The following is a 106497-nucleotide window of genomic DNA, read 5'->3' on the forward strand; positions in this document are numbered from 1 at the left end:
CTCCATAAAGGAGTTTTTTACACAGTGGAATACTATACAAGAGTGAAAATCAATTAACTATAGCCAATTGTTTTAACATGGATGACTGTCAGGAACATAACATTGCGGTCACAAAACGAATGTCCTCAATTCAATAACATTTTTATAAAGTTCAAAAATGTGCAAAGATAAAAAAATATTGACTAGGAAAAAAATATACTGACTAGAAATATATACACATAGTAAAACTATAAAGAAGTGTTAGGGAAAGGTAAATTCCAAATTCAGAACTCCTGTTAACTCAGGTAGGGGAGGAAAATGAAGTTGGGGAAGGCACTCATGGGTCATCAAGAGAATTAATAATGTTCTATTTCTTAGTCTAGGTGGCAAGTATAAATGTGTTCATTTTAATGTTGTTCTTTTGTCTTACACATTGATTATAAATATTTTTATATGTTTAATTTTTAATAAAAATAATTTAATAAAATAATGTTTTAAAGATATTATTTATTTATTGGACAGAGAGAGAACACAAACAGGAGGGTGGGAAAAGGAGAAGCAGGCTTCCCGCCCAGCAGGGAGCCTGATGAGGGGCTCGATCCCAGGACTCTGGGATCATGACCTGAGCCACAGGCAGACGCTTAATGACTAAGCCACCCAGACGCTCCAGGAAAATAATTCTTTTTTTTTTCCAGGAAAATAATTCTTAAATAAAATAAGGGGCACCTGGGTGGTTCAGTTGGATAAGCAACTGCCTTCAGCTCAGATCATGATCCTGGATTTCCAGGACAGAGTCTCACATGGGGCTCCCTGCTCAGCAGGGAGTCTGCTTCTCCCTCTGAACTTCCCCTCTTCATGCTCTCTCTCTCTCTGTCTCTCTCTCAAATAAATAAATAAAATCTTCAGAAATAAACAAAATAAGATGAAAATCCCCATGAGAAGCTCCTTAAGCCAAAATTAATGGCACACACCCTGCTGAGAATTACAGTAATCACATATAATCCTGCCAAAAGCTGACTGAGGACTATTCCAGTAAAGGAATAGGAGTTTGATGAATAGGAGGAAAATGCAAATATTACGTTCTGATTGGTCAGTAAGTCATTTCTCAAAAGGATAAGTCTTCATCGTAAGTAGAGAGCTTATACTATTGAAAAGTCACTTACACAAGCACTCTATCACTTGACCCTGTTCATAACGTACCATAACACCTGTTTGAGGTGTTTCTCCATCATTCAATAGAGGAAGCTGAGAATCTTTGAGGTTAAGGGACATGCCTATGGTCACACAGCCATTGATAAGTGGCACATGCCTATGGTCACACAGCCGTTGGTAAGTGGCAGAGTCAGAACGTGAATCCAGACGTTCTGATCACAGGCCTAGTGCTCCCCGGCAATGTGTGGTATCGCTCTCCTTGCAGGCAACACAGAAGCCTGTGGCCAGAAAGAAATTACCAGAGCGGAATGTAGACTTAGGAGATGGAGAAAAATAGAGTGGGACCTGGGTGTCTCAGGTCACGATCCTGGAGTTCCAGAATCGAGTTCCACATCAGGCTCCCTGTTCAGCAGGATGTCTGCTTCCCCCTTTGACATGCTCGCTCTCTCTCTCTCTCATTCTCTTTCTCTCAGATAAATATATAAAATCTTTCAAAAAAAAAAAAAAAGAGAGAGAGAGAGAGAAATAGGAAGAACCTTTGGCCAACTTCGCAGCTTTGCTCAGGACCAAGCCTGAATCAGCCTTATCCAGGCTCCCTGCTTTCCCCTCCCCCCCAGGAAGAATTCCCTCCAGCCTATGGAACACTCCATGGATCTCCTCATTCAGATACCAGGAAACAACCCACCTACGAGCAAGAAAATATTGCGACCGTTCGCACTATCTCGAGCGGGGCCTCTGAAATTTTGGTAATGACATTTGCTGTGCAAAGTCCCAATCTATCCCCAGAGACAGCTCTTTTATCTGTGCTGTGGCGTTCAAGCTAGAAGGGCCTCACAGGGTGTGTGGTGGAGATGACCCCCATGAGAAACTATCTCCCTCCCCCGTCATGAATTGAAGAATTCCTAGAGTTCACAAGTTTGTGGTTTTTCATTTTTGGAAACTCAAATACCCAAGACGGGCTTTAACCCTCCTTAAAAAAAAGAAAAAGAAAAAGAAAGAAAGAAAAATGGCCCTCATCACAGAATTTGCCAATGAAAGATGTTAAAAGATGTTATCCAGGCTTTGCTTTAAAAACAACCAGGGCAAAGCACTCTCATTCTTTGGAAGCCGACTCTCTCTCACTATTTCACAGTCATTATAATTATTAGGGTCAGTGGACAGCAGGTGAGTTCCAGGCCTCCAAAGGAGGCTTAAGGAAACCAACTCTATCCATAAATACATTTGTCCAAATTCACAGGTGCCAATCCTAATTCTCAGGACTTACGCCAGCCTCCAACTGCCCTTGACATCAGATTTTCTTGCGAACTGACAGTGAGGCTTACTGGCCACAGGCTGAGCTTCTGCCACGGGGCTGCCTCAGGACCTGGCCTGAGTTCATCCCAACTCCATTTTTCCTACGCCAGAACAACAGGATATTGATATCTTACTCTACCCAGTGTCCAACCTGTAAATGGCTAATTTTCATACAGATTGGGGCAGGTCACTTCCCTGTCTCCAACTCATTAGTAGTTTCCCTTTAATCTCAGAATAAAACTCAAAGGCCTTACCTCAATCCCTAATGTCTGTCCTTTGCTGATTCCAAAATCATATGATTTCTTTTTTCCCCTCTTTAAAGATTTCATTTATTTATATTTTTTTATAATTTTTTAAATTTTTTATAAACATATAATGTATGCTTCCCTTCCTCTCTCTCTGCCTACTTGTTATCTCTGTCTGTCAGATAAATAAATAAAATCTTTAAAAAAAAAAAAGATTTTATTTATCTGACAGAGAGAGAGAGCACACAAACAGGAGGAGAGGCAGTGGGAGGGGGAGAAGCAGGCTCCCCACTGAGCAGACTCTTAACCACTGAGCCACCCATGTGTCCCTAATGATTTTATTTTATTTTATTTTATTTTTTAAAGATTTTATTTATTTATTTGACAGTGATCACAAGGCAGTGGCGGGGGCGGGGAAGTTGGCGGGGGCGGTGGGGGGCAGACTCCCCACGGAGCAGAGAGCCAGATGCGGGGCTCAATCCCAGGACCCTGGGATCATGACCTGAGCCGAAGGCAGAGGCTTGACCCACTGAGCTACCCAGATGCCCTTAATGATTTTATTTTTAAGTAATCTCTACACCTAACACCAAGAGCGTGAGCTGGGCCAGACAAGGCACCCAGGATCAACTGGGGAAAATCATATAATCTAAGGGCACCTGGCTGGCTCATTTGGAAGAGCATGCAACTCTTAATCTCAGGGTCATTAGTTCAAATTCCATGTTGGGTGTAGAAATTACTAGAAAAAATAAACAAAATTTTTGAAGATTTAGAAATAGGCCCACTGCACTGGGTGGTTTTTGCCAACTGCCCATAAACAAAACCTTGCCAGCTCCGTCAGCATTTGTCCATATGTCTCATGCAACCATGATGAAATAGAATTCCTGACCCATGAAGAAGAATACAATTCATAATAAGATTATAAACTAGTTTAAAATATTTCCTTCCTTCTTCCTCTGCATCCTCTTTCCTTTTAGGTTTTATACTGTCCAAATTTACCTCTTTGTTGTCCAAATCACCAAAAATCACTGAAGGGGAGAGGAAAGAAGAAAGGAGTCAATGCTGGAGGAAGACATGGGGGTGGGGTGTAGTTTCTTGCTGACCTCTGCAAACAGTGCTGACCCACATTATAATGGCGATACTGTGGGCGAGGTTACACGGTATTTCCAATCGTGACAAGGTTTACATTTCCAACAATGGCCCCATAATCTATCAACAGTTCCTTCCTCGGTACCTCACATCTGCCTAATGTTCCTTCCCTCATTGGTTCACGAAATTCTGCCTTCCCAGGATCTGTGTTAGGGGCTGGAATAAAAATACAAGTAAACCGTGGTCTTTACTCTCTAAATAGCTCATTTCTGCAGAGAAAACAAGATCACTGATAGATAGAACTGAAGAATAATGAGTTAAACTCATGTGTCCTAGAAACAAATCTTCATAGACAGTAGGGCTCAGAATGAGCTGAAGTTGTAGGGGGAGAAAAAGTGAAAAGCAAACAAAAAGCCTTCTTACAGGAGGAAGTGCTTGAAATGAAAGAAAAATAAGCAACAGATAAGCTAAAGAAAGGAGGAGAAGGCAGCCCAGGCTGTGGGAACAGCTCTGGCCAAGGCCAGAGGCTGAAATAAGCTTGAAATGCAAAGGACAAAGTAGGCTCTTCATTAGATCCACAAACCAGTTTAAATCTCTTTCGAAAGGAATGGTGAAATTTTGATAAGATATTGTGTGTGGGTTACGAGTCTTTTAGCTGTGGTAGCTTATAATTAAACCTTTGTCTCTAGGCATTGTTAGAGCGCTCCTGAGAAAAGCCAGTTACCCCATGCTGATGTATAACCTCTTTGTTTTATGCAAAACAGCCAGCTCCGGTCTCAAAAAGAGCTTCGTGCCTCTATTCAACTGGAAATGAATACCTCCCCCTGGTTGGATAATAAAAACCCAGGGCTTCAATAATCACAGAGCCTTTCCTGGACACACACAGCCAGAGCATCATGGAACTTTCTCTTTCTCGCTACAGCGTGGAAAAAGGAAGCAAAAATGCTGTATGCAGGGAGGTCTAAGAATGAGCCAAAGTCTCACTGGCCTGGTGCAAGGAAACAATGCAGGCAGATGCTACCACCAACCCAAAGGCCGAGAATTTAGGGGAGGCAAGAGAGATACAGTGCTGAGGAGGGGAAGGACAGGGAGACCTTCCAACAAGAGTCAGACTGAAGGGAAAGATAAATCACCAGAAAGCGCTTTCATCTACAAACTAAAACTCAGAAAGAACAGATAAAGAAAAACTCAAGAATGAGTAGAAAAGTCCCAGAAATGCATTTTTCTCTTAAACACAAGTAAATAAAATCAAGATAAAATCTTGGACACTAATGATGGGTTAGTTGCCCAAAGTTGTTAATTTTGGTTGTCTTAATAAAGAGGATAAAGGGAAATCAGAGGAGGGATGAATAATAGCCAGATACAATGAGGACTGGGAGTCGATATTCTCTATTTCTGAACAGGAGAGCTTTCTAACAGTAGAGAGTGTTATGCTCACCATTAGAATGAGTAACTGAAACAGATTATAAAACCTGGAGCTTTCGCAGTAGAAGAGACTTTCTCACCATTAATGACCCATTGTGGTGGAGAAAGTGAAAGGTATGCAGGCGATAGACCCCAAGAAGAGTCTACGGACAAGGGGAACGCTCATGCATTGCCAGCAGAAAGGCAAAATGACACAACCACTTTGGAAAACAGTTTAATGATGCTTTATGGAGCTAAGCATACTTTTGCCATACAACCCAACAATCCCACTTTCAGGTATCTACCCAAAGGAAATGAAAACATATGTCTATTCAAAGACTTATATGCAAATGTTCATAGAAACTTTATTCAAAAAAGCCCAAATCTGAAACAATCCAAATGTCCCTCCGCTGGTGAATAGATAAACAAATTGTTGAGTATCCCTACTATGGAATGCTATTCAGGAATAAAAAGGAATAAACCACCAATACACACAACGACGTGAGTTGATGTGGGAATATTGGGGTTCAGAGTGAACAGTCAAGAAAGAATTCTTGAGAAATCTTTGGTGCAAAATGGTAGTTTTATTAAAGCACAGAGACAGGGCCTATGTGCAGAAAGAGCTGCACTGGGGTTGTGATGAGGGACAGATTATACACTTTCAAGTTGGGAAGAGGTTAAGAATAGTATAAGTCTCTAAGGAATTTTGGAAGCAAGGGATCCAGGATCTTGAGGGGGATAGCTATTGTTAGGAAAAGGTCATTTATTACTGACTAGTAAAACCTCAGTCATGACAGACCCTTTAGATGTGTATCAGTGGGTGGGTCATATGCTTGGAGGGTAATTGCTAACATATCTTGGGGGGTAGAGATAAAGGAAGTTTCTAAAGGAATTTCTATATGTTTAAACTAGACTCACAGGAGGGGTGCCTATGTGGCTCAGTCAATTAAGGGTCCAACTCTTGGTTTCAGCTCAGATCATGATCTCAGTGTCATGAGATCGAGCCCTACATTTGGCTCTGCACAGACTGTGCTTAAGATGCTCTTTCTCCCTCTCCCTCCTCCGCTGACCCTCCCCCGTGCTCTCTCTCTCTCTTTTTCTCAAATAAATAAATAAAAACTTTAAAAATAAAATAAAAAGAACAAAGGAAAGACCTTCAGCGAGGTTTAGATGGTGGACCAACAGAGCGAGCTATGGTCTGCAAGGGTAGCAGAGACACCACGCTCAATGGCCCAGCTGCCAGTGTTCCAGTTACTCAGGGAAACCTCAAAGCACAAGCACAGGCATGGTTTCCCCCACTCCATCAAGGTTCTAGGGGTGCCCTTTATCCTACAAACATCAAATGGTGTTCTCATAGCATGCATTTGAGAAAGGAGCAGCTGTTCTTTAAGCTCCCAGTGCCTGGCTGGACAGTTAGCTCTAGGGCTCTAACCCAAATGAGTCCATGCTCCCACTCAGGCCAGGATCCTATCAGATGATGAAGTCTCTGGTCCAGTCCAGCCATGGGGTCCTGAAATCATGAAATTCACAGCAGCACTGTCCTTAATAGGCTTATCTCAGCATCTCCTGGATGGGAAAAATCTCTGGCCCCAAAGTTGTCAGTCCTATTGATTGCCAATCCTGGAAGCAAGGGAGTGGTGGAAAATGGAGTTCTACCCTGTTCTTCCCTGCCAAAGTAAAAAAATTAATTTTTTAAAAAAAAAATCTGGGACGCCTGGGTAGCTCAGTTGGTTAAGCAGCTGCCTTCGGCTCAGGTCATGATCCCAGCGTCCTGGGATCGAGTCCCGCATCGGGCTCCTTGCTCCGCAGGGAGCCTGCTTCTCCCTCTGCCTCTGCCTGCCATTCTGTCTGCCTGTGCTTGCTCTCTCGCCCTCTCTCTCTGATAAATAAATAAAATCTTTTAAAAAAAACTTTTAAATGATTTGTGATGCAAAGAAAAAAGAGAATAAATTCAATTTTTCACATAAAAGTTGTTTGAGAATTCATATCCTACTACCCAAAGTATGTCTTTGATATACTCTGCCCCTCATAAACACACACACACACACACACACACACACACACTCTGTTCCAAATATTTTCACTTTTAGACACATATATTCATTTTCAATAATAATGGCAATTAAATAATGCTTACTATTTGCTAGGTGTTGCTCTGAACATTTTACATAAGCCAACAACATTGAGAGTAAGGCATAGTATTATCCCAGTTTACAAATGAAAAACCTGAGGCTCAGAACAATATAACTTGACTCAAGGTATTTAGTGAGTGACAAGGTGGAATATCTAGTTTAAAGTATCTGGTTTAAACCGGATAGTGTGGTTCTGAACACTAGGTTCTGCCCCATCTGTCCACACTTCTGTTCCCAGGCTCCCTCTACTCTGTGCCCACAACCAACACCCACCTAACATCTCCCAAGAGCGGGCACGTAAAGGAAGCTCTCTCTCAGGGGCAACCTCACATGTTCTTGAAGAGAAGATTTAGAGGGTCAAGACTGGGAGGACCTTAGAGCTCATTTAGCCCACTGGTTTTGAACTTTTTCTGGTTTTCTCTGACACCTGAAAGCTTATCCATAGTCCCAACTTAAAGCCCTTGTTCTATTCTAGTCCCTTCATTTTACAGTGCCTGGTTCAAAGGTAAACATTCAATACATTGTTATGGGTATTGTAGTTGTTAGGAGAGGAAGCAAAAACCAAAAGGAAGCCTGAGATTTTAAAAATTTGAAATGGTGGCCCAAGGCCACACAGATCGTGGTGACTGAGTTGGACTACACCCAAGACTCTCAGGCCTGTGCTCTTTCTAACCCATTACCTTGAAACACAGCCATTTAGAATTTCATTTCAGAAGTTTTACCTTCCTCCCATAAAGACCAAAGAAGTGCCTGCCAGTTGGGCAGAGAGATGTAAACCAAGGGGTCAGTCAGGTAGTTGAGAAGCTCCATGTTCCAGATCTCTCCAGGCCCTTCCTTTTTCTCTCCTCCCTACCTTTCACAAGCTCCCTCTCCTACCCAACTACCTTCTCACTTGTACACCTTTTGCATTTCCCAGAAATACTACAAACACAAAAGTTAAGTAGCTACTGATAAGAAGATCCAGATAACACTGAGAGCATGAAAGGGGCCTTGCCAAGCTCACATGAAGATACACCATGACTTTCTTACCCACACACGGTCCCAAGAGCCATTTTCTTCTCCCCCTGCCTTTGAGGTGATTGTCACACCAGGGACATATTAGGGTAAGAAACAGTGTAGGGATCTTTTCTTTGAGACTTCCAAGAAACAAAGCATACATTACCCCAGTGTCTCACTCGCAAAATGTATTTTCCTCTGTCAACTGAACACTCCAGGCTTGCTAAGAGTTTCTTCCCTCTGGTTCTCAGGCTCAAGCCATCAACTCTTCCAAGATCAAAGTTCCTCCTAGCCCTTTCTTCTCCTGTCTAAATAATTCAATACCCAGGATATTTTTTTATTAATTTTTTTTATTTTTTTATAAACATATAATGTATTTTTATCCCCAGGGGTACAGGTCTGTGAATCGCCTGGTTTACACACTTCACAGCACTCACCATAGCACATACCCTCCCCAATGTCCATAACCCTACCCCCCTCTCCCGGCCCCCCTCCCTCCAGCAACCCTAAGTTTGTTTTGTGAGATTAAGAGTCACGATGGTTCATCTCCCTCCCAATCCCATCTTGTTTCATTTATTCTTTTCCTACCCCCCAAAACCCCTATGTTGCATCTCCACTTCCTCATATCAGAGAGATCATATGATAGTTGTCTTTCTCTGACTTATTTCACTAAGCATAATACTCTCTAGTTCCATCCATGTCGTCACAAATGGCAAGATTTCATTCCTTTTGATGGCTGCATAGTATTCCATTGTGTATGTATACCACATTTTCTTTATCCATTCATCGGTTGATGGACATCTAGGTTCTTTCCCTAGTTTGGCTATTGTGGACATTGCTACTATAAACATGTGGGTGCACGTGCCCCTTTGGGTCACTACATTTTTATCTTCAGGGTAAATACCCAGTAGTGTTATTGCTGGGTCATAGGGTAGCTCTATTTTCAACTTTTTGAGGAACCACCATGCTGTTTTCCAGAGTAGTTGTACCAGCTTGCATTCCCACCAACAATATAGGAGGGTCTCCCTTTCTCCGCATCTTCGCCAGCATCTGTCATTTCCTGACCTGTTAATTTTAGCCCGTCTGACTGGGGTAAGGTGGTTTGACTTTGTGGTTTTGTGGTTTTGATTTGTATCTCCCTGATGCTGAGTGATGTGGAGCACTTTTTCATGTGTCTGTTGGCCATCTGGATGTCTTCTTTGCATAAATGTCTGTTCATGTCCTCTGCCCATTTCTTGATTGGATTATTTATTCTTTGGGTGTTGAGTTTGCTAAGCTCTTTATAGATTTTGGATACTAGCCCTTTATCTGATATGAGGTTTGCAAATATCTTCTCCCATTCTGTCAGTTGTCTTTTGGTTTTGTTAACTGTTTCTTTTGCTGTGCAAAAGCTTTTGACCTTGATGAAATCCCAATAGTTCATTTTTGCCCTTGCTTCCCTTGCCTTTGCGCAAAGTTCCCAGGAAGACCTTGCTATGGCTGAGGTTGAAGAGGTTGCTGCCTGTTTTCTCCTCAAGGATTTTGATGGATTCCTTTCTCACATTTAGGTCCTTCAGCCATTTTGAGTCTATTTTTGTGTGTGGTGTAAGGAAATGATCCAATTTCATTTTTCTGCATGTGGCTGTCCAATTTTCCCAACACCATTTGTTGAAGAGACTGCCTTTTTTCCATTGGACATTCTTTCCTGCTTTGTTGAAAATTAGTGACCATAGAGTTGAGGGTCTATTTCTGGGCTCTCTATTCTGTTACATTGATCTATGTGTCTGTTTTTGTGCCAGTACCATACTGTCTGGATTATGACAGCTTTGTAATAGAGCTTGAAGTCCGGAATTGTGATGCCACCAACTTTGGCTTTCTTTTTCAATATTCCTTTGGCTATTCAAGGTTTTTTCTGGTTCCATATAAATTTTAGAATTATTTGTTCCATTTCTTTGAAAAAAATGGATAGGATTTTGATAGAGATTGCTCAATACCCAGGATATTTTATTCCTAGATCCTCTTGTCTAATTCTTTGATCATTTTTATGACCTATCTATGGACTATTTCAAATGTCCTAGTTTTTTTTAGTTTATTTATTTGATAGAGAGAGATCATGGGTAGGCAGAGAGGCAAGCAGAGAAAGAGGAGGAAGCAGTCTTCCCCACTGAGCAGAGAGCCCGATGTGGGGCTTGATCCCAGGACCCCGAGATCATGACCTGAGCGAAAGGCAGAGGCTTAACCCACTGAGCCACCCAGGTACCCCGCAAATGTCCTGTTTTAGTTACATAGCCTCAAACTGAACCCAATGCATGAAGAAAGCTCTGACCAGAGCTAAGGAAAGGGAAGTACTCTCTGACCCCTACCAGTCCCATCTACTAATGGAACCTATTTTACCTGCAGGAAGAAACATGGCCTTCTAGTGATTGCATCCCTGGGAGAAGAAGTAACTGAAAGTGCATGAGATTGATGAGCTGTCCTGGGAGTTTTCAGGCCCTCCTATCCACCCGGCATCATCCGTAGCCTCCTTCAGCCTTGGTTACTGTTTTTAAAAACAAAAATAATGTCTACTTCAACATCTAAAAGTAGTGCACACAAAAATTAGAATACCCTAGGTTGTAGAAGAGTCAGAGAAACACGTGCTTTCCAATAGCTAGCATGATCCCTTGGGAGCATAGTCTGGGAATGTGGGGGGAAAAGCCTTAAAATATGCAGAACTACTGATCCAGTAATTCTACTTTTAGACAGTTATCCTAAGAATGTAATTGAAGGTATGTGCACAGACCTAACTACAGAGACATTCATCTCAACCTTGTTTATAAAAGTAAAAGAAACCAGAGTCAACTAAATGCTAGCAATAAATGACTGGTTAAGTAAATTTTGGCATAAAATAGGCACACAACAGGATATTATGCAGCCATTAATACTCATGCATGGAAGAACATTTAAAGACATGAAAATATGTTTACATTGCCCTAAGTAAAAAGCAAGATAAAATATAGTATGATCCCATTTTTTTGAGAAATAAAAAAATATGCATAGAAAACGCTGAGAAGCTAGTATAAAGATGTTAGCAATGATAGCCTTAAGAGTGATTTTTATTCTTTTTGTGTATCTATATGTTTTAATTTTCCACGAAAAATACTTGCTTTTCCAAACAAAGAAACTTATTTTTATTATTCATAGTATATACTTTTCTCCCAGGGTGGTTGTGAGGATAAAACAGGATAATGCACTGAAAAATACTTTTAGTGTTGCCAAGCATCATGTAAATATTACGATCTTCTCTACCTAAGCCCAGGGTGTCCTTCCCTATCATTCATGCATAGCACCTGGTATAGCACAGGGGACTCTATGCTGAGCGTGGAACCTGATGTATGGTTCTATCTCATGACCCTGAGATCACAACCTGGGTGGACACCAGTTGGTCACTTAATGGACTGTGCCACCCAGGCACCATGACCTCCTTCTTTTAAAAATGCTCATATATGGAACGCCTGGGTGGCTCAGTTCGTTAAGCAGCTGCCTTCAGCTCAGGTCGTGATCCCCAGGTCCTGGGATCAAGTCCCACATCCAGCTCCTGGCTCAACAGAGAGCTTGCTTCTCCCTCCCACTCTGCCTGCTGCCCTCCCTGCTTGCATTCTCCCTCTCTGTTAAATGAATAAATAAAACCTTAAAAAAAATTCTTCAAAAAAATAAAATGCTCAGGGTGTCTGGGTTGTTCAGTGGGTTAAAGCCTCTGCCTTCAGTTCAGGTCATGATTCCAGGGTCCTGGGATCAAGCCCCATATTGGGTTCTCTGTTTGGTGGGGAACCTGCTTCTCCCTCTCTCTCTGCCTGCCTCTCTGCCTACTTGTGATCTCTGTCTGGCAAATAAATAAATAAAATCTTTTTTTTTTAAATGCTCATATAGTCAGCAAACCAGGCTGCCTATCTTTTCCGTACATGATAGACTATGAGAGACCAGTGATGTTACTCCAGTGAAGGGCCGTGTTTCCACTCATCCCTCTCAGTCATTACTCTGTTTAGTCATTCTTCATGACCTTTGTCCCTCTCCACTGTGGTCATCACTCCCATTTACAGATCTGCCTAAGCCTAACCAACCCTTTTCTTTCATTCCTTCCTTCATCTATTCACCAAAAACGATAGTGATTGATTGCTATTGCTAACCAGTCACTGACCAGTTGCTGGGACACAAAGATGAATAAAATATGAAAGAGGTTGGAAGGGAAGACCAAGTAAGGTGACTGGCTAGAGAAAACTGGTAAGTCAAGGCTCAAGGGTGAAAATGAACATAGAACGGCAGAAGACCTAGTTTCATTAGAGAGCAAGCATCGAGTGGGAGCACTGCTCTCAAGCCGCCAGGGACCTGCTGGAAGCTACTACTCACTAAACAGAACACTAAAGGGAATCATTCTCAGATGGGAGTCAGGCTCTGTTATGACCAGCTGGAATGGAGATTAGTTATTCTTCCCCACATTTTCTGCTCTTTCAGTTCCAGCTGCTTCTTCTCCTTTCTCATTCTCATTAAACAATGCTCATCCTGCAAATATTAGTCGTTTTCAGTATGAAATAACCTAGCACACTGAGATATCTTGCGGGGCCAAACTCTCGGTGTGCCTCAATTCCTGTGTTAGAATCTCACAAGGAACCAGATGAATAAAACACTGGCCTAAAAGTCAAGATATCAGGATGACTCTTCTCCTTCCCTCTTCCCTGCCCTTCTTTACCCATCCTTTGAAAGTGACAATTTGGCCACCAAAGAGGCAACCACAGGGAGGCAGTAACAAAGGGCAGGGAGGCAGCAACGAAGGGCAGTGCCGGCCAAAGACACATGACATCAGACCTGGATCGACAAGACCAAGAAGCCCAGCTGAGGAGGAAGTTTCTGTGCTTAGGGGATCGGTTACTTAAAAGAAGATTGAAAAGTAAGTAAATAAGTTGAAGCTGAGAGTCAAGTTCATCAGGGCTTGAGGAGGGATTTATACATACAGAATGGGAGAAATCTAAAAAAAAAAAAAAAAAACCTGAGGTATTAGATTGGAATTGGAGATATTGATGCAAGCTCATACTTGATAGAGGAAGATAGATAGATGATAGGTATCAAAGAATGTATGTGACACATAGTTACAATAAGCATGCTAAGCACCAGCTTTCTAAATACCATCCTCCACTAAGAGGAATGGGGACTCCTTAGGGAAATGACTGAGTCCAGGACTGGGGCATAAGATGAGCTTGGAACATCCTATTGTAACAGAAAATAAGGAAGTGCTCGGAGTGAGGGGATATGTCCAGAGAACATGGGACTCAGCCTGAGAGGGTTCTCAGTACCAAATCCGGGATAATCGGATCATCATAATAATGAGAGTAACATATCCTAAACTATTGACTAACATAGGAATCCCTAAGTCCATTGGTAAAATAAGCAAATGATAAGAATAAGGGAAAGCTGTTCCTTACAGCAGAATGTCATCTAATAATTTGAAAGGAATGATGGACTTTTTTTTTAAGATTTTATTTATTTATTTGATAGAGATCACAAGTAGGCAGAGAGGCGGCAGATGGGGGGAGTAGTGGGCTCCCTGCTGAGCAGAGAGCCTGATGTGGGGCTCCATCCCAGGACTCTGGGACCATGACCTGAGCTAAAGACAGAGGCTTTAACCAACTGAGCCACCCAGGCACTCCAGGAATGATAAACTTTTAAAATCACATGTGGCAACCATCATATTGGTGGCTGATTCAGGCAAGAGTCGTCCATGAAGTTAAGATTGGTAAGTGAGGGGGTGCCTGGGTGGCTCAGTGGGTTAACCCTCTGCCTTCAGCTCAGGTCACCATCTCAGGGTCCTGGGATCGAGCCCTGCATCAGGTTCTCTGCTCAGCAGGGAGCCCACTTCCCCCCACCCCCGCCTGCCTCTCTGCCTACTTGTGATCTCTGTCTGTCAAATAAACAAATAAAATCTTAAAAAAAAAAAAAGATAGGTAAGTAAAGTTTGATGAGGAATAAGATATTGGAATAGTCTTGGACCAAACACATTACCAATGTAAAAATAAAGACTTCACAGTGGAGAAACTTGGCAGATACCAACTTAGCCAGATGATCATGGTTAATGTCAATAGCAGTGGGACTGGCTGACATCATATGTCTCCTGATAAGATGAATTAAGAAGAGCACGTCATCCTTTGGGGGCTGCACCTGCCAAGAATACATGGCTTAAGTCTGGCACTAGGCAGCATCAGACAAACCCAAGAGAGAATATTTCCAGAATCAAAAGTGCATACTCTTTAACACTATCAAGGTCATGAAAGACAAGGAAATATTAAGAAACTAATCTAGATTGCAGAAGACTGAAGAGACATGACAACTCAGTACAACATGGCAGTGAATTGGATTCTAGGCCAGAAAAAAAGGAGAAAGAGAATGAGACAGTAGGCAAAGTTTTAACAGGGTCTGTGAACTGAATAATAAACAGTGTGGCATGAATGTTGATTCTCTGATTTTGGATGATTACATTGGGATTATAAAGGAAAATGTTCTTGTTTGGGGGAAAATACACTGTAATATTTAAGGGATAGGCCATCATGTTTGCAATTTGTTCTCCAGCTTGTTCTGAGAAGAATCATCATGGGGCACCTGGATGACACAGTCGGTTAAGCCTCCAACTCTTGGTTTCGGGCTCAGGTCGTGATCTCAGGGTTGCAAGATAAAGCCCCATATCAGGATCTGTGCTCATTGCAGAACCTTCTTGGGACGTCACTCCCTCTGCCTCTCCCCCACTCAAATAAATAAATAAATCTTTTTGGGGCGCCTGGGTGGCTCAGTGGGTTAAGCCGCTGCCTTCGGCTTGGGTCATGATCTCAGGGTCCTGGGATCGAGTCCCGCATCGGGCTCTCTGCTCAGCGGAGAGCCTGCTTCCCTCTCTCTCTCTGTCTGCCTGCCTCTCCATCTACTTGTGATTTCTCTCTGTCAAATAAATAAATAAAATCTAAAATAAATAAATAAATAAATAAATAAATAAATCTTTTTTAAAAAATAATTTTCAAATTTGACAGAGAGACAGCAAGAGCGAGAACACAAGCAGGGGGAGCAGAGGAGGGAGAAGCAGTTTTCCTGCAGGCTCAATCCCAGGACCCTGGGACCATAACCCAAGCCAAAGGCAGACTCTTAATGACCAAGCCACCCAGGTTCCCCAAGAATCTTCAAATATATTAAAGGAAGAGAGAAATATGGTAAAATATTAACAATTAGGGAATCTAGATAAAGAGAATATGCAAGTTTTGTGTACTATTCTTATAACTTTTCTCTAAGTTCGAAATTATTTCAAAATAAGATTTTTTAATAGATGTTCTTAAAATGAGATGCTAGAATGACTCAAACTAAAAAGACTGATACTGCCTAGTGTTGTCAAGGGTATGGAATAGCATAATGTCATACAGGGACTCCTGGGTGGCTCAGTCAGTAAAGCATCTGCCTTCAGTTCAGGTCATGATCCCAGGGACCTGGGATCAAGATCCACATCCAGCTCCTTGCTCAGCAGGGAGCCTGCTTCTCCCTCTGCCTGCTGCGTCCCCTGATTGTGCCCTGTTTCTCTCTCTGATAAATAAACAAACAAACAAACAAACTCTCATTACACTGTTGGTGGAGGTATAAACTGGCACAACTACTTTAAAAAACCGTAAAGCAGTATCTACTAAAGCTGACATAAATATACCCTACAACTCACTAATTCTACTTCTAGGTATATGCCCCAAAAGAAATGCCCACACAGGTGCTGTACACATACAAGAAAATTTGAGCAGCTCTATTTGTACTAGACAAAAACTAGGGAGTGGGAAGGGGGAATCTGTATTAGTTATCAATTACTACAACAAAAAAAATTACCCCCCAAAGTTAGCAGCTAATAACACACTTATAGCTCACAAATTCTTTGAGTCAGGAAACCAGTGTGACTTAGCTTCAAGACCCCTGCTCAAGGTCTGTCATGATGTTGCAGTCAACTCTTGGCCAAAGCTCAGTCATCCCAAGGTTTGACTAGGGCTGAAGAATCTGCTTCCAAGCTCACTCTTTTTGGCTAGAAGACCTCTGTCTCTCACCACATGCACTGCCTCATGATATGGCACTGATTTCCCTCAGGTAAGCAAAGGAAGAAAAAGCACCCATGACTGAGGCCACAGTCTTTTTGTAACATTACCTCAGAGTGAAATTTTACCACTTTTGCCATATTCTATTCATTGGAAGCTAGTCATTAGGTCCAGCTCACACTCAAGGAGACAGGATGATACAGGTCATGAATAACCAAAAGCAAGGATTATCAAGGGTCATCTTAGAGACTGCCTACCTCACAGCCTAGATGTTCAACATGATAGAATGGGTGAATACATTATGATCTATTTAAATACACTGCAATATTAAAGAACAAGAAAACAAATTACCTGCAGTTACTTGGAACAAGAAATGACTGTCATAAACATAATATTGGAAGAAATGGCACACACATAAAAGAAGAATTATATGGTATAAGTCTATTTATGTAACATTCAAAAAACAGACAAAACTAAACTGTGATAAAAGGAGTCAGATAAAGGATGAAGAAAGGATGGAGTAATGACTGGGAAAAATGCTTCCAGAATACTTGTAATGTTTTAGATCTTGACCTGGATCACAATTACATGAGAGGTTCATCTCGTAAAAATATATCAAGCTTTACACTTTTGGTGTGTGCACTCTTCTGTATGCATGCTAGACTTCATAGTTTTTTGTGGAGAGCCATGCAGCAGGAGCAAGGAGTCACGTACTAAGCGAGGCCTGAGGAGTGGGAGGAGTGAGAGATTAACCCAAGGACTGTGAGTGCATTCGCGGGTGACGTTTGATAGATACCAGGAGTCAAGGGAAAGGCGCATGATCTGTAGAACAAAGAAAACCTATGGAGTCACGTACGTGCTCACGAGCACGATACATGCACATAGATAGTCCTTCTGATTGGTAGTTTTGTTAGTCGTGGTATACTCTGATTGGATATAGTTCGCACTTGGTGGAGATATACTTGGGGGTCTTAGACGGGTCAGGGGTCCCCGGCTGAAGATTGTGAATAAAGAAGTTTGCCACTCACCTCGCCTACGGGTCGTTCTTGCGGGTCGAGAGCGACAATTGGTGCCGAAAACCCGGGGACCGAGACGCCGGACGTGGAGCGAGGATTGGGGATGCGCCTGCTCCACTCTGGGTGCCGGAACGCCTCACCAGGCTGGTGGCCGTGGAACCTGTGGAGGATGCTGCTAATGATGATGATAGCAACGACGACCGTCCTGCAACCTGTCCCCGTGAAGGCGGAGTCAATTCAACTGTGGCCGATACAAGAGACTGCCCAGCTTCAAGCCCTTCTTCAAATGGCTCAGCATAGAGTGCAATCTTCTCACCCTAACTCATGTTTGTTACTGACGCTTATTTTAATGCAAGCTTGCTAAAAGCTTTATGAGCCCTCTTCCTGTCTCATTTCCCCTCTCTGACGCATGCATGGTATGTTATAGGATCTATTATAGGTGTGCTAGTAGTGGTTGTTATTTTTATGTGCCTTTTACCATGTGCGGCTAAAATTATACTTGTAGAAGTTTACAAGTTGAGAGCCATCGTGCGTAAACAACAGCAGGTCCATCGTGGGAAGCTCAAAGAGCGACCTTAATCGCCACATAGGTGCCCTCTGACCCTGGTATTATAAGAAAGTGTTTGACATTATTCCTCCTCAGGCTGGAAAAACAAACAAGCCTAATGAGAGTGACTCTGATGTTCTTAAAGCTGTTGCTGCTAAAACACATGGCAGACTTAGCCATGGTGGCTCCAGAGACTAGCCATTCCCCCTCAAAATTATAGCTGGCAATGCTGGATCGGTAGCCAAAGACGGGTAAGACTGATCCCTCACCATAGCAACCTAAGACAGGGGCTCCTCGGCTAGGGGGAGTACCCGATGACGGGTAAGCATGTGTGCAGAGGATTGGCGACCTAAGACAGGCACGATCCCTGCCATATAAAAATACAAAAAGGGGGAGCTGTGGAGAGCCATGCAGCAGGAGCAAGGAGTCACGTACTAAGCGAGGCCTGAGGAGTGGGAGGAGTGAGAGATTAACCCAAGGACTGTGAGTGCATTCGCGGGTGACGTTTGATAGATACCAGGAGTCAAGGGAAAGGCGCATGATCTGTAGAACAAAGAAAACCTATGGAGTCACGTACGTGCTCACGAGCACGATACATGCACATAGATAGTCCTTCTGATTGGTAGTTTTGTTAGTCGTGGTATACTCTGATTGGATATAGTTCACACTTGGTGGAGATATACTTGGGGGTCTTAGACGGGTCAGGGGTCCCCGGCTGAAGATTGTGAATAAAGAAGTTTGCCACTCACCTCGCCTACGGGTCGTTCTTGCGGGTCGAGAGCGACAGTTTTTGTTGAAAATTCACCCCAGAAAATTCAGGATTTATTTGGTAACCTTTTATTTTCTTGTACTTTCAAATTTATAGCAAAGTTGCAAGAATCATACAAAGCACTCGTGTATACTCTTGTCCCAGATTCACCAGGGGCTGACATTTGTCCCACTTGCTTTATCATTCTCTCTGTATGTGTATCTGTACATTTTTATCTGGACTGAAATTAAGCTGCAGCTGTCATACCTATTTGCCCCAAATGCATTATGTGCATTCCCTATGAACAAGGACATTCTTTTAGATAATCAAGGTATAGTCATCAAAATTCGGAAGTTTAACATCAAAATACCATTGTCTCAGCTACAGTCCATAGTACAATTTCACCAATTGTTCCAACAATGCCTTTTCTGGAGGGGGGCAACAAAGCAAGCTTTACTGAACAATAGCAAAGTGACAGAACCAAGCTCCTGAGGAGAGAGGGGACCTGAGAGGGTTTGCCCCCTGCCCCTTTTTAAGTATGTCTCCAATTCTAAAATTACATGTTACATTTAGTCATCATGTATTTTTTAATAGATTTTTATTTATTTATTTGACAGAGATCACAAGTAAGCAGAGAGGCAGGCAGAGGGGGGCGGGAAGCAGGCTCCCCACTGAGCAGAGAGCCCAATGCGGGATTCGATCCCAGGACCCTGGGACCATGACCTGAGCCAAAGGCAAGAGGCTTTGACCCATTGAACCACCCAGGCGCCCCAGTAATCATGTCTTTTTAATCTCTTTTAATCTGGAGCACTTCATCAGTTTTTCAGGACCTCGACTGTTTGGAAGGCCACAGGCCAGTTGGCTATAATGATCCTTCAGTTTGTCTGATGTTTCCTTGTGCTAAGATTGAGCTTTATGAAGTTTTGGCAAGAACACTGCAAAAATGATGTTATATCCTTGTCAGTGCATCACATCTGAGGTACCCTATTCTACTTGGTCCCATTGATGGTAATATTAACTTTGATTATTCGCTTAAGGCAGTGACTACCAGATTGTACCACTGTAAAGTTCCTAGTTTTCCCATTGTAGTCACTAGCTAAACTTAGGGGAGATAATTTGAGACTATGTGAGTATCATGTTCCTCAGTCAACTTTGCCCACTAATTTTAGCTTCCATTGATGATTCTTGACTGAAGCAGTTATTAATATGGTCATTGCCAAATGATGATTTTCTAATTCCACCATTCCTTCCTCGTGTGTCATATTTATTAGTTGGCATTCTGCTGGAAAGAGATTTTCCCTTCTCTACCTTTTACATATTTACTTGTTCATCTGTGTACGTCAGCATGGATTCACGGATTCTTATTTCACTTAGTGGATTATGAAGTTCCTATCACTATTAATTTTGAGGCTCCAATTGTCCCGGACTTGGGTAGTAGAAGATCCAAGACGAAATCTTGCCCCTGACTTACTTATTACTAGCCAAGGGATCTCATACTCTAAAATCCCCTTATACTGAAGTAAAAACAGATTGTGCATTTGAACTACACAATGTACCTGAGTACGATAAATGTGTAGGAAAAGGCAGTACAACCAAAGAAGAAAATGCAGAGAACATATGAACTTTATGTAGAGCAATCGCCCTAGTTTGTATCTTTAAGTTTCAGCTATAAATGGTTAACTCAAAGTCAACGACCACAGCAGGGATGAGTTTTAAGGCTCTGCGAAAATCTGCCGCGTTTGTAATCAGGAATAAATAAGGGTTCAAGTTCACAGAGAAATAACTTCAGGCTTCTTTTTTCTTTGCCAGGGAGGCTTCTTTTTCCATCAACTCATAACTCTCAGTTATCTTTCCATTCAGCCTAACAAAGGCTCTGTGGTATCAACTAACAGCAATTTCACCTTATAACTTAGCACAATATGAAAAGAAATAGTTTGTGAGATCAGATTATTTATTTGTTTGTTTGTTTGTTTGTTTTGTTTTGTTGTTGTTGTTGTTATTCTTATCCAGTCTCAGTATGAGGATGTTTTTCCAGCAAGTACTTCTTATTTATGGAGAGACAATTCTTCTCGCACAACAAAAAACTCTATCTTCTGCATCTTAAATACCAAACATAAAAGAAGCATTCTGCTTTTCAAAATCTAGAGTATGTTAAATAACTCCCACCTTTAACAAGAGAGAAAGCCTGTCAGACTGGGCTCTTTTTTTCTATAAAGCCCTGTGAATTACATGTAAGGTTTACAGTAAGCACCTGCAGAACTCTAAAAATGAGACAAATAAAATCAACACATACCATTAGGACATAAGAAGTAAAAGTCCGAATTGAGAGCTTGACCACAGCCTAAACAGTGGAATTAATATATCTAAGAGATTAGAAACTGAAAGGTTGAAACTGAGAGAAATAAAGAGAATTGTAAAGGCAAGTTCAGCCAGAGTTTAGCTGGCTAGCTAGCACTGTGCAGGGAAGAGACTATGGAGAGAACTTCAGTCTCTTACAAGATTGCTTACTTTAACCAGCCTTAGACACAATCAAACATCCAGACCCCCCAAGCTAAGGAAGCTTTTAACATCCTTGGACAACATCCTACAAAGCCTGTCTAAGCAGCAATCAGCATTTGGTGACCCCCCACTATTTTTTCATGCCCTCTTCAAACTGCAATATATATGTTAGAAATTAAGCTCAGTATATTTAGTCATCCAAACTGTTTTGAAAAGGTTAGAGCAAAAGGATGAGAAGAAAATCATACGTTGTACCATGAAAGCCGAGAGAGCTTTAGAAAAAAGGGTAATCAACGGTGTCAAATACCGTAGAGAAGTCTAAGAGAATGCGGGCTAAGAATCCACTGTGCCTGGTGATTAGGAAGACAGGATTGTCTTTCAGTGGAATGACAGGGACAGGGGCTGTGGGAATAGGAGGAGTCAAGAGAGCAGAACTAAGAGTGAGCATTGGAAAAATGGAGTTCAGTCCTTGAACATTCAATAATAAAAGGATGAGGAAAATAGGCTAAGAGTTGCATCAAGGTCAAGTGAAGGTTTGGGAGCTTTGGGTGTTATTTTTGTTTTGTTTTGTTTTTGTTTTCTCAGCATAGGGAAGAAAGATTATGTCTGCAGGCAGAGGAGAGAAAAGGAAATTAAAGGTGCTTAAGCTAGACAAAATGGAGATCATTAAGGGAGAAAATCTTTGATTCTAGATGTTATAGCACTCACAAGGGAGAAAGGGGGAAAACAGAATTGAAGGCACAAGGATAGTTAAAGCTGAAGCTTAGTTCATCTGAGATAAGGAAAGAGAAAGAAACAGATACAGGGTTATTTTGGAATGGATTAAAAGGCTCCTCTCACATGGTTTTTTCTTTATTTTGTCAGGAAAGTAGGAGGTAAGAATCCCTTTTAAAGAAGAAGAATGTATGGGTACGAAGGGGCACCCAGAGGGGACTGAGGAGGGAAAAGTCCAGAACAACTGTGGACCCTAAACTAACACAGAATACAAAGTAGGCCCTCACTGGATGTTGAACAAATGGAGAAGACATGGGGGCGCCTGGGTGGCTCAGTGGATTAAGGCCTCTGCCTTCAGCTCAGGTCATGATCTCAGGGTCCTGGAATCGAGCCCCGAATTGGGCTCTCTGCTCAGCAGGGAGCCTGCTTGGAGCCTGCTTTCCCCTCTCTCTCTGCCAGCCTCTCTGCCTACTTGTGATCTCTCTCTCTGTCAGATAAATAATAAAATCTTTTTTTAAAAATTGGTAAGACATGAGAAAAGTAATTGTCAAGTCACAGGAAAAACCACAATTTGTTACAATAATCAAAATTTCACATAATTTTTTTGAAGATTTTATTTATTTGTCAGAGAGCAAGCACAAGCAGGGGGAACTGCAGGCAGAGGGAGAAGTAGGCTCCCTGCTGAGTAAGGACCCCCATTTGGGGACTTGATCCCAGGATTCTGGGATTATGACCTGAGTCAAAGGCAGTTGCTTAAACAACTGAGCCACCCAGACATCCTAATTTCACATAATTCTTGTAACATTTTGTAAAACTAAAAAACAGAAGGAAGAGTAAGTCACCACATTCAGTGTGACCTGGAGGCTTTCCCCAAAGATCCTAGTAAAAAGAGGAAAAGTAAAAAGAGTTCCAGGGGGCACCTGTGTGTCTCAGTTGGTTGGGCGTCTGCCTTTGGCTCGGGTCATGATTCCAGGGTCCTGAGATTGAGCCCCGCATTGGGGTTCCTGCTCGGCGGAAGTCTGCTTCTCTCTCTCCCTCTGCCTGCCGTTCTGTCTGCTTGTGTTCTTTCCCTAGCTCTCTGTCAAATAAATACATAATATCTAAAAAAAAAAAAAAAAAAAAAAAAAAAGTTCCAGGGTTCTAAGGCTTGTATTTGTAAATATAGCCCCAGTACTGGGATAGACTTGGAAACCCAGGCTGAGCAAGACAGTACCCTCCCCCCAAAAAAAATCTTCGTATGAGCTTCACTTACTGTTTTAGCATTAAATCATCATCGTATCTCTAACTTTGTGATTTTTTAAAATTATGTTGCTTTTTCTTTGTGATTATACATGAGATCACTGCCAACCAACCATCTCTTCCTGACTCCCCAACACCCCTCAGCCAGAGAATCCAAGAGGTCTGACAGTTTCCACCATCACCTTGATACTGACAATGATAGAACATTTGTAGCTCCCATCTCTCCCACAAACTCCAGTGCCACATTTCCATCTGAGTACAAGATACCTCCACCGGGCAGCCCCATATCCCTGCAAATTCAATATATCCAAAACCATACCTGACCCCTTTGCAAAACTCCAGCTCTACTTCTGTGAAAGTCAGGATCCCTTCAAGAGCCAGAAACCACACCAGTTATTTGGAGGGGAATATAAAGAATGGTTAAGTGGGTCTAATGTTGTTAACTATGCAACCCGAAGGGTAAAAAGAGAACTCTAAAAGTATCACAGAAGTAGCAAGTGCAGAAGCAACTGCCACTCCACACTGAGGGAACAAAGGAAAGAAGGCGGGGTTATTAGAAGTTAGAAGCTTAGAGAAGTCCCCCTCAGAACTGAAATTCAGGTATCTGAGGAGGGAGCGGCAGACTACTCGAGCCGTGTCTTGGCAGGGGGATAAGACTGGTTCCGCAAGTGTTGGGGGAAAATGGAAAGATGGATTCCACTTCTGCCCAAAGGACTGCTGGGATGAAGAAGCACTGCTGGGACGCTGTTCACAGGAAATGCAATTAGAGAGGAAGCCCACCTGGAACAAACTAGAAGGAGCCAGTCGTTTCCCGCTCCTCCAGCCTTTCAGTCTCCCCCTAGTGCCCTTTATTGGCAGAGTTGAACAAGGGAGCCAGCTGGTGAGGCAGAAACGCAGTTCAGGAGGTTGCCAGCCCTGGCATCGCAAAGCAGTCAGGTTTGGAGCTAGGAGACAATTACTTGATAAGTGACAAGGCTTCTGAGCTCTATTAGCTAGGGTCCAGCCAGGAAACAGAAACCGCTGGAAGTATGTCAGAGGAATTGTACCACAAGGAATTGATTGGTGTATGGGCAATAGAAGAGCTATGAAGTCAAACAGGGACCCACAGAAAAGCAGTCCAGAAATTGACAACAGCAGCTGCTATCCTGCCCTAGGCTGGAGGGACAGTGAGAGCTGGTGGTGTTACTGGAGCCCAGAATCTAAGGGCATCCAGAGGGCACTAGAATCATGGCAAAGTCTGCAGGGAGGGAGCCAGGATTATGGAGAGAAAGCCTGTCTGGCCAAGGAGATACAGCTGTTAGAAATAATGCAGGCAACAGAGAAAGGACGAGGAAATACTCTAGTGTCTCTCTCTACACTCCTTTTCAGGCAATGACTTCCATCCACTGCAAACCTATCCAGAAGCCAGAGGGCAAAGAAAAGCAGTATATGTGATACAAGACAAAGAGGTTAAGAACAGAGAAGGATCAGGGCAACTGGGTGGTTCAGTCCATTAAGCGTCTGCCTTCAGCTCAGGTCATGATCTCAGGGTCCTGGAATGGAGTCCCGCATCAAAAGAGCTCCCTGCTCTTCAAGGAGCCTGCTTCTCCCTCTTCCTCTGCTCCTCCCCATTTCCCCCTCCCCACCTTCACCCCCACTCATCCTTGCTCACTTTCTCTCTCAAATAAATAAATAAAATCTTAAAAAAAAAAAAAAAAAAAAAAACAAGAAACAGAAGGATCTGAAAGCAACGAGACAAATGACCAGCACACTAATATAACCAATTATGTCGGTGGCTCCACCGTTTTCTTGGCTTCTCTGCTCAACATCCTCAGTATTCAAGTCCCACATCCAGTGTTTGACCCAACTTGAGATACAGTGATTTTCCTTTGAAATGTCCCTAATATCTGTCTCTTTCCATTATATTGGCCTAGCTTAATTCAGGCCTTCCTCGCTGCAGTTAAAATTTTTGCAATAATCTCCTCCTAACTGGTCTTGAATGGCCAGTTTCTTTCCAGTACTATGTCTATGCCAGGGGTCAGCAAACATTGACCAATGGGCCATATCTATTTTTGTACATAAAGTTTTATTGGAACATTGCCATGCTCCTTTGTTTACTGCTTTCACACAGCAATGACCAAGTTCAGTACTTGTGACAGAGACCATATGGCTCACAAAGACTAAAACATTTACTTTCCAGCCCTTTATACGTTAAGTTTGCTGACCCTTGAAACGGACTAGTCTGCTCCATTCTGTTACTATTCTTCCTAAACTACTCTTCCTTGTGTCATTTTCCTGCCTTCAAATTATTCTTCTTGTCCATACAATAAAATCCAAAGCCCACAGCTTATCACGATTCAACACACTCCCGAAACTGGTGCCAGATTTAAATCAATGTTTAAATCAATGATTGGGGCGCCTGGGTGGCTCAGTGGGTTAAAGCCTCTGCCTTCGGCTCAGATCATGGTCCCAGGGTCCTGGAATCGAGCCCCGCATTGGGCTCTCTGCAAAGCAGCAAGCCTGCTTCCCTGCTCTCTCTCTGCCTATCTCTCTGCCTACTTGTGATCTCTGTCTGTCAAATAAATAAATAAAAATCTTTAAAAATAAATAAATAAATGATTTAGTGAGATAGTGAATATAATGTAGCACAATACCCAGCACATAATAATTAAAATATCATTGTTTTATTTAATCTACTTTTCCAGTTATCTACCACATCCCCTCTCTTCATATTCACCCCATTTTTTCTTTGTTTTTCTTCTTTTTAAGTTAATTTATTTTAGTAATCTCTACACCCAACATGAGGCTCAAACTCTCAACTCTGAGATCAAGAGTCTCATGCTCTTCCAACTGAGCCAGCCAAGCATACCGAATTTTTTGTTTCTGAGCTCACCAATAATATAGTAATTATTTTTTAAATAATGTTGTAAGCTGAATTGTGTCTCCCCAAAATTTGTATATTGAAATTCTAACAACCCCAGTACCTCAGACTGTAACTACATTTGAAGATAAGATCTTTAAAAAAGTGATTAAGTTAAAATAAAGTAGGGATGACTGGGTGGCTCAATTGGTTCAGCTGCTGCCTTCGGCTCAGGTCATGATCCCAGGGTAGTGGGATCGAGTCCCACATCCAGCTCCTTGCTCAGCTGGGAGCCTGCTTCTCTCTCTCCCTCTGCCTGCTGCTCCCCCTGCTTGTGCTCTCTCTGTGTGTCAAATAAATAAATAAAATCTTTTAAAAAAAAGTTAAAATAAGGTATTTTGGGTGGGCCCTAATTTCATATGACCAGTGTCCTTATAAAAATTATAAGGTTGAAAAGAAAAAATTATAGGGGTGCCTGGGTGGCTCAGTGGGTTAAAAATAAAGCCTCTGCCTTCAGCTCAGGTCGTGATCCGGGGGTCCTGGGATCGAGCCCCACATCGGGCTCTCTGCTTGGCGGGGAGCCTGCTTCCTCCTCTCTCTCTGCCTGCCTCTCTGCCTACTTGTGATCTTTGTCGAATAAATAAATAAAATCTTAAAAAAAAAAAAAGAAAAGAAAAAAAATTATGAGTTTGGGGTGCTTGGGTGGCTCAGTCAGTTGAGCGTCCAACTCTTGGTTTCAGCTCAGGTCATGATCTCATGGGTCATGGGATCGAGCCCCATTGTGGTCAGGCTCCATGCTCACTCAGGAATCAGCCTGAAGATTCTCTCCCTTCGCCCCTTCCCCCTTCATATGTGCACGAGCTCCATCTCTCTTTTTTTCTCTAAAATAAATAAATCTGGGCAGCCTGAGTGGCTCAGTTGGTTAAGCGTCTGCCTTCGGCTCAGGTGGCAATCCCAGGGTCCTGGGATGGAGTCCTGCATGGCTGCCTCTCCCACTCCCTCTGCCACTCCCCCAGTTGGTACTCTCTCTGTCAAATAAATAAGTAAAATCTTTTAAAATAAAATAAATAAATCTTTTTTAAATGAAAAAAAGAATTACAGGGTTAAACTCAATTGCGGACCAGTGTTCATAGTGTCCTCCACACACCTTACTCATTGCTTTGTTTGTGCTGTTGTCTGGCTCCCTCTTCCTCCAAGCGCCAACCAAAATCTCATCCACTGTCCTCGTTCATGAATTTCCCTATTGTGGCCCTGTTAATTTTGAACTCCCAGTTAGTCTGTATTTTGTTACCAAAAACTTCACTGTAAATTTGTTTTTAAAGTATTTTAATCATGTCATGCATCTGTATTTTTTCCTATCTAGACTATGAATTTCTCTGGGGTTTTTTTCTGTGTCTTAGAGTGGTTAGTGCTGAAAAATGAACAAAAGAAAAATTATGGAAGACCAATATTTATGTATAAATATGTATCTTTTTTTTTAAGATTTTATTTATTTGACAGACAGAGACCACAAGTAGGCAGAGAAGCAGGCAGAGAGAGAGAAGAGGAAGCAGGCTCCCCGCAGAGCAGAGAGCCCGATGCGGGGCTCGATCCCAGGACCCCTAGGATCACGACCTGAGCCGAAGGCAGAGGCCTTAACCCACTGAGCCACCCAGGCGCCCCAATATAAATATGTATCTTTTTTTTTTAAGATTTTATTTATCCATTTGACAGAGAGAGATCACAAGTAGGCAAAGAGGCAGGCAGAGAGAGAGGGGAGGAAGCAGGCTCCCTACTGAGCAGAGAGCCCGATGCGGGACTCGATCCCAGGACCCTGAGATCATGACCTGAGCCGAAGGCAGTGGCTTAACCCACCGAGCCACCCAGGCGCCCAATATGTATCTTTTTTAAAGGAAGACTAAATAGGACTGCCGATATCATACTCTACCGAAAGTGATTTTTCACTCTAATTACAGAGGGGTTTTATTGCCTAGAATGGTGCCAGGTACGTTAAAGGCACTCAACACACACTTTGTTGAATGAATGAATGCCCTTTTATGTGGTACTGTAAATTGCTGTACAGTAATTACATTAATAATTCTTATGTTATTAATATTTAGTTATAGCTGGTGCCAATTTTTAAGTTAATGAATTCCTAGTGTTGGCTCTTTTAAAAGATTTCCTGATTAAGCCTAAGGAACATTCTGCATAGGGAAAAATCATCTGTGCATAATTAAAAGTTACAGTTAATTACATATAGGTGTTTGATATAGAGACATGATATAATAAACAGTGAAGTACAGACTCGAAGTCTCTCCAAACAGTGTATTTTTGCAAAAGACAATACTGCTTTGCTTTATTGTCTATTCTGCCTGGAATGCCATATCATTATCTTTATTTCTCTTTCTCTTTTTTTTTTTTAAGATTTTATTTATTTAACAGAGAGAGATCACAAGTAGGCAGAGAGGCAGGCAGAGAGAGAAGGGGAAGCAGGCTCCGTGCTAAGGGAGCCTGATGCAGGGCTTGATCCCAGGACCCTGAGACCATGACCTAAGCTGAAGGCAGAGGCTTAAACCACTGAGCCACCCAGGTGCTCCTTTCTCTGTTTCTTAACTAATCTAAGGCCAAGATTTAAAATGGCTTCCTTGGGGCACCTGGGTGGCTCAGTTTTTAAGCATCTGCCTTTGGCACTGGTCATGACCCCAGGGTCCTGGAATCGACCCCCGCTTTGGGCTCCTTGCTCAGTGAGAAGCCTGTTTTTCCCTCTCCCGCTTCCCCTTCTTGTGTTCCCTCTCTCATTGTCTCTTTCTCTGTCAAATAAATAAAATCTTTAAAAAAAAAAAGATCTTTTTTTATTTCATATAAATTTTTTCATATAAATTATTTGTCAGTTTCTACAAAAAAAAAGATCTTTTTTTTTAAAGATTTTATTTATTTGACAGTGAGAGACACAGAGATAGAGGGATTACAAGCAGAGGGAATGGGAGAAGGAGAAGCAGGCTTCCCGCCTAGCTGGGAGCCTGATGTAGGGCTCCATCCCAGAACTCTGGGATCATGACCCAAGCCGAAGGCAGACACTTAACAACTGAGCCACCCAGGTGACCCTAAATAAAGAAAATCTTAAGGGTGCCTGGGTGGCTCAGTGGGTTAAGCCTCTGCCTTTGGCTCGGGTCATGATCCCGGGGTCCTGGGATCGAGCCCCACATCGGGCTCTCTGCTCGGTGGAGATCCTGCTTCCCTCTGTCTCTGCCTGCCTCTCTGCCTACTTGTGATCTCTGTCAAATAAATAAATAAAATCCTTAAAAAAATAAAATAAAATAAATAAAATCTTTAAAAAAACAGGTTTCCTCCATGAAGCCATCCCTGGTGTTCTCTTAGTTAGAAACAGTCTCTCCACAGAATTGTTAAAGCCCATTACGTGTATCTCACAAAGGCACCAAATATCTCAAAGACACCAAAGAATGAATATCCATGCTGGATGAAAAAGTAAAATAATTACCAGAAAATTAATTTTTTAAAGATTTTATTTATTTGACAGAGAGACTGAGATCACAAGCAGGGAGAGCAGCAGGTAGAGAGAGAGAGAGAGAAGCAGGCTCCCTCATGACCCGAGCCGAAGGCAGAGGCCCAACCCACTAAGCCACCCAGGCACCCCCAGAAAATTAATTTTTAAAAAATTTCTATGTTAAATTTATGGATAACTGAGGCAAATACACTATTTTGACAGAGCAATGACTTCTATAAACTTTTTTTACTTATGAATGAAATGTATTGATGTATAACACATAAAACGTGCCCATTTAAGTGAATTGTTTGCTGAGTTTTTGATAAAGGTTATTCACCTATAAAACCACCAACACAATCAAAATGTGCAATATTTCTATCATCACAAAATGTTCCCTCTAACCTCTCAGCTGTCAATTCTACCCTCACTCACACACCCACAGCTCCAGGCAATCATTGATCTGTTTCTGTCACATTTGATTCATTTCTGTCACATTTTTCAGCTCTAGAACTTTAGATAATGAAACTGAATTATGGATTCTCTTGTCCCTGGCTTCTTTTGGTCAGCATAGTGTTTCTGAAAATCACCCATGTCGTGTGTATCAGTAGTCCATTCCTATTTATTGCTAGTGCATTCCATCCCACCGGGATTTATCTAATCACATACAGATGAATATTTGTTTCCAGTTTGGTGTTACTATGAATAAAACTGCTGTGAATACTCCTGTACAAGTCTTCTTGTGAACATATATTTTCATTTCTCTTGAAAAAATAGCTAGAAGTGGCATTGCTTGGTCATTTAGTAAGTGTACATTTAATTTTATAGGAATCTGCCAAGTGATTGTACCATTTTGCATTCCTACCAGCAATTTATGAAAGTTCTACTTGCTTCACATATTCACCACAATACCTGGTATTATCCATCAATTAATTTCAGCAATTCTAGTAGTACGTAGAAGTAAATCAGTGTGGTTTTATTTTGCATTTCCTTGATGACTAATGATTTTGAATGTCTCTTCATGTGATTTTGGCTATTCTTTTCTTTTCTTTTTAAGTAGGCTCCATGTCCAGTGTGGAGCCCAACTCAGGGCTTGAGCTCACAATCCTGAGATCAATACCTGAGCTGAGATCAAGAGTTGGATGCTCACCCAAATGAGCCACCCAGGCACCCTGATTTCTAACTATTCTTTCTACCATCTTCTTTCATGAAATGCCTGTTCAAAACATTTGCCAATTTTCATGGGCTACATTGTTTTTAATCATTAAATTATAAAAAGAATAATTTATATATCTTAGATACAAATCTTTTGTTGGATGTATGTATTGTGATTATTTTTCCAGTCTATGCTTGCCTTTTAATTTTTTTTAATGCCTTTCAAAGGGACAGCATTTTAAATTTTGATGAAGTCCTATTTATCAAATTTCTCTTTTGTGACTTGTGCTTTTGTATCCCATCTAGGAAACCTTTGCCTATTCCAAGGTATTTTGTGCTTTCTTCTAGAAAATTTATAGTTTTAGCCTTTAAGCCTAGGATTATGACCCATTTTAAATTAATTTTTATATATAGTACAAGCTAAGAGTTGAGGATTGAATTGTTCTTATAGGGATATCCAGTTATTCCAGCATCATTTGTTGAAAAGATTTCCTTTTTCCTTTGCATTGCCTTAACACTCTTATTGAAATAAGTTGATCATGTATGTGTGGGTTTTTTTCTGAACACTATTCTGTTCCTTTGATCTAAATATCTATTTTATGCCAGTACCACACTGCCTTCATTATTGTTGTTTTATAGTAAGTCCTGAAATCTGGTACTGTAAGTCCTCCAACTTTGTTCTTCTATTTCAAAAAGTGTTTTGTCTATTCTAGATCTTTTATATTTTTCATATAAATATTTCATATAAATTATTTGTCAGTTTCTACAAAAGTGCTGGGATTTTTATTGAGATTGCTATAAATCACTTTGAGAAGAATCAACCTCTAAACAATACTGAGTCTTAAAATCCATCAACATGGTTTATCTCTCCACTTGATGAAACCTCCCCCTCAGTAATATTTTGTAGCTGTCACTATACAAGTCAGACACATATTTTGGGTTCCTTTGTTTGTTTGTTTACACTCATTTTTGTTAAATGTACTCATAAATGTTTCTTGGTTTAGATGCTCTTGTAAATGGCATTTTTTATTTTCCAATTGTTTATTGTTAGTGTATAGAAATTGATTTTTTGCATATTGACCTTGTATCCAGCAACCTTATCTAATTTACATGTTAGTTTTGGTATAATTTTTTTAAATATTTTTTTATTTATTTGAGAGCAAGCACATGCACCTGGGCAAGCAAGAGGAGGTGCAGAGGGGGAGTGAAACGGAGAGAATCTCAGTCAGACTCTGAGCTGAGACCAGAGCCTGACTTGGGTCTCAATCTCATGACCCTGAGATGAGGACCTGAGCCGAAATTAAGAGTTGGATGCTTAACTGACTGAGCCACCCAAACACCCCTAGAAGTTTTTTATATATTCCTCAAAATCTTCCTTTTTTCCCAGCTTTATTGATATATGATTGGCATATAATATTGTATAACTGTACAATGTAATAAGTTAATATACATTGCAAAACAATTACCAATAGAGTAAGTTAGCATAGTCATCACCTTGCATAGTAACAATCTGTGTGTGTCGAGAACATTTTTCCAGATTTATTGAGGTAAAATGACACACAGTCAATTTTAAGTTAGGGTGTACAGCATGACTTGACTTACATATATTACAAAGTAATTACAATAGATTTAGTTAACATCCATCATCTCATATACAAAAAAAGAAAGAAAATTGTTTTTATCTTGTGATGAGAACTCCTAAGATTTATTCCTTTAACAACATCCAAATATACCATACAAAATATGCCATATTACCTATTGCCATCATGTTGTACATTATATCCCCAGTACTTATTTATACCTGGAAGTTTGGACCTTTGGACCACTTTTATCCATTCTGCATGTCCCCACCCCCTGCCTTTGATAACTACAAATCTGATCTCTTTCTTCTATGAGTTTTTTTTAAATCCACATAAGAGATCATACAGTATACTTTCTCTGTGTGACTTATTTCACTTAGCATAATGCTTTCAAGGTCCATCCATGCTGTCACAAATGGCAGGATTACCTTCTTTTTTGTGACTGAATTACTTGCCATTGTACATTTATACCACAATTTCTTTTTTCCATTCATCCTCCCACAGATATTTGGATTCTTTCCTCGTCTTGGCCGTTATACATAATGCTTCTGTGAACATGAAGGTGCACACATCTCTTTGATGTAGTGTTTTTGTTTCCTTCAGATATATTCCCACACATGGAATTTCTGGATCATATAGTAGTTCTATTTTTAATTTTTTGAGAAACTTCTGTTTTCCATAGTGGCCACTGTAAATACTGTGACAGATGGTTCATTTGGGGGCACCAAAGTAACAGTTCGGGGTTTTTTTCCCCAAGAGTCCTGTAGTTGTATACTTGTCATCACCTGTAACTGTATTAATTTTTCAAAGTAAACTTTAAAATCTTATTTACAATAGCATCCAACATTTGTGATTGATAGGTTATAACCCCCACTACTACTAAATCTGGATTATAATTTTTGCCTTTCTTTACCATTTCTGTCTAGTACATTTCAGATGTTAGGGTTGGGAGCTGACAGACAAGAAATCCCTGGGATTTTGCAGTCACTACCTGACAGCCCTTCAGGTGGCCTTTAACTTCAATTTCCTCTCAATCTTCCCAACACACTGCGCGATCTTGTTAATAGGGCCCTTAGCGTCTTCTTACCCACTTCAAATATGGCCGCTGAGTTCCAGTCTCAGTTACCACCTGATCATAGCAACAGCTCTGGCTTCATGTCCATTTCCAAAAGGGCCTCTTCCCGCGAGGCTGAAGTTCTGAGTGCGCAAGCGCAAGCGCAAGCGCACTCAGCCCACTTCCCGGCAAAATGGCGGTAGGCTTAATGTACGGTCGCCGGGAGCTTCTGCGTCTCTTACGGTCACAGCGTCAGGTAAGGCTACTCCAGTGCTGAGTGCCAGGACCCAGCCCTGTCCCCATGATCCCAGCCAGAGACAGCGCATGCCAGGAACAGCCTGAGCAGACGCTGACCTCACCGGGACCTGCCTCTCTTGACCTAGGCTCGCATGCGTACATGGGAGGGTTATGTCCCCGACCCTGCGGGCTCAGCGGCCGCATATTGTTGTCGCATATTGTCTGTGGGTCCCGATGTCACCCCTGCCACGGAAACGTCAGCCTCGACCTCTCTGCTCCGGGGTGGACCTGCGGTAACCGAGAGCCAGGCTGCACTAAGTGCATGCCTTCGGGCCAGCCATCTGCGCGCGGAGAGTAATAGTGACTTCACCTGTGGTAGAAGGTTGCGTGCTTCGTGGCTAATGAACATGTTTAGTGACATCTGCTCCTGATAAAGGGGCTCCATCCTTCTTTTACCCTCTCAGTTCCACAGCGTCGCAGGGCCCTCGCCTTGGCCGCGGAAACCGCTGACTGCGGGGCTCCTCTCTCCAAGCGGCGGGTGCTTCGAGCGCCCGCACTATGTCGTCCTCGCTGGCTCTGGACCCCGGGGCCTCAGTACCTCCGTGATCTTGTTCGCAGAAGCCCAGGTAAGAGGCGATTCGTCCCTGCGACGTTAGGAGTAGTGTTTGTTGGTCGGTTTTATTTTGTTTACAAGGAGGAGGGATGTGGCACACTCCATGCATCTCCCAAAATTGTAGCATCAGTGGGGAAATAATTTTAAGTACAGCAGGATAGATTGATGTTATAAACAAGGCACTGTTTGCCATAATGGTGGCAAGCCCCTGAAGGTGTATGAGATATGATTCCAGGTGTGTGTGTGTGTGTGTGTGTGTTAGAAAAGTTATAAATTTCATATGAATGACTTCTTGGGTATTAATATTTCTGATGGTGAGACCAAGTGAATATTTTGGTCTTAAAAACTGAATTGTTTTAAATGAAAATTAGTATAGTTTCAGTATCTGCAAAATTGTGCCAGTGAAACTCAAATGACCGTGAAGTTTGGAACACTGATAGAAGAAATAACTTCCTAATAGGAAAGAAAGTCAGGAAGTCTTACTTTAAGTAACTCGTCTTCCTGTCCCGAGGAAAAAGTAAGATGTCCTTTTAAGCCTTGAATTCTGTGTAGTCTACACTGTAGACTAACCCGGAGAACAAGAAGTAGAAAGTCAATAGAACAACCTGATACTAGTTATTAGGGGGCCTGTGATTTCTGTATGTCCCCCCTACTGAGTATTACACATGATTTCCTTTTGCACAGGTTCAGGGCCCTCCTGCAACTCCCTCACCCACAGCAGTACCTGAGGTGGCTTCTGGAGAAACCGCAGATGTCGTCCAAGCTGCTGCAGAACAGAGCTTCGCTGAACTGGGTCTGGGGTCATACACCCCAGTGGGACTGATTCAGAACTTACTGGAATCTATGCATGTTAACCTAGGCCTACCTTGGTGGGGGGCCATTGCTGCATGTAAGGGAAACACATCCTGGCCAAGGGTAGAAGAAATGGGAACTTAGGGTAGAACTGCAAAGATAGCCTTTCTGTAAGTGGGTGGAGGGAATACAGCTGACCCTTGAACGACCTGTGGGTTAGGGGCGCTAACCCCGCCCAGCAGTTGAAATTTCATAACTTTTGACTACTCAAAAACTTAGTAGCCTACTGTTAGAAGCCTTACTGATAACATAAACAGCTCGTACACGTTTTGTATGTTACATGTATTCTACATTCTTACAATTAAGGAAGAAAAAAAATACATGTACCGTACTGTTTAAAAACAACAACAACAACAACATATGCTTGGGCCCAGGGAGTTCAAACCCCTGTTGCTCAAGGGTCAACTGTAGTTGCAGAAGTTTAGGGGTCAGAAAATCAGATGATTCAGACAAGGAATAGAGGCTCTTGATCCTTAGATACACACTACTACTCTTTCCTAAAGGACATTATAAAACCACTGGATCACCTGGGATTCAACAAGTGTAGATCTTTAATGTGAGCATGGGGTTAGAGTAAGGAGACCTTGTTAACAGTGATGAAGCTGCCCTGCTTTAGGTGATAGGTCAGGCCTGGTGCTTAAACCTCTCCCCACGCACCCACCCCTGCCGCCAGTTGGAAGGTGCCCACATTGTTTCTCTTGCAGGTTAAGACTGTACTTTAAATTCTGTTCTTCCTACACCTTGCTCTGGTGATCATCCTTTCCCCTAGGCCTTCAGCTTCTCTCTTTTTACTGCCCTATTCTGAAAATATAAACATGTTCAAGTATACCATGGATTTCTTGAGGAAAAGTCCCTTCTTTTCATCCTTAGTTCTTTCTTCTTTCAAAGCTCTTATTTAAAAGACTGTTCTGTATGCAGTGGACTTACTTCTTTCTTTCCACTCTTTGACACTCAGCAATCTGACCTTTTCTTTTTAGCAATCTACTAAAACCACCTCATTTTGTCAGTGACATTATTGAACCCATTTTTCATACTTGATCTTTCTGTGTTAGACACTTTTTTCCAATTTATTTTATTGTAGTTTATATACAGTATTACATTAGTTTCAGATGTATAACATAGTGATTCAAGATATATATTATGAAGTGATCACCATGTAACCATATAAAGTTGTTACAGTATATTAACTGTAAGTCTCTATGCTGTACATTGCATCCCTGGATCATCTTTATTTGCAACTGGAAGTTTGTACTTTTTTTTTTTTTTTTTTTTTTTTTTTAAGTTTATTTAAGCCAATCCCTGGGGTGCCTAGCTGGTTTCAGTTGATGGAGTGTGCAGATCTTTATCTCAGGGTCATGTCATGATCCTGACCCACACATTGGGTGTGTAGGGCTCGAATTCACAACCCCGGGATCAAGAGCCACATGTTCCACTGACTGAGCCAGCCTAGCACCCCTGAAAGTTTGTACCTTTTAATTTCCTCCCATTTTGCCCATCTTCTCTAGTCCCCTCCCCTCTGGCAACCAGACTGTTCTATGTATCTATGAGTCTGTTTTGTTTTCTAGATTTCACACAAGTGAAATTATATGATGTTTATCTTTCTCTGTCTTATTTCACATAGCCTAATACCCTGTAGGTCCATCCGTGTCACTGATGGTAAGAGCTCACTTTTTTTTTTTCTTTTAAGATTTTATTTATTTATTTGACAGGCAGAAAAGCAGGCCCAGAGAGAGGAGGAAGCAGGCTCCCTGCGGAGCAGACAGCCCGATGTAGGGCTCCATCCCAGGGTCCTGGGATCATGACCTGAGCCGAAGGTAGAGGCTTTAACCCACTGAGCCACCCAGGTGCCCCTCACTTTTTTTTTTAATCACTGCTTAATACTCTGTCGTGTGTTTATATGCCACACCTTCTTTATTCATTCATCTATCTACAGATATTTAGGTTACCTCCATATCTTCACGATTGTAAATAATGCTACAGTGAACTTACAGGTGCAAATACATTTTTGTTTTGGGGTTTTTTGGGGTTTTTAAGATTTACTTAAGAGAAAGAGCAAGTGCGTCTTTCCAGACTCCCCACTGAGTGTGAAGTTGGACACAGGGCTGTACAATTTTGCATTCTCACCAGTGGTGCACCAGGGTTCTCTTCTCCACATCCTTCCCCCCACCCCCAGAGATTTCATTTATTTGACAGAGACAACACAAGCAGGGAGAGTGGGAGAGAGAGAAGCAGGCCTCCTCCGAAGCAGGGAGTCTGACTCGGGGCTCAATACCAGGACCCTGAGATCATGACCTGAGCCAAAAGCAGATGTTTAACTGACTGAGCCACCCGGGTGCCCCCTTAAATATGAGTTTTTCATATATGACCTTTCTTATAGTGAGGTATATTCTCTCTAAACACAATTTATTGAGAGATTTTATCTTGAGTGGAAGTGGAGTTTTGTCAGATGCTTTTTCTGCACCTGTTGAGATGATCATACATTTTTCTTTCATTTTGTTAATGTAGTAAATCACACTGAATTTGTGAATATTAAACCATCCTTGAATTCCCAGAATAAATCTCACTTGATCAGGGTGAATCATCCTTTAAATGTATTATTAAATGTGTTATCAAATGTATTAAATCATCCTTTAGATACATTGTTATAAATTACAGTGGTTGGGTAAAAAAAAAATTTTAATTTTTTTTTATCTATTTGACAGAGACAGCGAGAGAGGGAACACAAGCAGGGGGAGTGGGAAAGGGAGGAGCAGGCTTCCTGCCAAGCAGGGAACTCAATGTGGGCTTGATCCCAGGACTCTGGGATCATGACCTGAGCTTCAGGCAGATGCCTAATGACTGAGCCACCCGGGCGCCCCAGTTTGGTAATATTTTGTTGAGGTTTTTTGCATCATTTATATTCAGCACAGATTTTGGCCCGTATAGTTTTCTCTTTTTTTAATGTCTTTGTCTGCTTTTGGTATCTGGGTAATGCTGGCCTTGTAGAATGAGTGTGAAAGCTTTTCTTTTTCTTCTATCTTCTGGAATAGTTTAAGGATAGGTATTAACTCCTCTATGTTTGGTAGAATTCACCTGTGAAGTTATCTGGTCTTTGGAGTGTTTTTTGTTGGGATTTTGATTGCCCATTCAGTTTCATTACTAGTAATTGGTCTGTTCAGATTTTCTATTTCTTCCAGATTGAGTTTTGGAAGATTGTATGTTTCTGGGAGTTTATACATTTCTTTTAGGTTGTCCCATTTGTTGGCATGTAATTGTTTATAGTACTGTCTTGCAATCCTTTGTGTTTGTGTTTCCTAGGTGGTGGTGGTTGTTAAATTCCTTCACTTCTGATTTTATTTGGGCCCTCTTTTTCTTAGTGAGTCTGGCTAAAGCCTTACCAATTTTATCTTTTTTAAAGAACCATCTCTAGGGCGCCTGGGTGGCTCAGTGGGTTAAGCCGCTGCCTTCGGCTCAGGTCATGATCCCAGAGTCCTGGGATCGAGTCCCGTGTTGGGCTCTCTGCTCAGCAGGGAGCCTGCTTCCCCCCTCTCTCTCTCTCCGCCTGCCTCTCTGCCTGCTTGTGATTTCTCTCTCTGTCAAATAAATAAATAAATAAAAGTTTAAAAAAAAAAAAAAATCTCTAGTTTTGTTGATCTTCTCCATTGCTTTTTTAGTCTATTTCATTTGTTTCTGCTTTAATATTCATTATTTCCTTCCTTCTACTAACTTAGGGCTTTGTTCTTTTTCTGGTTCATTTAGCAGTATGGTTAGATTGTTTGAGATTTTTCTTTCCTAAGATAGGCCTATACCACCATAAGCTGCCCTCTTTGGTTTGTTGGTTTTTTGGTTGGAACATGGAGTTCATTTACACTTAAACTAATTACTGATAGATATATACTTCTTACCATATTTTCTTCTTTTTTAAGATTTTATTTATTTATTTGACAGAGAGAAGGATCACAGGTAGGCAGAGAGGCAGGCAGAGGGGAAAGGGGAAGCAGGCTCCCCGCTGAGCAGAGAGCTCGATGCGGGGCTCAATCCCAGGACCCTGAGATCATGATCTGAGCCGAAGGCAGAGGCCCAACCCACTGAGCCACCCAGGAGCCCCTACCATTTTCTTAAGTAACCTCTACATCCAATGTGGGGCTTAAACTCAGGACCCTTAGGTCAAGAATCACATGCTCTACTGACTGAGCCATCCAGGCACCCCTACTTCTTACCATTGTATTGATTTCTGGTGGTTTTGTAGTTCTCTGTTGCTGTCTTCTCCCTTGTAATTTGGTGACATGCCTTAGTGTTATGTTTATATTCCTTTCTCTTTATTTTTATGTGTTCTATTATAGGTATTTGGTTAATGGTTACCATTAAGTTCCTATTTAACACTGTATGTATAGAAATCTTATATAAATGTATGTAAGTTGATGGTTGCTTTAAATTCAAGTGGATTCTAAAAATACTAGTCCCCCCTTCCCACATTTTATGGGGTCTTGTCCCCCCCAAGCTTTAAAAACTTATTTAGAAAACCTGTTAAATAATTGTGTAATAATTTGAATGGGTAGGTTATACAAAAAAATGGCTTGAAAATTCCCACATTGTTTTTAACATTGTATCTTAGAATTAATATTCTAAGATATTTGTGATATTCTAATATTTTTGTATCCCTTGACTAATTATTGTAGGTCTAGATGATTTTACTACTTTTGTAACCTTCACCCTAGCTCTGTAGGTAATTATCCACTACCTTTATTATATGTTTACTAGTGAGATTTTTTTTTCATAAATTTTCTTATTTCTAATTATGGCCTTTTCTGTTTTGAGAAGTCCCTTTAACATTTCTTTTATAGGGCTGGTTCAGTGTGGATGTACTCCTTAGCTTTTGCTTATGTGGGAAACTCCTTATCTCTCCTTCAGTGTGAGTGATAACCTTGCCAGGTAGAGTATTCTTGGTTGTAAGTTTTTTCCTTTCACTATTTTGAATATATTATGCCACTCTCTTCTGGCCTTTGAAGTTTTTGCTGAAAAATCAGCTGATTGCCTTATGGGGGTTCCTGGTATGTAACTAGGTTTTGTTTTGTGTTTTCTTGCTGCTTTTAAGATTCTTTAACTGTTGGCATTTTGGTAACTAGTCTTACTGTGAGTCTCTTTAGGCTCATCTTTTTTGGGATTCTCTGTGCTTTTTGGACTTGAATATCTCTTTCCTTTGCCAGGTTAGGGAATTTCTCAGCTGACAGGTTTTCTGTCCCTTTCTCTTTCTTTTCCTGGATCCCTATAATGCCAGTGTTAGTTAGACCTGATGTTGCCTCACAGGTTCCTTAAACTGTCGTATGTTCCATTTGCGTGATTTTCACTACCTTTCAGATCACTGATTTGTTCTTCTGCATTACCTAATATGCTGCTGAATCCCTCTAGTGGACTTACTTCAGTTACTGTATTCAGCTCTGATTTTTTTTTTTTCATAGTTCTCATTTTGTTCATTCTTTGGAGTTCGGTGGGTATGTTTATGGCTATTACTCTGACCTTTTTATCTGGTAGATTGTTCATCTCTTTAGTTGTTTTTCTGAGGTTTTGTCTTATTTCATTTATAACATGCTCTCTGTTTCATTTTTGCCTAACTCTCTGTTTCTTTGAATTAGATCAGTTCTGTCTCTTGGTCTTGAAGGAGTAGCTTTTTGCAGGTGTCCTGTGAGGTTCAGTAGTGCAAACTTCGCAGTCACCCGATCCAGGTGCCTTAGGGGTTCTTTGAGTGGGCTGCATGCACCCTCCTCTTATGGCTGGGTCACTGTTGGTGCAAACTCAGTGGTTTGCAGGGCTGTCCCCTGACACAGCTGTCTGCAGGGCTCAGCCACAACTCCTTCAGGTATGCTGGTAAGCAGGGCTGTCCCCCATCCTGTCTAAGGTCCTGCCACTGCTGCTGTTGGGTGGGCAAGTGTCGGGGGTGGGTCTCAGCACAACTGGCTACAAGGCCCAGCTGTGACAGCTATAGTCCACTGATGGGGAGGCCAGGCCTCCTGTGTGGCTGACTGTGAGGTCCAGCTGCTGTGGGTGCTCTAGTATATGCAGGACAGGGGCCGCTTGTTGGGGGGTGTGGCTCTGGTGCAGGCTCAGTTCATCTGGGTGTGGCAGGGGCAGGGAGCCACTTAAGGGCTCTTGGCCTGTGGGTCACTTGGACTGGACAAGCTGGTGCTAGCACAGTAGATGGAGAATGTCAGAAATGGTGCCCGCCAGCTCTTCCATCCCCAGATTATCTTCCAACAGATCCCTGCCCTGCCAGCATGCCCCAAAATGAGTCCGTGAATCTCCTTCATGTGTGGCCCAGGTGTAAGCCTCGCTGGTTTTGTTGTTTTTGTTTTTTTAAGATTTTATTTATTTGATAGATAGAGATCTCAAGTAGTCAGAGAGGCAGGCAGAGGGAGAGGAGGAAGCAGGCTCCCCACCGAGCAGAGAGCCCAATGCGGGGCTCGATCCTGAGACCATGAACTGAACCCAAGACAGAGGCTTTAACCCACTGAGCCACCCAGGCGCCCTGCCTCGCTGATTTTCAAAGCCAGTGTTGTAGGGCTGGGAACCAAATATGGGGCTTGGACCTCTTGTTTCACAGTGTCTATCTCTCTGGTTGTGAAATCCCTGCCACTGTGGGTCCTGACGAGACCCTGTCTGGCCTCCTACCCAACTCAAAATGACTTTTTCTTTATATCCTTAGGTGTGTAAGATCTGTTTTGCTAAAGTTCTTTGTACAGAGGTAATTCTATATGGAGTAGTAGATTTTGGTATATTCTTGAGAGGATGTAAGCCCAGGATCTTTCCTCCTCATCCATTATGATCCCCTTGGGTCTAGGGTCTGAATTAGACACATTAGACCTTGAAATCTTTCCGTTAGCTTTTGTGATCATCTTTCCTGATTTTCTTCCGGTCTTTCTAACCACATCTTTCCCTGCCATTGCCCAGTTCTCAGTCTACTCCTTCAGGGCTAGTATTTTCCATTTCATCCTTAGCTTCCCTTCTCTTTCCACCCCATATCAACTATGGTAAGGTTGATAAAGCCTAATCCCATATTCCCCACTGCACCACCACCCTCTCTTCTCAGCCCAGCCCACCTTCCTTGTCTACAGATAAACTAAATATTTTTTGAATGATCAGGAAATAGGAAGTATAAGAAACAGGGAGGAACTAAAGTAGTAAGCCACCAGATTACTTCCTACCCTAGGGATTTCTAGGATAGTGGCTTTCACTCTTCATTCCTAGGAGCCCCTGATCTATAATGGTGCCTCTGAGAAAAGCAAAGGCTAGAGCTTGAATAGTTCTGTAGCCAAACTACTCTCTCTCTCAGAGCAATTCTTATATATCTGTTTTATCTCTTACGTATATTGGGGTTATACTTAAAGAGTTGGGGTTAGGGAGATTCCACTGATAATAGAAAACTTCAGACATCACTATCTAGAAAAGTATCTTGTCTGCCTCCTTTTGTTCAAGGAAATAAACAGTATCCCTGGCCATTCCTTATAGAAGTTAATGCTAGAGTTTTGTGAGGTCAAAGCAGAGGACTAAGCCTTGCAGGAACCAAGTCATCCGTGCCCTTTGTTACGTGTTCCTTCAGCAGGTGTCACAGTATTGAAAAAAAAACTAGAATAAAGAAGACCCTTTTAGTGAGGACCTAAAAACCTTCAACCTTCCAACTGTAGGACTGCTTTGATTTCACTCCAGTCCTGGCTGTGTTTTCCAGGTACCGTCCTTGCCCGCTGCCTGGTGTTTCCTCTCATCGTGAAGGGCCAGCGAGAAGCAGCCAAGATCCATAACCACATGCCAGAGATCCAAAAGTTTTCCACTCGAATCAGAGAGGCCAAGTTGGCCGGAGACCATGCTGAGTGTGAGTCAACTGCAGAATGCGCACAGGAGAGGACACATCTACACTCTCCTGACACGCTGCTGAGGGACGGGAATGGCATATATCAGGAGTTGCTAGAAGTGGGCAAGTTCTAAAGATCTACCTGCTTCTTGGGCCTAATGTCTCCAGTGATTGGCCAGGGTCAGGTAGAAACTTTATGGGCCAGGTGATAAGGATGGTCACCTCCATCCGTGTAATTATTAACCCAACCATTAACTTCCCCTCCTTTACAGTTTACAAGGCCTCCTCGGAAATGACATTTTACCAGAAAAAGCATGATGTTAAATTCTTTAGACCTCTTATTCTACCTCTGACTCAGGTAAGCAAAAACATTTTCCTTATTTTGTCCTATACCAGTCAGATAAACTCCTGTTTCCATGCCTTAAACCCCCAAAAAACAAGTGGTGATGATAGGGTTTTCAGTAATAGAGAAATGAAAATGTCCCCTTTGCTAAAGGGTACTGATACTGTTTATCCTGTGTAATAGGCCCCGATCTTCATCTCCTTCTTCATTGCCTTGAGAGAAATGGCCAACCTTCCTGTGCCCAGCCTGCAGACAGGTGGCCTTCTGTGGTTCCAGGATCTCACTCTGTCTGACCCCACCTACGTATTACCACTAGTGGTCACTGCTACAATGTGGGGTGTCCTTGAGGTAAGCTCAGGTTGGCTAAGTGCCAGGCCTGCAAAGTGGAGAGTGAAGAAAGTAGAGTTGATGGGTTGAAATCTGAGCCAGATTCTCTAGAAATGACATGCATTTGTTTTGTTTTTGGTTTTTTTGGCAGTTAGGTGCAGAGACCGGTGTGCAAAGTTCTGATCTTCAGTTGATGAGAAATGTGCTCAGAGTGATGCCCCTAGCCGTCTTGCCCATAACTATCCATTTCCCCACGGTAGGTAATAGTTTAGGAACTGGCTCCAAGCCTTTCCATCTAGCCCAGCCATCTCCCATCAAGCTGACAGCAGAGGACAGTTCCTGAGTACTGTCTCTTTCTCCTCCTCCAGGCGGTGTTCATGTACTGGCTCTCCTCCAATATGTTTTCCCTGGTCCAGGTGGCTTGCCTCCGGATTCCAGCCGTACGGACTATACTTAAAATCCCCCAGCGTGTTGTGCATGACTCTAGCCAATTACCTCCACGGGAAGGTTTTATAAAAAGCTTCAAAAGAGGTAAGTGTTCTTATTGAAACACGTCCTTAGTGAAACACGACTTGGGGAAGTCATCTAAAAATGGGCATAGGACCCAGTGTCTTCCTCCTCTTTACAACAGGGTGGAAGAATGCTGAACTGGCGCATCAGCTCCAGGAGCGCGAACGACGCATGCAGAACCACTTGGAACTAGCCGCCAGGGGTAAATAACCCTTGCAGGCTCTATTCTGATTTGTTTCTTCCTTTCCTTCGTTCCTCATGTTTGTCTTCTCTTGCCCTAGGTCCCTTACGACAGACCTTTACCCACAACCCACTGCTAGAGCATGGAAAGAATCAGCCTCCCAGCACCCCTAACAGCAGCAGTGCCAAGCCAAAGCAGCCCTGGCGTGACACACTGGGCTGAAGTCCGTTCCTGCTCCGACTGGTGGGAGCTCTCTCCTCAGACTCGGCATCAGAACAGATTGGACCCGGAGTCCTTGCCCCAGATCTAGAAGCGCTGGGGCATAGAGCTCTTCCTTTTAAAAGTGGGTTCCATTACAGACTCAAACCTAAGTGTAAAAGAGCCAAGTGATCTTGCCAGCCACAGAATCAGTAAACCTCTGTACTACATGCTGCTTCCGAATACTTATTAAACAGGGAAATGGATGGTGTGCTCCAGAAAACTGAAGACTACATCCACTGGGGACTGCTCCTGCCCATGCTCTTAGGAAGTGCCTCAGCATTGTAACCTGGCATTACAAGCTTACACTCCCACCCCATACGTGAGTTTTTCCATCCACATTTATCTCAGGATGCTATAAATATTCAAGAAGTACATGTGCTCAGAATTCTTAGATATAATTAGGCTGTTAGTGAAAAATCTCATTTTGCTAGAGCAGCTTCGGTGTGTTCTCTTGTATAGAGTGGTTGCATCAGCTGACTTGAGAGGAAAGAAATACTCAGATACTTTCAAGCACAAGACTGTTTTTAGTGTTCCTCTTAGGTCTCTGGGACCATTCTCAAATGAAACCACTCAAAGTTTAGAACATAACCCTTTTATTATCTAGCACCTGTGACAGTTTCATGTCTCTAAAAGGAGACAGGAATTTCAGAGCATTTTTGGCTCTTTTAAAGGAAAAGGAGTGGGTAGGCACACCCAGAGGTGAGTAAAAATCTTAACACAGGGGATCAAGCCCACACCTGACGTGCTCCCCACCACTGTCTGTTCCAGAATTTTTTAAAGGGACAATAAAGCAATGTGTAGCAAAACAAATAAATTACTTTTCATCTCTTAAAAGGCAGGTTCGAAAACTGAAGGTATCTGTCCAGAAACCTGGGCTGAGCAGCTTCAACCAAGTGTACTTTCCTTTTCATCTTCCTTGGCTCCAGCCAGTAAGGGATGAGAGGCCCCTGCTTTCCACATCTCAGGATGGATTCTAGACAGTATTTAGTCAGACTTGGGATCTCGTTGCTTGGGTATCTCTCCTCCATCTTCCAAATCCATCTCTGCAGCAACTGACATACACAGGACCTGGAGGTACCATGTAGCAGATGCTACAAAGAGAAATGTGAGTCAGAACTAAGAAGAGGTCAGCTGAGCTCAGTTCAAGGGGCACTGAACGGGGCTGACCTGAGGGATAATTCAGTTAAGCCTAACAACCAGAAGGCCCTATGGCAAAGCTGACTTGGGAGGCGGGGGACCAGATGTGGAGGGGTGGAAAAGGCCATACAACAGCTAATCATCTTGAAGATCCAAAGGCTTACCCACAATCCTTCGTAGGCAGTGAGGTCGTTTGTGTTCTGGCACTCTGATGATGAAGAAGTAGAATGGCAAGCCTGAGAGGGCAATGCCAATGCCGATAAGGGAGTTGATGGTATCGCTATAAAGTGGCACGGCCACCAGGAAGATGGTGCAGAGGCAGAAGACAATGGGGAAGAAAAGGCTGAGCTGGAGGGCACAGAAAACAGGTGGAGGTTAGGCAGCTATAGTAACAGTTTCTTCTGTGAAGATGAGAACACTGATCCTTTCCAACCCCTTCACCTCCACACCCAACTACCACCAAGTCCCAGGCAAAGGTAGGATAGAGGTGGATTACCTTGAGGGGACGAGGCCGATCAGGCTCCTTCCAGCGCAGGTAAAGCTGACCCACAATGGAGAGCCCCACAAAGAACCAGTAGCTGAAGCTATAGTAGTTAATGAGCTGGAAGATGTCCTCCACACACAGGTAGATCAGTGCCATGACACCCTGCGGACACAAGCCCAGGTCAGCTCCTCACAGCCTTGGTCACTGAAGCCACGCTCACCCGCATCTGTCCTCTTCTGTTCCCACAACCTTTAGCACCCTAGTCACAGTATCTCCTTCCTTTTCTAGTAAGCCAGTGGCCTCTCAATTGGTTTTTCAGGCCCATTCTTCAAACCCTTGCCAAGTTAACCTCTGTAAAGCACAGATCAGTACAATTCCTCACAAATCTTTCGCTGAAGAACCTCTCTCTCTAGTGGCTCCAACCTACATTTTCAGCTTTTATCTCCTATTAACCAACTCCATACTGCTTTGCCCTAGGACTCTGATACGTCTTTGGGTTTCTTCAATGCCCTTTTTTTAAAAGTAATCTTTATGTCCAACATGGGGCTCCAACTCACGACCCTGAGACCAAGAGTTGGCATGTTCCACTGACTGAGCCAGCCAGGTGCCCCATCTACCTCCCCACATACTGTTTGGTTAACCTAAAGCTCATCTCCACCTTTTGCAGCCTAACCTTAAAAATCCACTTCAAATGTACTTTGTCTAGGGGCGCCTGGGTGGCTCAGTCGTTAAGTATCTGCCTTTGATCCCAGTGTCCTGGGATCAAGCCCTATGTCAGGCCCCCTGCTTGGAGGGAAGCCTGCTTCTCCATCTTCCGCTCCCCATCTCACGGTGTCTCTGTCAAATAAGTAAATAAGATCTTTAACCAAAAACAATTATATATTTAATCTAGAAGTACCTAGGGGGCTCAGTCACTTAAGCATCTAACTCTTAGTTTTAGCTCAAGTTGTGATCTCAGGGTCTTGAGTTCAAGCCCATGTCCGGTTCTGCCCTCCCTACGGAGTCTGCTTAAAAGACCCTCTCTCTGTCCCTCACCCTGGCATGCACTCTCTCTCAAATCTTTAAAAAAAAAAAAAAATGCATTTTGTCTAAGAATTCTTACCACCTTTACCTTCTACTCCCACAGAAGATCATTTTTCCCTTAAACATTATGTCATTTACTATCAGGGCAGTCATTCATTATAATCAGTGTACTTTATGCTTTATCCTAGACTGGAAGAGTTACCATTTTTCTTTTTCGAGAAGATACTTTTTCTACTAAATTTTTTAGAGGTTTTGGGAAAGCCAGAACAGTTGCTTTGCTGGTTTTTGTTGGTTTTTATGATTTATGTATGGTGGTGGGAGAGAGAGCAAGCCTTACGCAGATTCCATGTTGAGCGTGGGGACTCGACCTCACAATCGTGAAACCATGACCTGAGCTGAAATCATGTCAGACACTTAACCAGGTGCCCCCACTTCTTCTGTTAACATTTCCCCCCAGTCTGCCTTTCAGCTCCATCCTTGAGGTTACTTACATTGAAGAGCAGCGCAGGTACTGGCGTGAACCGCTCAACATGAATCATGCAGATGGCGTCAGGGAGGTGGCCTTCTCTTGAACCCACAAAGAAAAGCCTATTTTGGGTAAGATAAGAGAGGCTGAGAAACTTGTGGGATACTGGGTGGGGCTGGTTCACATGCCTCCTAGCACTCCTGCTGCCCTCCCCTCCTTCAAAAGAGTGTGAATAATATGGAATAGGGTTCAGTTTTGAGATGAGTGAGAACAGGAGGCTGCTAATGGAAACAAGAACAAAGGGGTTAATACGATTTGGGGAACATAGTGACTGAACTCTGGGTCCTGTAAGTCCTACCCTCCCCTGCCATAGTTCTTCACAACACCCACCCCCCATAAAAGACACCACTCCTACCTAGAAGCGGCCACAATGGAGGCATTGAGGCCACCAAAGCAGGACAATGCAACTGCAAACGGAATTGTCCAGTTGAAAATTCCAAAAATCTGGTCTGCAAAAGTCTAAGAGAAAGGAACAGAAGGGTCATTAGGATCTAAAAAGGATGAAAGTATGCCCCCAGAGGTCCCTAATCTAACCAACCCTCCTTCCACAGCTGGGGTGACAACCTTGTAAGCCTAGTTTCCCTACATCAAATGGGGCTCAAACTCAACCCCAAGATCAAGAGTTGCACACTCAACTAACTGAGCCAGGTCGGTACCCCTAAGCATAGTCCTTTCAAGGACTACCCCCTTTCCAGGACTTTCAGGACCTACAATATTCCAAAAAGCCCACAAACACACCCTCAGCCTTCTTCTAGTGAAAATTCTTTACCACAGCAACAGCATCACTGGCCAGGATGTCCTTCATATCTAGCACAGTGTAGTAAGCCACGTTGGTCAAGATGTAGATGATGGTGACAATGGGCATGGAAATGCCAATGGACAGAGGCAGATTCCTACAGCCAAATAGAATAATGCAGACATTAGTCTCAGGGTCACATCCTTTAATCCTCAGACTCTTAACACCAATCCAGGGATGGGTCCTCAGACTCTTAACACCAATCCAGGGATGGGTCCTCCTGTTTGTTTCCCCAGTGCTTTTGCTTTTGAAGCTGTGTACAACAGTGACTTCATTCTTGAGCTCAGAGCTTAAAGAGCATCAAGGGAAAGGAATATCACATTTAGAGAAAAGGCTAACCAGCAGAAAAAGAATTAGTAAAAAACAATGTCACTGTGTAATAGCACAGAAGATGGTGGGGGTGGGGAGGTGGCCAGTGGGGGTTGTTGTTTTTTTAACATCCCAAGCCTCTTGGTGTTAGAATTCCCTTTACAAGATTGCCAACATTGGGAAATATGTCTTAAGGTTGAGAAATATAAGAGGAAATTAGGGACGCAAATTGTGAAATCCAGAGAGTAAGGTCCTCAATGACCAGAACAATGTGTGTATCTAAATAAGCAACTTGGGAACTGGGTTCACTCCATCCTCTTACTCAGTCTGAGAACCTTGGGGGCTATCCTAACCAGTGGCTAGGAGAAAGACACAAAGACAAGGTCCTCTAAAGCAATAAAGCTATGACTTTCATAAACATTCTTCAAAGTGCGGGGGAAGGGGCATACTCAAGTCATTTAGCTTCTGTCCAGTAGGTGGAAGCACCACCACTGACCCAGGGCCTCAGTCCTACTTCTCTCTTCTGCTCCCGGGATTGCAACACTGGCTGTGGACCAAGAGGAGTTTATTGTTTTGACTTAAAAATTTACAGAAACTCCACTCCACTCTTGGAACATCTTAGTTCCAAGAATCATTGAATCTGAGAGCCAGGAAGGGCTCTGGAGATCACATCATTCAACCCCCTCAATTTACAGATAAGGAAGCTGGCAGTCTTGGCAGGGGACTCAAATCAGTGGAAAGACAGGCTCCAGACCCTTTGACTCCCTGTCCAGTGCTCTTGTCATTCTGAATAACTGTGGAATAATTTAGAATAACAAGGCTGAAATAATGCTGTTAAGTGCTGACATCATACCACTACGTCAGTACAAATTTGAGAAACCAGGAAGGGCTCGAAAAGAAAACAGGGAAGTTTGGGGGCATCTGTGACCTAAAATTATGTGGGAATAAGGATAGGTGAATATTAAGGAAAACGCTTAAGAGAAAGCACACATGAACAGATACAACCTGCTGTACTTACTGGAAGAATGAAGTGACAGATGGGAAAAGGCCTGCGGTTATCCCTGACAAGCTATCTCTCTGGCCTTTAGGCCTCGCATCTATTCAAGTGGAGCTGGTAAAATCTGTCTTGGTGGCTATGGTGAGCTATCTCAGTAAATGATAGCTATCCTTACTGCCATGGAAAACTGATGGGGAGATACCTACCTCTCAGGATTCTTGATCTCTTCAGTGACATAGTTGAGCGTGTCCCAGCCCGAGTAAGAGAACAGAGCCGAGTACAGTGCCAGGGCAATATCACCCATTGCAAATGATGAACCCTCAAAAGAATTCTCAAAGTGAGTCGAGGCTCCTAGAATCCAGAGAACATGCAAAGGCAGAAGGATTAGCGGCCTACCCCCAGCTTCAAAGTGATCCGGAAAAGGAGAAGAACATGGTGCTCACCGCAAGTGAGGGGCTTAGAACCCCTTCCGCAGCAAGGACACTGTTAAAACGGAACCAGAGACCGCATGGGGATCCTGACAGGAAAGACTGGGGCAGCTTGCTAGGGTAAGGAACCATTACAGAGCAGAAGGCCTATAGAACAGAAGTGATGTGGTTCTGTCCCGCCCTGTAAACTGCCCCATTCTTACCCGCTTTCTAACACTACAAACAGCTGGTACGGGACGGAAGAAGGACAGCACTTACTACGCCCCCGGCAACAGACTAGCGGGGCACACTAGTGTTCCTGCCTGGAAATTGGAGGGGGGTGGGTACAAGGAGTTCATTTCTGCCCTTGCAGAACTTCCAAGGGTAAACCAAACATAGCTACAGCACTGGGCTAGACAGTCGGCTAAAGCCAACTCCCAGGGCATGACGATCAGCCTTTTTGCCAAGATCAGCCTCTGGGAGCATGCAGAGAAGACAGGTTTCAGGTCAGCCTGTGTACAAATCCCCACTGACGTACCAGGAATTAGGGACTTGGGCAAGATACTTAATTCTGCAGCCTCAGTCTCCTCCTCTATAAAATGTAAATCATGTCCCTAGCAAGTGAGAATGCACAAAAGGCATTTAAAGAAGTAGGACGCAAAGAAAATGCACAAGAGTTCGTGGCTATTCCAGCTTACCCTGGCCAAGTCTAACAATGCCTGCGATGATGACGGCGATCAGTGCCAACACTTTGGCATAGGTGAAGATGTCTTGTACCAGCGTTCCCCACTTGACATAGGCACAGTTAATGAAGGTTAAGAGACCTGAAAAAATAAGAATTCTGATCGGTAAATGACCTTACCACCCAGAGAGCCTAGGACCCCCAAGCATTACTTCCAGAAGCAGTCATCAAAACAGACCCGTTGGCCAAAGACCTGAGCTATTTGAAACCTCTGCCCAGCAGGTCCTCAGCATTAGCATTCAAAGGCCCCGCTGAGGTGTAGGCAGCACCACACATACCCTCAGCACTTAATCGGGAGGAAACAAAGTAACTGGATTTGCTTACACACAACAGTGCTCCCAGCAGTGGGAGGTGACTGGCAGCCATACAGGATTAGTGATGTTTTCTGGCTATGGCTTTGAAAAGTCACTGTCCTCCCAGCTTTGCACCCCTTTACCTCCTGATATAGCCTCCAGGACTCAGCAATCTGTGGTATTGTTAACCTTGGCGATTCCTGTTGTGACTTATCCAGTGCTGGGCCAGCAGGTCAGGACGTGTGGCCAAGGATTAGAATGGGGGCCAGACTTCCTGCTCCGCCTGCCAGCACAGCCACTTGTTTTTGTACTTGGAAAGATCCTTGGAGCCAAGGTTCCTATAGAGTGGGAATGGCATTTTTCCTGATGGACAATGCAAAAGAATGAGCCAGAAACATTCCTTAAGTCCTACCCTGGGGTAGAGGCAATAATTTTACCCCTACAAGCTCTGGGAAAATTCATAGCCAGGGTGCTTAACCTAGGGCTTCCACAAGGCCTGAAATTCCTTGTAAATAGTTAAGTACACATGTCCAAAGAATATGCATTTTTTCTAAGAAAAAGGTCCATAGCCTTTGTCAGAATCTCAGGGAAATCCATTTCCCCCAAAAAAGTTTCAATCCACTACTGAAGAAAAAATTCAAGAAAGGAAGCCCACATTTGCTGTTAGGTTGCCCCGTAGTCCCAGGATGTGGCTGGGAAGAAAGTGAAAAGAAAGGATTCTGAGAGCCCACTGAATGTTCTGGATCCTACACCAGCGTCTGAAGTGGGCAGGGCCCTGCAGCCCACCTCCACTGTGGAAGCCAATCACCTCACTGCCCCTGCCTTCCCAGCTCAGCCACAGGAGCTTGAGGTGGAAGGCTTGCCAGTCCTTGTAAGAGCTCCAAGGGCAAGGTCAGCATCAGCCTGCCTTCTTTCCCAGTAGAGAAAGGGAGGTCTGGTGTTGGGCTTGCATGCTTCACAGGAAGCCTCCTCCCTGTCTCAGTTCTGGCAGAGGCATGTCCTTCATTGTCCCTAATCCTCCTGTTTTCTTGTGTCCTGGCCTCACCACACTGGCCCGGAAGCATCTTCATCCTGAGAAGCAGGAAAGACCAACCTCAAGGAACAGCTGGATCGTCTTCTGTCTCTCCCTCTCCCTCCTTCGCACCCCTCCTGTCTCCTGGCTGCCCAAGCTCTTTTTTCCTCTTCCCTAGAAAGGGCATCCTAGTCCTACACAAACACTTGCCTTTCTACCTAATAAACAAGACAATAAACAACCAAACAGTATCACAGGGTTGGGCAAGACTACACCCATAATTCCTCAGTGCTAAGTTAATAATTAAGGACAAGCACACAGTCTCCACTAGCACCCCACCAAGTGACAGAAGTGTCTGTGTCTCACCCTCCACTAATCTTTCAGACCTGTTAATCCTCCGCAGTCAATCACCCATCCTTTAATCACTGGACTTCTGTTTCCAGCCAGCCATCAGCCCTCCTGCAACTTCTCTCCATTGTGTAGCCCCTACGCCTCACCCTTGGGCTCTGCTGCTGCCTTACAAACAGGACCTGGCCCAGGTTTTTCTTTCTTTCGTTCTTTCTTTTCTAAGATTTTATTTATTTATTTAATTGACAGAGAAATCGAGAGAGGGAACACAAGCAGGGGGAGTGGGAGAGGAAGAAGCAGGTCCCCATTGGGGCCAGGGAGTCTGATTTGAGGCTCCATTCCAAGACTCTGGGATCATGACCCCAGCTGAAGGCAGACGCTTAGCAGATGCTAATAACTGAGCCCCCCAGGTGCAGGTGGCCCCCAGCCCAGGTTTCTGATTAGAAACACCAGGGACAGGGGCACCTGCCTGGCTTAGTCAGTCAAGCATCTGCCTTCCCTTAACCTTTGGCTTGGTCATGATCTCCAGATCTTGGGATCAGGCCTCACCTTGGGCTTCTCGCTCAGCAGGGAGCCTGCTTCTCCCTCTCCCCTTGCTCAGGATTGCTCACTTACACTCTCTCTCTCTCTCTCTCTCTCTGAAATAAATAAAAAATCTTTTTAAAAAATTTTTTAAAAAGACAGACAGACAGACCAGGGACAAAAAGGGGGAGGCACCTGGCTGGCTCAGTCAGTAGACCACGCAACTCTTGATCTTGGGGTCCTGAGTTCAAGGCCCATTGGGTCCAGAGCTTACTGAAGGGAAAAAACAAAACAAAACAAAACAAAAACACCACCAGGGGCACCTGATGCTGCACTATTCACAAGGGAAGGGATCCCCTTGTTGAGGTAGACGGTTAGCCCTCAGGGACCCACAGTCACAACACCAAGCCGGGACAGGCCGAGTTCTGGCTCAGTCTACAGCCATGTGCCACAGGGAGCTGCTCTCAGCTTTGCCAAGGCCTGTGGGCAGCAAACAGACAACTCATCACCCTTTACTACAACAAATTCTGAAATGAAAACAATGGACTATTGCCATTTTCATCCCTACCACTTCTCTACGTAAATTCTGTATCCATCCATTTCACACCCCGCCTTTGACCTGCCGGTTTTTCACCCTCCCCAGTACCTGAGCCTTATTCCTCAGCCACTGACCCATCTTCCTGCCTGACCTTTCCTCTGGAAAGAAACCAGGAGCAGAGGAACTGCCTGAAGAGAGCTGGCTCTCACCTTCTCCAGCACCCAGCTTCCTTGGGGCCTCTTGGCTATGGGGGCAGGGAATGGGTACGCCAGGCAGCACCACTGACTGGGCTCTTTGCATCACCCACAGCTGACACAGCTCATCGGAGGCCCCAAAGCCCAGCCTAGTGTACTGTTCCTACAGTGAGGCCCAACCTCCTGTTTCAGAGGCAGGGAAAGGAGGGGACCATAGCATTAGAGTAATACGGAGGCAACTGCAAGTCAGCTTCAAGGACAGAAATGCCCTACCCTCCTACCTCTAGGGTGTAATTCCATCTCCACCCAACATTGGGCCAAGTCCACAAGAAGATGGCCTGAAATCACCTTGGACCCTTGACTCGAGTGCAGTTCCATTCCTGTTTTGACCTGCTTTGGAGGAAGACGCTTTGAAGGAGCCACTCTCACAATCCTCTAAAGAGATGCTCTGGGCCCCTGAGTGGCTCAGTCATGATCCTGGAGTCCCAGGACTGAGTCCCAGGATCAAGTAAGTACGGGTTGGGTTCCCCACTGAGCAGAGAATCTGCTTCTCCCTCTGACCCTCCGCCCTCTAATACTCTCATGCATACATTCTCTCTCTTTTGAATAAATAAATCTTTATTTTAAAAAAGAGAGACGCTCAGTGCCCAGTCACTTGGACCCACGTTAGGCTCAGGTCGTGATCCCAGGATCCTGGGATCTGGCACCAGGCTCCCTGCTCAGTGGGGAGTCTGTTTCTTCCTCTCCTTTGGCCCCTCCCCCAGCTCATGCTCTCTTGCTTGCTCTCCAAGTAAATAAATAAAATCCTTTTTTTTTAGTTTTTTTTTTTTTTTGACAGAGATCACACGTAGGCAGAGAGACAGGCAGAGAGAGAGGAGGAAGCAGGCTCTCTGCCGAGCAGAGAGCCTGATGTGGGGCTTGATCCCAGGACCCTGAGATCATGACCTGAGCCGAAGGCAGAGGCTTTAACCCACTGAGCCACCCAGGTGCCTCAAATAAATAAAATCTTAAAAAAAGGGAGGGGGGCGGGGAGATGCTCCTAAATGGTCATGGGCTCTCCTGGAGGAGCAAGCAGGCTAGTCCTATAGCTCTAAGGCCCAGCAATGGCTGCAGAACTCAAAAGCCAGGAAAGCACCCACATAGGTTGATCCAGAACAGAACAAAGCACGCAGGCCCACTCGGGATCGGATGCCCAGATCTGATTTAGATGCCACACTAAACAGTCCCTGAAAAAGAACATTAACCCCACAGTTCTCCCAACACTGTTAGTTTTGGGGATGTTTTGTTTTCTTCCAGCACTCTTAGTTTTATATACAGAGAATGGAACACATAAAACTTAGGCCACTATTCAGCGTATTTTCTGCTTCAAATTCCCAGGAACTATAAAACCTCAGTACTTTATGAGACAAATCATCCCATTTTTTAAAGAGATCAACAGCTCTTCCTTCCATAAAGCCAAAAACCTTTTCCTCACCACTTCTATCCAGTAGTCCTAGACCCCGCCTCTGGAACCACACAGAATTTGGCTAACTCTGCATCCACATAATGGCCCTTCTTATCAAAGATTAACATCCTGTCCCCCTGGAGGCTTCCCCCTTTCAGACTAAAAACCCAGTTTCTTCAGCCTCCACTGTGCAAATGTGGCTTCCAGGCTGCTCACCACCGAGGTTCTCCCCTCTGCATTCACTTCACTTTGTCAGGATGTCCCTGAAACAGGAGACCCACAGAGAACACTCCAGACACTTCTGCAGACTAAGGGGTCTCAGTTTGAATTCACTGTCAACTACAATCCCACCTCAAACTGATGAGCATTTCCCTATCCCCCTTTTGGGGCCTATAATAGTGATTTTTTAAAAAGATTTTATTTATGTTTTTAAAAAATTATTTATTTATTTGAGGGAAGCCTGGGTGACTCAGGTCATGATCCCAGCGTCCGAGGATCAAGTTCCCCTGCATCCGCTCTTGAGCAGGAAGCCTGCTTCTCCCTCCACCTCTGACTCATGCACTCTCACTGTCTGTCTGACAAATAAATAAAATCTTAAAAAAAAAAAAAAAGTCTTATTTATTTGAGAGAGAGAGAGCATGAGCAGGATGAGTGGCAGGGGAAGAAGCAGACTGCCCGCTGAGCAAGGCGCCCTATGTGGGCTTCAATCCCAGGACTCAGGGATCATGACCCAAGCCAAAGGCAGGCACTGAAACTGAGCCACCCAGATGCCCTACAAGTAATTTTTTTAATCCCAAATATGAGATGTTAACATTTATTCCTAGCAACTTTCCCCTGAAATTTTTAGAGATCATTCCCAACTACTAAAAATGGATTTTCCCCCCTTAATTTTATCAGACATGTCAAAAGCCTTCAATTTTGTGAAATCTGCAAATTTGATTAGCACATTCTCTGAGTCTTCCCTGAAGTCATTGACAAAAATGTTGACTAGAGGGGTGCCTGGGTGGCTCAGTGAGTTAAAGCCTCTGCCTTCGCGGCTCAGGTCATGATCTCAGGGTCCTAGACTCTCTGCTCAGCAGGGAGCCTGCTTCCCTTCCTCTCTCTCTGCCTGCCTCTCTACCTACTTGTGATCTGTCTGTCAAATAAATAAATAAAATCTTTAAAAAAAAAAAAATGTTGACTAGATAGGCAGAGCCCTGTAGTCATGACTATAGACGTTCCTCTATGCTGTCATTATTCTACATCGACCAAGAATCCATCAAACTACTCTTATCTAGTCCACCTTTTTCTACCTCTTCAACCAGAGTATCATGAGAGGGGCACCTGGATAGTTCAGTCGGTTAAGCATCTGCCTTCTGCTTGATAGTTCAGTCGGTTAAGCATCTGCCTTCTGCTTAGGTTATGATCCCAGGGTCCCCATGTCAGGCTCTCTGCTCAGCATGAGCCTGCCTCTCCTTCTCCCTACTGTTCCCTCCCCCGGGCCTTGTACTTTCTCTTTCTCTGTCAAATAAATATATGTCTCTCTGTCAAATAAATAAATAAAATCTTTAAAAACAAAATAAAATAAAAAATAAATTAAAAAAAGAATATGATAATTTGCCAGGAAATTTTCTAAAATCCGTATGCATCTCTGCTCTTGCATTCTAATGACATATCCAGTGATCCAAATGAAATAGCACGTATTTACACTAGAATGTTCATCGCTTTTTAGAAATAACCACAGTTCCATAGAGCATGTGATTTTTTTTTATTTTTTTAAATATAATCTCTACACCCAACATGGGGCTCAAACTCAGGACCCTGAGACCAAGAGTCACATGCCCTACCAGCTAAGCCAGTCAAGAACCCGAGAGCGTATGATTCTTCGTCTCAGGGTCCTAAGTTCGAGCCACGTGTTGGGTGTAGAGTTTAGTTAAAAAAAATTATTGAGGGGCGCCTGGGTATCTCAGTCATTAAGCTTCTGCTTCGGCTCAGGTCAGGATCCCAGAGTCCTGGGATTGGCCTGCATTGAGCTCCCTGCTCAGCGGGAGGACTATTTGTCCCTCTCCCACTCCCCCTGCCTCTGTTCCCTTTATCACCGTGTCTCTCTCAGTCAAATAAATAAATAAAATCTCTAAAAAATAATATAATAACTGCAAAAATAATCATTAGAAACAACTCAAATGCCAATCAAGAGTAGAGCGGCTAAATACAGTGGAATACTAAATAATGAAATATCTACAACTATAAAAATATGAACTTCACAAACATTAAGTGAAAAAGTCAGGCACACAAAAAAATGCATATCCTGTATATCCACTTACTTAAGAATGGCCAACACAAATCTATGCTACTAAGAAGGATAGCATTTCCCCTTTGTGTGTGTATGGGGGACAAGAGGGAGTGACTGAGAGAACACAAGAGGGGCTCGGGGGGCTGGCTTTTTGATGTGGATGATGGTCACAGGTATGTGAATTTGTGAAAATGCATCAACCTGTACACTTAGGACACATGCACTGTTCCTTTTATATTATACTTGAATAAAAAATTAAAGTTAAGCCAAAATGAGGCCAAAATTGAACCAAAAATTAGGTTAGCTTAGCATGGTTTATTACTAGTGAATCCATAAGGTGACCAGAGAGCTTCCTTTCTTTTCCTCACACACTGCTAACCAGGTTTAACAGATGAGCCTAGAATTTAGACTGGAATCAACTTCAAATTATTCAGTGCACAATGCTGAGAATCGGGGAGCCTGCTGCTCTGCCTACTTGTGATCTCTCTGTCAAATAAATAAAATCTTTAAAAAAAAAAAAAAAAAAGAATGCTCAGAATCCACCTCTTCCTCAGAAAGCTGGATTATCATTTTTGTGGGCACAATAATGGCCCTGGAACAAAGAAGGGTTGGTGTCACCGTGATGCAATGTGAGAAAGACCTGACTAGCCACTGCTAGCTTTGAAGATGAAAGGGGACCAAGAGCCAAGGAATATGGGCCTCCTCTAGAAGCTAGAAAAGGCAAGAAAATGGATTCTTCCCTAGAGAACCCAGAAAGTAGCAGGACACTGCTGATACGTTGATTTTAGCCCAATGAGACCCATTTCAGACTTCTACAGGTAAGATAATAAACTTGTGTGTTTTTTAGATTTATTTATTTTAGAGAGAAAGTAAGTAGATGCACACATGGGAATTCGGGGAGGGACAGAGGGAGAGAATCTTCAAGCAAACTCCCCACTGAGCATGGAGCCTGATGCAGGACTTCATCTCAAGACTCATGAGATGCGGGGCGGCTGGGTAGCTCAGTGGGTTAAGCCTCTGCTTTGGCTCAGGTCATGATCTCAGGGTCCTGGGATCCAGCCCCGCATCAGGCTCTCTGCTCAGCGGGGGGCCTGCTTCCGCCCCCACCCCCTCTGTCTGCGTCTCTGCCTTCTTGTGATCTCTCTCTCTAATAAATAAATAAAATCTCAAAAAAAAAAAAAAAACCAGACCCATGAGATCCTGACCCCAGTGAAAACCACTTAACTGACTGAGCCACCCAGGTGCCCCTAAATTTGTGTTGCTTTACGTAACCGAATAGGTCAGAATTTGTTACAGCAGCAATAGGAAAATTAGTTAATACCTCACTCAACAGCTTTCTTTTCACACCCTTCCTGCTCTTTAAGATCAGGGAGAGGCCTCATGGGAGAATGCTTGAGTTATAAATTCTTTCCATTTGTCTGCAAGTGGATAGTTAGGAACACTTAAAGCAATGCCATGCTTTATCACTATCTCCTCAGTTCTCCTGGTCTTCGTTTTTTTGTTGGCCTGGATCTGTTTTTTACTGACTCTTTACTAGGTTAGCACTCTTTCTGGTATGTAACGATAGGGAAACTGGGACTATGGCCTTCTCCTTTCTCTCCTCCATCTGTTATTCGAGAACTAACTGCCCTTGCTGTTCTCACTCTGTTTGTTGCTTCTAGAGCTTTTTATCCCCTGCAGTCGGTTCTATAGATCTAGGCTGAGGCTGGGCACCGACCTTCGGGTGTTCTTCTCACAGCTCTGGGTCACTCCTGCATTTAGTCCTCCTCATACCACCTCTCACCATCGCTTATGGATCTCGTTTCTAAAAATCTAAGTTTATCAAAAAGCTTCAGTTACCAGTTTGTTCACATGGTTCTCCTCTTCCTAAATAAGAGAATTCTGATAAAATAGATGAAAATTTCATTCAGAGAAGCTACTGGCCCTTTTTTTTTTTTTTTTTTTGAGTTCCTAGCTACGAGATTATAAATTGTTTTCCCTGAACTTTTCTGCAATCTCTGCCCAAATTTAGAGTGTATTTCTGAGGAAATACATGATTTCTTCTTCTGGAAGGTACAAACTCTAGGTACGCAGAGTCACTTTCACACAAGAATCCCACATTTCCCCTGGTTATGTTAAATTAATAATACTAAAACAATAGCAACATCCTTATCCTTCAGCGACTCATACTGAAGCCTTTACAGGTTAAATTGTATAATGTCTTGGATTTGCTTTAAATAATCTAATGGGTTGAGGGGGTGGTTTGGAGTATAGATAAAACAAGAGTGATTAATCATTCATGCTGGTGCTTGAACCCTGGGAGTTCATCACATTATTCACTCTATTTTTGTATGTTTGAACTGTTTCATAATAAACTTTTTTTTTATTATAGAGGTACTGCTTCTAATGGAATGAAAAAGATTTTAGCAAAAAATGCTCAAGGAGTTGAGACTTCCATCACTGCCTTATTTTCCCTTTAGTAAAAATTTTGTCGTGATTTTTAGGAAAGCAAACTATTTCTCCTCCCTCTGATCCGATGGTGGGCAGTTTTTACCTACAATCACATCGTTCCTACTTCTTTTTGCTTTTATCCTCTTGTTCTCTCCACCATGCTTCTTCCCATAGGATGGGGATTTATTTCCATGCACTACAGCTATAGGAGACCTTCAGGAAAATTCCCCAAGGGGAATCTGAGAGTCTCTGACAGCACCGTGTAATAATTCTTCCCCAGGTAAGCGGACAGATTAACAGAGGCTAGTGTCTTTGTTCCCTAAGAGATGGGCCACATAATTGTGAGGCCCAGGGGGAGAGAAGAAAGACTTCTATTTGGCTGTAAGAAGAAACCCATCTGCAGGCAGAGAGCCCGGGGCAGCACAGGATGGGACTGTTCACAGCATTTGTCAGAATGAAAAAACAGGGAAGTAAAATCCTTTGACAAGTCTCTGTGTCTTGGGGAGTACTGAAATTTCCCTCTCACTGCAATCCAAAGAATCAAAACTCGACCTTGCCCAGAGGGAGCAAGTGTCATCTCATTCTACAGCAGATCCTGATACAAGCAAAGCTCTCTCTGACACACTGCATCAGTCTCAGCTTTTCTAGGAAACCCACTATTTCTCAACAAGGTTTATATGCTTTCCCGGTCCTATTCTCATCACATAGGAAATTCTTTCCTCCTTGCAAAGAAAAGCAAAAAGCAAATGTTTATAGGCCTTATTTAATGTTTACAGAATAGGAGTCCAAAACCATCATTCCCAATCTTCTACCCTGTCTTTCCAAACGCATTACTCAGCAACTTTTCCACCTTTATTCTTCCCTATAATTCCTCACAGCCTCCAGAATACCCAGATTTATACTTTCATCTGTGCATTTTTATCCTTTCCTCTAAAATTTCAGGTGAAACCTGTAATAAACATCTCTCCCCCAGTCTCCATGAAATCTGCTCTATCCCTTGCCAGAGTTTAGCCTTCTGCTATCTTAGCATTCACGGTCGGGGACTCTGTTCTAGGTTCTCTTTTTGCTTTCATATACCCAGCCTTCAGTGGACAGACATGAAGATGCTACCTTCCACTCAGTACTCTATCTTGAACTTCAAAGTTACCAGAGACATACCTCAGGTATCTCCTGACTGGTGACATCATTCAACCCAAAGGACAGCAAGAGGATAGCCATCGGTGGGCTTAACTGACTCGAGCAAGCTTTGTGGTATGTTGCTCCAGGGAAAACCGCGTGTCTCTGCATTAGGCTGGTCTACATATAATCCAGAGTCACAGCCTTTGGGGAGCTGCCGAACCTCTTAACTGGTTTGCTCAGGCCTGCTATACCCAGATGTCTCTAGAATGTTCTATCGCTGTCATTTCCTACCACATGTAAGCTCTATGAAAAAGCTTCCGGTCTGTGGCCTAACCCTACAAACTTCAAGTCTCTCCTCCCTTTCTCTGCTGTATGTCTGTCTGTGCTATCTCATGCTGGGTTAGGATACTCTCTACACCTTAAAAACCATTTTTCTTGGGGTGCCTCGGTGGCTCGGTCGTTAAGCTCTTACCTTCCGCTCAGGTCCTAATTCCAGAGTCCTGGATCAGGACCCGCATCAGGTTCCCTGCTCATTGGGAGGCCTGCTTCTCCCTCTCCCATTCCCCCTGCTTGTATTCCCTCTCTCACTATCTCTCTCTCTCTCTGTCAAATAAATAAACTCTTTTTTTTTTTTTAAAGATTTTATTTATTCATTTGACACAGAGAGATCACAAGTAGGCAGAGAGGCAGGCAGAGAGAGAGAGAGGAGGAAGCAGGCTCCCCGCGGAGCAGAGAACCCGATGCAGGACTCGATCCCAGGACCCTGAGATCATGACCTGAGCCGAAGGCAGCGGCTTAACCCACTGAGCCACCCAGGCGCCCAAATAAATAAACTCTTAAACACACACACACACACACACACACACACACACACACACAGTTTTTTCTTCCTGGCTTCCTTGATGTATTGTTTCTCCTACCCTTCCTAGGTGCTGTTATAGGTCTCAGACAGCAGAAGGTCCTCAAATTCTTTTACCTTTCAGGCTACAGAACCATTCTGCTCACTCAGACGTCATGGGTGAAAGCATGTGGCAAGCAGACAAGCCAAGCATAAACCCTATGGGTCACCAGACCAGAGGCATCCTTCTCTGCCTCCTGGAACTCAGCCAGCATGTCGGTCGCCGTAGCTCTGCACCACTCTGAAGGAGGGAGCAGGCAGTCTGCACCAGGAGGCCCTTCTATTAAGCCACACTATTTGCTCCCTTCTCAAAGCTGGCTAGCCCTTGTCCATCAGCTCCTTCTTGGTTTGCTCAGCCAGGTACAGTTCAGGTCCTCAGAAACAGGACCCCAAGCCTGAGTGAGCGTCAGAATCACCCGGGGAATGCTACAGCTTCAGGGCTCCAACCCAGCAGTTCTGATGCAGGAGACCTGAGACAGGGTTTCCTGGAGGAGTCTGATGACCTACCTGCTTTGGATGTGCTAGGTAAAGGCACTCACTAAGTGAAATCACCTACAGAACCACCTTGAGCAGAACAAGCCCCAGCCCTTCACTTAACTCAGAGCCCCTCTATCCAGGCTGCACAGTGGCATCACTTGACAAGCATTAACGAAGTCCAGGGCTCCGGCCTACCCTGGACAAAGAAGTCAGCGACTCTGGGGTAGAGCCCGGGCATGAGCACGTTCCTGAAGCTCCCCACTCCCCACATCATTCTAAAGGACAGTGCCAACTGAGAACCTTTCTTTCCAAGGCCCCCATCAGTTCTTAGCAGCAACTTTCCCCCAATTCTCATTCTCCAAGCCAATTCCCTTTTTTTTTAAGATTTATTTATTTGTCAGAGCGGGGGGAGGGGGAGAGCATGAACATAGGGCACAGCAGAGGGAGAGAGAGAAGGAGGTTCCCTGCTGAGCAGAGGGCCCCGACACAGGACTTGATCCCCGGACCCCAGGATCATGATCTGAGCCGAAGGCAGACACTTAACTGACCGAGACACCCAGGCATCCCCAATTCCCATTCTTCTAATCAGCAGTTTGGATTTACTTGGTTGGGGCAACAGGTGGGAGGGGAAGGGGCCATTAGCATTTTTCTAAATTCTGAGGTGATTCCAATGTACAGCCAGGGTGGGGACCCAATGTCCCTACTAACTCCTTCCCCAGTCCCCTTTAGGTTATCCCCTCAGTCTCTTCTGAGGCAGAGAGAAAGAAAACAGAAAAAGGAGGAGACCAAGAGTGAACCCCTGAAGAGCCTTGGGAATCAGACCAACAGAGTTCTACCCTCTCACCGCCGCTGAGGTTGTGCCAAAGTTTACACCAACCCCGTAACAAAGAACCCTAGGCTCTGACCGCAGCCTGTCTGTTGCTGTGAATATGGGACATGAAATGTAAGCTTCCTCACCTCCAACCTAAAGTGGCTCTTGAGAAAACTCCTCTGGGAAAGTAATCAGCTTCCAAGGAGAAAGTTCAAAGGGCAAAAATCAGTTGGGGGCCCAGCACCTGGCTGTTCCACTTCATTAGCCCCAAGTACATGAAGTCAGTCATCTGCTATCAGAAGGAGCTGCACGGGGACCCATGGCCAAAGCTCTCAGACAAACACGCTGAGATCTGAAGTCCTCTTTAGCCCACAGGCAGCTCTGGGAGACTCAGGAGGAGCCATCTGCCCTCTCCTGTGCCCTGCTCCCACAGTCGCCCCAGCCGTCAGCCAAAAACCCCCAAGAGCCCAAAGCACACAATGCCCTTCTCGGCCAAGCTGTAGCTGGAGGCCTATCTCCTGTTCATCCATCCAGCGGCCATTTGTCAAAGGACCTGCTCCATGCAAGCCACTAGGGTCAAGCATCAGGGACGTGATGGAGTCACTAGGGTCAAGCGTCAGGGATGTGAAGATTCTGCCTGATCCCTAAAGACCAGCACTCTGTTCACAGGAGCCTGAAAATGGGTAGAGCTGGCTGATGGGTAGAGCGTGGACAGACTGCCTGTGAGAACCCAGGACGAAAAATGTCCCATTAGTGAAAAGGGAAGCTGGAGCCAGACTTCTGGACACCCAGCCCCACCTCCGCCAAGAGAAAAGTTCTGTCTCACCCGCAAAGAGGAAGAAGGGTCTCAGCCCTCCTTTCTGATCTCTGTAAAACTAAAACAGCTCCTAGGTCATCCAAAGACAATGTAGAAAGTATCCGGAAATTAGTAAGACACCTGTGACTGAATTAATAAGATGCACGTGACTGAAGAATTTGCAGCAGGAGAGACCATTTGTGACAATAAAATGTTAGGTCACTTACATTCTCACCCAGATCATCTAACTTAATCGCACAGAGCAGGCCGACTGTCTTTATCTTATGATAGAGAAAACGGAGGCCGCTCAGTCCATCACCGCCTCACAGCCTGTATACATTCCAGAACACTATGTGCCTCCCCATTTGCATGCAAGAATGTGGGATGACATCTCCCTGGGGTGTTGGGCCTTCTGGCTGCAGAAACTGGACCAATCCTCAAAGAACCCTGAGATTCCAGAATAACTGGCTTCAAGAGGGTCCATCCGCATACCTCTCTGGTTAGGAAAAGTAAACTTTTAAGATTTTATTTATCTGAGATAGAGAGCACAAAGAGAGAGGTCAGTAGGCAGAGGGAGAGGGAGCAGCAGACTGCCTGAAGAGCAGGGAGCCCAAAGTGGGGCTCCATCCCAGGACCCTGGGATCAAGACCTGAGCTGAAGGCAGACCCTTACCCAACTGAGCCACCCAGGCGCCCCAACAGTAACCAGGACAGCAAGGTTCCTTCAGAACTCCCAATCATTCATTCATTCATTTGTGGGGTCAGCCAGCAAGCACTGAGCATCGGCTGTGCTCCAGGGCCTGTACAGGCCCAGTCCCCAGCCTTCACAGAAAAGTGAATATGGGTAAGAACTGGGTGCTCTAAAAGTCTGTGTGTGGCACCACATCCAGTCTGGGGCAGTGAAGCAGGTGCAGGTGGGTACCAGGACCACTGTGTTACCTGGACTGAGCACACAGAGGCGGGTGCTAGGGCTGGGGGAGGACAGAGGAGAGGACAAATTCCTGGCAGAGAGGACAGCACGTGATTCCCCTGACAATGAAATCAGCAATGAGTGAAGTCAGCCACGCGTAGAAAAAAACTTACTTAAGCAATAATCAGTAAATGACTTCAAGGTCTAGTAACACTAGCCTATCCAGGGCTGGAGTTCATCAGCTGTTGAAAAGGAAGACTATACCTAGAAAAGGACAGTGAGCCACCATGACAGGTGCAGAAACTCCATCTGCTTGAAAGGGCCACCGTTTGAATAGAAAAGGAGGCAAGTATGGCAAAAATGTGAATCACGCCTGTATGAGACAGAGACCCAGTTCTACAGATGAGGAACCTGAGACTAATAAATCTGGCCTGATGCCACCCTCTTCACCACCACACACTGCTGTTCCCCTCCTGACGAGGGGAACCTCTACACTGGTCAAGGGAGAGAAATGCTGACTCAGGGCACCCAAGCATTCCAACCACGGGCCAGACCTTCTTGTTAAGGATATTTCATCCAACTTTTCCAGAAATATACCCCCAAACCCACCTAAGGCAGACTTAAGTCTTTCCCATAAATTCCTCCCTCAACCTTGATCCCTCCCGCTAACAACCACCCTTCCTGTCTTCAGATTCAGCCTTCTGGATGGTACCTCTAGATTCTCTCCCCTTCTCTCGACTAACAGCCACTCCACCACTCCAACTAAAGACCTCCTGCTTGCCAATTCCAAATGACATTCCATGCCTTATCCTAACAATTCCTCCACAAAGGCTACTTTTGAGCATAAACCCACCACCCTTGAGCACACTGCCCCTGCTCTGGGCTCCCACATCCCCACACTAGCCACACCGCCATAGAATGCTTCATGTAACAGTTTAATCCAGCAACAGGGAGCTACGTGAGAGCAGACTGGGGAACCATCATCCTCGGATCCCGAGGGCCTAGCTCAGAGGTAGGCACATAGCAGACACTCAGATTTCACTGGATAAATGAACAATCTCTCTGGAATCTGACTCTACTACCCTCACTGCCCTGAAATTTCCCTCTCCAGGGTCACAGTGACCTGTTGATAAATCCAAGCCAATACCCTCCACACCTAGCTTGGCCTCTTAGACTGCACACTGCTGGCTACCAGCTACTCCTCAAACTTCTCTCTTCTACTCACCGTATCCCACTTCCCCCTTATGTCTCTAGATGCTTCTTCTCCTTTTTGCAGAGTATTTCTCCCTCAATCTTGGCATTCCTGAGAATGCTATCCTAAGCTCTTTCCTTCTCTCTTGCTACAACCTGTCCCAAGATCATGTCATCTGCTGACTTCAATGACCACCTCTACATTGATGATTCCCAAAAGTGTTATCACCAGCCCACCTATCGGGATTTCAGATATGTATGAATATCCAACCACCTACTGGACATCAGAAGGAACAAACTCAACCTATCCCAAACGGACCCTATCAATTTCTCTCAACCTATTTCTCCTCCAGTCTTACTCCCTGTAACTGGCAGCTCCATCCATCCGGTTGCCTGAGCCAGAAACCTGGCCATCTTATCCTCCTCAGCTTCTACCCATATCTAATTAGTAGCCAAGTCTTAAATCAGTCTCCTCTTCTCTCATCCCGTGACTCTAATCCAAGCCACCATCACTGGGATCATGGTAGCAGCTTCCGAACTGGTCTCCCTGCTTTTCTGCAAACAGAAGTTGGAATAACTTTTTTTTAAAATACTTTATTTGACAGAAAGCACAAGCAGCGGGGAGGCAGAAGGCGAAGGCAAAGCAAACTCCGTGCAGAGCAGGGGGAGCCCAATATGGGGCTCGATCCCAGGACCCTGAGATCATGACCCAAGCCAAAGGCAGTCACTCAACCAACTGAGCCACCCAGGCTCTCTGGAATAACCTTTCTAGAAACCACAAATTCAGGATGCATGGGAGGCTCAGTCAGTTAAGCCTCTGCCATCACTCAGTTCATGAACCCAGGGTCCTGGGATGGAACCCCACACTGGGCTCCTTGCTCAGCAGGGAGTCTGCTTCTCCCTCTGCCTGCTGTTCCCCCTGCTTGTGCTCTTTCTCTTACTCACCCACAAATAAATAAAATATTAAAAAACAAAAACAAAAAATAATTAAAAAATAAAAATCACAAATTCCAAGATCTAAATCACAAATGATGCAAGTCACTCTTCTGTTTTACAACCTAAAAAGGTTTTTCATTGCCTTAGGAGAAAGCCCACCAAACTCCTTAATATGGTCTGTGCAACAGATTGTATCTTCCAAAGTTGTCTCAACAAGATCTCCCAACCCATACACTTTTCATACAATGTGACTTTAACACTCTGACCATCCAGAGATAGGGGCTGTGCCTCTTCTCTCAGGAATGGGTGGTCTTCTGTGAATGTTTCCACCTACAGGGTACAGCAGGAGGCACGCCCTGTGATTTCAGAAGCTAGGTTATAAAAGGTAGTGTAGCTTCTCCTTCCGTTGCTGACATACTCATTCTTGAAGTCTTCGGCTGCCAAGTAAAGAGTTTGATTGCTCTGGGGCTGCCATTATGTGAGGAAACTCAACACAGTCCATAAGGAGAGACTCCATGGAAAGACACATCAGCACAACTTGAAGAGAAAAAGATGTCCAGCTAGTCCCCATCTTCTTCAGCACCTCCTTGCTCTAGCTCCTGCCACCATCTGACTACAGCCACATAAGACCCCGAGCCAGCAGCACTGCCCCACTTAGCCCTCCCAAATTCCTGAGCTATAGAAACCATAAAAGAATTGGGCGCCTGGGTGGCTCAGTGGGTTAAACCGCTGCCTTCGGCTCAGGTCATGGTCTCAGGGTCCTGGGATCGAGTCCCGCATCGGGCTCTCTGCTCAGCAGGGGGCCTGCTTCCCTCTCTCTCTCTCTCTCTGCTGGCCTCTCTGCCTACTTGTGATCTCTGTCTGTCAAATAAATAAATAAAATCTTTAAAAAAAAAAAAAAAAAAGAAACCATAAAAGAATAAAATGGCTATGGGGCACCTGGCTAGCTCAGATGGTAGAAGACGTGACTCTGAATCTCTGTGTTTTGAGTTCAAGCCCCACTCTGGGTATGGAGATATTACTTTAAAAATGAATGAATGGGGCACCTGGGTGGCTCAGTGGGTTAAGCCGCTGCCTTCGGCTCAGGTCATGATCTCAGGGTCCTGGGATCGAGTCCCGCATCGGGCTCTCTGCTCAGCAGGGAGCCTGCTTCCTTCTATCTCTCTCTCTGCCTGCCTCTCAGTGTACTTGTAATTTCTCTCTGTCAAATAAATAAATAAAATCTTTAAAAAAAAAAAATGAATGAATGAATGAAATGGCTGTTAGTCTATGCCACTAAGTTTTAAGTGGTTTGTTATATAACAATAGTAACTAGAATGTTTTATAAAGCCCTGAAAAACCTGTCCTACCATTTCCACCTACCTCTCTTGCAAGCCACCTCTCAACATTTCCTACCTTAAACTCAGTATTTTTTTTTTTTAAGATTTTATTTGTTCGACAGAGAAAGACACAGTAGGAGAAGGAACACAAGCAGGGGGAGGGGCAGAGGAAGAGGAAGAAGCAGGCTCCCCACTGAGCAGGGAGCCAGATGTAGGGCTCAATCCCAGGACCCTGAGATCATGACCTGAGCCTAAGGCAGAGGCTTAACCCACTGAACCATCCAGGCACCCCCCCTTAAACTCAATATTGAAGCCCACCCTGAACTCCTTTATTGAAAAAAGTCTCAAAAATGTTCTTCTTGGGGCGCCTGGGTGCCTCAGTGGGTTAAGCCTCTGCGTTCAGCTCAGGTCATGATCTCAGGGTCCTGGGATTCTGCAACAGGCTCTCTGCTCAGCAGGGAGCCTGCTTCTCCCTCTCTCTCTGCCTACTTGTGATCTGTCAAATAAATAAATTAAATCTCTAAAAAAAATATTCTTCTTGTCTTCAAATTTTCATACATTCTGTTCTTCCTACCTGAGATGCTCCTCTACCCTATCTACTCTTGGTTAATTCATCATTCATATAGGTGTCAGCTTAAACTTCCTTATGAAGAGTTTCTAAACTCCACGGCTAGCATAGGTCTCCTCCTGTGGCCCCCTGTGCCTAAGGACTCAAAATACTCATCATAATCCACTGTAATCTTGTATTGGGCTGCCCATCCTGCCCCACCCCCAGTGTGCTCATGCACACACACGTACACACCCCAAGAGCTCCATAAAGACAAAGGGCAGTGCTGGGAAAAGGAACATCCAACAGTCACGAAGCACTTGCCAATCTCTGGCCCCATCTCCTTCCTGAGCTCCGAATGGGCAAATCCACCTACTATCCTACAAATAAATTTCAAACTCAACATGATTCCATCTTCCCCACCCCTGGTGATGGTGATGCCACCACCTACCAATCGCCCAAACCAGAAACCCCAGTTCATTCAAGCAATATTTATCAAGCTCCTCTCTTTGTTTCTTTGCTGGGGATACAGGGACCCCTGAGACAGGCTCAGCCCCTGTAGCTCAGGATTTACAGGCTGCTGAATATTTTCCTCCTCACCAACCTCTCTCCCACACTGGACATCCAAATGAGTATTACTGGTTATACTGATTATGCCTTTTAATCTGCTCCCCTCCCTCTCCTTTCCTGGAGACATCACCTCCTAAGCAAGTCACACTCCCACTTCACAGCTCTAGTTCAGGCTTTTGTCACTTCCTGCCTGGATTGCCACAGAGCTTCCTAATCTGTGTCTCTGCCCCCAGCCTCGCTCTGATGTCCCACCGCAGCTACACTGTTCCCCTGCTTAAAACCCCTCAGTCGCTCCTCAGATGCTTTAGGGTAAAACCTAAACTCTCTAGGAACATTTATTTGCCTCATGTTCTAGCCCCTTGCCTCCCTTTGTCCCCTCACATCCCCACAATCGCCCCCACACACCCCACACCCCATACTTTTTCTCCCCTTTGTGCTTTACACTGCCTGTCTTTTCCATCCCTGTGCTGAGAATGTCCTTGAGGCTTCATTCAACAATTTTACTGAGTACCCAGCAGATCAGGCACTGTTCTAGATGCCGGAGAATCAGCAGCGAGCAAAACAAAGCACTTATTCTTGTGGGGTTTACATTCTAGTGGGGAAGACAGACAATAAGCAAGTAAATATTTAATGTCAGGTGGTAACAAGGGCTACAAAGGAAAACAAAACAGGATGGGAAACTGAGAGGCACCACTTTAGACAGGCTGAGTCTCCGGTGAGGTAATATCTATACAAAGACATGAATGGAGTGGGGGCTGGGGGTAGGCTCTGAGGGTATCCTTCCCGGCAGAAGGAATGACAAAGTACAAGACCACTGAAGCAGGAACAGGCCAGGCAAAGTGGAAGAAAAGCAAGAGGGCTGGTGTAGCTGGAACAGAGAGAGGCCAGAGACAAGAGAGATGGAGCAGGCCTCACGGGCTGTGCGAGCGGGCACTCCAACCACACCAGGCCTCCATTTCATCCTTCACTGCTGCAAGCAGACATCTCCTGAAGAAGGCATTCTCCATGCCCTCCCAGCACTGTCTGATAGATCATAGGTTTCACTGACGACTTTTGCCGATCTCCACCACCACACCATGGGTTCCCTGCTCCACCTCTCAGCTCCACATTCTCTACGGAGCCCGTCACATTCAGTAAATTTTTCTCCCATGATCAAAACTTTCTTCCTTTGTTCGGATTCCATGCCCTGCAAGCAATTCTTTGATGACTCGATAGGTTTCCTAGGGGCTATGGTGTTAGGAAGCCTGGAGCAAATACACACCACCTGGTCATTAGAAATTCCACATGTACACTCACACTGTATGGTCAGAGACTGGCATCATCGTTTGCCATCAGTTTCTTTTTTAGGTAAGCAGGACTCCGTGGATGGGTAAATGACCAACTCTGGGTCGTGAAGACCCAACGAAGGCACTGCTCAGGGAAGGGCCCCATACGCAGCCCAGCAGATGCCCAATGCCCCTCTGCTCATCGCTTGGCTCACCTTCCCTGCTTCAGATAGAGGCCCCATCACTGCCCACCTGTCCAAGCCTCAACCCCTAGCATCACCTCTGAGAGCTCCCCCACTCACCCCCATCCAGAAGTCCTAGAAATTCCACCTTATAACTATTTCCTTATCCATCCCCCATCTCTGGTCCAAAGGCCTTGCCCACAGCGCGGGCCTCACTATCCTTCATGTGGACTCCGGTTTCAGCTCGCTGAGCCTGTCTGCCCACCTTCTCACGCTTGCCAAAAACACTCCACGTGGCCGCCAGAGTTCTCCCAAGTTATTCCGATTTTGCTTCCCTTCTTACAACCAACAGCGCCCCCCTGCCCCCCACTGACTTTCTCTATAAAGTCTAACCTGTTTAGGCACTGTATAAACCAGTCCTGGAGCTGGCCCTGGGCTACATTTCCAGTCTCCACATTCTCACCGGCTCCCATCCTGCATTCCAGCCATACCAACCACGGGGAATTCCCTGAACATTCCATGCCTTTCTGCACCTCCACACCTTTTCACATGCAGTTCCTTCTGTGAAAATTGTTGCAGGGGACAGCTGCGGATCTTTCCAAAATTGTTTAGACATCATGGTCTCTGTGAGGTCTTCCAAAGCTCTCTTCCCCACAGGAAGAAAGCTGTCCTGCTCACTCCCATGGCGCCTCTATCCCCACACTTACTATACTGCACGACAATTATTGGTCAACATATCTGTCTCCCACCTCAACTAGGAGTTCTTGGATGGCAAGAGCCACACCTTTTTCTTCTTTGTTTCCCAGCACTAGGTGGAATATCCAGCACATAGCAGACCCTAAATGTGTCCTGAATCAAGGAATGTTCTGTAGTAAATCCCTTCTCTTGCTGAATTTGAAGATTTAGCCTCAGTCCGTCCTTTGTGTGTAAACTGATGGCATATATTTGACAACTCTAGCAGAGTGACAAGTGCACCAAACCTATGTTACATAATAGTGTAACATATTGATGATTATTACGTTTAAAATTACTCTCTTTCTCGGCTTCTTCTAGGCCTACCTCCCGGCTTTCTCCTGAATGGCTACGATTAGATAAACAACATACCACTGCATAGGTGGTACGTGGACAGAACGTCCTCCCAGGTCCCTGTACCTGACATGTACTGCGAGCTCATTAGACAATGGCTAGACGAAGAAACTCATGAATCGTATGTCTCTAATTCTTCCTTACAATCTTGGCTGCCCTTCTGAACCTTCTTCCAGATCTCTAAGTTCCCCGGAAGTTATTAAAGACAGAACAAAGTCCTAGAAGCAGCTGAGAGAGAGTCGTTTCAAACACAATCCTCACCAATACTTTGGACTTGAGTCATGATTTATGGTTTTCACTGAATCTCACTTCATCCACACAGCAGCCTGGAATACAACAGTAACTGCATCTCGCCCAGGGTCACACAGGTCTTGAGCCCAGCCACAAACACAAGTCTGGTGCACTTGTCATTCTACCAGAGTTGTGTCCAATATATGCCATAAACCTGCGCACACAACTGTGTCTTTCACTAACCGAAGAGCTCTGCAGACTAATCATAACCACGGCTACTCTGTGCGTCTTCTTATAAGGGTGTACCAGAGTTTGAGGACATCTCTGTTCCCCAGGTAGATGCAGCAAATTAAAAGGGGGTGACTGACAGAGGTAGCCGTGATGCCAAAAGCCAGGAGCAGCTGTCAGGTGACAGCCGTTTTGACACAGATCAAAACCATAAAGAAGGAAACCTGATGAACTCAAGTTAGGCCAGCGCTCTGAAGCCACTAAGACAACACACCGCGTCACCCCAGTGGCCTGGGAAGCCCTCACAGTGATACAAGAATTGAGATGTGCAAAGGTGACTCTGAGTCATCAAAAGAAATGTCAAGTTAGGGAGGCAAGCAGACATATCGTTGGTTTTAAAAGAGGCTGTGACAAACATGATTAACATAATAGGATCCTAGGGCTTAAAGGGATGTAGCCATCTTGGAAATTTTACTTAGATGGAATAATCCTTACACCACACAAGATATGTACTGCATACCCACATCTGAGGGCACTTCAAGCCTGACAGATCTAAAATTAGTTTCACCAATAAGTCAACCTACCAGATCATCTGTAGATGATGCAAGAGAAATTACAGAACACATTTAGGACCTCAAGGGAGAAACTCCTTCTTGTAACAGAGGCAGTGCCTTCCACCCTCCCTGACTGTTCCCACGCAGGACAAACATCCCCCTACTCGAGGATACACAAAGAGGAGTCCAAGCCACACACACATGGACACACAAAGCACGGGGGTGCCCTACACCCACCCTCCACAACAGTGAAAGCAGGGAGGCTGGGGGAAGCTGAGGAGTAAGACGAAGCAGTGGAAAAACCTGAGGCTGGCTGGATAGAGCTTATCCAGGGAGCACCTGCAGCCAGTACCACAGGACTGCACCCCACAGCTGCTGCTGCCGGGTAGTCACTCCTTGAAATGACAGCAGCTCTGACCTTCCGCACAGTCGCGGCACGGAAAGGGTCTCCAAGGTTTCAGGCAAGGAGGGCCAGAACAGAGGCACCCGAGGGATGTGGCTACAGAGGATCAGCCTCTCAGTCCCTCCAGTGTGGCTTTGCTGACTGTACGGGCTTACATGCATTATTTATGAGACACAGCAAAAGTCAAGGGAGACTGAAAGAATCTAGACCACAGGGTGCCTGGGTGGCTCAGTCGGTTAAGCATCTGCCTTCTGCTCAGGTCATGATCTCAGGGTTCCGGGATCGAATCCCACATCTGGCTCCCTGCCTCTCCCTATTCCTGTCCCTCTGATAAATAAATAAAATCTTAGGGAAGAAAAAAAGAAAAAAAAAAGGCAGGAGAGGACAGCTCCTCTCTGGGACAGACCGTCCTGCTCTGGGCAGGTAGCAGGAGCCCTGGGAACACCCTGTCCTGGGCCCAGCTAGCTCAGATGCGCACTCTGCTTCTCCTGGCTCCGCCGGTGTCTACACAGCCTACGGCTTGCCGCCTTCCAAAATGGCCGAACAGTTGGACCAGACTGTTGAGTATTACACCCTGGAAGGGACCCAGAAGCACAACCACAGCAAGAGAATCTGGCTGATTCTGGGGAAGAACCGTTAAGGGAACAAGTCGAAGGGGACGCTACCGAAAGTTCTGAGGATGTGGGGTACCCTACAGATGCTAGGCAACGTCCAAAACGTACATCACTGGGCAACTTCACCCGGATGACAGAGCAACCAAGCCTTCGGAAACTCTCATTACTACTGCTGATTCCAATTCCAGCTGGTGGAGCCAGCTGCGTGATCGATCCCAGCCGTCTCAGCACCGGTGGTGGCTCTCATGTGTCACCTCTCCACAGCAGAAGATGAAACACATTCTCAGAAGCCAAAGAAAGAAAAGACTGCTTTGGACTGGGGAGAAAGAAGCCAATGTGAACCGCTTCAACTGACAGAAACCTTCACCTAAAAAATAACTTTAATATACCTGTTTCCCTTTTCTAAGAACGCTTCTGTGCTTTCTACTCCTAAACTCTTAGAATGTGCCTTTTGATCATCAATTTTTTTAATGTTCCATCCCTACATAATATACTTATTGTAGGCATGATCGTTCAAAAATATATCTGACTTTTAAGAGGAAAAAAAAAAGGAATCTAACCCACAGAAAAACTCACACAAATGCAACAGGATATTCACCGAAGCATTACCTGTACGATGGAAAAACCGGAACCAATGTTAAGTGGCCACTAACAGAGGACTGATTTGCTATGAAACATAGTCCTGAAATTACATGAAAGCCATGAAGCTTTTTTTAAAAACAGTAGATCTTGGGGCGCCTAGGTGGCTCAGTGGGTTAAAGCCTCTGCCTTCGGCTCGGGTCATGATCCCTGGGTCCTGGGATGGAGCCCCACATCGGGCTCTCTGCTCTGTAGGGAGCCTGCTTCCTCCTCTCTCTCTGCCTGCCTCTCTGCCTACTTGTGATCTCTGTCTGTCAAATAAATAAATAAAATATTTTAATAAATAAATACATAAATAAATAAAAACAGAAGATCTCTAAGTAGAAAATGTCACTGGTAAATTCGCAGAAAAAAGCAAAAACTGTAGGATTATATGTTTATTATGACCTCCCCCCTTTTTTTTTTTAATTTATTTGGGAGAAAGAGAGAAAGCACAAGAAGTGGAGGGTCAGGGGAAGAAGCAGACTCCCTGCTGAGCAGGGAGCCCAATATGGGACTCGATCCGGGCACTCCAGGATCATGACCTGAGCCGAAGGCAGCCACTTAACCAACTGAGCCACCCAGGCGTCCCTATGATCCTATTTTTTAAAAAAAATCAGAACAAAACTACACTTCTTGAGGGGCACCTGGGTGATCAGTCAAGTCAGATAAGCATTTGGTTCTTGGTCTATAGCTGTGGTCTTGATCTCAGGGTCATGAGTTCAAGCCCCACACTCAGCTCCATGCAGGGCATGGATCTACTAATTAATTAATCAGCCAGTCAAAAGAAACCAAAACACTACTTTTTTTTTTTTTTTAAAGATTTTACTTAGGGGGCGCCTGGGTGGATCAGTCATTAAGTGTCTGCCTTCGGGTTAGCTCATTTATTATAAATAAATAAAATCTTTTAAAAAAAGATTCTCCTGTCAAAATCTTTTTTAAAAAATTTAAAAATAAAGATTTTTCTGTCAAATAAATAAAATCTTTTTAAAAAATTAAGATTTTACTTATTTATTTGACAGACACACACACACAGAGAGAAAGGAAACACCAGCAGGGAGAGTGGGAGAGGAAGAAGCAGACTTCCAGCCCAGCTGGGAGCCCGATCCGGGCTCAATCCCAGAACCCCAGGACCACAACTCGAGCCAAAGGCAGATGACCAAGAACTGAGCCATGCAGGCGCCCCAAAAACACTACATTTCTTAAAGGAACGAGAAAAAGTCACAAATGGCCTACAAACTGCTAATGGGCCTCACATGGGAAAACAGGGGAAAAGTAAATTGTTCTTTGCTGTTTTGCTTGTTTTTATACATTGCTACCATCTGAATTTTCAAAGGAACCATACACAAATGTAAAAAGAATAAGAGGGGGCACCTGGCTGACTCAGCTGGTAGAACATTCAACTCTGGATCTCCACCCCATTGGGGGATAGAGATGACTTAAAAGTAAACTCTTTAAAAATACTACTAAAATAAAAACAACAAGAGTGTTTGTCAGGAGCATTCCCTTCCAGCTCCTTCTCCCTGGCTTCCTGGGCTCACATTCCCGCCTCTGCCCAGGTGCTCCAGCCCACACCTCCCGTCCCGGCCCCACTCACAGATGCAGGCAGCGGCCAGCAAGCGCCCGGCAGCATACGGGGCGAAGCAGCTCGGGAAGATGGGTTGCACCATGTAGTTGGCAAAGGTGATGGCAATGATGGCCTGGCTGGTGGGCTCGATGATGAGGAGCGAGGTCCAGAGTCGGATGAAAGCAAGGAATCCCCCGAAGGCCTCAAGGATGTAGGCATAGCTGGCCCCAGATTTCTTAATGGTGGTGCCCAATTCCGCATAACAAAGGGCCCCAAAGACGGAGAAGAGGCCCCCAACAGCCCAGATGACCAGGGAGAGGCCGAAGGAGGCACTGTACATGAGGACACCCTTGGGGGAGACAAAGATGCCCGAGCCAATCATGTTCCCCACAATGAGGCACACGCCATTGAGCAGCGAGATCTCCTTCTTCAGCGTTACCTGCTCAGACCCTGGGCTGGCTTCATCGGCTGAAGGGGGGCCATCCCCCTCCCGCTGTGAGGCCACTTCATACTTAACGCCCTCGGCCATGGCAGAGAAGCAAGCCGTCACCAGCTTCTTGGCATCACCTTCTAAGGAAGAAAATATACATCAGGGGCTGGCGATTACGTAGAACTCTTGCCCACAGTGGTCGATATGGGCAATGCCCCCCCACACCCTGCCGAAGCTCAGAGAGCTCTCTCTGGCCTCCCACCTCCCCTTAGCCTCCTCTTCTCCAACTGGCTCACTAAAATAACCCCAACTTAAATTGTTAAGGGAAGGCCCTCACTTCCTAGAGAGAAAACAGCTGTTTCTCCTCATTAGGCTGGGGCTGCCCACCAGATTTACAGAAGAGAAAACTAAATCCTGGTTCTATCGGAGTCTGCTGTGATAAAAGGCAAGTTGGCAGTTCCCGGGTATAACCATCATGATCTGAATCTGCGTTTTTCGGCCTCACCCCCAAACAGGCTGTCTTCCTTCTAATTTCAGCCTCACCTGTCACCTGTGCGAAGCTGCAAAGTGAGCAACCAGCCTTGCAAGCAGCCTTTCTGGGTTCTCCTCACAAACTTCTCTCCCCCTTCCCCCCAAGGCCACCGGCTCTAGCAAACCTAAAGAGAGGCCCTGGGGACCTCTTGCTGGAAACCTACAACCCTCCCCCTGCTCAGGGAGCCGCTCTTAACCACCCTTAGGTAAAGTTGGCAGCCCAAGCAGTACCAAGCAGTACCGGCAACCCCGCAACCCACCCTGGAAGAAAGACGACAGATTAGTCTCTTTCCCTTGCTTTTCCTTCCCAGACCTCTTTCCCAGGCCCCTGGTCTTCCAGGCCTCCTGCTGTCAACTTCCTCACATTAACAGAGATGCATCACCCAAAAGATTATGAATGAGAGAAGGGTGATCCAAAGGGACAGCCCAACCCCGAGGTGACTGGAGGCAGCTGATGACGGCTCCCCACCCAGGAGCTGCAGCTGGAGAGTTGGCACCCAAAGCTGCAACGGCACCCAAAGACGCAAAGCCGAGGCGAGGAAGCCGCTGAAGTGTCCGCAGGTGCCGGCTCCACCCCAGCAGCCGGGAGGAAGAGAGAGAGGCCCTCGGTCCCAGCCAAGGGAGAGGTCTACCGCCAGAGGCCCCAGGCGAGCAAGTCTTTGGTCAAGGCAAAACAGCACAGCAGGTGGGCGAGGTGGGCGAGGTGGGCGAGGTGGGCCAGGCGGAGGGGAATGGGGGAGGAGGGAAGCACACTCACACCCTTGGCCGGGGTTCTAGTAGGTTCCCCTGGGCGGCAGCCACAAAGACGCGGCCTCTGGCAACTGTGGCCTGACCGCTCCTCCTCTTCAGCCAGTAGTAAAAGGAAAGGCCAGGCGAATGCTTATGGATTTAAATCAAATCGAGAAGTCAAGATGGGTGGAGGGGGAGAGGGAGGAGGAGAGGAGGGTTAAGCAACTGTCTGAGTCCAAGGTTCATGGGCCCTTCACATCTGCAAAAGGGGCAGCTAGGAGCTCCTGGCTCAGCACTTTCCGTGATAAGAAGGCACTCTCTCAGGAATCTCCTTTGTCAGCGCGGCTGCTGGGGACTGACGGCCCAGAAGAAAGGACGGTCGCTGGGTGCGATTTCTGCAGCTCTGGGAAGCTGGCCCTCAGGCGATGAGCAGAGGACTGGGCTGGCGGCTGAGAAGGCACAGCCCTCCGTCCTCCGGGCCCCACCCTAGCCCCGCTCCCCTCTCACCGCCCTAGGAGAAAGGCAGGGAGGTGGCAAGGGTGCCACGAAGGCCTGTTGCTGTGCTGAGATTAGAGGAAGTGTAAGTGCAGTCCCCACAGTCGGTGGCCTCGTGACGGGTGTCCTAAGAGAGGAACTCTGCACACTTCCCCTCGGCTGCCCCCAAATTTGAGCCATGACCCCAAGGCTGAGCGTCCAGCTATGTCCAAGGAAACAAGGTCAAGAAATGAGACTCAAAACCCCTGGCTGCATCCCCTCCCTACTCCTGTGTCCTTTCATCCTCAAAGGAAACCATCAATTCCTACAAACACCTTCACCACATACAAGTTCAGTCCAATCTCCTAAACATACGGAGAAATAAGATTTCACTGAGCTATCCTGGACAGACAGGCCCGGAACAGGCAGAGAAAGTTAAGCATTTTTTTGGAAATCACATATTCTATCTTCAGTCTACTTCAATCTGGTATTCTGGGTCTCTTTCACCAACAGAAATACATCCTATCCATTCTGAGATCTGTCAGACCCTTCCCACACTCCTTCTAACCCTACAACCTGAGAATGAAGTTCTAAAAATCCCCCAGGGGTGGGGGGCTTATCTCTACTCTATATCTTTGCATTAAAGACCCTTGATTTTGGGACGCCTGGGTGGCTCAGTGGGTTGGACCGCTGCCTTCGGCTCGGGTCATGATCTCGGGGTCCCAGGATCGAGTCCCAGGATCGAGTCCCGGGATCAAGTCCCGCGTCGGCTCTCTGCTCAGCGGGGAGCCTGCTTCCTCCTCTCTCTCTCTGCCTGCCTCTCTCTACTTGTGATCTCTCTCTCTGTCAAATAAATAAATAAATAAATTTTTTTTTAAAAGACCCTTTTTTTTTTTTAATAGAGAGGCATATCCTGGTGTCAGCCTTCCCAGAGATCATACTTCTCCCAAGCCATCCTCACAAATATCTGGAAATTCCTCTAGAGGAGCCTGTACGTGTCTTCCAGCTGCCTCCCTCCATGCTCCTATAATGATAGCTGTCTTTTATGGAGCACTTACCCGGTGCCAGACATACCACTAAGCACCCAAATGCCTTATCTCAGCCAACCTTGCCTGCGACCCAGTGCCAGGATGCCAAACTAGGGGGGAGGTGGGGAGGCTCTCCAGCAGAGAGCTGGAAAAAAACGGCCCTGTGCTATAACCCCCCTGCTCACACAGCTCCTACCCACTCCGACCTGCTCAGACCTGCCCCACCGCCAGGCCTAGCCCTCAGACAAGAAAACACTTCAGATGGCTCCCTCCTGAATTACCTGGGGGAGGGTGTGATTAGATTAAACAAAAAGCCTCTGCCATCCTTTAGCCTGCAGGCTAGGCTCAAGACTTGAAAAAAGCCGGTCCATCTCCTTCCCGGCTGCTCCTCCCCTTTCTCATCCGTCTGCAGGGATGAGAGGCAATCACCCAAGTCCTCTTGGCAGCGACGCTATTGCTAGGGTGCCCACTGCTTAGCAAACAAAAACACACGGAAACACATCATCCCGCCTGCCATTTTAAGACCACATTTACTGGCACCAAGGGGTGGACGGATGTCCTAATGGAACATAAAAGCAAGAAATGAAGGATGGACAAAGGAAGGGGAACCCGTGGGGCGGGTGGGGAAGAAGCGTGCAGGGTTCAGTCCCCCGCTGCGGGAAAGCGAAGTCCTCATCAGGGAATCTTGAGACGGAAACCCACGGGGAGGGGGCGGGGTGGGGTGGGGAGGGCTGTGAAACCCACACTACAGCAGACAGCACACCCTAGCGGCCTCTCCAGGAAGTGCTGCCAGTGGAATCTCCATAGCCTGCCCAAGTCTACACAAACGACAGAGGCGGTTGTCCTTCAGAGAAAAGATGCGCCCTCCTTCCCCAACCACGGCTTAGCACCGGAGGCTGTGGGCAGGAAGGCACCGTCTTTGGCAGCTCACGTTCCTCCCGGAGACTCTGGCCCTCAGGCAATGCTTCCACCATTCAGGCAGCCTGGGACCAGGAGGACCTCTCCCAGGGCACTCTCCCACCACAGGCTTTACAGGAGAAACTTGTAGAGTCTGGAACCCTAGAAGATAGGAGCATTCCTGATACACAGAACCCCGTCTTCTTCCTGCCTGAGGTGCATTCAACTCTGAGGACATAGTGGAGGTTACAGGACAACACACTCAACCTACAGCCTATGGGTGAAGTTTCAGATTCAGGGGTTCAAGGAACACAGGCACAGGGCCCCCAATGTGCCATGCCCAGCACAATAGCCACTGAAGCTCCTGCCCCCAAACCCACCCGTGAATGGCAATGCCAAAGCAGGAACCAGCCCGCAGTCCAGGGTCTTGGCTGCTGGGTCAAGCTCAAGTGCTAAATGTGAGAAGCCACTTTACCCCCAACATACCCCATGTCCTGCCTTCCTAGCTCCAACTGGCCTGTGCTGCCTCCCCTAACGACAGAAACAGAAAACACTTACACACTGTGGTTCAGCTGGATGCCTCCATCACCCCAAGCTGGAAGCTCAGCTCCTCCCTCCCCAGTTCTCCATTTGTTTTTCTATATTCCACTGTGGCTGCGATAGTCCCTTTTAAAAAAAAAAAAAGTGAAACAAGAAATTGTTTACTCCTGTGGCCAGGGCTCCCATTAGCGTAGGGCTGAAGCTTCTGGGCAGAGGGCTCTGCCTGGGGAGGGCCGGGACTAGGACCGGGACGGAGACACAACAGGCTCTCGGGTCTCCAGTGAGCCAGTTTTCAGGACGCTCACTACATCCTTCTCCAGCACTTCCCCTCTCACCCATAGTCCCTCCTCTCCCACCTCTTACCTGTCCCGTGACCTTTGGGCAGGTGCGAGGAGGAGGGGCTACCAGCACACTGGGGGCGGGGTGGGGAAGGTGCTAGGAAGGGAAGCCAGCTAAGGCTCGAGCAGCAGCGGCTGTTGACTCCGAGGAGCAGAAAAGGCAGAGGGTGACGGGGACCGAAATGGAAAACAGGAAAACACATGTGTGACTCTGGCCGGCAGCGGGGAGGGGCCAGGGGATGGGCTGGAGCTGGGACTGCCTGGTCAGACCCAGAGGACCTCGTTGCCTGCCCTCCTCTAGGCACCTTCTCTACCCAGTCTCAGCAACTCCTGTTCCCCTACCCAACAATATTCCTTGTTGCCCTACATTTCCCAAGCACTAAAGCTCTCCCAGCGACTGACAGTGCCCTCCTATTCGCCTGTTCCCCTCATTCCGTCTCCTACTCATCTCCCACTCACATACTATCCTTGGTCCTGCGGAGGGCATCAGCTCCATCGTTAGGGCTCTGGAACTCAGCCCCAATGGCAGGCAACACATGCCAAGACCTCTTGTGTAAGTACAGCCAGATGCCGCAGCACAAGCCCACTCACAGCTCAGGTCCCCAGTTGGTTCAGGGGAGGCACATGCCGCCTAAGAGCCAGCTCTGGCACCTTGGGCAAGCTAATGAGTTGGCACCCCTTCAAACCAGGGTCCTTGAAATATCTGTTGAATGTCGACTTAGCGGAGGTGGAGGAATACCGATTTTCTTGGAATCAAAACAGGAAGACTCATTCTTCCTATTCAAAAGGAGAGCTTATTCTATGAATTCATTACATTCACCACATACAACTTTCTGAAGTAGTTTCTCAGTGCGCATATTAAACCACTTAAACTGCAGACAAGAGGGGCGCCTGGGTGCCTCAGTCTGAAACGTCAGCCTTTGGCTCAGGTCATGATCAGGCTCCCTGTTCAGCAGGAAGCCTGCTTCTCCCTCTCCCACTACCCCCACTTCCAACCCCGCTTGTGCTCCCTCTCTGGCTGTGTCTCTCTCTCTGTAAAATAAATAAATAAAATCTTTAAAAAATAAAAATCGCAGACAAGAGCATAAATGTCTCAGGAAATCTCTCTGGGGGGAATGGCACTTCACAGTGCATGGGACATTTTCAGAATTCCAGCTGTGACTCCTGCCTCCCTACAACCACCGGCTGGCTAGTCTCAGGGCTGCACCCTGCAACTCAGACCTGTACCTGCGTGTTGCAAAATTATCCTAGACACAGACAGTCCAGGTAAGCAGTCATCAAGAGTTCTGTCTGCGGATGGGAGCCAACTTAACCACTCACCAAGAGACAGAAATCGGAGTTCGTTGGCACCAAACGTCTGAATTCCTCCAAGGATCACTTAGTGCCTTTTTACACCCAGGCCACTGCCCAGATGGCCTGCCCCTTCATTCCCCTCTTGGGTCAGGCCCACGATGTACAGGAGGGAAGTCCTGGGATGTCCACCCTAACATGGTCCCCTTGACATGGCGCCTGCACTGTCACTCCACTCAAGCACCCTGGCCACCTCCTTGCTGTCGCCACACAACATACATGCTTGGTGACATTGTTCATCCCTTCACTCACTCCATCCAGGACTGTGCTTAAACACCACACTACCACAGGCCTTCCCTGAGGAGTCTCTGAAGGGGCAACTTCTTCCTTCTTCATCCATTCAGCATTCTGGACTTTTCTGCAAGGGCACCACCATTCAGAGCTCATTGCTCTGTTGGTTGTCATCTCCCTCACTAGAATGCAAGCCCCACCAGAGCGCTTGCTCTTCACCCTGTGTCCCCAGGGCAGAGCACATGCACACAGTCAAGAAAAATTGCTGGAAGAATAAATGAATGAATGAATGAATGAATGAACGAACGAATGAATGAACAACGCTGTTCCCACTAGACTGACTTCCCTAGGAACCTCCTTGAACTTGCCCTTCTGGCCCACTTATGCTGCGGCTGGTCTGGCTCCTCAACTAAGCAAGGAGTATCTGGAAGTATTTATCCTTTTTGACAGTAATGGATTGAAGGGAGAGGGAGGGTATGATCTTCCGTTTGACTACGAGGCCTAGAATGGTTTGAAGTGAACGTTTCGTTTCAGTCGCGGAAAAACAAAAAGCCACTATCTCACGCGCCCTCTGGGACCGCTGCTGTCCCACACTCCGGCTCAGGTGACCGGTCTAGGTGCGGCGAGAAGGCGGACGAGGCAGAGCGAGGCTAGGGCTCAGGTTCAGGAGCGTGCAGGCGAGTTCAAGGGTAGAACCGCAAACCCTTAAGCGTGACCTCTTCCCGGACGCTCTCCCGAAGCCCTTCCCTTCCCGGTGGCCCAGGCCCCACACCTCTCCGCCTCCACCCAGCGGCCGCCGGACCTCTCACCTTTGCCCCTCTCTCCCACGCTCTCCTCCTCCCCTCTCCGCCTCGCCAGACCCGGCCCGGCCCTTAACGTCAGCCCCCGCCGGTCCCTTTATTACCATCTTTCCCCTAACCCCGGGTTGTTCTGAGTCGGCAGCCCGGAGACCTTCCCAAATCCGGACCTAGCCACCGCCCTCCCCCAGTGCCTCTCTTAAGAGCTCGGTCGCCACCAATGTCCAGGTTTGCCTTGGCGGGGGGGGGGCCAGGAACCCACCCCACCCGGCGTGCCTTCCTTTCCTTCCTTACACCTGGCGGAGCAGCCCCTATCCGGGCTCCAGGAAGCCCCGGGGCGGGGGGAAGGGGGACCGTGTAGACGAAGGTTGCCAGGGTCCGAGAACCCGCAACCCGCTCCCCTGCCCTCTCCTCACTCAGGTACAGCTGCGCTGCCTGAAAGTGACTGCGGATACCCTAATTAAACGCGTCCTCCACCCCAAGACCGCTCAGCTTCCTCTTCCCTCCCTCCCAATCCTGCTCGCGCTGGCGGCCCGACGGGGGTCCGGGCAGGAGCCCCAAACCGTGGCAACCCCGCCTTCAGTCCCGAGACGCCAGCCTGAAACTCGGGAGGGACTCCGGACTGCGAAGCCCGTGGGGGAGGGGGAAGGGAGCGGCGCCCGCCCAGACCCAGGGGAGGGGTCTCTCGGATGGACGTCTCAACTCCCCGCCCCCTTGGGGAGCTGTTGCATCAGCTACGAGATCCCCAGCTAAAAGCAAATGGTCTCCACCAGGCCGGAAAGGTGTCGGCAGTAGAGCCGCCGCCAGGGGGCAGCACTTAACAACAAAAAATGCCCTGTCTTAGGGTGCCAGAGAGGTCGGAGTCCCCAATGCATCTTCTCGTCTAAAGAGTCCTACTGACAGCGTGGATACAACAAAAGAGGTTGTTGCTGGGCTGATTCAAGGAAAGGGATCTGGAAACACTCCTTTCACCATGTTTTGTTTTGTTAAGATTTTATTCATTTACTTGACAGAGAGAGAGACCTGTAAGCAGTGGGCAGTGGTAAGCAGGCTCCCTGCTGAGCAGAGAGCTGGTAGTAGGGCAAGATCCCAGGACCCTGAGATCATGACCTGAGCCAAAGGAAAGGCTTAACACACTGAACCACCCAGGCGCCCCCTTTCACCATGTTTTAAGGCTAAAAGATGACTTGTAAATACTGTGATTTTTTTTTTTTTACACCTTCCGGTCAAACTCCAGCATTTTTAAAGCCAGCATTGTCACTCTGCAGAGATTTACAAATAGCCACCCACCTTAAAGCCCAACGTGGTGGAAAGGCACACAGCTGAGAGACTTCCCAGTTGCCAGGCAAGAAAAAAGAGTACAGTCCGAGGTCATAATTTACCCATCTTGAAGCTGGATGATTTAACACAAAATTTAGCCGGAACTGATTTAGCAGCCATGGGAAAAGAAAGGGAATATGTTACCAATAAATTATGTGATAAGGAAATAATAAGCAAAGAAATGTATTGTGTGAGGGCTAGCCTTTAGCTCCCACACTTCCTGCATGGGTGACAGTGATTTAATTGTTGAGCTGTCCTAAGGAGGAAAATAATGAAGGAATGTAAAATAAGCCACTTCCCAAATAGTTTGTTCTTCTCGAAACTTCACTTTGGTGAGAAGCATGCAAAAAGGAGAACAAGTTACAAAATGACATGGAATTGGCCACCCTGAGTCAGCTTCACTGACATTTTCTCCAATGCCATTATTATTCATCTCAACAATTTAAAAAAGCACCTAATTTCCCAGGGACACCTGGCTGGCTTAGTCAGTGACTCTTGATCTCGGATCTCAGGGTCCTGAGTTTGAGTCCCACGTTGGGCACAGAGATTACTTGATTCAAAATTTTTTTAGGGGCACTTGGGTGGCTCAGTGGGTTAAAGCCTCTGCCTTCGGCTCAGGTCATGATCCCAGGGTCCTGGGATAGAGCCTCACATCAAGCTCCCTGCTCCTCAGGAAGCCTGCTTCTCCCTCTCCCGCTCCCCCTGCTTGTGTTCCCTCTCTCACTGTCTACCTCCCTCTCTCTCTCTCTCTCTCTCTCTGTCAAATAAATAAATAAATAAAATCTTTTTTTTTTAATAAATAAATAAAAATTAAAAGTTAAAAGCACCTAATTCTCAGAGCAGTGCCCTTGTACAAAAGTTAGTGGATAACAAAGTATTAAAACCAAATACAGGTTGTGACGCCCGTGAGAGGCAAAGGAGTTTAGAGAGGAAAGACATGAAGCTCAGATTCCTGATGCTTCTCATTGCTCTTAATGCCAGGCTTTCCCAGATGATGTCAAGAGGCTGAAAGACATCTAGTTTGGGATGAGAAAGCCACTTTCCTGTGGCTTGAGTCTAGTGAAGTCATTAAGGAGTGCAGTCCACTTGCCAGACCCCCACCCCTGCCACAGTGTTCCATGAGGTCGCTGAAAATGCTGCTGCTGTTAGCTGTCAGCACTAATGTTCTTTCTCTCTTGCTCTCAAAATCCTCACCCATATTTCCTGCTTTTTACAACCCACGGGCTGTCCACATCACACCAACCACGTCAAAGGCTGAACTTGTCTTCCTTCCAAAGACCTTTCCCCTCCCAGATTTCTCAGTTTTCCCAATTAAACTTCCCATCCTGCCCCCAAAGTTCTCCAGTTCTGACTCCTTGACTCCCACAGCTATTAAACTATCACATGCATTCATTCCTGCCTTTGGAATTTACATGGTTCACGGAATTTGTTCACTTTATTGTGTGTGCCCTCTTTTATAATTTGGTGTCTCCCTAGTGTGTAAGCTTCTGGAAGGTAGGAGTATTGCTGCTTCGATTACTTTCTATCGTGTTGGTGTTGGTGGTAGTCCAACTTGTCATCTTTCCTATCAATCTTGAATGTTGACACTAAGGTTATTTTCCCTTACCTTCTACCGTTTGACATGCCAACTGTAAACTATGGAATGGGATTCCAGGTGCTGTCTACCTCAGCTGTGTATCTCAGAACCAGCCAAAGGTATATGAAGCCAGGCCCAGGAAAGTGGCCTTCAATCATGATTGCAACTGTAAAACAATAAATCCACAGCCACGTTTTAATTAAATTTCCTGATCTCTGAAAACTACAAGCAATCTGTACAGTGATTGCTTCCTGGACTGTCTTATCTACTTTACAGGTTTTTATGAAAGTCATGTGAAATCATTTATATAGAAGTGTTTCCATAAGTGAAAATGAAGTGTCTGAAGGTAAGACGGTGATAGTTCTTTATTGTCCTACTGCCCTTGCTTCGTTTTGGGGATCCATCTGTTGGCTTAGAGCCAAGGTTCCTTTGTTCCCATCTTTTCTTCTGGTTCAGCCCCAGCCTATACCATTATTGTTATTGAAACAGCTGCTTTTACTTCTTAAACCAGGATCCACCCTTCCCCTCTTTCAAAGCACAGCTCCAAGCCACCTCCTGTGGAAAAACTTCCCAGTCCTGCAGAAGGAAGTGATAAACTTCCAGATAGGCCATTGCACCACTCCCTCAGTTTCCCCCCAGCCCCCGTGTTAAGTGTCTAGCCTAGCACAAAGTAATGGGCACTTCTGTAAGAGCTTCATCATTTATAAAGCATTTGCTCTTACATTATCATTTTTAATGTTTTCAGAAATGTGATATGTTAAGGGTTTTTTTAATGAAGAAATTAAGATTAAACGAATTCCCCAAGACAAATAATGATTTAAAAAGAGGGAAGGAATCACAGATCTGGGTTTACTATGTACTAATACAGCAGAGTCCCACCTTATCCACAGAGGATACTTTCCAAGAACCCCAGGGGATGTCTGAAATTGTGGATAGTACCAAACTCCATATATATTATGGGTGTTTTTTTCCTATACAGACATACCTATGATGAAGTTTAATTTATCAATTAGGCACAGTAGGACATTAACAACAATAATTAAAAATTACAACAATATACTATACTAAAAGTTATGTGAATGTGGTCTCTCTCAAAATATCTTATTGTACTGGGACACCTGGGTGGTGTAGTCAGTTAAGCATCCTACTTTTGGTTTCTACTCAGGTCCTGATCTCAGGGTGGTAAGAATGAGACCAGTGTCTAGCTCCGTGCTCAGCACGGAGTCTGTTTGGATTATCTCTCCTCCTCCCTCTGCCCCTCACACTTGTGCTTTTTCTCTCTCTCAAATAAATACATAAATAAATCTTTAAAAATATATCTTATTGGACTGTATTCATCTTTCTTTTGTACATGATAAGATGAAGAGAGGTGAATGATTTAGGCATTGGAACTTAGCGTTAGACTACTATTGGCCTTCCCACGATTTGTCAGAAAGACTGGGGCGCCTGGGTGGCTCAGTGGGTTAAGCCTCTGCCTTAGGCTCAGGTCATGATCCCAGGCTCCTGGAATGGAGTCCTGCATTGGGCTCTCAGCTCAGCAGAGAGCCTGCTTCCCCCTCTCCCTCTGCCTGCCTCTCTGCCTACCTGTGATCAATCTCTGTCAAATAAATAAATAAAATCTTAAAAAAAAAAAAATCATCGGCTTCCACAGGGCAATTGAATGTGGATAACTAAACCCATGGAAAGCCAAACCATGGTTAAGAGGGGAACTTCTCTACCTGCCTCACAGGTGGCAGCACGGATTATTCAATTTTTTTAAAAATTGTATTTATTTATTTGACAGACAGAGATCACAAGCAGGCAGAGAGGCAGGCAGAGAGAGGAGGAAGCAGGCGCCCCCCCTGAGCAGAGAACTTGATGCAGGACTCCATCCCAGGAGCCTGGGATCATGACCTGAGCCAAAGGCAGAGGCTTAACCCACTGAGCCACCCAGGTGCCCTGCACGGATTATTCTAGATAATATGTGGTGTTAGCCCTTACAAAGATAAAATCAGATCTTGGCTCCAAGACCTCTTCCTCAAGAAAGCCTTCTTTAATGTCCTTCTCCAGATCAAGTTTCCATTATAGCTACAAAGGAGTACCTTCCTTCCCAACACTCATCCTGAAAGAGGACAACTCCTCCCATTTTGACCTCAGACTTCCTAGTTGGTTCTTTTTTCCAGCTCCACTCTGGGCTCAGATGGAAGACCCTGAGGGCAAAGCCACCTATTAGGGGAAGGAAATGACCCCTCAAGAAATAAGAACTGTCCTGAGCCAGCAAGATCCCACTTGTGAATGACTCTAAGACAAGAATTTATTTGACCTTCACTGCCCACCTGCATCTATTCACCCACCTTTGCCCCTCATCTTCCTTATATAAACCCCGAAGTATTTTTGGCACTTTGGAGACAATCTCTGAGACACTAGTTTGCTGTCTTCCCACTGTTGGCCTCACACTGAAATGAATTCCTTTCTTATTTCACCACCAGTTTTTCAGCCTTTGGATTTTGTCAGTGGCAAGCGGCTGAACCTAGTCTGTTTGGGATCCCTGCGGCCAGGTGCTCTTGCACCCCTGTGCACCCTCTACAATCTCAGCGGTACTATTACAGAAATGTGTGTGATTATTTTTGTCTTCTCTCTCTGGACCCGGAGCTCTTATCAGAATAGTGATGACGTCTGTTTTGCTCTCCATAGAATCCCCTGCACCTGACAAAATGCTTGTCAAATATAAGCTCTTCAATTTTGTTGAATAAATAAGGACTGAAACCCAGATTTTCTTATTCATTCTAGATTTGACTCTTAGGCTCGGAAAAACGTTACAGTGATGAGGAAGAAGGCAGAATGAGGTAAATACTCCTCTAAGACAAAGACATATATTCCGAAGGACTAGACATCGCTGCGCAGAGGTGGCTGGAGCAGTTCCAAATGGTTCAGACTAGGACACGACTTCCACATAGGATGTAATCATTACTGGCGATTCACACGCAGACCAATCACTCTGCCCCCAAAAACCCTGGTCGCAGTTCGATCCTCTTTTCCGTACAGTGCCCCAAGATGGCGGGGCCCGTGAGTGAATCCCAGATTCAAGATGGCGGCTTCCGACTTCCCCTGCAGCGTCGCGCGTAGCCACCGAGGCCACGCCCACTTCCGACACCGCGGCTTCAGTATGGCTGCTTTAGGTTCTCTGCTATTGAGTAAGTGGGTGTGGGGTCGGTGGGTTCGGGAGCCCGCTGGGGCAGGTTTGGGACCCCTGAAATGATTCCATGGCCTATGCTCCAAATCTGCCCTGGTTTTTTTTGCAGGTGTCCGGAGGCTGCACAGCAGTGTGGCGGCTCAGGCGGGTAGCCAGTGGCGACTCCAGTGAGTGCGGGTCTAGTGCGGGTCTGGGGGGGTACTGGGGCACCGGGTACTGGGAAGCCGGAAGCTGGGCGGAATCCTCACCCGAGTATTTTTCTCCACCCAGGCAGGGCCTGGCTGCCAACCCCTCCGGCTACGGGCCCCTGACGGAGTACCCAGACTGGTCTTACGCGGGTGAGCGCTGACCTGGCAGTTAACTCAGTTTCTCCCAGAGGGGACGCCCAGAGAAGGAGCGAGGCGGGGGGCGGGGGGGGGGGGGGAGCGTCGAGGTGGGCATGTGTCTGAGTGGCCAACATACTGAACTTTGGTTTTCTTTTTTTATTTTTATTATTTTAAAAAAAGTGTTTTTTGTTTTTGTTTTTGTTTTTGTTTTCAATTTATTTGACAGAGAGACAGAGTGAGAAAAGGAACACAAGCAGGGGGAGTGGGAGAGGGAGAAGCAGGGTCCGCAGAGAGCAGGGAACCCCATGCGGGGCTCAATCTCAGGAGTCTGGGATCATGACCTGAGCCCAAGGCAGATGCTTAAGGACTGAGCCACCCAGGCGCCCGTATCCTGAACTTTATATTTGGAGTTCGGGGGAAGGACCCCAGTTGTTTGTTTTGTAAATTAAACTACGCCTATGGAAGGTAAAGCTAGCTCAGGATCTTGTGAGGATGAGCAGAAGATAATTCTAATTTGGGACGCCCGGGTGGAAGGAGTGATAAGATTTTTATGTTTCTCGTGGTGGAATGGTTTTTAAAAAGTTAAAAAGACTCAACGTTCAGTGTGGTGAGAACATTGTTGAAAATTTGGTACCAAATGCAAGGCGAGCTCTTTGAAAACCTGTGTAAATGAACATCGCAGAGAGAGGGGTTAGAAGGGTGAGGATTGAGAATGAAGAGCTCCCTTCGGAAAAGTTTCTTCTCTTTACTTGGGGTGGAGGGAGGGGAAGGAAAAGGAAAAGAAAGAAAATATAGCTATTACTCGTAGAAGAGAGGGATGGATCTTAGAAAAGTTGAAGCCACTCCCCCCTCCCAATATGGGACTCCAGTTTACAGGTGGGAAAATTGAGGCCTTAGAGTTCTGTGATCACACACCTTGGTGTGTGTGATCACAAAGCAAGGACTAGAACGGGGTAGGGGCGAGGCCCTCTTCCACAGCACAGAGACCTGGATACTCATACCCTATTGGGTTCTTTAGGAGCATGATCCCGAGAAGGATGGTAAAGATTTTTTTCCCTTGTTACTTACTGCAGGAAACCCAGCATCTCCTAAAAGTAGTATGGAATATTGGAAAGACTAGAATTGATTCTTATTTAAGATTTCTCTACTTGCTGATACTGTAGTCTTGGACATGTTACTTAATTGTACCTCTCCGTTTCCACAAAACTTTTGGGCAGAGTTTTCACTGTTTCTTACTTTGTAGAAAGTAAGTGTCCTTTTTTCTCTTCTTCATTATAAACGACTTAAGGTCAGATACTATGTTTTTCACCAAGTCAGCAGATATTTGTAGAATTTGTATGATATGCTTGTGTGCCTGCACAGTACTACAGTGAAACTTAGGGACATAATCTGAAAAAGTCTAGCTGGGAAAACAGCATGGACATTTTAGAACATAATGGGGGTGCCTTGGTGGCTCAGTCGGTTAAGCGTCTGCCTTTGGCTCAGGTCATGTGTCAGGGTCCTGGGATTGATTCCCATACTGGGCTCCCTGTTCAGTGGGGAGTCAGCTTCTCCCTCTGCCCCTCCCTCCACTGATGCTGTCTCTCTGTCAAATGAATAAAGTTTTTTTGTTTTTTTTTTTTTAAGATTTTATTTATTTGTCAGAGAGAGAGAGAGAGCACAGGCAGAGTGGCAGGCAGAGTCAGAGGGAGAGGCAGGCTCCCTGCGGGGCAAGGAGCCCAATGTGGGACTCGATCCCAGGACGCTGGGATCATGACCTGAGCCGAAGGCAGCTGCCCAACCAACTGAGCCACCCAGGCGTCCCTCAAATGAATAAAGTCTTAAAAAATAATAATACTTCAGCATTCCACCCCTTTCCAAAAGAATTTGAGATAGCCAAATAAGGCAAAAAAAAAAAAAAAAGTACAATAAATGTCCCAAGGCAACTAGATGAATATTAAATCACTGGTAGACACTTTTTAAAACGGTTTTATGTATTTATTTAAGAGAAAGAGGGAGCGAGCCAGAAAGACCGCAGGCAGGGTGAGGGGTAGAGGGAGAGGGTTAAGTATACTTCCTGCTGAGCAGGGAGGCTGATGAGGTAGTGCCATCCAGGGACTCCAGGATTATGACCGGAGCGGAAGGCAGATAATTAACCAACTGAGCCACCCAGGCACCCTGACAGGCACTTCTTTCAGGAGAGAGCTCACAGAGTTAAAGAGGTCTGAGGAGGATCTCTGGGTAGATAGGGCTTTAGGGGGGTCTAAGTACAAGAACTGGGCTGAAAGGAAAGGAAAAGAGAGCATTTCATTGAGGAGTGAGATGGAATTTAGCAAAGACTCACGATGAGTAGAACAGTGATCAGATTGCCTGAGTGGGGGGTTTCTTTTTTTTTTTTTTTTTTTTTTTTTTTTAAAGATTTTATTTATTTATTTGACAGAGAGAGATGATCACAAGTAGATGGAGAGGCAGGCAGAGAGAGAGAGAGACAGAGAGAGAGAGAGGAGGAAGCAGGCTCCCTGCTGAGCAGAGAGCCCGATGTGGGACTCGATCCCAGGACCCTGAGACCATGACCTGAGCCGAAGGCAGCGGCTTTAACCCACTGAGCCACCCAGGCGCCCAGAGTGGGGGGTTTCTAAAGATAAAACAGGAGAGGGGCGCCTGGGTGGCTCAGTCGGTTAAGCTCAGACTCTTTATTTTGGCTTAGGTCATGATCACAGTTGAGATCTTGAGACTGAGTCCCAGACTGAGCCCCATGTCGGGCTCTGTACTCAGCAGGGAGTCTGCCTGAGAGTCTCTCCCTCTGCCCCTCCCCCGCCCACCCTCTCAAATAAAAACTTGGGGATGTGGAAATAAGAGATTCAGCCCTACAAAGGACCATTCCAGGATAACGAGGGGTAAGTGAAATAGAGTAGGACTATGCCTTAGAGTTTATTCTTGGCATACCTTACCCATGACAATGAGGGATGGGTTTTTGGAGAATAAAGCCACCCAGGTATGAAATGGGAGAGAGGAACTAGCGACTGTTTCTTCCCTTGTTCCTATCCCAGTGCCTTCACAGGGTGCTGCCAGCCATCTCTAATACCTATCTTTTTCTTCACTTCCATCTACAGATGGCCGCCCCGCACCTCCAATGAGAGGCCAACTTCGAAGAAAAGCCCAAAGGGAGAAGTTTGCAGTGAGTGGCTAGAGCCCAGTCAGGGCAACCTGTGTGTACTGGGAGGGAAAAAATGAACATTTTAATTTGGCTTGAGCTGTGCTGACACCTAAGCTCACATGTGCCCCCTTCACCATCGTTTTAATGGCTGGGAGAAGGGAGGAAGAGAGAGGGGCACTCCCAGGGCAGGAACCAGTAGTGGCCATTCTGCCACCCATTTTGCCTCCTCCACTTCCCATTCCAGGACCCAGTCCCCTTCCCCAGCCAGCAGTGTCATTTTCCAGCTGAGATCTCCAGCTTTGATCTGTGAGTGAAAGGATATATGGTGCAGAGCTCCAGCCCCAGATGTTATCCACCCTGTTTTCCTGTCTGTTTCAGAGACGAGTTGTACTGCTGTCACAGGAAATGGATGCTGGATTACAGGCATGGCAGCTCAGGCAGCAGCAGAAGTTGCAGGAAGAAGAAAGGAAGCAGAAAAATGCTCTTAAACCCAAAGGGGCTCTCCTGCAGAACCCACGACCAAATCAATAAAAAGCAGTTCCTGTCTCCCTTTCCTGGCCTCTCTCTGGCTTTCTTCTCTATCACCTACATGCCTCATCCCAGCCAGAAGAGAGCCTTCACGTTCCCCATCTATCTTCAGAGCACAAGAGCGTGGACACTGGGAAGAACCACCTGTAGATCACTGCCTGGAGGAGCTGGCCTAGTGCCCTCATCCCTGGCTCCATTCCAGTTCAGTGGAATCTTGCTCTGGGATCCTTCCCCACCTTTGCAGGCCATAGAACTGGCCCAACTGAGAACAGTAGCTACTCTCCGTACATGAAAATGGGGCAGCAGCTCTCCTGGTTTTAGCTTGGCACTCAGGCCTTTAACGGCCTATACACAGCTCAGACTGCATGTAGTTACTCATTTAATAAATGTTCTGATGAAAAAGGCTTTCCGGCTGAGGTCCATTTCTTGGCAAGCAACTGGTGTCAGTTTTCCTAAACTTCAGATAGATGGCCCAAGAGGCTACCCCCACTGGGAAGGCTGACATGGGAAGAACCAGACTTGGGTGTTGCATGTCTGAAGAGTAGGATCTTGAGGTTTCTGTGGTTCTGGCTGAATTCCAGAGCCTGGTCAGAGAGAGATCTATACCTCTCCACCCCAATTTGTGTAGGGGAGCCCTGGAGGTGCTCAGCCCCCAATCAGTCATTGTGGCATAGGTATCCAATATCCATGTGTATCTCCCACAAACCCATAAGCTGCCCAGGACACAGGGAAACCTTTCCTGTTACTGATCATGGATTCTGGGAGATAGGGGCCTTTGCTCCTATTAAAGTACAGAGCACTGGGCTTTCTTTCCATTTTTCTGCCACAAACTTGTAATAGTTCAGATTTCTAGTATTGCTGGAGCTTCTTACCTGACCTCAATTCTTTCCAGCCTCCTTTATTCCTTGCCTGGCCTTCCCTCCCTTCTTTCCCCCTACTACCTCCTCCATCTCTCGCTGACCAATGCAATTCTAGGATCTTAGATTTCGCTGATGGTCGAGTTTTCTGTCTCCCACACTTTTCCTGCTTCTGTTGGGCTGCTTTTCCAGATCTAGCTCTCAACCTCTTATCTGTCTCTTCCCCACTGTCAGCTTCAGCTCTCCCTCCCCCTTCCCTGCATACCTCCACCTTTTGTTCTCTGTTTAGTCAGTCCATGAACATTTTGCCTTTTTTCACTGTAGAGGGGAAAACCAAACCCCAAAGTCCAAACTCCCAATCTCTCTTGTCTAACAGTTTCCCCGAATTTGATTTGCCTTTCCCCACATTCCATGGCCTTGCACCTCCTTCCTCCCAAGCCAGCATAAGGAGTAGCCAGATTGCAAATGATGGTGTTTAAGGGACGGCATCTGTCTTTTCTGCAAGGATAGGACCAGTGTGGCTGTGGAGTTGGTCGGTTGATAGTTGGGTTTTGTTACTATTGCATGTTTGGGGCAGGATAGGGATGGAGGTGGTTGTCAAGAACAAGGGGCAAATGTTTCAGTTTGGTTGAGCCACACGTCCCAGCAGACAATCTCCAACCCAGGTGTGGTGGACATGAAGACCACCACCATGAGCATCCCAGACTCTCAACTTGTCCGCCTGGGACACTGAGCCTCCCAGTACTTCCCACTCTGAGGTGAGACAAATGCTGAATACCAGGGGAATCAAGCCACCTAAAATATGCTTAGGGGGAGAAAGTCTCCCACATCCCGTCGCCTCGGTTCCCCCCTTCACACACACACAGACCCCCGTCCTTAGCTGTGGCCTCAACCCCTGCAGATGGCAGCCTCCACCACAAAAAGGCAACTTAGGGTGGTTTTTTTTTTTGGTTTTGTGTTTTTTGTCCTTTTTTTTTTTTTTTTTTTTTTTTTTTTACCCGACTCTTGGCTGTAATTGGATTCAGGCTGAAACAACCACGTCCGCACCGGGAAAGGAGGGCATTGGGGCGGGGGCGGAGAGGCTGTGGGAGAAGGGAGGGACCAGAGGAGTGAGAGAGGACTCGCAATGCAGTTCGCAGACTAAGCAGAAGAAAGATCAAAAAACGGGAAAGAGGGGACGAACAAACAGGCACTTTCAAGAACAATCCCCCCATCTCCAAGCGGACAGCGCTCTAGGAATCCAAATTCAGTGCCCACCGAAGACAAAGGCGACCCAAGGGAGTGGCGGCGCGACCCTAGGGCTTGGGGCCCCCGCCGCGGAGCCTGCACGGCTGGCTGCCGGGACGGTCGCGGACCATGTCTCCTGCCCCACGGCCCACCGGCAGTCTGCTGCTCCCACTGCTCACGCTCGCCACCGCGTTCGCCTCCCTCAGCTCGGCCCAGAGCAGCTTCAGCCCCGAAGTAAGTGAGCTCCCCCGGCCCTGCCGGGAGTCGCGCCCGCCGGGGAGGCAAGCCGGGGGTCTCCAAAAGGACAGGGTCCTCCTTAGAGAGCAGCAAGCTCGGGGGTTTGGCCGCTCCGGGCAGCAGCAACCCCCTCCTTTTGCTTTCCCTCCTCATCTCCAAACTTCCAAGTCGATCCAACTTCTGTCTTCCCCAACCAGCCCCCCCACCCCCACCCGCCGCCACCTACTTTCTTTCCTGGGAAGAGCCTTACAGCTGGGGCCCACCGTCCCCGGTTCCCCGGGGCTCTGAGCTCCGCTGCAGAACCAGGAGGGAGCCTGGTAAATACTTTGACTCCGCTCAGCCCTTGAGCTGCCCTGCTTTCTCGTCATGTGCGCCAGTCCGTTGTTTCTTCAACTTTCCTGCCCTCCAGCGCTCTCCCGCCCGCACCCGCGGGCCGGGGAGGCTTGGTGGACCGCGCCGCGGCTCCGGGCCCCCCAACGCTGCGCGCCTCCCGGGCGGTCCCGGCCCTCCGCGGGTGCAGCCACCACCAGGTGGGGTCGGGGCTAGACCCGCCGAGCGGCCCCGTCCCTCGCCCCACTCCGCCTCCCCGCGCGGACCCTCTGTGTCGCGGCCCGGAGCCCTGGCGTCGAAGGTCGCACAGGGCTGGCGCCCCGGCCGCCTTTCCGGACAAAGCTTTCCTTGTGAGCCGGGGGCTCGGCAGCGAGGCCGCCTCCTCCCTCTGCCCCCCTCACCATCCCAAACCTCCCACCCCACCCCACCCCCAGCCAGTGGCGCCTTTAGGCTCTTCTAGTTGCCTTTGTTAATTGCTTTTTTGTTAATTTTGTTAATTGCTTTTCTGTGCAGGAAGACTGAAGGCATCGCACTGGGGAGTGGGGAGAGGGCCGGGCCCAGGGCACCAGCACAGGTCTCAGGCGCCCCCCGCCAACCCATTCCCCGATGCTGGCCCACCCCCCTGGGAGGAAGCCGCGTGGGAGTTGTCTAGGGAGGTTTTTCCTCTCTTTCTTGCTCTCTCTCTCTTATTTTGGGGCGAAGGTGGGAGACGAATTTGATCAGCTTCTTATTTTGGGCCATCTCAACCCACTCAGCCCGGCAGGGCCTGGGTGCGGTCGGGAGGGGCCGGGAAGGGCCCCAGAAGGGGGAGGGGATCTGGACTTGGCTTCCTCCCTCTCCGTCCTGGCCCCGGACCCACCCCCCCGGAGGAAACATCTCCAGAAAGAACACTCTCTGTTCCGAAGGGATCTGAGGCTGAAAAGCAAAGTGTGGCCCTAGGAGTGGGGGTGACCAGGGAGAGTACAGCTCTGACCTGGGGCTAAGCCTGACAGGGCCCTGCAGGAGGAGTCATCCTCACCCCTGGCCTGGAGTCTTCATCACAGGCCTGCAAGGAGAGCTCCTAACAAAAGAAGCCTGGGCATCAGGGGGCTGCCCACTGCCAACCTTGCCTGCCCTGCCCTCCCTCCCCTGCCCCACTAGGCCCCCTAGGGGAGGGGCAGCAGCCCTGGCTCTGTTCTAAGTGGGTCATGGGCAGTCCCAGTGCCAGAACCACCATTTGCTTCTGGGCCACGGAGGGGTGGGAGGCAGAGGGAGGGAGGAGCAGGCCCAGAGGCTCTCATCCAGGGCCTGCTGGAGTTTGCCAGCATTTCCCCCAACCCACCCAGCTTCTCCAGGACTCCTAGGCCAGAGGTGGGAGGGGTTCTCTGGACCTCCCCACTCTCGGGGAATACCTCCAGACCACTCAGTTTTCAAGACAAAGCCAGCCAACTGACTTTTTGGACCTAACATAGTTGCTCCCTCTCCAGGCCAGTCTAGAGGGCGAGCTGGGGTGGCCAGGCCTCAGGCAGCTGGATTCCTCCCACCAGGCCTCCAGAGTCCTGCACCAGCTCCAGGACATCCCTCTCCTCCCCGTGGCCCCTTCTGGCACTTGGCCCTTCCCCCCACCCAGCCGCAGACACAAGAGTCCTCTCTTCTGTGGTTCCTACCTCACCTCCTAGTCTTCTCTGTGGTTCTTGCTTTGCTCAGAGCCTAGGCCTGGGAGGAGAGGGATGGGGGCACTTCCTTTCCAGGCCTCGAGGCTTTCTTGAAGGCAGGGAAGTCCCTTTCTTGCCTAAGCCTCCATTTTTCTCTATCGTGTATGGGGTGGACGTTGTGGGTGGGAATATTTAGACCTGCCTACTTTCCCAAGAGGGATTTATCCCAGAGCTCCTGGATGTGGATTCTCCTCGCCTCTCTGCCACCCTCCATTCTGTTATTCAGCCCTAAGAGAATTCCCCTCAGTTTCCTTCCCCGAGGCTTGAGGAGGCCTGACTTAAGTCCTCCTGACTTCCAGCTCCAGGAGCAGGCCACTCCCATCCTTCACCAAAGCTGAAGCAGCCGCTCCCTCACCAGGGGTCAGAAGCCTGGGGTGTGTGTGTACACCACAGGTGAGGCGAAGGGCAAAGGGAATTTCCCGCATACTTGGGCACAGGCCACAGCAGGCCTCCCGTGGGCACTAGCTGTGGCATCAGCCAGCACAGGTCAGGGCACGTCCACAGCTCCTGGGGAGATCAACCAGGTTCTGTAGCACCCTGCTCTGCTCCCCTGTGGTCTCCCAGAGGTTAAACTTGGCTCCCTCCTCTACCCCTGAGGAGGGGCTCTCAGAGGCGGGTGGTGCTAAGGTTGCTCTGACCAGGCCTGTTGGCTGGGGAAAAGCTAGGTTGTTTACATCTTGGGCCCTAACTCCCATCAGCCTTGGGGGATCACTTCCCAGAACCCTGTTGCAATTCTTGCCCCACAGGCACATGTCCCCAGTCAGCTGCTCCTGAATCACCCCCAGCCCCAATGCAGGAGCAATGCTCCGCCAGCAGGGCTGGGGCCTAGAGGTGAAGGGCGTCAGGAAGATCCATTGTGACAACCTGGGATGGGGGTTGTGGCACCCAGCAGCAGCCTCTACCCACTCTGCGCTCCAGACTTCCATCCTAAGCAACCTGCAGGCCCCCTCCGAACTCCTAAGGAAGGCAAAGCTGGAGCAGGGACCAACGTAGTATCTCCATCAGAGAATCTGAGCATTTTTATATCCCATATATAACTTGGCTCGCTTTACTTTTCAGGCTTTAGGAAAATGCTCCATTGTTCGTTCTTACAATAAAGGCTGGGTTTTTCTCCCCAACAGGGCTTTGTATTTTGTGTGCCTTTCAGTCGAACACCAAAAACCTAACTTTATGTTAAAGCAATACGCCAACCTTTATCTTATGAACAGTTCACAATATACCTCAAGTACAGTGCTGCCACCGAGTCTCTACCATGACCCCCATCTCCCACTCGCTCTTCTGAGAACCTCAAATGGGCCTTTAGGTCCCAAGGCCTAGGTCAGATGCTTGGATGGGGACTGGCAGGATCCCAGCTCTGTGGCTGGGTCCTAGCCCCACCACCTCCAAAGGTCCCAGCGTCCTATCTCAGCAGCCCGTCTCAGCCCTAGCTCCTGCTCTGCTTCCTCCTTTCTTTTTTTTTTTTTAAAGATTTTATTTATTTATTTGACAGACAGAGATCACAAGTAGGCAGAGAGGCAGGCAGAGAGAGAGAGAGAAAGAAGCAGGCTCCCTGCAGAGCAGAGAGCCCGATGTAGGGCTCGATCCCAGGACCCTGGGATCATGACCTGAGCCGAAGGCAGAGGCTTTAACCCACTGAGCCACCCAGGTGCCCCTGCTTCCTCCTTTCTAAAAAGATGTCAGCTGTGAGGGTCCTAGAGGCATGGCATTCCTGTCCCAAGAGGGTCTCATACAGGGCCCAAGAGAGCCCCCCTCAGCCTCCCTGCCTCCATCCATCACGGCCACAATCCATTCCCAGGATCCAAACTACAAGAACACTGACACAGAGAAGAAAAGTGCTGGAAGGAATCACAGCTCTGAGAAGCTATCCTAGGACTCAGTTAAGCCATCTGGGCTCCCATTCTCAAGAGTTACAGCCAAAGTCCGGAGCCATGGCTCCCCACCCCTGTTGGAGCCCATAGCCCTGAGAGGACAAGTCATACTGGGGCCCTTCGCCAGAGTGCAGGTCCAGCCTGGGAACTCCTCCAGCCCCACTGCCAGAGCCAGGCTGGGAGCTCGTTGCCCTTTTCTCCTAAGCCAAGGGTGCATGCCAGATAGCAGGGGGAGGCAGAGGCTCCCCTTGGGCCAAGTGGAGATGCTCTAAGCCATGCTCTTCGCCCTGCAGGCCTGGCTGCAACAGTATGGCTACCTGCCCCCCGGGGACCTGCGCACGCACACACACCGCTCACCCCAGTCCTTCTCAGCTGCCATCGCTGCCATGCAGAGGTTCTACGGTCTGCGCGTGACGGGCAAGGCTGATGCGGACACCATGAAGTAAGTGCCAGACCCTGGTGGGAATCCTGCATGGCACCCACCTCTCAGCGACAACACTAAACACAGAGACCTTGCTACCTATGCACTGCGCTTGACTCCTGCCCCCTCCCCTTCTCCACACTGGCCCTAAGGCCAGGCACTCCCCCTTTCCTCACAAGACCTTTCTCTTTAATGGCCACAATTCTCAAACCCCAGGGCAATGAGGCGTCCCCGCTGTGGCGTTCCAGATAAGTTTGGGGCCGAGATCAAGGCCAATGTTCGAAGGAAGCGCTATGCTATCCAGGGCCTCAAATGGCAGCATAATGAGATCACTTTCTGGTGAGTCCAAAAGGCAAGTTGCCTTTCTCAGAACATCAGGGTCGTCCTCCCTATCAGTTGTGCTCATAGACTCAGAGGCCTCCTATCCTACTCACCTCTGTCCCTGGGAAGCATCCCTGGGAGTGGGGAGAAACATGGCTGTAATCCTGGGGGAAGGTGCAGCCTGTGGGGGGTGCGCCCCAGGGCCAGGAAACTGAAGCCTGCGGGGGGTGTTGAGCCCTCAGTTCTTGGTGAAGAGGTATCATGAGGCAGCAGGAAGAGCCGGGGCAGCAGAGGTAGCTGGGCGGTTCAGTCAGACCTGGGCAAGTACAGGGAAGGAGAATTGTATTCGTTGTGATGCTAACACGCTCCCCTCCTCCCCCCACGTGGCTGGACCTCAGCATCCAGAATTACACACCCAAGGTAGGTGAGTATGCCACATTCGAGGCCATTCGCAAGGCATTCCGCGTGTGGGAGAGCGCCACACCGCTTCGATTCCGAGAGGTGCCCTATGCCTATATCCGCGAGGGCCATGAGAAGCAAGCAGACATCATGATCTTCTTCGCTGAGGGTTTCCATGGTGACAGCACACCTTTTGATGGCGAGGGTGGCTTCCTGGCCCATGCCTATTTCCCCGGCCCCAACATCGGAGGGGACACCCACTTTGACTCTGCTGAGCCCTGGACTGTCAGGAATGAGGATCTGAATGGTGAGCAAAGTAGCCCTGGGACTCATTTATTGTGGGGAGAGTCAACGATCATTGTGGGGCGGGGGGGAGGGGGCTGTTTGTCCTGCCTCCTCCCAAAACCTCAAACCCCCAAGTCTCTGGGCTATAGAGATCTCCTAATCTGACTTCCAGTGAAAGCCCAATTCTTATTTTGCTCCATTTACATCTGGTCCCTTTCTCACCCAATAACTGACTTCCCAGTCAAAGACTTCCCACTTTCCAGGCAAATGTCACCTCTAGCTCCTGGCAGAACCTGAGGCCCAGACGGGACCTCAGCTTCCCTTAATACATGTCTCCCTGGGATTGGGATCTGTCCCCAGAGCACCCTCTCATCTCTGCCGAGAATAGATTGCTCACTGGCTTCGTGGCTTTTTGGGTGGAAAATGTGACAGGCAGGCTCAGGTGTGAAAACCAAGCCTCTGGTGGGAAAGCAGGGCTTCTGAGGTAAGGGACCCAGGCTGCCCTCATAATCATCGCCATCCCTCCAGGGAATGACATCTTTCTGGTGGCTGTGCACGAGCTGGGCCATGCCCTGGGCCTTGAGCACTCCAATGATCCCTCAGCCATCATGGCGCCCTTTTACCAATGGATGGACACAGAGAACTTTGTGCTGCCCGATGATGACCGCCGGGGCATCCAGCAACTTTACGGTGAGTAATCTATGCCCACATCTCTCTGCTCCTGCTCTGCTCTTCCTCTCTGACCTGTGCATCCCTTCCTTTCCCCCATGCCCTATGATCTACCCCCAACCCCACTTGACCCTGCCTCCACCCACCACCTACTCTCACTTTCTTTTTTTTACATTATCTCTCCTACATGTTTAATTCTTCTCCCACTTTTGATTCCACCTTTTCTGTCCTTTCCCACCTGATTGCTTCAGCCTCCCCCACAGGGCCATCCACACCTTTCCAAGGGGATTGTCTGCCCATATACCTGTTCTTTCTGCCCTCTCTGCCACAAAGTCTGAAGTGTCTCTCATGTTCTCTATACCAGGGAGTCAGTCAGGGTCCCCTACCAAAATGCCGCCACAACCCAGGACGACCTCCAGGCCCTCTGTCCCCGATAAGCCCAAAAACCCCACCTATGGGCCCAACATCTGTGACGGTAACTTCGACACTGTGGCTGTGCTCCGAGGGGAGATGTTTGTCTTCAAGGTAAGAGGAAGAAGTGGGCCAGTATGGGGGACGGGAGGGCTCCAAGCCCAGCAGGCTGGGTGGAAACAGCAGCAGGAGGACTAAGAACTAGAACTGAGACAGTGGGAAGCTTTGGGGACCAAGCCAGAGGACTCCCTGTAAGACAAAACATACCGTCCCCACCTCGACACCTTTTAGGAGCGCTGGTTCTGGAGGGTGAGGAATAACCAAGTGATGGATGGATACCCCATGCCCATCGGCCAGTTCTGGCGGGGCCTGCCCGCATCCATCAACACTGCCTATGAGAGGAAGGATGGCAAGTTTGTCTTCTTCAAAGGTAACCGGGCATTCTGCCCTAGTTCTCCAGGTGTGCGGAGAGTCTCCCTGGAGGACTGGATTCCACTTGACTCCTCCAAAGACACAAGAGCCCGAGGGGAACCCTGATCCTGCCCTTCCCTCTCCCCACCAGGAGATAAGCACTGGGTGTTTGACGAAGCTTCCCTGGAACCTGGCTACCCCAAGCACATCAAGGAGCTGGGCCGAGGACTGCCTACTGACAAAATTGACGCCGCTCTCTTCTGGATGCCCAATGGAAAGACCTACTTCTTCCGGGGAAACAAGTGAGACTTCAGCCCATTGACCCCAGGCCTCCCTCCTCAGATGCCACCACCGATTCCCTCAGTTAGGGAGAAAGACCCACCTCTCCCTGGGATGTTTCCCTGGAGAAGTTAGTTGCTGGCTGAGCCTCTGCCGTTGCCTAGCAACAGACGGCCTCCATTAGGTGCTGAGTGAGTGGGAAGTGACCGGGTCACCATTTCAGACCCGGTCATTTGGCGTCTCCTGCCCCCCCAGCACGGTGCCTCCACCCTAGCAGCCAGGCACTGTCATTAAAGGCTACCGGTGGCTCCTTGCAGCCTGGGACCTCCCATCCACCCCCACCTTCCGCCACTTTCAGCCATAGGCCCTCATTACTCAAAACCCTGGTCCCGCACCCCGTCCGTCAGCACCCTTTGCTTTCTGGTGGGTTCAGTCTGGGCCCCGCTGCCCTCTGAGGAAAGGCCCAGTGCCCTACTGCTGCCCTTCCCCTCCTATCTCCCAGGTACTACCGTTTCAACGAGGAGCTCAGGGCAGTGGACAGCGAGTACCCCAAAAACATCAAGGTCTGGGAAGGAATCCCCGAGTCTCCCAGAGGGTCATTCATGGGCAGCGATGAAGGTGAGGGGCAAGGGAGGTGTCCATGAGGGGAGGATGGGGACAGCGGATTAAGGGAGAACGGGAGGAAAGCTGGACAGGACAGTATGGTGGGGAAAGCAGTGATGACAAGGGGGCTGGAGGCCTTGCCACATGCCAGGCTCTGAGGAAAGTGCTTTCTGCACGTCGGATCCCTAATCCCCAGAACCCTACTAGCCTGGTACTAGAACTACCCCGGTTTACAGCTAAGACGACTTATGTTCACAGAGGGTAAGGGATTAACTCAGCTCGCTCGAGTGCCTCACAGATTTCCCTCCCGCTCTTCTCCTCCCTGTGGGTCTTCCCTCGCCTTTTTGCTGACCGCTGCAGTCTTCACGTACTTCTACAAGGGGAACAAATACTGGAAATTCAACAACCAGAAGCTGAAAGTAGAGCCAGGCTACCCCAAGTCAGCCCTGCGGGACTGGATGGGCTGCCCCGCGTCAGGTGGCCGGCCGGACGAGGGAACGGAGGAGGAGACAGAGGTGATCATCATCGAGGTGGACGAAGAGGGCAGCGGGGCGGTGAGTGCGGCCGCCGTGGTGCTGCCCGTGCTGCTGTTGCTCCTGGTGCTGGCAGTGGGCCTCGCCGTCTTCTTCTTCAGGCGCCACGGGACCCCGAAACGACTGCTCTATTGCCAGCGTTCCCTGCTGGACAAGGTCTGACCCCCACGGCCGCCCACCCACTCCTACCACGAGGACTTTGCCTCTGAAGGCCAGTGGCAGCAGGTGGTGGTGGGTGGGCTGCTCCACCTGTCCCAGGCCCTCTCCCTACCCCGCCCCCCACCTCCCTTCTTTTCTATCACCTGACTGCCTTTCTCCACCTCAACCCTGGCATTGCTTCTTCCCTAGATGGAGTCCCCTGGGGGCTGATCAGGGGCTGCCCCTTTCAGCTCCTGCTCCCCCACCAGGGGCCTCTGTAGCTTGGTGTGTGCCCAGCCCCTTCTGAATGTCTTGGCTCTGCACTTGAAGGCAGGACCCTCAGACCTCGCTGGCAAAGGTCAAATGGGGTCATCTGCTCCTTTTCCATTCCCTGATATAACTTTAACCTCTGAACTCTGACCTCAGGAGGCTCTGGGCACTCCAGCCCCACAAGCGCCCCCCACCCGGTGCACCCCCGTGGCAACCTCCTACCACTCTTTCTGGCTTAAAGGAATCTAATCTTGTTGAGAGGAGAGACCCTAAGAGAGTAGGAGTGGTGTGGGGGAAGGCCACACAGCCACCCTAAGACCTTGGGAGGGAAGCTCAGAGTCAGTCCCCTCTGCAAAGATCTGCCTCTGCCCCACCTGGCCCCAAGGACGTCCCCAGGAGCCTGAGCCATTAAGGGGCTGTAGAAACCCTTGACGGCCCTACCCCCACAAATGCCTTACCCCCACAAATGTCAGCCTTGACTGGGGATGTCTGGGTTAGAGGAGTGGAGAGCACAGGCTGCAGCTCCCAGGGTAGGATGGCTAGGGCCAAGGAGAGGGACTGTCTGGACCCCTGGGGTGAGCCTGAAGGAGACAGAAGAAGAATCTCACTCAAATGCAGACAGCTGGGATAGGGACCAAGGGGCAGAGCAGTCAGGGGGATAGGACAGGACCAAAGGCTAAGCAGGGAGGCGCAGTGGGAGTGGAGGGCCAGGGGATGGGGGGAGGGCGGCCAGGTGGGCCAGGCCAGCAGGGGCTCCACCAGGTGGGTGGTGGTTCCCAGGGGAGGCCATGTTTTATTGGAGGTCTGAGGAAGGGCTGGAGAAGGGCATACCTACTCCACTTTGGTGCTCCACTCCTCCAGCCAGCATACAAGTGTGGGAAGGGTAGGGAGCCCAGAGAAAAGAGCAGAGATGACACACATCCAGGGACTGGTGACTCGGGACCTTCATGAGGGTGGCCACCCTCATGGGTGGTGACCAGGGGCTGACAGCACTCAGCAGCCTCAGCTGGCTTCAGTGAGGGGGCAGGTGCCTGGGTGGGTCTTGTCAGGTTAGCCCTTCACTGCCTGATACCCCTGCCCCTCGTCCCATCCTACCCGTGTCCTGCCTCCTCTCCCCCAGCCAGCCCGCCCATTGGAAGTCTCCTCTGGCCACCACAGGTGGTCATGGTACCTGGGACTTGAGAGAGTGAGACCCTGTGGGGACAGGGAGAGGAGAGGAATGTTAGGGGTAGGGGAGTTCCGGGGGTGGGGGGTGGGGGTGTGTGGGATGAACGGTGCTGGCAGTTCGGCTAAATTTGTCTTGTTTGGTTTTTTTTTTTTTGTTTCGTTTAATGTATATTTTTATTATAATTATTATATATGAATTCCCTTCAAATCGTTCCTTTTTGTTAACAAGGGGCAGGGGAAGGGTGGGGGTGGGGGGTGCAGAGGCATCGGACCCCAGGAACCTGCAGGGCGGGGCTGGGTCAGTGCCCTCTAAGGACATTTTTGACCTTGTTCAACCTTTCCACAAAGAATAAATGGTGTTTCACATTCTTTGTGTGGCTGCCTTCTCTCAGAGAGGTGAATGGAAAGCATGCCCATAACCTGTGTTTTCTGTGACCTGGGGTTTCGGTATTTTTCATAAAGGAATATGTTTATCCCTGGTGGACAGTGAGGGTTCAGGGCCATAGCTGGGAAGGAAGGCATACACGCTCCGTGGAGGCAGGGAAGTGGTCCCCAGAGCCCAGGCGCCCTCTCCAACCCAGCTAAGAGGTTACCTTGGAAGTCCAGAGCAAGAGGAAGTGGTCAAGCTGAGGCCACACGGAAAATCTTCCTAAACTGCATTACCCTGTCCTGTGATCTGGCCGCAGACCCTCTGTTTCCTCAGACCTCTCTTTCTGCTGCTGGGGACTCCCTGGATGTCTTTGAGCCCTTTAACCCATCCCTGCGTGCATCTAAGCCTCTTCTAGGCCTAGGGGGCTCGGCCGCAGGGGCAGAAGGAACA

At 46.7% G+C, this 106497-nt stretch overlaps 4 protein-coding genes and 1 pseudogene across 9 annotated transcripts; 4 read left to right on the forward strand and 1 right to left on the reverse strand.

Moving 5' to 3' along the window:
• The first annotated feature begins 33367 nt into the window (after positions 1-33367).
• OXA1L (OXA1L mitochondrial inner membrane protein) lies at positions 33368-45165 on the forward strand. The gene is made up of 10 exons (XM_032343810.1): positions 33368-33469; positions 33915-34076; positions 34748-34952; positions 42615-42758; positions 43010-43095; positions 43264-43428; positions 43559-43663; positions 43776-43938; positions 44039-44119; positions 44199-45165. Exons 1-10 carry the CDS (start codon positions 33407-33409, stop codon positions 44318-44320), a joined length of 1296 nt encoding a protein of 431 aa, XP_032199701.1. The 5' UTR covers positions 33368-33406; the 3' UTR covers positions 44321-45165.
• On the reverse strand, positions 44936-100794 carry SLC7A7 (solute carrier family 7 member 7). Of its 4 annotated transcripts, XM_032343798.1 has the most exons (11): positions 81147-81213; positions 80802-80909; positions 76185-76724; positions 50737-50862; positions 49838-49982; positions 48299-48422; positions 47885-47988; positions 47495-47591; positions 45993-46142; positions 45661-45844; positions 44936-45450 (listed from the first exon to the last, which is right to left on the reverse strand). In XM_032343798.1, exons 3-11 carry the CDS (start codon positions 76681-76683, stop codon positions 45344-45346), a joined length of 1536 nt encoding a protein of 511 aa, XP_032199689.1. In that variant the 5' UTR covers positions 76684-76724; positions 80802-80909; positions 81147-81213; the 3' UTR covers positions 44936-45343. The 4 variants fall into 4 exon arrangements, with proteins under 4 accessions (XP_032199689.1, XP_032199686.1, XP_032199688.1 ...); XM_032343795.1 differs by lacking the exons at positions 80802-80909; positions 81147-81213 and adding an exon at positions 100626-100794; XM_032343797.1 differs by lacking the exons at positions 80802-80909; positions 81147-81213 and adding an exon at positions 77875-77993.
• On the forward strand, positions 73813-74367 carry LOC116591132 (annotated as a pseudogene).
• On the forward strand, positions 89477-93962 carry MRPL52 (mitochondrial ribosomal protein L52). 3 transcript variants are annotated; one of them, XM_032343813.1, is made up of 5 exons: positions 89477-89568; positions 89677-89734; positions 89838-89905; positions 92986-93057; positions 93408-93517. In XM_032343813.1, exons 1-5 carry the CDS (start codon positions 89541-89543, stop codon positions 93515-93517), a joined length of 336 nt encoding a protein of 111 aa, XP_032199704.1. In that variant the 5' UTR covers positions 89477-89540. The 3 variants fall into 3 exon arrangements, with proteins under 3 accessions (XP_032199704.1, XP_032199702.1, XP_032199703.1); XM_032343811.1 differs by having other exon boundaries at positions 89479-89568; positions 92986-93050; positions 93408-93962; XM_032343812.1 differs by lacking the exons at positions 89477-89568; positions 89677-89734; positions 89838-89905 and adding an exon at positions 90291-91139 and having other exon boundaries at positions 92986-93050; positions 93408-93962.
• MMP14 (matrix metallopeptidase 14) lies at positions 95466-106046 on the forward strand. Its single transcript, XM_032343794.1, has 10 exons — positions 95466-95875; positions 100064-100212; positions 100408-100530; positions 100911-101218; positions 101725-101886; positions 102230-102390; positions 102568-102706; positions 102839-102989; positions 103469-103584; positions 103930-106046. Exons 1-10 carry the CDS (start codon positions 95771-95773, stop codon positions 104262-104264), a joined length of 1749 nt encoding a protein of 582 aa, XP_032199685.1. The 5' UTR covers positions 95466-95770; the 3' UTR covers positions 104265-106046.
• Positions 106047-106497: the final 451 nt, after the last annotated feature.

This window comes from Mustela erminea, chromosome 5 (genome assembly GCF_009829155.1).
Source record: "Mustela erminea isolate mMusErm1 chromosome 5, mMusErm1.Pri, whole genome shotgun sequence".
NCBI classification, from domain to species: Eukaryota; Metazoa; Chordata; class Mammalia; order Carnivora; family Mustelidae; genus Mustela; species Mustela erminea.

What these genes read in the sequence shown, in the direction of transcription:
- SLC7A7 (XM_032343795.1), bottom strand. An exon ending in CATTGTTAGACTTGGCCAGG is followed by an intron (nt 49,983 to 50,736) that starts GTAAGCTGGAAT and finishes TCTGGATTCTAG; the next exon opens with GAGCCTCGACTCACTTTGAG. An exon ending in CTGCCTACGAAGGATTGTGG is followed by an intron (nt 45,451 to 45,660) that starts GTAAGCCTTTGG and finishes TTCTCTTTGTAG; the next exon opens with CATCTGCTACATGGTACCTC.
- MRPL52 (XM_032343811.1), top strand. Translation starts at nt 89,541, where the DNA reads ATGGCTGCTTTAGGTTCTCTGCTATTGA. An exon ending in GGTAGCCAGTGGCGACTCCA is followed by an intron (nt 89,735 to 89,837) that starts GTGAGTGCGGGT and finishes TTCTCCACCCAG; the next exon opens with GCAGGGCCTGGCTGCCAACC. An exon ending in CCCAAAGGGAGAAGTTTGCA is followed by an intron (nt 93,051 to 93,407) that starts GTGAGTGGCTAG and finishes TGTCTGTTTCAG; the next exon opens with AGACGAGTTGTACTGCTGTC.
- MMP14 (XM_032343794.1), top strand. Translation starts at nt 95,771, where the DNA reads ATGTCTCCTGCCCCACGGCCCACCGGCAGTCTGCTGCTCCCACTGCTC. An exon ending in GCTGATGCGGACACCATGAA is followed by an intron (nt 100,213 to 100,407) that starts GTAAGTGCCAGA and finishes CTCAAACCCCAG; the next exon opens with GGCAATGAGGCGTCCCCGCT. An exon ending in GGGCATCCAGCAACTTTACG is followed by an intron (nt 101,887 to 102,229) that starts GTGAGTAATCTA and finishes TCTCTATACCAG; the next exon opens with GGAGTCAGTCAGGGTCCCCT.
- OXA1L (XM_032343810.1), top strand. Translation starts at nt 33,407, where the DNA reads ATGGCGGTAGGCTTAATGTACGGTCGCCGGGAGCTTCTGCGTCTCTTA. An exon ending in TCTTGTTCGCAGAAGCCCAG is followed by an intron (nt 34,077 to 34,747) that starts GTAAGAGGCGAT and finishes CCTTTTGCACAG; the next exon opens with GTTCAGGGCCCTCCTGCAAC. An exon ending in CTTGGAACTAGCCGCCAGGG is followed by an intron (nt 44,120 to 44,198) that starts GTAAATAACCCT and finishes CTCTTGCCCTAG; the next exon opens with GTCCCTTACGACAGACCTTT.